The 144,179-nt window shown below is 43.9% G+C and overlaps 2 protein-coding genes across 2 annotated transcripts; one reads left to right on the forward strand and one right to left on the reverse strand.

Moving 5' to 3' along the window:
• Positions 1–6,916: 6,916 nt before the first annotated feature.
• Positions 6,917–112,824, forward strand: CCDC93 (CCC complex scaffolding subunit CCDC93). Its single transcript, XM_004423890.3, has 24 exons — positions 6,917–7,034; positions 11,209–11,322; positions 12,834–12,928; positions 21,389–21,500; positions 25,471–25,569; positions 26,371–26,427; positions 41,527–41,627; positions 48,836–48,872; positions 51,489–51,581; positions 51,872–51,922; positions 52,818–52,904; positions 72,405–72,521; positions 78,505–78,567; positions 82,113–82,186; positions 83,343–83,424; positions 84,308–84,379; positions 85,742–85,795; positions 87,364–87,426; positions 90,245–90,353; positions 94,082–94,164; positions 96,296–96,333; positions 97,757–97,841; positions 102,281–102,394; positions 107,078–112,824. The coding sequence occupies exons 1-24, from the start codon at positions 6,993–6,995 to the stop codon at positions 107,129–107,131; spliced, it is 1,896 nt and encodes a 631-aa protein (XP_004423947.1). The 5' UTR covers positions 6,917–6,992; the 3' UTR covers positions 107,132–112,824.
• Positions 112,825–118,404: 5,580 nt separating this feature from the next.
• Positions 118,405–131,364, reverse strand: LOC101391560 (5-hydroxytryptamine receptor 5B). The gene is made up of 2 exons (XM_004423889.3): positions 130,540–131,364; positions 118,405–119,643 (listed from the first exon to the last, which is right to left on the reverse strand). Exons 1-2 carry the CDS (start codon positions 131,314–131,316, stop codon positions 119,311–119,313), a joined length of 1,110 nt encoding a protein of 369 aa, XP_004423946.1. The 5' UTR covers positions 131,317–131,364; the 3' UTR covers positions 118,405–119,310.
• Positions 131,365–144,179: the final 12,815 nt, after the last annotated feature.

The raw sequence follows: 144,179 nt of genomic DNA on the forward strand, positions 1-144,179 counted from the left end.
ATCCTACCTTGTAATGAGTCCACTTCTGAAGATCAGAACTGCAACAAAATGATTTTTTTCTCTCTCTACTAATGTAATTCTGCTTTCTTTTTCTCTTTTATTGCTATTAAGTAATGATACAATGGTTCAAATATAAGCTTGTTAGAATTATCATTTTTAGGATGATATTTTATAATTTTAGATTATTTAAATGCTGATCTGGGGCCTGGCCTGGTGGCACAGCAGTTAAGTGTGCATGCTCCGCTGTGGCAGCCCGGGGTTTGCAGGTTCGGATCCTGGGCACGCACCAACGTACCGCTTGCCAAGCCATGCTATGGTGGCGTCCCACATAAAGTAGAGGAAGATGGGCACAGATGTTAGCTCAGGGCCAATCTTCCTCACAAAAAAAAAAAAAAGTAAATGCCGATCTTATAAATTAATGACTTCCAAGTTACTGTATTTGTAGGTAACTAGAGTATTTTTGTTGTTGTTAACAAGTCCAATAAAATAATCCAGAAACACTGCAGTAATTTTTTACCTTTGCCAAGAAACACAAAAAGTCTTAGGATAACATTTTCTAAATCTATAATATATGTGTGAATCTTATTAGTAAATTATTTCTATCTTATTTGATTTTGATATAATGGACGTATAATGTGTCTTTATTGCTATTTAAGAAGTCTCTGCTATTGATCCAGAAAAACAGCATTTTTCAGTCTCTTTTCAAAAGTAATTTTGGATTATTTTCTCATTTAGTTTTACATGGAAGCTTGATGGAACTTTAATTCCTAGGATAATGTTACATAAATGCAGTTTATTTAAAAGTGAATTTCCTGAGTCATTGTTTCCTTTCCTTCCATTTCCAGACAGTGTGAGGGTTGGATTCAGTCGTTGCCATTTACCAATCCCCATAACACGAACAGCGGTAGGAGTCCTACATGAGCAGTCTTGCCACTGGGGACACGTGAAACTCAAAGTCCATTTCTATAGACCACAGGCTGAATCACTGTAGTGATAAGACCAATATGTTTACAAAATATATATTTTTAAAGCCCCCAATTGCTCTCATTGTGCTTAGGTGAAATCCAAACCCCTTCTGGTCCTGCCAGACCAGACCACAAGGTCCTGCCTGGGCCCCTCCGCCTCGCCCACCACCTGTGCTCTCTGTGCTCCTGTCCAGGCACACTGAGCTCCTCGCCGCTCTGCCACGCAGGGCCCTCAGCCCCAAATGCTTTTCCCTACTCTGTGTCTAACTCTTACTCAACCCCAGGTCTTAAATGTCATGTCCTTGGAGAAACGCTCACTGACCTCTCCCTCAGAATCATTCCTCCTGTTCCTCTTTTGCATCCTACCTTTCAACTTGCCATTAATGGCACTTATTTCAACATGCAAGCATGTAACTTTTCATGTGATTATATCTTGACTGTGCACGTCCATCTACAGCTCCATTGTGTTCATTTCCTGTATCCAGTGCTTTTTGGGCAGATAGTTGTGGGTGCTTAAGGCATTTGGAGGGACAGTCTTCTTTGTGCGGTGTGTTAGGTTATGCCCTGATGACGAGGCTCAGCAAACAACCTCCCCATCTCAGTGCTTACAGCAAACATTGATCTCCCACTCACTGCTCTGGCTCTGCTGGGTTTAGCCGGGCTCAAGTCTGCAGCCTTCTCTCACGTCTGCTTCTCATTCAAGGGCTCAGGTGGAGGGAGCAGTGGCTGCCTGGGAATGTTCTCATGATGGATGAAATGAGCATAAGAGAGTGAGGGAAATACAGAACGGTTCTTAACACCTCCACCCAGAACTGGCACAATCCCATGTCTCCCCATATTCCTCTGACCAAAGAAATTCTTATGACCCAAAGTCAATGCAGGACACTTGACATCCACAATAGCTGAGTGCTAAATGTTGGCAATACCTCCCAGTCACTGTCAAAACTCCAGATGCCCCTGGGGTACAGAATCACTCCTTTCACCCCCACTGAGAAACTTCTCAGTGTCTGGCACACAGTAGGCACTCAATGGATATTTGGTGAAAAATTAACTTTGTCAAATTGCCCTCCAGAACCCTCGTAAAAACTTACTCAATGACTAGGGAATGCTATGGCATTAGTTTAATCTCCTTAACACATTAGTTATTTCTTTGATGCAAAGGAACCTCATTTTAACATTTTAGTGTGAGGCTGAGAATATTTTTTTCATAGATTTAGTGACAGTTTCTTTTAGGAATTCTCCATTCAAGTGTTTTGCTCGTCTTTCTATTAAATTTGTAAGAACTCTTGTCACAGGTAATGAACATTTTTCCAGTTTGCCTTTTAAATGTTTTAATGATTTTTTGACAGGCAGACATTGCTAATATTAAATAGCCTCATCTCTCAGCCTTTCATTTCATGGCCTGCTGCAGTGAACATTTTTACTGGCAACATGATGTTGCTGTAAAGAGGTTTCACTTTCTGGGGTTTTAGTTACCAGCAGTCAGTGAGGTCCAAAAATATTAAATGGAAAATTCCAGAAATAAACAATTCATAAACTTTAAATTGTGCACTGTTCTGAGTAGCATGATGAAATCTCCCGCCATCCTGCTCTGTCCTGCCTGGGGCAACCATGAATCATCCTTTTGTCCGGCGGATCCACACTGTATACGCTATGAGCCCATTAGTCACTTAGTAGCCATCTCTGTTACCAGATCTACCCTGTCATGGTCTTACAGTACTTGTGTTCAAGTAACACTTATTTTACTTAATAATGGCCACAAGGCACAAGAGTAGTGATGCTGGCAATTTGATATGCCAAAGAGAAGCTGTAAACTGCTTCCTTTAAGTGAAAAGGTGAAAGTTCTCGACTTAATAAGAAAAAAAATTGTATTCTGAGGTTGCTAAGATCTACAGTAACTTTTATTACAGTATATTGTTATAATTGTTCTATTTGTTTTTAGTCACTGTTGTTAATCTCTGACTGTGCCTAATTTATAAATTACACTTTATCATAGGTATGTATGTATATGAGAAAACACAGTCTATATAGGACTTAGTACTATCTGTGGTTTCAGGTATCCATTGGGGGGTCTTAGAAAGTATTTCTTGTGGGAAAGGGGGCACTACTGTATTGTATTTAACCATTTCCTTTTATGGGCTATTTAAATGGTTTCCAGGTTTTTCTCTCATAAATAACATTGTGATAAAGATCTTTGTACATAAGTCCTAAAAGTGGAGTATCATATCCAAGGCTATTTTTAAAGTTCTTGATACATTTTGCCAAATTACTATTGAGACTCTCCTCTCCAGGCCCACCCCACACCCCAGATGCCCCCACGCCAGGACCCACACCACAGATCCCCGCACCCCAGGACCCACACTCCAGATCCCCCCACCATAGATCCCCCCACCCCAGGACCCACACCCCAGATCCCCCCACCCCAGGACCCATACTCCAGGCTCTGTTGATGAAGCGCTCAGTGGCCAGCCTTGTAGAGCAGCAAGCAAGGTGAGAGGGGCAAGAGCAGGTCTGGAGGGGCAAAGGGAAGTTGTCCAGAACACCCCAGATGCTCCTTCTGCCTCGAATGCTTTTCCCTAAGATCTTCCCGTGGCACCTTCTTGAGATTCAGGTCTCCCCTCAAATGATGCCTGAGAGTCCTATCCTGACCCCTTCACCTAAAAGAGCCTCTGACTCCAGCTATTCTCCATCACGTTACACTGGGGATGTTTTCCTGAAGAATGCTTACTTCCAGCCAAAATCATCTTATTAATCTACATGTTTAATTTCTGTCAGTAATCGTCTTGTCTGGTTTGCTGACTGCAGTATTTCAGTACCCAGAACTATTCTCTGGCACACAGAAGAGGGATTCTCAGATTGGCTGCTCATTGGACTCTCCTGTGATGTTTTAAAAATCCACTTGCTGCCCAACATAAGAAACGTTTCATTATTAAATCATTTTACCAAGAAAATGTTAGATATCATTTTCTACAGGAGATACAGAATGTAGGAGATGTTCTCAAGCATGGTTATTCATTGCTGTGTGGTTGGATCCTTGTCAAATCCTTTCTAATGTAGCTAATAGAGTGTGGTTGTGAAAATTATGGAAATTGTTGGAATTCTTTAATAAAACTATCATTTATTTGGAAAAATGCACTAGAAGAACTCATCCAAGATTGTGTGTGTCTGTGTGCATGTGCGCAGTGTTGTGTCCAGAAGCTGAGGGGGTTTGGGTTTGCTTGCACCACCTGAGCCTCCATATTTTACTATGTAAATGTGACATGACAAATATAGGATGGTGTGTTGTAAAATTTTACTGCTTGAGAATAGATCAGCATACAATTAAGAATTTTCAGGAAGAACTCATTTAACTTAAAGACTCTTATTTTGTTTATGGATCTTAAACTCTGTGTGCCACTGTGATCTATAAAGAAACAATAATAACGAAGTCACTGTTCACTACTGTGTTTTACATAAAACAATATATTCCAGGGGGAAAAAATCCAATATTCATGTCTTTCCCCAGACCAATTAAATCAGAATCTCTGGGGGTGTAACCCAGGCATTGGTAGCTTTTAAATCTCCCCAGGAGATTCCAACATGCAGCCAAGTTTGAGAGCCACTGACATAAAAGGAACTCAGTAATATTTGCTGGATGGATGGCGGATGAATAAAAGGACATTGTGAATCAGAAATGTGGGGCTCTGGTTCCAGCACTGCCAATAACATGCTGTGTGACCTAAACTGTGTCATTTTACTTTTCTAAACACCCATAGTTGCACTAGATGCCTTCTAAGGTCGCTTCCTGCTTCGAGACTTCATGATTCCCTTTCCTGGTCACAGCAAGAGCTCAGAATGGAAGGGCTGGGAGAGACATGAGGACAGAATGATGGAGGCTTTATTGAAAACTTCATCCAAAATAAAGGTGATCTTAACAGGAAGCTCTTTACTATCACACTCTATTTACCCAGGAAAGGAAAGTATTTGTGAGGTTCCCGAGAATCTTGCACTTACAAGAACATCACACAGTTCTGTACTGAATGTACAGAGGAGAGACAGAATGATCCCTAATTCCCAACCATCCCACTAGGGAGACAAAATGTGTATGAGCCAGGAGGGAGGGAGAGAGATGCATTTATCTGAAAGTCCTCACAAACCTCCTTCTCTGACATTGTCTGTTCAAGGTCTTCTCCAAGGCTGTGCAGGGGTTCTTCTCTCAAACATGGGCTGCTCAAGCTTTCTTGACAGCTGCCATGGCTGTTTTGCTGGGATCTTTTAAAAAAAAAAAAAAAAAGCAAGCTGTCAACCCAACTCTGCTACTGTCACCCTTCAGAGACAGTAAAACAGGACAGTTTCTTACTGGGAAAGTTAGCTGCTTATGTTTATTTAAAACATTGCAAAAGCATTTACAACAAGAGACTGGTGTGTGGCCTACTTGAATCCTGTTATTGTCCAGGCCCTATTTCCTGGGCTGCTTTGTATACAGCTAGTTAGGCCTGCCTGCTACACGAGATTTTGCTACCTGTCCCTAGGCATCAATACCTGTCTAATCACCCAACAGTGGCTACAAAATTATCACTTCATTCTCCCTCATCCTATACTATCTCAAGGAAGGACAATTTTAAAATTACAAAAATAACACATTTGGGAAGTTAGGCATTTTAGAAATTGAGTTTCATTAGCTTCACAATGGGTAAGAGCAAGATGTTATATAACTCAGATAAGAGAGTTCCCATCTCAACACCTTCATTTGTGTATTCGAATTTCTCAAATTATTGGAGGGTTGGCACGCAGTTTGGTTAGTGATATTTGCTAACTACAGTTAAGAAGGAAATGTCTGTTCTTACGGTCCTTCCAATCACTTGTGTACTCTCGTTCCAGAGATATCTCTGTTCTGTCAGGATAAACTTTAGGAGGAGTACAAAAAGAATTTCTTCAAGGACATACAATTACTCAGTATCTACTTTTTTAAGATGCTAGGGATGCACAGAGGAAACACACACACACAACTTCTTTGATCTCAAGGAGCTCATAACTCCATATTCCCCTCTCCCCACACACAGAGGGAAGGATCTCTTCTACAGCAAAAGTTTTCACATGTCACCTCTTTCGTCGTCATCCCTTAAAAACACACACACACAACAAAAAAACAAGTTGTGTAAGGCATTATGGGGCTGGAGCGAGGGGCTTGTGGCCAGGGAGACAACTCTTAAATAGCTGCCATCCTCTGGGACAGACTAGGGGTGCAACGCCTAAGCGATGCGGCAGCTAAAATGCCGTCAACACCCGGAGTCACATTCTCAGAGATGACCTTCCCCTAAGGAAGACACAACTGGGGATGGTGGTGGTGGGGTGGCGGAACATTATCCCAAACGAGGTTTCCTGGGTAACAAGATGCACTGTCTCGAACGCTAGAGGGGCGACGGGCGTGAAGAATCCTTTCTCGGGAGCTCCCTTCCGTGGTCCGTGTATGGAGAAGTTTGTCCAAGTGCGCGGTAATCAGGCGACACCCTGATTCGCCTAGAACCGGGACAGGGTCTGGAATCCCCAAAATCATTCGTGTTCGCACTCCGCCCCGAGAGCGAGGGGGCTTCGGAAGTCCGGCTCATGGAGAGGACAGAACCCACTTGGGACATCTGATGCCCGTGAAAAGCAGAAAGGGGAGTCAGGATGCATAATTTCTCCGAGATGAAGGAATAGTCCCTTTTATAAGGCACCTGGGAGAAAAATGCAGTGCTCGGGCGCGAAGCTTCCACAGACGTCAGCCCCCACAGCCTGGCGACACCGCCACTCCAGAGTCTCACCCTTTGCCCGCTTGGCGCGGGGCTACCCTTGCGCAGGCGCAGTCGCGCCGCGCTGCCCCCCCAGCGCGCATGCTCCGCCGGGCCGCGGTGCTCCCGGGCGGCGGCGGCGGCGGCGGCGGCGGCGGTGGTGGAGGAAGTTTCCGCTTTGCACTCCACCCCGGTAGCAGCTTCGCGGCCGGGGACAGCTTCCTCCGGACGCACTGCTGGCTTTGCTGCCGCCGCAGCACGTCTGTCCGACCGGACCATGGGGTTGTCCAAAGGGCCAGAGGGCCAGGGTCTTCCGGAGGTAAGAGCCCACTCTGCCTGGCAAGTCCGCGTCCCTGAGCCAGGGCCGAGCCCGCCGGCAGCGGGCAGAGCGGGGCCCGGGGTGCGTTTGGGCGCCCCGCCCCCTTCCTCAGGTGTGTCCACCGCGGGGAGCACCGGCCCGTCCGCCGGGGGCCGAGCTAGTCCCCCAGCGTGAGCGTGGGCAGGGACCGACTTCAGCCGCTCTCGGGTCTCCTGGGACGGAAGTGGCCCTCCCAGCGCAATAAGTGCCCCGACGCAGCCCCAGGCGCCGCGGGGCCCGGGGACCCAGCTCTCCCGGGCAGTTTCCAGGGCTCGCCGGGAGGGCCGGGGCTGCTGCGCCCGGGAGTCACGAGACGCGCGCTGGGACGGTCCGGGCTCGGGTTGTGCAAAGGGCGGTGACCTTGTGGCTCTTGCCGCCGCTTCGCGGGGCCCGCGGGGTCCGGGCGCCAGCCGCCCCGCCTTGGTGTCGGAGGGAATGCCGCTCTGCGTTGACCCGCACGCCCGGCCGGGGCGGCGGGAGGAAGTTTGGGAGCCGGGCGCGCCCTGGGTTGTGTCCGGCTGGGTCAGCGCGCCGCGGTCTCCAGTGGTGCTGTGTGGCCGGGAGCGGAGCGCCGGGCTGAAGCGTTGCTGCTTCTCCAGAAGACAGCGGGTGCCTTTCCTTCCAGAGTTGTTTGTTATTAAGTACTCACTTGGTCCTCGGGACAGGATAATCACTGGTTTCCGGATTTCCACATTGGCTGGAAATAAAGGGAAAGAGCATTTCCTTTTGGCTGCAGGTATCACTTAGCTGGGTGATTTGCATCTGTCTTCTCTTCCAGTTGATTTACTCAAAAGCTAGTCTAGTTTTTTAGATTCTTGAAAGCAATGGAATCCACACTGCACCTCTATCCCCCTCCTAAGGTTCTGAAGCAGGCGTTTGGCAGGGGGCCTGATTCGTTGACATGATGAGTGGTCCCTTCACACTTAGCTGCCTGTGGCCAATCTTGCTTCTCTGGCCCCTCATCCTCAAATTCTCAGTTCTTTCGTCCCTCAAGTACCCACTAATTGAGGGATCACTGTGCTGTGCATAAAAGCTGGGGATATCGTAATGGAAGGACAGACTTACCTGTCAGTGTGTGCTCCCAGAATGCAAGTCCATTTTGTTATCTTAAGAAAACCTAAGAAGTGTAATGTGTTCAGAATCCTTATATTAGGTAAAAACCTCACATGCAAGTTGCTTTGATGGGGTGGGGCTGGTGAAGACCGGGATCTGTACTGTGATATTTGATTTAATATTTCTTTTTTGCTGCTTCTTTATTCTAGGCTCTCGTCAAGTTTTTGCCTGGCCTTTTGCTGTAGATTCCTGTCTAGTCTCTCAGATTCTACTTTAAATCCCTCCAAGTCAGTGTCCCACAGTACTACCAGTGGGGTTCTTTCTAAAATGAAAAGCAGCCTGCTCCTGTGTGTCCTTTGTTTAACCCTTCTCTGACTGCTGGGAGGCTGGGTATGATGTGTCACTTTTCAAGAGCCTAAGACAGTTCCTGGCAATTATGAGGCAGACAGGGTGAATATAATCAAATTATTATCTTTCACTTCAAAGACCAGTACACATGAATATGGATAGTCTGTGTCATTAAGCTGTTACTAGTCCTGTTAATTCATTAAATTCAATTTTTAAACCTGTTACTGTATGTATGTGAAGGACAGAAAGATGGCTAGACCTGGCTCTGCCTTCCACCTTATCTGAACTACACTAGAGGGCAATTGAAAATTTAGTGTGCCTGGTTTAAGAGTTCACCATCGTTCATCTTTGTCATAATTTTAGTTTAACAATTGGATGTGAAGCCTGGTGACTTTTTACAGTTTCAAGAGAGGGTATTCTTTCATTCCCTGTATATTAGTCAGTGGCTCTTTTCTGTTTGTTTCAGTGTTAATCTGTGAAGTGAAGTTGGAGTCATATTAACGTTCTCATTCAGTGTTTTGTGCCAGAAAGTTATTTCACAGGTTAGATTGCGAAAGTCCACTTCTCCATTTTGGGGGTGAGTGGACGGGAAGCATGGGCCATGCGTCTGCCGTCGGGTGGCCAGTGGGTGCTCATTAGGTACAAATGGAGGCAGGGATGATCCTCCTGTGATGGACTGTCTTCTTTGTGGAAGTGTTTTCATGATAAATGATGATTGAACGCATGAAGGGTTCCTGTTTTACTTCCCAGGAGTTTTCAGAAAGTACTTATATCATCCCATTTTCCTTTTCCACTCTGTCTTTATGAACCATTCTCTTTTCTTTGAGTTTCTCTATTTGTAGATATTTCTCAACCATCTTAGATCTTTTGTGAAGGAAGAGAAGGTGTGAATAATTAGTATTACTTTCTTCGCTTATGCATGTGCATTAGGAACTAGTGAATGCTAACTTGCAGAATCTTTGATAGGCTGGACCAGGGTCATTTGAGAGAGAGATAAGTCAGACGAGCAGCGGTGCAAGGCAGTCACCTCTACCACCTCCCATTGCAAGGGGTTGTCAGTCACTTTAATAATTCCATGTTCAACTGTATGTTAATATGTATGCTCCCTCTCCTGGCAGTTAGTGCTTTAAAATAAACTTGAATTTCCATTACCAGTGTCATGACTATGAAAACATTTTATTAATCCATGACTGGCTTAGGATACACTTTATGTAATGATTTCCATGTTTATTAAGCACATCATTCCATATTTAATAAGTGTGCCCTTTGAGCCTAATGCTGTTTCAGAGCAGAGGAGTAAACATGGGTGAATAATTTATAGGTCTTCTGAACCAGCTAATAGTCCAGTTAGAAAGACAAGCATGTACATTAACACCAGACATGTCACTTGGAAAAGGTTGATACTTAATTCTACAAATGGCATGGACTATAAATAAAATAGAAATGCAGAGGAATGACCATTTCAGGCTGTATTTGTCAGAGTGGGCATTGAATAGGAGCTAGAATTTGAAGATGGTTTCTGCGTGGTTAGAGAATATCAGGAGAAGGGGGCTGGTGTGAACAATGAAGAAATGGGAGTGAGCAGTGCTTGCCTAGGTTGGCCCTAGCCATGTCTGGATTGTTTTCGGAGGAGGTAAAAGATGAAGCTGAAAAGATAGGTTATGGCCAAAGATCTGAATGCCAAACCAAGACATTTGGAGTTTATCTTATAGACAGTGGGTGTTGCGTTCATGATGAAGGCTGGGGGATGAACTAAAGCAAGGTGATGTGAAAGCTGTGGTTTAGGAAGGAATGAGCAAGACAAATTAACAGGGAAGAAAGATTGAGAGGCAGTTGCAATATTCCTGGCATGAAGTGTAAATAAAAGGGGAGGGAGGATAAACATGACGTGCATGGTAAAGGAAGATTTAACAGGCGTGTTGGGTAAGGGAGTAGTCAGAGAGGGGTAGGAGGATTTGAACAAGTATACCTTGGTGTTGATTTATAGAGAGAGGTGGTTTCTGATTTTCTGCAATAATGGAAGAGAGGAAAGGCACAGTTCATGAAAGTAAATGGAGGCAAAAGTACTAGAATATTTAGATGTGTTTAACTTGTAGATAAACATTTGGGAGTGAAGGTAGAATATATTAAAATTTTTAAATCAAATTCCTACTTAAATATATTAGTTGGATTTATTGTTTTAAGGCAACCATGTTATGTGGCCACCCTTTAACATATCTGGGTTGAAAGCCTTGCTAATATTTGCTTTAGAGACCAAAAAGAGAAGTGCAGAGAGGGCTACATATTTGAATTCTTTGTTTTTGCTCCGCTTGTTAGTAACTTCTGGGACCAAGATGAGTATAAAGTTAAGGGAAAAAAACCACCTTGTTCTTGTCTGTAAGGAGTTTATAATCTAGTCAAGAAGCCTGTCAAGTAAACCATGTGTTAGAGAACAGGGAGGCAGTGTGCTGTAATGCTCCTTTCCCCTGGGTTCCTTCGGCACCTAAAAGTAGAAAAGTCTCTACTACCTGTGTGTGTCTTCTTTCCACCTATGACGATTAACAGCTTGTTGATGCCTGGGGACCCTGTTCTTTGCGACTCTGGCAGTACGGTGTCCCCATGCTTCTGCATGAATGCAGTGATACAGCCAGTGTCACATGCTCCTTGGCAGTGAGATTGTGGCATCAGGGGATATACCTGATGTTCCTTTATTCAAGGTAGCTTTTACCAGCCTAACTTATACCTTTTGTTTTAGGTAGAAACAAGAGAAGATGAAGAACAAAATGTCAAGTTGACTGAAATTCTGGAGCTCTTGGTGGCAGCTGGGTATTTCAGGGCAAGAATTAAAGGCTTGTCACCTTTTGACAAGGTAAGAGGAAATCTTTCTAACCATTAGGCTATTTTTTGTCAAGGTGGCATGGTTAATCATGGTAGAGAAAAGGGGAAGACATTGTGTTTTTACTTTGTCTGTGTCCATGTTTCCATTTCTCCCTAATTCAGATTCATAATGGAAGTGTTCAAGTGTCCTATTAAAAGAAAATAATAATATATCAGTAGATATGCCTTGAATTCCTTTTCTGTGTCCAAAGCTTTGGGAAATGCAAAGAAGCAAGAGAAATAATTCCTCCTTTCAAGGAACTTACAGTTTGGGTGGCGAGATAAAGCTTACTTAAGATAAAATAAGCTGAGTTAATAAGGTGCTATCCCAAGTCAGTGTGCTCACAGACAATTGCCACATATTCTATGGATGGTAAAAGCTGAGTTTGGAAGAGGGAGAAGTCACTGTGGGAGGAAGTTTTTTAATTCAACAGAACCTTGAACAGTTATTATGCACAAGGCATAGTAATAGGAGTTGAGGGCATGGAGATAAGACGAAGGCCCTGTACTCAAAGAGCCCGATTTCTATGGAATAAGGACGAGAGATAAGTAAACCAACATTCATAGAATAAATGGCACGATGCAGTAAGTGCTACAGGGAGCTGTGCACAGAAATGAAGCACCAGATCCAACAGAGCAGGCCAGGAAAGCTTCCTGGTGGAAGAAAGTATTGAGTGCTCCAGTGGGCCACAGTCCTGGCTACGCATAACAGAATCACTGTGGATTGTTTTATGATACAGATGTCTAGGCCTCACTCATTGAAATTCTGGTTAGTTAGGTCTGGGCTGGGGCCTGGAATCTGTATTTTATTAGGCATCTCACATGAGTCTGAAACAACCAGGGATAAGATTCACTATTGTTTTTCTAACATCAAGCTGTATCTAAAAAGGATTTTGTTTCAAAATGGATTTTTAGCCTTAGTCTCATTTGCATCTCAGAGAAATCCTGTGAGAAAAGTAGAGCAGGGATTCTCATCGCCTTTAGGTAGATGAAAAAAATAAGACGTGTGGAAATTAAGTAATGAGCCACAAAATGTCAGCCTTGCGACTTACATATCTGGTCTGTAAAACACATAATTCTTCTGGAATCTGGCACTTGCCTAGAAGTGGATTAAGACTTCTCTTGGCTGAGAATTAATGTCTGTCCCCTTCATTATAAAGAGGATCTATGAATGATATGTCCATTTAGTAATGAAAGTTCAGTTTCTCAGTCACAGTAGCCACCTTTCAAGTGCTCAGTAGCCACACGTGACTAGTAGCTACTATACTGGACAGTGCAGATGGCAAACTTATCCATCATTGCAGAATGTTTTATTCAGCAGTGCTGTTTCAGGTGAATTACAGTTGATGCACTCAGAAGGACACATATACTCTCTCTCTAAACATATATAATTTTGTAGGTTCACTGAGTCTGTAAAAGCTACTTATATTTTTTCTACCTTCCACTTTTCCCCCTCTCCCCAAACTAGAAAGAGAAAACAGATATTTTCTTTGTGTCTTGCAGGTGGTTGGAGGAATGACTTGGTGCATTACCACTTGCAGCTTTGACATAGATGTTGATTTGCTCTTTCAGGAAAACTCTACAATAGGTCAAAAAATGTAAGTTATCAGGGTTTGCCATGGAAGAGCCTAAATGGGGTGAAGGGAGCTAATTTTGAGTGCCTTTTGTGTGCTGAAAGTTCTGCTAGACGTTTTATGTATTTTATTTTAATTTTCATTACAACAGGTATTATCACACTTTTACAGATTATGAAACAGGCTGATAGACGCCAAGGTCACAGGTAGCATATAAGAGTCGTTTAATGTGTAGGCTGTTTGTAACACTTGCTCTTTTTGTTTTTTAACTTTTATTTTTTTCCAGTTTTATTGAGATATAATTGATATATAACATTATATTAAAGATGCACAACATAATGATTTGATATATGTATATATTGTGAAATGATTACCGCAAGTTTAGTTAACATCATCGCCTCACATAGTTACAGTTTTTTCTTATGATAAGAACTTTTAAGATCTGCTCTCTTAGCAACTTTCGAATATACAGTATTATTAGCTATAGTCACCATAGTGTACATTACATCCCCAGAACTTATTAATGGAAGTTTGTACCTTTTGACCACCTTCACCCAATTCTCCCACTCCTCACCCCCTGCCTCTGGCAACCGCCCATCCATTGTCTGTTTTTATGAGTTCAGTTATTTTAGATTCCACATGTAAGTGAGATCACACAGTATTTGCCTTTCTCTGTTGGACTTTCACTTAGCATAGTGCCCTCAAGGTCCATCCAGGTTGTCACAAATGGCAGGATTTTCTTCTTTTTAATGGCTGAATAATAATCCATTGTGTGTGTCTTATATAGATTATATGTATCTATATATATAAAATGCACACACACACATACATATACCACACCTTTTTCATCCATTTATCCATGGATAGACACTTAGTTTGTTTCCAAATCTTAGCTATCATGGATAATGCTGCAATGAACATGGGGGTACAAATATTTCTTTGAGATAGTAATTTTGTTTTGATTGGATATATACCCAAAAGTGGAATTGCTAGATCGTATGGTAGATCTATTTTTAATTTTTTGAGGAACCGCCATACTGTTTTCCATGGTGGCTGCAACAATTGACATTGCCACCAACTCTGCAGAAGGGTTCCCTTTTCTCGACATCCTCACCAGCATTTGTTATCTTTTGTCTTTTTGATAATAGCCATTCTAACAAGTGTGAGGTGATATCTCATTGTGGTTTTGATTCGCATTTCCCTGATGATTAGTCATATTCAGCAGCGCTAATACTTTTTCTTGATCACAGTTTCTAGTGACTGCTTAGATTATCTCTGTTTCCAAAGCCATCTAATTTGGATGGAAGTTGAATAGGATGAGGAAAGGAGAATCTTTCTCTCCCCATTCATTGCCTCTGTGTAAGACAGAGCCTCACTTTGCCTGCCATCGAGAGAAGGCAGCATGGGCTCCTTGCTAGAGATTTCACCTGAGGGTACCCTGTCTGGTCTTCCGTAGCTCACTAGGGGCTTGGTGATTTCATTAGACCATCTGGGATCCCCAGTTCTGCCCAGCCCTGCCAGTGGGCGACTGTGTGACCTTGGGCAAGCCTCAGTTCCCTTCTCTTTAAGAAGAGGGATTTGTGATCTCAGATCTATGTGTTTGTGACTTATTTATTCATTTTTCTGAAGGCTTATCCTTCCCCAAGAAAAAACACTTCCAAATGGATTAAAGATGTTTATGAATATGCACATGAAGCAGTAATAATGGAAAGGTGAAGCAAAGGCTAAGCAAAGTAAAAGGAAAAAAAAATGGAATTGGGGATAAGGCTACTACATTTGTGATGGGCCACAAAATGCTTTGTTTCCCTAAGGGTGGGCCACAGATTTGGCTCTAAGCCTTCTGGCAGCTAACAAAAAGAGAAATAATGTGATAACTTAGCCAATTCACAGTTTCTGCTCAGTAGAAAAAAAAAATCGGTCCCACAGAATTACTAAAATTCTTAATGCTAAGACCAAAGGACATCTCTTGGCTCCTCATTAAAAAGGACATCTTGTTCTCTATGACACTGTGCTCATCGGTGCCCAGCCGTGAATAGCAGGGCTCTGCATCTCTAACATGTTGTTCCAGGACTGTGGCATCGTGTCCAGCGACCTATAGTGAAAAGTCCTTCACTGGGAGGCATTGGGAGGAATCCAGGTGTTTGGCTCTGCTCCCTGCTGGTTGGGCTAAATCCAGGGGTAGATTTTTATTCTTGTTTTTTTTGTTTGTTTGTTTTTATTATATAGGTATTACATCCGTGAAGTTAAAAAAAAATTCAAATACTACCAAAGGGAACAAAATATACAGCTGATGTCTCTCCCCCTTCCCGTTCTACACCCCAGTTTTATTCCCTGGAAAGAATCATCTTTGACTGTTTAGGTTTTAGATTCTTCAGAGAAGTCACTTCTGCATCTCCAACTGTGTATACACTGTTTCATTCAAGTCTGATGAAAGGAGGAAATTAGCTCACCTATACTGCTCACTATATTCCCTTCGTTTTCCAGCCTTTTCATTATTATCTGTTTTTCTATGATTGCTTGTATAATTTTTTTTTTTTGCTGAGGGAGATTCTCCCTGAGTTAACAACTGTTGGCAGTCTTCCTCTTTTTGCTTGACGATGATTTGCCCTGAGCTAACATCTGTGCCAGTCTTCATCTATTTTGTATCTGGTTCACCACCACAGCGTGGCTGACGAGTGGTGTAGGTCTGTGCCTGGGAACCAAACCCGGGCCACCAAAGCAGAGCACGCTGAACTTAACCACTAGGCCACCAGGCCAGCCCCTATCACTAATATAATTTTAATCTGCTTAAGCTTCTATCTGTTGGACCATTAGTATAGGATAGTTTTTCCTGGTTCCTAACTACATAGGGTAAATGTTTTGGTATCTCTGTTTGTCCTACTTTTCAGCCTCTGCCTACCATCATAACATTACTTTTATAATGTTTACAGAATAATATTTATAGTCTGTTCTATAATAGCAATTAAATTGTCCATGCTTTGTCTACTGGTAGATTCTAAAAGTAAATTTATAAACAGTGTTTACAATAAGAACTAAGAATTGTAATGGGGTCAGGGAAAAGGAAATGTAATCTGGACCATGATGGTGCTGTTTAAAGGAGAATATTCAAAATACCACAGTCAAAAGAATCTCTTTTCATTTATTCATTGACTCAGCAAATATTTGTTGAGCCCCTATTTTGGGTCAGGTATTGTTCTGGGTACTTTGGATACATTAATGAAAAATGCCCTGCCCTCACAGAGCTTAGAGTCTATTGGAGGAGACAGACCATAAACAACAAATTTAACAAATAAGTAAACTATATATAGAAGTAATATATGCTATGGAAAAAATTAAAGCTTGGGAGAAATAGGAGGAGGGACGTGGGGCAGGAGGCAGTTGTAGTTTTAAGTCAGTGTAGGCCTCACTGAGAAGAGGATATGGGGGCTAAGATTTGAGGGAAGAGGGCTCTAGGCAAAGGGAACCTCCAGCGTGAAGGCCTCAAGCATAAGCTTGCTTGGAGTGGAGTGAGGAGGGGTAGCAGTAGGAGGCAAGTGCAGAGAGGTCATGGGGGCCAGATCAGGTAGGGCTTTGTAGGTCAGAGTAAGGACTTTGGGTTTACTCTGAGTGAGATGGGAAATCCTTGGACGGTTTTGAGCAGAGGAGGAGTATAATCTGTTCTTTGTTTTGGAAGGAACCCTCTGATTATTGAAGTAAGGGGGCGAGGGTGTAAGCGGGGAGACTTTTCAGTACATTGTAATAATCCTCACCGGAGAAGATGGTGGCCTGCAGAGTGGGCTAGCAGTGAGGGGATTCTGGATCTATTCTGAAGGTAGAACCAACAGGCTTTCATGACACATTGGATTTGGGGTGTGAGTAAGAAGGGAGTCAAGGATGATTCTGAGGTATTTGGCCTGAGCAAGTGGAGATGGTCTCTATGCGTCACTGAAAATCAGGCACACTGTAATTTACTCCGTATTTATGCACCTTTTTTTCCTTGAGTTTCTGATTGCCTTTTTTTCCTTGTTGACAAAGAAGCCATAGCTTTACCTGTAGCTAAGATCAGCCAACTTCTTAATCAGTGTATTTACTAACATGAATTCACTGCCTTCTTGAGGACACTCTTGACTGAAGCCTCTTTCTGTTCCAGTGTGAGCTCATTGCTTCTTACACCTGTGGCACCCCTAATGTGCTGGGATTTCTTTCATTGCATTCTTTCTGGGCTGGTCTTACCATTTCTTAGATTCTACGTATCCTTCCTTCCTAAATTCCTTTGGAGTTTTACAGTGGTTCTTAGCCCCTTTTTCACTTTGGTGTCCTTCGGGGTTATGATACATTCCCATCAGTGACAGTACTCTTAATAGATATTGGAGCATACTGTTTGTTATATGGATTCTCAGTCCCTTATCCATATCTCTGAAATCTAAAAAAACACTGAAAATGAGTTTTTTTCTTTTCAAGTGTGGATACAAACCTTATTTGGAAGCAAAACATGACCTGAACTGAGTTAAGGCTATTTATAGTCTTTATTGATCCCACTTATGTGAATATTCTTGAGTTTTGCTGCAGACATTAAATTGTTTGATTATATGGTGTTGCTCTAGATTTCACTGGGGTTCTACATAATACATAGTGTATGCCCCGTAGGTACATTAAGGTGCAAACTTCTAGAGAATTCTTAATTCTGAAACATGCCTGGCCCCAAATGGTTTGGATAAGGGGTTAAGGATGTATGATGTTCTCTGGTAAGTACTTGAGTGTAGCTTTTAAGTGCAGAGCCATGAACCATAATTGTGGGCGAAGCTGGGGACAGGGGTTTGTATGACTAAAGACTGACCAGACTCCTAGCAGTGCATCACATTATAGGAGAAATGTCATAGCCACAGGGCACTGAATTATCCAAAAATCTTTTTTGTTTGGATTTGGAATGTGTTCTCTGTTTGGGGTTCCTCCCCACAAAGTTTCTGGCTAGCTGCATTTTAGACTAGTACTACTTTATGTCTGCGGTGCTTTAGTACATCCTAGCTGCTGTGGTGGTGGCTGGGCAGCATGATCTGAGGAGCGCTCTTGCCTCCTGAGGGCATGATTATCTTTCAGGCTGTCTTCTGTACGTGTCCAACTGGGGCCTTGTTCTCCTTGTTGATCCTTCTTTCTTGAGGGTTCCATGAGCTTCTACCCTCCATCCCAGACTGTTCTTAAGCCCAGTTTACTGCAGGGTCTTATGTTCAGAGGTCCGTAAATGAGATTTTAGGCTTATCACTGAGTTCATTTCAACAACACACGTTTACTAGACACCTGTGTGCAGAGCGCTTATACACCCATTTTATTATATAATCTTCACAACAACTTTTGAAAAGACAGGATAGAGATTGTCCCTCATTTTCTGATGAGAGTGTTGGACCAGAGGGACCAGGTGGCTTGCCAGAGTAGGTGATAGAGCTGGAATTTACACCCTGGTTTAATGCACTCTCTTCCAAACTGTTAGTAGTGGAGGAGGAAACAGTACACTTAACACTTAAAAACTAAAGGAATGAAACTAATCACCTGTAATGACAAGTGGGCATGTTAAAATCTTAGGCTAGGAGACCTGCCTGGTGACCTCTGCAATTGTCGTTTTCCCTGATTTTGAGAAAGTCAGAGGATCCAACCTGAGCTCTAGGGAGAACCCAAATGAGGACTGGTGGGTTTCTGCGAGAAGTCTTCCTGACTTTTGTCTCCTGCCCCTAGCCTGCCTGTGTTTTGCCCACATCTCCACCCCCACCCCTCACTCCTGGCAGTATTAGTGCCTTCAGCTGTTTGCATATGCTGTAATTTCTGAGAGGCGGGTTTAAGAGGGTTGTAAACCCTGAGATGACCCGAGAGATTCTTTCCTCAGGGCCTTTATGAACTGGGAGAGTAGGCTGTCCCTGAGGAGTGGCCAGGGAGAACCTTATCTGAAGGTAGAGGGTTAAGCTGGATGGTGTTGGGAGTCCCAGCCTCTTGTTTTTAGGCTACTCAATGGTTCTGAGCAATCAGTACTCTATGCACACCCATAGACCTGTAGCCACTAGAGGGAGCTTTCCTCCTACTGAACCAAAATGTAATTATGAGGAAAGGTGGCCCCACATGTATAGTTAAGACCTGCGCTGAGCAAGGACACAAAACCGGAGTTGGTAACCATCTTCATATGCTAAGCTTCGAGTTTGGGAAGCAGGGCCAGTTAAGCACCCTTCCCCGTACAAGTTTCAAAGAAACAAGGCACAAGAGTCTGATGGAAATCAAAATAAAAAGTAAAGCTTATCAGAGAGAGAGCCTTAGATATGTTGCCAAATGGGTTTGTTAGTACTTCCTTAGCAGACTGTCCCATTCAAGGCCCAGGAAGAGCGGGACAGCCTCAGGCATCCCCCATGGGGCAGGCTACACATCTTACAGCAGAAAAGATGCATGTGTCCCAAAGACAGGCTGCTCAGGAAGGAGGAACCACAGGAACAGCTGAGAGCCACATGGCGATTTCCTTCTACATCTTGGACCTTTTGGAGAAATCACCTCCCCTGTTTCTGCTGGGGGTGAATGTGTTCCCCCATATGCTTCCCTCCTGGGAGATGGATGCTCCCTCCTCTGAATGTGTGCAGTGGGGTATCAGTCTTCCTCTCTGCGTGTTTTTTTCTCTTAACATATTGGACTTGACATTTGATCTTATGATCAGTGGAGCTGGGAGTGTGACTGTTTCCCTCAGCAGTTTTAACCTTGGTCCCACCTTATGAAGCTACGTGGGTATAAACATGGTTTCGTAATGTGTTCTTCGGGGACCATTCCCTAGGGAGCTGTTCAGCTTTTGTCCCTAGATTACCTAGTTCCTGCCAAGACTGAGGGGGTGAACTCTACTAAGGGGAGCACAGGGGAGACAATAATGGCTCTCACCCACGCCCAAGTTAGGTGTCTGTCTTCTGGGAAGGATTATGGAACTGCAGAAAGATAAAGATGGACAAGATTTCTTTAAACAAAGAACACTTTTGATAGACCCAAAACTTGCTAAATTTGAAGCATCTAGGAAAACCTGGTAACCTTGTTCACCAGGGCCTTCATTTATTAGAAAAGAGCCCTGTGCTTGTAAACAAGGCCACACTAGCTGCTGTAACTGACTAAGATTTTTTAAAGTGTCTTAGATGGGGATGTAACCTAAACTATCCGTGTAGGCTGAGCCAGAAGACCCTATTTCTCTCTGTGGCCCCTTAAGACCATGCCTGGTGACTGTTCCTCAAGGTTCCCAGTCCATGTACCATGGCTTTGTGGTTTAGCAGACCCACTAAATCATCTCCTTTCTCTCTTGAATCTAGTCCAGTTAAGATATAAGAAACAGAAACCAGACAGTTGGAGATCAAATATCAGCTGATAAAGAAGGAGGCTTAAATCTGTGATGAAATGGACTTGCACACCAGTCCCTCTATCACTCCTGCCATAAAACTGTCTCACCCAGGCCCAGGCTGAGCTGAGAAACCGCCCCAGTAGGGGGAAGCTGCTTACCTCCTGACCAAGAGAGAAGAATGCTCTGGGACCTCAGGGAGCCCAGTTCCTCCCCTTCTCCCAGCCATTTCATAGGAGGAGGACTGAGACAAGGTGTTGGAGACAGATCGCAGTGTCCCTCACGAGAAGCGAAAAATTTCTTTTCTCTGGAAAAAAGAGTGAGGATACACGGTTCCCCCCAATCTAGGGTTAATTTTAGAGTATCAACAAAATTAAAGGCAATTTTTTATTTTAAAGATTTTATTTATTTATTTTCCCCTCAAAGCCCCAGTAGATAGTTGTATGTCATAGCTGCACATCCTTCTAGTTGCTGTATGTGGGACACGGCCTCAGCATGGCCGGAGAAGTAGTGCGTGGGTGTGCGCCCGGGATCCGAACCCGGGCCACCAGCGGCGGAGCACGCGCACTTAACCGCTAAGCCACGGCCCCAATTTTTTATTTTAAAAATACTTTTGTGCCAGAGTAGAGAACTCTAAATTTTTTTTGAGAATGAGGCTGCATGATTTGACTTAATATTCTGGGCTCCTGGCACATGGTCTGGTAATTACTTGTTGCCTGAATAATATTTAGAACAATTTTTTTGATGTGTAGCCTAGTTGTTCCCAAACTTTTAGAAAAAGTAGGTCAGTAAACTGAAATGTAAAAGAATGTGGGGTGCTGATGACTTTTTATTTCACCATGTAAGGATGTTAAAAAGTAATTACAACCTCTAACATCACTATAATTTCATAAGGAAACAAAGTATTTTAATGTAAAAAAGTAGGAAGAATACAATCTTAGAATAAAGGATGAAGACAGTTTTGTGACCTTGCGTGCACACACACACATCTAAATTGTGTTTATTTTTCTCATTTTGCAGTCAGCCAGGAGAAACTTGGCCATAGTCTGGCACTGGTCTGGCGCTGAAAAGCCCTGGATTCTTCTGGGATGTTGCCCAGACTTGAGAGGCTGGAGGACCACTTAATTTGTTCTCACTCTTTGCTTGTTGCTTTTTCCAAACAGAGCTCTATCAGAAAAAATCGTCTCAGTCCTGCCAAGGATGAAGTGTCCCCACCAGCTGGAGCCCCACCAGATCCAGGGGATGGATTTTATTCACATATTTCCTGTTGTTCAGGTGAGGGCCTCTGTGTGGTGTCTTGTCCTCTGAACATCAGAATTCCTGTAACAGGTCTGGCTCTTGGGCCATCTGACCCGGATCCTGGGTGTGATATGGATCTGCTGGCAGCAGAACATGATGACATTTCCTGATGTCATCCTCAAAACATCGCTGGTACTCCATCCACCCTAGTTTCACAGTGTCACCTGTTATGATCTTGGAACGTTACCATGAGTCACTGTTCATTGCCTTTTTGGTAAAGATAGAACTCCATAGCCCCCCATGCTCTGGTTTCTTCTCACCTATCCAGCCTTGTTTTATTCCTTACTTTTCTTTGTTCTTTCTCTCAGGCTGGAAAGCTCTTCTCTTCTCTTCTTCTCTTACCTGCTTAATTCATGTTCATCATTCAGATCTCGGTTCTACCAAACCTCAAGAAAGCTTCCCCTGATCCTCTAATCTAGAACAGGTTCCTTAGCTCTGTCTATTCATATGGCCACATTCCTTTCCTTCACGGGAAACTTCCTTACTGCAGTTTGTAACCATGTATGTTCAAATGTTTGATTATTTACCTGTCTCTCCCATCAGACTGTAAGCTTCATGAGGGCAGGCACCACGGCTGTCCTCCTCACTGTTGTGACTCCAGCTCCTTACAGAATGTCTGGCACTTTGTAGGCATTTAGTCCTTATTTGATGACTAAATGTCTGATGGGAGACTTATCTCCATCCTGCTTTTCCCCAAGGCTCTGTGATTAAGTGGCTTGTGCTGTAAAGCTCCCTCTATTCTGTGTGGTTCTTGTCTCAGCCTGCCCTCTAGGCACCTTGAAAAGAAAAGGAGCAAAGGAACTCACTTTATGGCCTGCTCTGTGAACAGTACTTTGCATCTGATCCGGATAGCATTCTTTGAAGCATCTGTTATCCCAGTCTTACATCTAAGGAAAGTGAGACTCAGAAAGGTTAATTGATTTGCTTAAGGGCAGAGAACTAGTGAGTGGAGAAGCAAAGATTCCAGTCTAAACTCCCTGTCTCCAGGCTTTGGACTTTTCCCACTCCACCATTCATGCAGCCACTGAGAAAGAAGCTGTGCATCCCTTGCTAGAAAAGTCTTCTAATTCTGTGTTAAGATTATATAGCGTAGGGGCTAGGGGCATGGACCCCAGAGACTTCCTGAGTTGAAGTCTTGGCTCTGCCCCTTTCTGGCTGTGTGACCTTGGGCAAATGACTTAACTTCTCATCTGTTAAATAGAAATAATAATAGTACCTACCTAATAGGATGAGAATTAAGTTAATATGTGTAAAGCACTTAGCTGAAGGACCAGCATATTTTAGTAAGTGCTTTATAAATGTTATATAGCTGTTTCTATTGTTGTTACTGTTATTGGGAATCTTCCCCTGCACTAGACTTCAAATCAAATACCATGAAATTTGTAAATTTGAGGCTAAGACTTGAATTCAGAATTTGATTTGTGTCTTTGTTAGACTTTCTGTCTGATGCAGAGGGATGGTACCTGATCCTTTTTGTGAAAATGGGAAGTAGGGACTCTGTGTTGATTATTACTGAAACCTCCAATACCACATGCTGTGAAGTTGTTGCCTTTTCCCCCAAAGCCTGGATCTCTAGTGATTAGATCTTACTCAACGCTGTGCTAGAACTTTGAGGGCAAAAAATCTAGTCCAGATATGAGAAGGGGATGAAGAGGAAGTGATCTTCCATAGTTGGTTTGGGCATTTTGAGTGTCTGTAAATGTTCCATGTTGTGAGTGGAATGCTGGAAGGCTTCCTGTCTGGATGTGAGAACCTAGGCTAGTGGTTACCAGATTTCTTAATTTCATGGACAAGTAAAATTTTAAAGCAAAACTGGAGGTTGACCATCTGTGTTTTGCCAGGCAAGAACATTTTTAAAAGTAGCTACTATGTTGCTTTCTCTATCATTTCCTAAAAGAAAGGCCATTTAACCCCCAATCTTAGAATAAAGGACAGTCTTTCAAATTGAATCCATTTAACATTATGAAACACTCACCACATGCCTATAGTTTTTTCCTGTTTTGCTGGAGACCAGTAAAAGAACAGTCACGGACCAGCAGTTGGGAACCATCGAACTAGTTGTCTTGTGTGCTTCTAAAGGCTTACCACCCATGTTCACACCATTTAGCAAAGCTGTAGTAACACTCTCTGAATGCCCACCAAGAGAAAAACAGATCTAACTTCCAGCCACTGGTAGTTCTAGGTCACAGCGTTTTCTCCCATGTGGGACATTTGTATCCTGTGAGGGTAGCTATTTTTCTCCAATGCTAGGGACGTGTGGCAGAGCTTGGCTCTCTAAGAGGTTCCCTCCATAGCCCTTTATGCTGGTTGCTCCGAAACAGTGATCGATTCTCTGTGAGAATCCTAGGACTCAACATGCTTTACTTTCCTCATCTGATCACCCTCTCCAGGATCCAGCCAAGTAATAATTCTGGGTAGATTTGGTTAACAGAAAAGGAAACAAGTATGAAAGGCCAGACATGAACTCCTGATCCAAAGCAAAGCAGAGACAGATTGAGCTGAGCAAGAGTCAGCCCTCCTTAGTTGTCTTGGGCCATGGTGCTGGGGTCGGGGTGCAGGTCAGGGGCTGAGTAGTTCTGAGTGTGATCTGATCTTCTGCCCCTGCTTCTGGATTTTAGGCAGTGCCTGAGGTCATGGTTTGGAGGTGGGGTGGAGTGGAGCAATGGGAATAAATGAAAGATACTAACAACAAAAGAATACTCCTTATATAGTTATTTGCAACCACCCCTATCCTGGGCAGCTGTTTCCTAAACGTGTCCTTTCCTTGAGCTGAGTGCCCTCCGTGATTTCTTCCCGTCCCTGCGGGAGCACCGTGCAATGTGCCATGTGTCTACCTTCCTACGGAGCTAAATCTTGCCAAGTGTGGCTGTGCTCTCAGGGAAACGCAACTACTGTCGGAAAACTGCTTTTGAGATGTAGTAGCGCTCTCTGGAGAGAGAGTGGCAGCCCTAAAAGATGGCATGCCCGTCCATAATGTTCTTCAGTAATAAAGAGAATGAATGAAGAGCCAGGGAGGAGAGCAAAGGCTCTTTTTTCACTTTGCGTTCTTACCCTCAGAGCACCTGAATCTTCCACAGGTTATGGGGTGACGGTGTGTGTATGTGTGTGTTATAATTAACTGGAGTTTTAAGTAGGGAGAAATGCAGAACAGCTCCTTTTGCACGTCAGCCCTGAAGAGCTCAGAAACATTTAATAAAAACCCTGTGTTCAGTCTTCCGGTGTGGAAGTTGTGACTCCCAGCTTTGTGGCTTGCGAGCTGTGGATCGATGGGCAAATCACAGTTTCAGGTTCTGTGAAACACGGCCAGTACCAACTACCATATAACACTGCGCGGATTAAGAGAGAGAAGGTTGCGAGTGCCAAGCTAACCTGAAGCCTAGGGCTGTGTACTCAGTACACCCTGTTCTCAAATCTGAATATTTTGGGGATTTTTTTCACCTGTCAAGTGAGGGTTATACTAGGTGTTCTCTGTGGTGCTTCCCCTTTCTCTGGTCTGTGGTGCAAGCAGCACAGGAAACAGAGTTATGTTAAAATCTGCCGCTAGAACCAGGTGGTTGTGGGGATGGCTGTATGTGCCTTATGCTTCAGGTATTTACAAAGCACTCTAGTACTTGTGGTTTTATTTGCTCCCACAGTAGCTCTTTGAGGTGGAAGGAACTGATATTCTCACCTCCACTTTACACAGAGGGAAACTGAGGCCTGAGGATCTGAAGTGAAGCTCTAAAGCTCCTGCACAGCTACTCAGCTCTCAGTCCCACTGGATCTTAGCATCTCAGACGCCCAGCCGGTTGCTTTTCTTGTGGGACAGTGTGTGTAGATAGTTTCTCATCACCTGCTCAGTTCAAGTACAGTGGTTTGGGTCCATGAGTGGTGCCATCTCTGAGTTGGCCTTTACCACAGTGGTATTTCATCCCATCAACTCATGCTTCCTAACTTTCTTCTGCAGTGGCTGGTGAAGCGAGCTATAGAAACAAAAGAAGAGATGGGTGACTATATCCGCTCCTACTCTATATCCCAGTTCCAGAAAACCTACAGTCTCCCTGAGGTCGGTAGTCTGCTTTTCTTTTCTTGTCCAACTGAGAACATGGGTGCACACTTAGAAGGAGCAGGAAGGAGCAGAGTAAGCTCAGGCTCCCTGCACTCCCACCACCCTGTGTGGCATCGCTGCCCTACCTGGTCTTGGCGTCTCTGCCTCTACCTGGTCGGCATTGAAACTGGGCCTCCTTGGTCACTAGAACTCTCTCTTTAAATGGGCATTGAGTGGAAAGCCCTACGATTTTGTCCTTTTCTCTCAATTTTTTTACTTGATCCAGAACTTTTATTAAATTACAAAACATGAAAATATTTTTGTACAGTCATATAAAGGTTTTCAAGAGACCACCTGCCTGGAACATTCTTATAGTAACAGTTAAATAATAAGCACAACAACAATAATAGCTAATGGCTATCGAATGCTTACTACATTCCAGTCCCAGCACATCACATGCCTGCTACTCTTTAATCCTCATGACTGCCCCCTGAGATAGGTGTTTTTGTCCCCGTTTACAGATGGAGAAACTGAGGCTTAGGGACTAGGTAACTTGTCTGAGGTTTCAGAGCTTATAAGGATTTGAAATGAGAGCGCTTGTCTTCACCACTACACTCGGTGGCTGTAGGGCTCTGTTTTGGAGCCATCTGCAGAGGCCCTAGCTTTTTCCCTTGCAGAATATATTCCAATTTGTTAGAAAATGGAGACTTCTTCAGGCAAGGTAGTGATGGGAAGTCAATTTATAAGGCAGATTTCTCAGCAGTCCAGTGAGTTTCAGTCTTCACATGGGATTTGTTTATTCCTTGTTTTGTCTTGCAGGATGATGACTTCATAAAGAGAAAAGAAAAGGCCATCAAGACAGTTGTTGATCTCTCAGTAAGTTCTCTTGTCCGTGTTCCTGTGTAAGAGAAGAACATAGGCTCACAGCCTCCAAATTGCCCTTTGATTTAATCACACACTCCCTGCTCCCTGAGGTGTCCATCTGCTGGGATTGCCCAGGCACTGACCTAGGTGTGTGTGTGTGTGTGTGAGGAAAGCCCTGCCTTACGTGCCCAGTATCCAGACCCAGCATTCATGGGTTCAACTTGCCACGGCCACTGCCCAGTGTTTTTCTTAGTTTCAGTTTCAAGGGAGAAGAATTCCAAACTCAAAGCCCTTCCTCGTTTGTCCCAGTGGCAGGTGTAAACTTTGAATAGCTCTAGAGAGGACATGAGGACCTGGAGATGGTAAATTGAGGTTACCACCTCTGTGGTTGCTTTGGAGGAGCAGAGTAGCTTCTGAGCTTTGTGTGGGAAACTCTGAGATGGCCTTTGTCACCATACGCGGTGTGTCTTAACCACTGGGAATCTGTATGCATGTGCCCACTTCTCCAGCACAAGAGGTAGAGAGGAGAGCTTTGGACTCTTTCGGAACACTCTGAGCCAGGGCCCAGCAGAACCTTGTCAGCCCACCCCCACCCCGACCCCCCCAGCCTTCCTGCCTGAGCTGATGGGAATGGAGCCTCAATGCCAAGATGTAAATTCTCTTTCTTCCAAAAATAATGTATAATGTTACTTTGCATGTTTTTTACTTTGTGTGTAGTCTCCCAAGGTGGTTAGTCTGAAAAGAGTAACAATCGTTTGATGATAAAAGACATAAAGTGCTTGTTTAAAACAAAAAAGTCTTTTTCACTTCATAGTTGTAATATGTATTGTTTCCTCAATTTCATTTTGGAAATGGGAGGATTGGAAAGCCTTTAAGATAGTTACACTCTGAAGCCAGATACTGTTTTAAGTTTGATGGTAGTATTAAATAAAAATAAGAGGACATGATATGACAGCAGAGTAATTTTTTTCCTAGTTATGAATTAAATGTTCAGTTTAGAACATCCTTAAAGTGTTTTTTTTTTTTTTTTAAAAAAAAGGGTTAATAGATACAAGGGAGGAAACTCAACCTTAATTTCACAACACAGAAGCAGCCACTTCTGATGCTTGGACATATTTCTTCCATATTTTTAATGTGCATTTTTATAGAATCATACTTTAAATATAATTTTGTAGTTTTTTTCACTTACCAATATAGTCTTTTGTATGCTATTAAAGATTCCTCCTAACAGCATTTGTCATGACAAATAATAACCGATTGATTGGATATGCTGTTGCTTTGCCTTCTTTTAAATGATACTTCATTTCTGGAAAGATACGAGAACCAGATGACAGCATTACCTCTCATACAGGGATCTGGGGAGCTGGGCAGGAGAGGAAGGGAAATTCTCTTTTCCCTATAAACCTTGTAGTATTTGAATTTTATAGTAAGTCTATGTATTACCTATTTGAAAACAGTAAATAAAAAACTTTTTTTAATGCTTAATTGAATGTCTTTCTGAGTAAATCTCACTCTGAGCTCTGGGTAGAGAGTGAGAAAACATTACAGTTCTCGGCCTTCTCACCGAGAATAAAAGGCTAGCGTAGCTGTCAATCATCCTGTCAATGAAACTGGGCCTGGCATCTCTATACCCATTAAACATTTCAGGCTTCTAGAGACACATTATTTCTTCTTCTCATTTGTAATGGAATTTTTAAAGAAAATCCTCTTCTGCTTCATAATGTGACTGCATAGAATTTAAGGAGATAATGACAAAAACCTAGTGCCCAGACATTGTTCTAAGCATTTATATATAACTCATCTAGTCCTCACAACAAACCTATGAAGTAGTAGTATTTTTTTGCAGATGAGGAAACTAAGGCACAGATAGGTTATGTCAGTTGTCCAAGGGCACACTGGTGATGGTGGAGACTGGATGCAAACCCAGTCTTGTAACCACTATGCTGTGAGCTTCTAGATAAAACACTGTTTGCAGCTAATTAGAAAATAATATCAAGATAAAGGAAAATGGAAAAAAATTTGCAAGTCTCTTTGATGATAGTTCAAATTCTTGGTTTATTTCTGTTTTCACGTGTGAACTTACTCCTCAATTGGCCGTCAGTACGTTTGTAGCAGGCATGATAAAGAATTTTTATGGAGGGCCAGAGCTGGCCTTCGGGTTTTGTTTGTTTTCTTCTTTCCCTGTCTACTGAAAATACTGCTCACTTCCATATGCTGTCTTCTTAGGTTTCTTAGCTGGTCTCCATTGCTGTTAACTTCCATCCCTCCCAACCACCACTTCTGCAAGTGCTTTCTTGTAGCCTTGAAATAAGAGTGCCAGAAGCTTGCAGAAGACTCCAGGGCTGCAGTGCATGTCCCTGGCTTATTCTTGTGAATCAGTGTAAGAAATGGAATAGCTTGCTGTTTTTTATTTGTTGTCACTCTCCCCAAGGAAAATCCCTCCCTTAGTAAAGGTAGTGAAATCTTTCCTACATGACCAGGGGTTGTGGCTCTTCGCAAGTCTCAGGTTCTGAAGGGTGTTTTCTTCTCCTTCTAGCCTGTTCCTAGTTCTGCCCTTCAGATGCCTCATCATTGTTTCTTACCTGCTCTTTACTGACAAATCTAGAATCTCAAATTTAAATTGTGAATGGTAAATTAAGGATTAAAATATGGCCAAACATATAGGTGCCTAGTTTCTAGACCCAGCCTCTATTAAAATATGTATGTAGCTGCCATGTATTGACTGAGTGCCTCCTATATGCTTGGCACCTAATTAAGCATTTTTTATACATTACCTCATTAACTCCTCACCAGCACTCAGGGAGTTATATATTATTATTTTCATTTTGTACATCAGGAAGTTGAAGCTTAGAAAGTTAATAAAATCCCTACATAGTTGCAGAGCTAGGAAGAGGCAGCCAGAATTTGATTTTACATCTGACTCCTCAAACACAATAGGTGTTGGTGCTTGTCCAGTTTTCTCCCTCCTCACATGGTCTCTGATTTCTCACATGTTGCTGGCCCCAATTTTGCAGTAATGTTCCTGACATTTCAGGACTCTGGGATATTATTCATCTGGGTCCCGGAGACTCAGACACATCCAAAGTGGTTGGGTGCTCTCCCAGCACACCTTCAGTTCCTTATGGGGGCATTTACTGTGACTTTTCCCATTTGAAGACCCTTTGTCCAGCTGGAGAATAGATGCCAAGTGGAGATTGTCTTGCTGTCCTCTTTTTTCATCTATTAGCATGTGCCTCATTACCATTGTCCCTCAACCAGTAGGCTTTTACTTATTCTACCTCAGATATGACCTCTTTTTAAAAAATAAATATTAAACATTTTAATATTTTTCAAAATATTTAGCTTGTTCTTGTCTTTAGCCATCCTTATAGGACTGTTCCAGTCTTTGCATTCGTCCTTGGTTATGTAGCCCAGCCATTTTTTTGATGCATGATTTTTTGTTTTAAAAAAGCTTGTTTTTCTTTAGTACTAGTACTCTAGTAATAATAAAATATTAGGAATTGGAGAAACAATACAAAGACTACATCACCAATGATACCACCAGCCAGGAATAATCACTTATATTCCAAGTAGGAAATACAGAGTTATGGCCAACAAGATGGAGAATTAGAGACCCCCCAAAATGGTATTATACTGTGTATTCTGTTCTGTTGTTTCCTCATTTTGCTTAACAATATAATTGAGGAGATCGTCCCATGTCAATAAATATACCTCCATAGCATTTTCAGTGGCTGTAGATCGTTTATTGTGTGGTACTAATTAACTAGCTTAGTTTGTATCTTTTTTTTCCCCTTTTGGCCATTGTGCAGGACGTCCTCATAGTTAAATTTTTTCTTTTATCTTTAATTATTTACTTAGGATACAATTCATGAAGTGGAAGTGGGTCAAAGGTTATGCCTAAAGCTCTTAGTACCTCTTGCCAGATTGCCAGGCGGAAAAGCTGTTGTGAACTTTACTTTTGAGCTCATCACCTTTGGATGTTCTGCTTGTCTAGGCCTCATTTTTCTTTCTCCCGGGGATTATTCCCAGGACTTCTGCTTTTTTCTTTGAAATATGTTAGTGTTGACCTTAAACAAATAGACAGCCAGTTATTTCTCCAGCAAAAATGGGTTTATTCAGGATCAACAAAGAATTGCAATTTGGGATCTGCAACCATGGTGAGCCGCTTACAAGGTGGAAGCAACAAGGGGAGGAGAAACTCTTTTATAGAGAGGAAGAGGAGGTGGGGAGGGCTATTGTAAACAGAGCCCTTTGGAGGAATTGAGAGTTGAAATATAGTGGCTTTTCATTGGTTAAGTTGTGACAGTCTCATTGGCTGAATTCTTGCTGAGCAAGAAGAGGAAGTCTTTCTTCTTCCAGCTGGGCTCTGCCATCATTGTAGGGCATGAGAGCTTCCCCTTCTGGCCTCCTCACTCCATTTTAAATGAGGTTTCTGTTTATTAATTTTCACATTTTCCCCTTTTGATCAAGATCTTCCTCTGAAAGCATCACTGATTGAGAGGTTTTTCTGATTTTATTAGCCCTTTATTCCTAGATGCTGAGAAGGACTTTTCCTGGGTGTCATGTTCCACATCAGAGGAAAAGTGCACAGATTGGAAACCTGGTGAGGTCACATTCAAGTAATAAGGAGGGGTAGGAAGGAGAACTCTCAGAATTTTTTTTTCTAAAGTCCATATGTTATCAAGTTCATAGGCATTGGAGATCATCTGAAGCATTGCGTCATCATCAAAGGTTTGGCAGACAAACTTCCAACAGGCTGGGTTTGGACATCTTAGGAAAGCTGTCTCATGAGATGTCGTCTTCTTCAATTCTGGGAAATCTTTACTTTTAGGTCACCAGACGATGTGCAGGTCCAGTCAGGGTTTGGTGCTTTCTTTAGATGTGTCGTGTGAATCCAAGAATCTATTCCCTGGAGTTTTGTGGCACATGGTTAGTTAGCAGTACCTGATACGGGCCTTTCCAGCGAGGTTGAAGAGAGTCCTTCTGGAGGTGTCTTTTCTAATAGACAAAATCTCCAGGTTGCAAGGTGTAATACTTAAGGTCTTTGTCTCCCTGGAGCACACTGTAAAAAGATTGCTCTACCAGAACATGGTTAGTTTTGATAGAATCAGTTAGAACTTTACAACATTGAAGTATATCTCCTTTTATCAGCTGTAGGTCAAAAGAGGCAGGAGCCAAGTGCATTGGGTGTTCTGTGACTGTCTCAAAGGGTGAGAGTTTATGAGTTCCAAAAGGGATGGATCTGAGATTTAGAAGGACCAACAGCAATGCTTTTGGCCAAGGTATTTGGAGGGTTTCTATGAATTTTTCTGGTTGAGTCTTAATAATGCCATTAATGCATTCCACTAAACCTGAGGATTGAGGGTGGTAAGTGCAGGGAAAGTGTTATAAAACCAGCCAGATAGCACGGACTTGTCAAGAGTACCTGACCAGTAAAATGGGTTCCTCAATCACTATCAAGTTCAAGAGGAGTTCCCCAGGTAGGGATAATCTTTTCCAAAAGGACTTTAGCCACAAAAGAGGCAGTAGCCTCTCTGCAAAGGAAGGCTTTAGTCCAGTGAGAAAACACATAGACCATGACTAAAATGTATTTATATCCATGAGACAGGGGAAGTGGTATGAAATGCATTTGCCAAACCTCGAATGGTCTGTTAGGCAGTTTAAAATGTCCAGGAGCGGTACAAACGGGCTGCCTTGGTTTGTATTTTGGACAAGTGAGGTAGGTACTTTTCGTGGTTAATGTTTCTTCACCAATATTGATTCATGGATGCTATCATTTTGTCAGTAGACCAATGGTTAAAGCAGGTACAGTGGTTAGGAGAGGGAATTCTAGAGTCTGCAGTACGACTGGGTTGGTATTTGGTTCGAACCAGAGTTTTCTCTTCTTATCAAACCAACAATTGTTGAATTTCCACTCTTTTTTTTTCTTTTCTGAAGCTAATTGTTGGGCTTCTGTAGCCCGTTTTTCTAAGTTATCATTTGGGGGAATATCCCTTTGGACCATGACAGAGGCTTGGCTGCTGTTGGTTCCTTTAAGGGTAGCATTCCTTGCAGAAGTGTCAGCAAGGTGATTTTCCTTAGCTTCCAGAGAGTCAAGTTTAGAATGCCCTCGTATCTTAATAATAGCTAAAGCAGCAGGTAAAAGTGTAACACCTAATAATTCCTGAATGTAGGAACCATTTTTAATTTTATTTCCACTGGAAGTAAGGAAGTCACGTTTCTTCCACAACATTCCAAAATCATAAGCTACTCTGAAAGTGTATCTATAATTAGCATAAATGTTGGCAGTTTTTCCCTTGGCGAAAGTACAAGCCTGTATAAGAGCATATAATTAGGCGTGTTGGGCTGAAGTAGCCATAGGTAAAGGTGCTGCCTGAACAATATTAAAAGGAGTTGCAATAACATACCCAGCACAGTATTTGCCATTGTCACCTTTTAAATAAGAACCATCTGGGCCAGCCCTGATGGCCTAGTGGTTAAGTTTAACGCACTCTGCTTTGGTGTGTTTGGCTCCCAGGCACAGACCTACACCACTCGTCTGTCAGTGGCCATGCTGTGGTGGCGGCTCACATACAAAAAGAGGAAGACTGGCAACAGATGATAGCTCAGAGCAAATCTTCCTCAGCAAAAAAATAAATAAATAACCATCAGTGAACCGTGAGAAGTTGATGTTACTCAAAGGAGTTTCCTGCAGATCATCATGAGGGGTCAGGAGGTGATCCATTAGTGTTAAATAGTTATGAGGGGCTTTGTTGGTAATGGAGAGGAGAAGAGTAACAGGGTTAAGTTTATTACAATGTGATAGAGTTATGTGAGGAGCCCTTAACGAAAAGATTTCATAGGAGGAGAGGCGGCTGGCTGAGTTGAGTGTAGTGAGAATTCAGGAGGGCTTCTATTGCATGAGGTTCAAAGATGGTTAAAGAGGATCCCATGGTTTTCTTGGTGGCCTTGACCAAAAGGGCAGGGGCAGTAATGGTTCTAAGGCAAGGGCACAGGGTCCACTTGCTGGCTGTAATACCCTGTGGGTCAATGGTTATCTCTGTGTTTTTGGGTGAATACCCCAATGGCATTCCCTTTTTTTCAAATACAAAAAGGAAAAAGGGAATCCGGTAACTGGGATGTCCAAGGGCAGGTGGGTTCATTAAACTCTCCTTTCAGGCCTTAAAGGCTATGTCATCCTATTTTTCCCATAAAACTGGGTTGGGGTTGTTCTTTAATAAAACATACAGAGGTTTGACCATAAGAGAGAGATTTGGAATCCAGTTTTGTCGGTAGCCAGCTAACCCAAGAAAACCTTGCAGTTGGTGCTTAGTTTTGGGTTTTGGAAACTTAGGACACTATGAAGGCTATCTGGATCTAGGTATAGCCCTTGTTCTGGTATCAGATGCCCTACATATTGAACCTGAGTTTGAGCAAACTACAATTTTTCTTTAGCGACCTGTGTCCCTTTAAGGCTAAAAGCTGTAGCAAGTGGATGCTCTCTTCCCATGAGTAGGCTAGGGAGGAAGAACAAAGAAGCAAATGGTCCACATATTGCAGCAAAGTGGAATCCCTAGGGAACTTTATATCATCCAGATCAACCTTCAGGATTTGTGAGAAATAAGAAGGACTCTCAGTAAAATCCTGAGGTATTTCTCTACAGGTGAGTTGTTTTCCTTCCCAACTAAAGGCAAAAAGGTATCGGCTAGCTTCATCAACTAGAATACTAAAGAATGCATTGCATAAATCAGTTATAGTAAAGAATTTATTTCCACTGAGAATGGATGTTAGTAGCATATGAGGATTAGGAACAAGAAGGTGTCAAGATGTGTTGTTTATTGCTTGGAGGTCCTGGACAAATCTCTACCCTTGGCTCTTGGCAGAGCCTGAGACAAAGAAACCAGGGAAGAGGAACAGGAAGTTTAGGAAGCCATTTAATTTTTCTTTAGTCATTTGTTTGCCTCAATTAATCTTAAATTTTTATTTTGCAAAGAGACAATTTTAGACTTCTGATAATGTTTGGAAGCCTCAAAATACCATTCGAAATAGTCTGTTCAGTTTTAGAAATTACGGAGCTGTAGTTGTCCAATTTGGTTTTAAGAAAAGTAAGTTTGGGGAGTTCAAAAGTTCCCTATAATGACCATTGGTGTTCTGAATTACCTTTGGTTAAGTTGGTCCATTTAGTTAGAAGTGTGCATGAGTGAGGACTACAGTTTTTAAACATGAAATCAGCCAGGGTCCCTGTAGGGTGAGAGGGCCTTAAAATATTTAGATAACTGGGATTCTGTTTCCCAAAGATTTTTCTCTAGAGTAAAAGAATAATATTCAAACAGCCTAAACAGCTTGCCCCTTACACAGCTTGAACAGCTCAAACAGCCTGCAGGCTTAATACCAGCACAGTTCTAATCCTGAGGGAGTTAGGCTGAAGGCTAAACAGCACAGTTCCAGTAGAACAGCCCAGTTCCAAAGGAATAGGACTGAAAGCTGAACAGCGCAGTTCCAGTGAAACAGTCTGATTCCAGAGGAATTGGACCAAAGGCTGAACAGTGCAGTTTCAGTGGAACAGGCTGATTCAGAAGAGTCAGGTCAAAGTGCCCACTGAGTACTCACAGACAAAACAAGGCCTTAACCAGAAAAGGATGAAGCCTTAAAATAGATCCCGAATAGAGGCTGAGAGAGCTTCAAAACACAAAGAGAGCAGAAGCGCAGATCCGGGAGAAAGACTTACCCTCAAACTCCAGGGTCAATGAGAAAGACAGTGAGCTCAGTGGGCGCCAACTCCTTTTTGCCCACCACCCTCAGAGTTGTCAGGGGTCTTCTCTGGATCCCCATACAGGCCACCAAATGTTGACCTTAAACAAATAGACAGCCAGTTATTTCTCCAGCAAAAGTAAGTTTATTTGGGATGAACAAAGCATTGCAATTTGGGATCTACAACCATGGCGAGCCACTTGCAGTTTCCAAGCAACAAGGGGAGGAGAGAAACTCATAGAGGGAAAGAGGAAGTGGGGAGGGCTACTGTAAACAGAGAGTTCACTGGAGGAATTGAGAGTTTGAAATGTAGTGGCTTTTCATTGGCTGAGTTGTGATAGTCTCTCATTGGCTGAACTCTTGCTGGGCAAGAAGAGGAAGTCTTTCTTCTTCCACTTGTGCTCTGCCACCATTGTAGGATGTGAGAGCTTCCTCTTCTGGCCCCCTGACTCCATTTTAAATGAGGTTTCTGTGTATTATTTTTCACATTACTTTCTTGACTTCTCCATACCTCCTTTTTACAGAATAGCTATCTGCTTTGTATGAAGGCTTGCATGATAGGAGGTAGTAGTTTCAAAGGCCATAAGAAAATGAAATTGTTGCCACTTAGGGCAAGCCTCTCCTTACCACCTTCCACTTTTGCATCATAATAATAATCACTCCTTGGTCTCACTTAGTGTGCTGCTGTACAGCTTACTTCCTGCTTTTATGAGCTGTCAGCCTTCCATATTCATGAAATATCTGTCCTGTGCGGTGAGATCTGTTACCCACTCTTAACCTTGAGTAAAGAATACTTTTGAATTTTTACCCAAAACCCCAAAAAAATATTCATTTACTATTTATTGAGCAGTTTTTTGGTAATGTTTAGAATTTTGTATGAGAATAGAGGGGACAGGAAAAAACAACAAAAAAAGACTTGTTAGAGCTTCCAGTCCAGTTGAAAGGAAATGCATTGCTGAACTTACTGGATCAGCTAAGAGACTGTCAGGGAAGAGGGAGATCCCCCTTCGCCCTTTCCCTTCAGGTTCTTCTGGCTGGCCAAATAATTAAAAGACAGGTTAGCAGGAGAAAATAGTACCAAGTTTAATAACATGTATACATGGGAGCAACCAGGGAAACTGAGTTTTTCAACACAATAGCAGAGATTCTCATCTTAAATACTATCTTCAGCTAAAGACAAAGGAGGATGTTGGGGGTGGGGGGAGTCAGTTACAGGAGATTACCAGAAAAGCACAGTAAACAAGAGTAAGGTTATTATGCAGATTTAAGGCCTTACCTTCCACATTGATAAGTTTTTAGAGATGAGGTCATCCCCCCTCTTCCCGGTACAGACAGGGAGATAGATACCTTTACAAATGGAGATTTCCCTTATAAATGTAAATGTTTGGCAACTCCTAGCAGGGCCACCTAGAGAATGTGGCCAGGAAGAGACAGAATTTTTGATAAGAGGGGCCCGTTGGTGCCTTTCCTATTGTAACATCTATTTTACATTATATTACAGCCATCAGATAGTAACTCCTTCCTGGAACAGGTCTTCTATGTTAAATTCTTTAGGCAGTTAGTAGGGGAGGTCAAATGTCCGTCAGAGAAAACAATCAAGGTAAAGAGATATATTTCAGAGTGGCCAATTTTGATCTCCCACAAGACCATGTCATTTAAAATTACTACTCCAATGTATTCTTCCATAGGGAATTCTGTGAGGAGGGCCTTTTCACCCAGCAAATGTATGATAAAAATATGCAAAAAATATATATCTTATCCCTTACTGTGTGTCAGATACTGTTAAATATATTGATTGATTAATCCTCACAATGCTACTTATACCTGTTTTACAGATGGAAAACCAGAGGTTAGAGTAACTTGCCCTAAATCAGACAGGTAGTAAGTAATGGAGCAAGGACTAAAACCTTGACTGTCTGACTCCATGTATTCATTCAGTAATATTAATCAAGCACTCACTGTGTGCTAGACCTCATTCTAGGATGTGAGGTAAAAGCAGTGACATTCCAGTAAGGGGTTCAGGAGATTTGGGGACTCATCAAGGAAAAAGATGTGACCTCGAGGTGGCAGTAGCACACACAAGCTTTGACAGGTTTGCATGCAGGGTGGGGGAGTCCCTCACAGCATGTGGCCATCCAGAGGCTTAAGCACAGGGGCTGCCATCCAGAAGGGGAAGAGAGCAAGGACACCCCCCGGGAGTGTCACAGAGGAGGTTTCAGTGTCTAGGTGGTGTTGCTCAGCAGCCCAGTGGGAAGTCTCTGGTCAGAGATGTCTGAAGGCTTGGGTTCTTTATAGCCCCAGGACTTATCCTACCTGGTTAGCAAATGCTGGGTGCAGTTTCACAGAATAGCCAACGTACACAGACTGTAAATGGCTAAAAAGTCTGCTTTTTTGGGCCATGTTTAAAATAATTGGATGTGTAAAAATTTGACTTTGGCACTGGTGGGCTTTTGAGCCAACGGGTCTCAGACTGCTGTGAAGAAGTAAACCTAGGAGCCAACATACAGAAGCCATCTGTGGCTCCTTTATATAACACAATGACCTTATTCTTGTTTACCAAGTTACACTGTTTGGTACAGACTCAAGGAGACCTAAAGAGGGACTTGCACTGGACCTCAAAGAGCATAAGACATGCCTGCAGAGCTCATGTAAAAGAGAATAGAAAAGAAATAAGGTTTGAGGTGTCTCTGGAGAAAACTCTGCCTCCCCAGCTTTCTTATCTATAGACACGTTCTTGTCTACAGAAATGATGACCATCCATCCATGTCTCAGCATTTCCTTCACGCAGTCCCCAGGGGCTTTGTTTTGTTTGTTGTTGTTTTATTAATGTGAGAATGAAAAAACAAACAAACGTGTTTGTGTCAGTTATAATAACTTTTTCTTATGGGATCTTTCAGGACTTTGCCCTTGGTGGTGGCAACATTTGTGAAGCCCCTTTAGGTGGAACCCAGAGTTTGTCTGTGGGGCTTGTGGACTGAGGTGTGTCTGTTAGAGTTGGGTTTGGGCTGTTGAGCCCTGTGAGAATGAGCTGTTAAGTAAGGTCAATAGAGGCAACTGGGGAATGTGGCTTCCTGCCGAGCTGGGTGTGCTCTGGCCCACTGGAGTTCTGGAATGTAGAATGGCCATTTGGTAGTGACTGTTGCACTGCCTTCTCCGTTAGTTCATGGAGGAGTTGTGAGGGGTAGTGATCAGGGCTTTGCCGCAGACACTGCCGTGGTGCTGTGCTCTCCTATTTCCTCACCCTGCCACGTGATGTGACTCAGAGGAGTTGCACCAACAGGTGAACCTGCCGAGTAGAGATCTGTGACTCTCATGGTGCAAGTCTCTGCTTTACAAAAGGCTCACCTTAATTTTTCAGTCCCACTCATGTGTCCTTTAGCATCTACTGAGACAAATGATCAGAACCCACCATGAAGGGTGATCAAAGTTGGGGTATCAAACATCCTGCAGAGTGCTTAAGAGTCCCAGTTCTGGAGTCATCCTGCCTCTATGGTTTACTACCTTTGTAACCACGGGCAAGCTATTTAACCTCTCCGTGTCTGTTTCATCATCTACTCAAGGGAAACAAGGATAGCTATGCTTGTAGGTGTGAGGATCAAACCAGCAGCGCATATAGAGCGGTATATGCCTGGCACATACCTAGCATTCAATAAATGATAGCCATTACTTTCAAAAGATGTTGATTTTGCATTAACGGCAAAAGATAAGTTGATTTTGCATACCTTTTTAAGAGCACAATCGTGTAAAGCATTTTTTTTTTAATAATCACAGACTTTATTGATGGAATTATGTTACCAAATCAGTATCTTTGCAAGATTAAAAGAACATGAAAAGTGAGAGACTGGGAGTATCATTCAAGATCTATGAGTCCAACCTTCATTTTACAGATAAAGAAATAGGCCCCTTGAGGGGAACTGCCTTTCCCAAGGTCATAAGCTGGTTAGTGGCAGAGATGGGACTAGACTTCAGTGTTCCTGACTCCCATTGCTTTGGCAGCTACTCCTCTTGACAGTAGTTCTTTATAGTGGGCCTGGAAACCTCTATAACATTTAGGTTCTTAAGCAAACCCTTGTGATGATCCATGTGGCAGCTTCAGATTGGATAGTGAGTCTTGTGAGAGAGCTCAGCTGAAATGGCTGGTGGGTGACTAGAATGCTCATCAGAGGCTAGTGTAGTGTAGTGTAGTGGAAAAACCCTGGACAGGCAGTCAGGGTACGTAGGGCCAGGCCTCATACTATCCTAGAGATCCTGGACAAATTATTTAATCTCTGCTTCTTCAATAATAAAGTGGAGGTGATAGCATCTGCCTTGCCTCTACCTCATAGTGTAATTATAAAATGCAAAAGGTGAGATGCATATAAGGTGCTTTAAAGTATAAGGAATAATTACACAAAGGCCAACGCTGTCATTGTTTGGCAGAATAAAAGGTCTTTGTAGCTGTTGGTTTCAGTATGCTGTTGTATTGGAGTCAGTCCTTTTTTAGAAGAATCCAGTTTCCTGTCTTAGGTCACTGACTCTGTCAGTGGTAACTACGGAAGATAGTAGTTAAGCTCAATTACATAGTGCTGCTATACAATGGTAGAGCTCAGTGGAAATTAAACCATATGCAGTAACTGACGTCATATGGGTTAATTATATTTTTCATTTCCCCGTAAATCTGTTTTATGTTATTTATAGCTTCCTATTCATGTAGACACCAGCAGCAAACTAGGAAATACTTGTGGCAGCAAATTATAACAACCTTCAACATCTTATCAGACCCTGTTCCATTCCTTTTCCACAAAATTGTTGAGATTGTATAGTGTGTGTTGTAGAAAGAATGTTTTTCTGTATGTTTGAAACTTTTCATAATAAAAAGTAAAATAATAATAAAGTTAACTAGAATTATCAAGGGGGGAACAATTCTAATTAGAATAAAAATGCCACTATCTGGAGAAACTTGATAGTGACACTTGTCTTGGTGTCCAGGTAGAGATTAGATGTGGTGAACTCTGGTAGTGGAGAAGAAAAGATCCAGAAAACAACTAGAATACCTTGGTTGTGTAAACAGCTGCCTATTTGCACCCAGAGCCTTGAGCAAATATTACTAAGGTATTATTTGACTGCCACTTGGCAGTCAAGAAGGACATTTATTTGGGGTAGAGTGACAAACCAGGTCATCTGGAGGTGAAGACCTGCGTTAACCTACTACAAGCCATATATTTTGTTTAGAAGATATAGTTTCAGAATGTGTCATACATGAAATAGATCGGGATTTGCTTCCACATTTATACCTAAATTACACTCTAATAATTTAACAAGTCATTGAAAGTTTATAGTGCATTTTATGTTTTCATAAATTTTTTTGAGGATAAACCTCAAAACACTTTTATAAAAAAGATATATATCTCTGAAGGGTTTGTATCCACTCTCCTTTTCTGATATTAGAATGTAAGAATTGAGATCTCCTTTGCCATTTCAGGACTTTTTTTTTAAGGATTCTGGGTTAACATATATGTCTGTGATTGTTGGACTGGTTTGTGGCTCTGGGTGGTGGAAAGGTCTGGATATGTAGTGACTGGAAAATTTGTATTTTTTCTGGAAAATTTTATTAATGAATAAAAAAGATTTGCATAGAGAGAGAAACCTTGCTTCTCAAGGCAAGATTCAATGTTATAAAGATGTTGGTTCTCCACAAAGTAATCTATAAATTTGGTGTGATTCTAATCAAAACTCAACAGTTTTTCATAATGAACTCGACAAGCTGATACTAGAATTCATTTGGAAGAAAATGTGTAAGAATAGTCAGGAAATTTGAAAAAGGTCAGTGGAGACATGATAGAGACTCACAAAGCAGGAGCAATTGGAGAGGATAATATTGGCTCATGTTAAATATGCGTGCTGTTTCAAGTCAGGGAAGAATAACTATTACACTGATGATGTTGGGATTCTTAATTTCCATTCAGGAAAACAAATCCCTACCTTTCACTATACCAAAAAAAGAAAAAGCTGAGTAGATTAAAAAGCTAAATATAAATTATAAAAGTAACATACAAGAACTTTTTTTTTTCACAATCCGTGGCATAGGAAGTAAGATATAAAATGATTAATAACTTTGACTATATAAAATATTAAAATGTCACAGAACAAAAAACCCCACCAAGTTAAAACCAAGTTGGCAAACAATAGAGTGGGTGGAAATATTTGCTACCTATACAAATTCAAAGGAGCAGACTCCTTGAAGGTAGTGACCCTGAGTGCCCACTCTTGACCTGCAGAGAGATGCATAGTCACCGTGTTGGGGAAAGACGTGCTCCCTGATTGGCTGGACGCATCCGGCAGCCAGCTCAGGAGGAGAGCCTTCTCACACTCAGTAACTTATCTGTCTCATCCACTTCTTAGGATGTTTACAAGCCCCGTCGGAAATACAAACGCCAGCAGGGAGCAGAGGAGCTGCTTGATGAAGAATCTCGAATCCATGCTACACTTTTGGAATATGGCAGGTAATGAATGGGACCCAGTCTAAAGTGTCTATTTTATAAAACCATTGAAAAGAAAAGCTAATTTGAATTGCTTCATTGCGATTCGCTTGGTTGACTGTTACCTGATTGAGTTGGCTGTTTTGGGCTCCAGCATCAGGGACTTTTGTCTCTCGTGTTGTTACCCAAGTTTCTGTGGGTAGCTTTCCTGATGGTGGTAGAGACCTGATCTTTGAAATTTCTCTCTGGAAATGTGGGTGTAACTGGGCGCCCTGGCTCTGCCTTTCTTGGGCAGTTGGGGTATTTGGGGCATTTGTGGAGGCTCGGGATGGTCTGCCCTTCATGCTCCCACCATTTGTTAAAATGTTCAGGTAAACTAAAGAATTGAAAGCAGTTATAGCAGTTTTACTTTAAGTGTTAGAATAAGTTTTCGTCTCCTGTGAAAAATTGTCCTAACCAGAAAAATGAAGAATTTAGAAGTAGTTTGTTACTTGTTAACAAATCTCTAATTTTTAAAAAATAATTCTTATATCCTCAGTTTTTACTTAAAGCACACATGCAAGGAAGTGCTTCTCCTCACTGAATTTTTGGTTAACCGTGGATATTAACCTTCATTTATGTCCTGCGTTTTCTACTTAGGGTAATTGATTCCTTGTTGTGAGTATGTCTCCTTGTGCTTCCTTCCTTTATGCTGGCAGTGGTTGCTGTGTGCTACTCTGTCTCATAACCCAACTCTCCTTGGGTGGCTGGAACTAACGGCACTACCACTAGCATTTCCCTAACTGAGCATCTGATGGCTTCCCCCTCCAGGGTACTAGAGAGGACCAGAAGGAAATTAGGCTTAATTGGCTTACTTATTCCATCTTTCAAATAGAATTGCAATCACCACTTGTTTTTGTGTTTGAGGGAGTAGTGTGGGGTCAAGTCCTTCCTTCCTAAGAATGAAAACTAGTCTGTTTTCTAACTAGTTGTTCGTTCTGTCCCTAAGCCAGGTGTGATGGCCCCCACAACTCACCAGTTGCTGCTGTGAGTTGAACTGGTCTTCTGAGTCAGACACCACCAGACCAGCTACATAATTTGCAGGCCCCAATATAAAATTAAAATGCAGGGCCCCTTGTTAAGAATTGTTAATAATAATTAATTATTAATAATTTCAAGACAGCAACAACAACCAAGTGTGGGGCCCTGTGCAACTGGACAGTTGCGTGCTGTGGGAACCATGATAGGGTCTTTCCAGCCAAGCCCCAGCTGCAAGTGAGCAGGTGAGGCTGCACTGCTCTGGGTGACCCAGAGCTGGAGAGACAACCTCTGTGAATGTCACATGTTTCAGAGCCAGAGTATTTAGGGGAATGTTGTGGTGTTTGTTAGTTTGTATTATTCATACCTCCATTTTTTCCAATATCATGGATACTCAAACGTTCCTGGGAGTGAAAAGGAGTCAGAGATTCAGTAAATCACCCACCTCACCGAGACCATGCTGAGAATATTTCAATACTTTGTTTTGAAATTCTCGGTTTCAAATTGGATCTTTTGCATGTGTCATAGACAGTAGCTGTTATCACCCTGTGATGGCTGGGTAAATTCAAGACATCTCTGCCAGTCCTCAGGAGAGGTTGGTACAGTTTGAGGCCAGAGTCTGGCTTGGCTTTCTTTAGGGAAGGGAGCAGGGCACAGCTTTTGTTTGTGATTCCTCTCAAATTTGGAGTATAAGAAGGGGCAAAGTGTGTCAATACCAATCTTAGTTACTGTTGGTGGATCATGCTGAGTTCTGCTGAATTCTAAGCCTAGGGTAGGTGTCTGATGAAGGATTTTTTGTTTTTGTTTTTTAGGAGAGGGATTATTTTGCTCTCTTTCTAGCTGTCTGGTAAGGAGAGAGGGTGGGTTTGTGAGAGGTGGGGAAGTGGATACTTAGGACATTTTTATAGTTTATTTAGCTCATTCTCCTTTGTGAGAATGATAAAGACAGCATTCAGAAGGGTTAAAAAATAATTTGCCCATGGTCAACTATTAACTATTAAGAACTATTAAGAGCCTCAGACTGGGACTTGAACTCGGGTTTGTTGGACTCTCAAAGCATGTCCTTATCATTATCTACAAATATTGTTTGAGCCTCCGGTGGGAGTTTGGCTCTTGGTTTTAAAAAGACAGGCCCAGTCTTTGTTGTTTGGTCTGAGACTGAACAAGAAGGGAGTGGTTATGAAAACTGACAGAGCATATGGGATAAAACTTAAAGCCCCAACAAGTGTGTGTTTTATTTTCCTTCTTTGGGAAGTCCCCTCCCCTCCTTTTCTGGCTATCAGACTCTTTCCTCAGGGTTCTATTCAGTGCTCTCCACTGCATGGAGATCCTTCCCGTTAAACGAGGATTACATAATATATATGTGAAGAAGTTCCAACAGTTTGTCTTATGTAGAAAACGGTAAATGTCAACTCTTAGGTGCTATCTGTCATCACCTTTATCATCATCATCATTAGCAGCAGCAGTTTTCAGTTCTCAAATGCCCTTAAATATGACCTTTAGATTCAAATGAGGATCCTATCCTGAGCCTTCCCTTTCAGTTCTCCTTGTCCCTATACACTTAGTACCCCTAGCACTAGCCCTGCCTCCAGCCCCTTTATGCTTAGTCTTACCCCCTCTGCCTTCCCTTCCCCAGTCAAAGAAGGCTGGCCCCCTGCTGGCTCTGAGACCCACTCTGCTCTATTCTCCCTCTCCCTTTATGTTGTGGCATCCCTTAATTGCTCATCCCCGCCCAGGAATCCAGATCCTCTATCTGTTGTCAGTGCTTCTGTTTTCCTCTTCATCTCACCTCTTGATAAGAGGGCAAGTATTTTGACTCCTAGGGTAAGGTCTGAAAATAGTGTTTCCTCTTTGGGGTTGAAGATCATTCATCAGCTTAGGCCCATAGTGCATCTGGCTTTAAGGTCAGCATTCCAGCTTATTCCCCCTTTTTTGACTTTCAGTTGCTCAAATAAGGCTGAACTTTGAACCTGGTCAACCATGCTGAAGGCCTTAAGGACTGTGTGTTCGTTAAGAACATGTTTGGGTGTATTTGTTTAAATGTTATATTGTTGGAAAAACAAAACTCATAGTTCTGATTTTAGACTTAAAATTGTAACTCTATAATATTTCAATTTTATTATGGGTCTAATCAACTTTTAGGAGCTAACTTAAATACCTAACCATGCTCTAAAACTGCCGCTATGGGGAAATGCATTTTGTGTGCAATATATTTGACTTGCAAGTGGGATTTTGGAGCACCGCCACTAGAATGCTGGAGTTAGCCTCTTCTACACTATTTGAGGCTTAATTTCAACTTGCATTGAATTCATTCTGTACTTTGTAAATGGAATATGATGTGTCTCTCCCAGCCTATTGTGTCCTCTCTGATGATAAGGCCTATGACGTGCTCATAGAAGGTAGTTAGTAAATGCTTGTTGAATGAACAAAGAACAGGGTCCACAGTCCTTGGTATTTAGGGCTTTTTTATGCACCCGTTTTGTTCTGGATTCCAGATAGTTTGATATCTGTCTTAATTTGCCCTGGGGCAATTGTTCTTGAAGTTTAGTTTGTTTTCTAGAACTATGATGTCCAATATGGTAGCCGGTAGCCACATGTGACTATTGAGCACTTGAAATGTGACTAGTGTGGCTTAGGAACAAAATTTTAATTAAGTTAAATTTAAGTTTAAAAACTCATGATTGATTTAGTTATTGGAAAATGTTTAAGTATGTTTGGAATAACTTGTATGTGAATCTACTAATTTTAAGTTATATATGTGGCTCCCGTATTTCCTGCGGACTATGCTATTCTAGAAGCTGTACACTCTTGATGTTAAAGACCAAATACCAAGTCTGGGGTGTGAGGAAGTAAACTGAGGGGTAAGAGGGTGGGAGCTCTGCTGGTGCTGACAGAGTAGGCCGTCAGCAGGCCTGGTGAGTCAGAGCTAGCGATGGGGAAGGCGGGGACACATTGAAGCATATGGCGCTGACGTTCAGGCTGGCGTTTGAGAGGAAAGGCAGGGCTGACAGGGCAAGAGGAAAGGAGGTTGTAGGATAGAGCAGCATAGGAAGGATAAAAGAGAAGTAAATGCTTTTGTAGTAGAAATAAGTGGAAGCATCCCCCTGCTCTTAGTGAGGGATGGCAGGCCATAAAGGGATATCTTATTCTCCTGGTGAAGCTCAAACAACGTGAAAGAGCCTCCCAGCGACACTGGGACCAGTGAACACGATGAGGCAGGCATTAATAGGCAACTGAGGGCAGCTCTTTTTTGTTATGGAAGCATTGCCACTATGTCACATGGAGAAGGAGCCCTTTAGGAAAGGCAGCTGGACTCTTCATTCATTCAGTACATACTGTCTGCCAGGCACTGCACTAGGCCCTAGGGATACAAAAGTGAATGAAGTTGTATGTGAATATTCATAGCAGCACTATGCACAATCTCCAAAAAGCGGAAACAAACCAGATGTCCATCAGCTGAGGAATGGATAAACAAAATGTGGTTTATCCATTCAGTGGGATATTATTTAGTCATAAAAAGGAATTTAGGCTTATTTGTGCTACAATATGGATGAACCTCTAAAACATGCTAAATGAAAGAAGCCAGGCACAAAAGACCACATGTTGTATGATTCTCTTTATGTGAAATGTCCAGAATGGGCAAATGCATAGAGACAGATTAGTGGTTGCCAGGGGGTGTGAGAGGGGGAAATGTGACTAACTGCTAGTGGGTGTGGAGTTTCTTTTTGGGGAGATGGAACTATTTGGGAATTAGGTAGTGGTAGTAGTTGCACAAAATAGTGAATACACTGAAAACCACTGAAGTATATACTTTAAAGTGGTAAATTTTATGTTATATGAATTATACCTCAATTTAAAAATGTAAAAAAAAATAAAAGTGAATGAAGCAAATTCTCTCCACTCTAGGAGCTTAACAGATTACATATAATGTATAATTACTGTACACTGTGGGATGAGTGCACTGCTGGTATAAACACAGAAACACACATGTGGGGGGCATGACCTAGTTTGGGGTGGTCAGAAAGTCTCAGAGCCTGTGTATCTTTAAGGAGGAGTAAGTGGGACGTGGGAATTGAGTCAGATTTAGTGATTTACTGCTTTATTTGGAAAATCCATAAAATTCCTGAGCCTTAGACAAGGGCTGTCTGCCTGAGGGTGTGTCTTCTGCCCTAAGAGACTCCACAGACTAACAGCCTGGAAAACAAAGGAATACCCAAGGTGCAAGGACACTTCTAGGAGCAGGAAACTTTGGTGAGACCCTCTATTGGTCAGGGTTCCCTGATTGAGAACACAAAACCCTCCTGCTAGATTACAGGGATCCATGGGGAAGCTTAAGAGATGGAATCTAGGCTGATCCCACATCATATCCCAAGCTTCACATTAGAACTGAGCCTCCAAAGATGCTGCCTCGCCTCCTGGATCAGGAACCTAGCTAACAGCCCATGGAATGGGGAGGCTGGTGCGGCAGCTGCTGACAAGGGAACCACACTACTTCTGCCAAAGTCAGGAAGCCGCTGTGACAGAGGCTGACTCCAGAACCAAGTACAAGTTGCTTCTACTGTGATCCGTACCAGCACAATGAATCTTATATGCCCTCCTTCTCTCCTCATCAAACTGTTGCTCATTCAGAACTCCAGCAAATGCATCTGATTGGTGGAACTTAAATGGCATTCAGCACCCAAGGTGCAAGAGAGTATGGAAAATAGTTTTTTGTTTTCCATCCTCTGCAGTAGAGGAAGATGCAGTAGATATTGATTAAGCCAATTTACAGAGTCTGCCATAAGCTCCTTTACAGAATTTATGTGGATACTCGGAATTTAACCTCAGTGTGCTGCACTGGGAGCCTGTAGATTTATACTTCATCGATGGGCACATTGTGCCCGGCTGTGACTTTTTGGTCTCTCCAGTTATATGACAACCTATTGCAAGGTCAGCTGATACTTCTGGCTTCTTGATTCCTGCATTCTCTTTCACTTATGTTTTGTTTATTTATTCAATATAAATTAGAAATACAGAAGGTAAAAGTAGCATCAGTGCCTTGCAGGAGAAGGCAGTTGGACATGATTGCCATTTGGGAAGTGGGGGAACATGTACAGACACATGGATGGATCGGCCAGGACAGGGTGTCTGTGCATGGGGGATGCATTGGAGAGGAGGTGGCTTTAGAACTGAGATGTGAGGAGTGAATAGGAAAGTGGAAGGAGAGGAGAGAACAGCACAGTGTGTGCAAAGCTCTCTGTTCAGGCAGTGGATGGAGAGGAGCATGTAGGTGAGGTGCTGGAGGTGAGGCTAAATGGTTGTTAGACAGGGCCGTAGAGGAGGAGCCCTATGGAGAGTGCTGAGGAGGCGCTGTTTTCTCCTGAGGGAAGAGGACTGCCATTGATAAATGTGGATCAGACCAATGGGGGATTGCATAAGGAATGGGGAGGAAGAGTGGGAGTGGAGTGAGGCTGGAGGCCTGGGACCAGGTAAGAGGCCAGCACACGGACCCAGCACGTGAGGCATGGTGTGAGAGAGGGCAGAGCAGAGGCCCTTAGTTTGTTTTTCTTAAATGATTGTAACATTATTTCCTTATAAACTACTTAAAGGTAAGTGAGGTCGGGTGTTTTGCATTGTGCTTTTTGTTTTGGGTTGAATGTTTTTTTCATTGTTATACTTGCTTTTCCAAAAAAAAAAAAATAGATATTAAATAGAACCTAAAAATAAACTAATTTTAACTAAAGTGCATTTGTTCGCCCCTTTGAATTTAAGGTTGCGTGAACACACAACATTATTGACATCGTGCTTGGGTTATGATTGAGAATAAAAAATGGGCTGCACTTGAGGTTTGAAAGTAACCATTAGAGAGCATGTTTAGCTTGAGCAAACACGTTTCTGTTTGTTTATACAGATATTTATAAGGCTTTTAGCTTAAACTGTGGATCAGAAATGCAGTTCCTGATTCAGAGAGTAATGATTGCACTTCAAGAGAAAGTTGCACTCTGCCCTACCTGAGAGTTCCCATTTATAGTGTTTATGTGGCAAATAGCATGGCTAGCCTTTTATTCAAAAACAGAGGAATATGTTTGTGGTTAAAACATTTTCTCCAGTCACTAAATAGCCTAAGCCTAAATTCTCTTTGGTGCTGTTCATATAAAAATCGAACCAAAATGCATTTGACCAAATTTATGTGATTTTTTAATAGTAATTGAACTCCCCTTTTTTGTGGCCTGCAGGAGATATGGATTTAGCCGCCAGAGCAAAACAGAGAAGGTAAGAAAAGACTAGACAGTGGAAGAGAATACTTGAGAGATGGACGTGCCCCTCCCCTTTGCCTTTGTCTGACACTGACCGGCTGCCTGGCAGGGGTGGGATGGCAGGGCTGCTGCCGGCCAGGCTCTGGTCCTTGGGCAGCGCGAGGCAGTGGGGATGTGCCAGCTGCCTTTGGCCACTGCCTCTCCCTCCTGCATCACAGCCTGCTGCCCCCACAGGCCAGGGAGCTGAAGCAGCAGCCTCATCGTGGGGCTGGAAGTGAAGGGTGACTGAAAGTCATGGACCAGGGTCAGTCATTGGGTTCTAATAGCTGTAGACGTGTCAAGATGAAGTCCACTTGCAGGGCCCTGAGCACTCCTCCTCTGATGAGACAGACCCTAGACAGGTGTGGACGGGATGCTGGCAGTGAGTGAGAACACAACCATAAATTACAGGCCTGTCCAGTGCTAAGACATCCCAGTGTGGAAAATCAGGTAAGTCAAGATGAGGTTTTCTAATTTCACAAAGGAGTCTCAAAGATTTCTCTTAATTTTTGTATTTATTAATGATCCTTAATTGTCGGCAGCAGGGCAGGCATATAAATCTTGTAGTGCCAAACCTGTACTTTGTTCCAGGCCCTTTCTTTAGGGCTCGCGTTTATTTTTATCACTAACTCCTCTGAACAGCTGTTTAAGGAAGGTACTTATTCCTGTTTTTCAGATCAGAAAGCTGAGACTTAGAGAGGCTCAGTGATTTGTCCAAGATCACACAGCTCCTAAAGTGCCATAATAAGAATCTAAACCCAGGTCTGTGTGACATCAAAGCCTGTGCTCTTATCCACTGCCTTTTAAATAATACAGTGTAAACTAAAGTGGTCATTGGCCTCTTAAAAAGTAGAGTCCTACAGCTTAAGATCTACTAATAACCTCTTTTCTCATTCCCTACCCAACCCCCAGATTTTCTTGAATGGGACACTACTCCTGCTGTTCTCCTGCCAACCCTCCCTCTGTCCAGATCCCCCATCCTTCAGTCCTTCCAGGAAGCCTTGCCTGACCCCCAGCCTCCCTCTGCTTCCTGTGGTAATTGTCTCAGTCATCGGAGGGCACCAACTGTGACTAGGAGCATATGTTCTAAAGCCAGACTGGCTGGTTTCAAGTCCTAGCTCCTCCCCTTCACTGTGTGACTTTGGACAATATACTTGATCATTGTGCCTTAGTTCATGGCATCTCTAAAATGGGGGCAGTAATTGTACTACTTCTCAGCATTATTGTGAAGATTAAAATGTAAAGGACATAGAATGATCCAACACGTAGTAAACATCTAGCAAGCATTAACTATTTTAATTATTATTATTAGTTCTTTAGCAGTCAGTCCTGCACTGATTATGATATCTTCTTTTTTGGTTTTCTTGTTATTTATTTTTTCCACGTTTGTGTTGTCACTCAACTAAATAGTCATTTCCTCCAAAGCAAGGTGTTTTCTGGATTTGCATGTCATGTGGCATCTGGTATAATATGATAAGAATTTGATGTGTACATTTAATTTTGATTTGTAATTTTGTCTGAAAAAAATGTCTATGTATATGACTGTATTCTGAAATAAGGCAATTTGATTATGATTGGAAAAATCATGATACACCTATGAAACAGGATTCACATTGGGCTTGTCTTGTCATTCTTATGTCACATGGCACATTTGAACTGGAAGTCTTGTCCCCTGGGTATGTAGATATACCCAGCAGTTAGGAGCTCAGGGTGTTCCCCAGGTCAGTCAAAAAGCATCCTAGAATTGGGATGGTCTGAGAAGAGCATCTGAGACCAATCCTCACATTCAGCTCTAGAAGACCCTAATATCCAGAGATGGTAAGCCTGAGGTCACCAGCTGGTGAATGGCAAAGATGGAATTAAAACCCAGACTTCCAGCCCATGTTCGAAGGGCAGCAGTTAATCCAGGTGTCTTGAGCCTGAGGCTGGGTCCATAACATGGAGCTTGATCACCAGGTGAAACAGTTTAGATTTTTATCCTTCAGACCAGTGGTTTTCAAACTTTGTTGATCACTCTTGACAGTAAGAATTCTGTTTTTCATCATGGTTAAGTACACACAGACACACACCAGAAATGAAAGTTTCACAAAGCAGTACTTAACTCTTTACTCCATGCAAAACACCCTAATATGTTCTGTTCTATTATTTTTATTTATTTTATTTAGATGCGTTAGATTATTGTTTTTTTATACCTGCTAAATTCCGTTCATGTCCCACTAATGGGTATCAACTGTTAGTTTGAAAAAACACTCCTTTAGGCAGTGATCTGCCCCTGAAGCCATTAAAGTAGGGGGAAGACCCAATCAAAGTATAAGGATAAGTCTGGCAAATGTGTGTGACCTGATATGAATTTAATCAGAGAGCAGTTCAGAAATAAAGACAGGCATTGGCCAAGGCTTGAAGCTCAACCTGCTTGGTCTGTAGTTGGCATGGAAGCTCAGATCTCTGGATTTTCCGTTCTTTCTCAAGCAGTGGCTCAGCTTTCCAGATCTGTGTGTTTTCTTTCACAGACTCATGCCTCTTTGCAATGTTATCCTTTCTCTACTGAGTCTCCAACTCCAGAGCTCAGCTGTTTTCACATCTTCCCTTCCAGGCTGAGGACAAGAAAACAGCACTTCCCACGGGGCTCTTGGCTACAGAGAAAGCTGATGCCCACGAGGAAGATGAGCTTCAGGCTGCTGAAGAGGTGTGTGGCCCTGGTAGGCCCCTGAGGCTTCTGTTTAAATCTTTTGGGGAGAAATTTCACTTTCATCCCCAGCTTTCCAAAATGGCCAGCTCCCTCCCGCAGCCAGCTGCTGTTAGCTGGCCCTTCACACCCTTTCCAGTTTCCTTTTGTCACCTCTCATGAGACTCACCATAAAATGAGATCAAGTGAAACAACCCTTGGATTCCACCACAGAGACCTGGTTAGACATTCTGCCAAAGTTGTACGTGGTCGGATCTGCTCACTGCTACTTCTCCCTGCTCCTCTTTTAGCAGCGTATTCAGTCACTGATGACCAAGATGACCGCCATGGCAAGTGACGAGGTGAGGTAGGAGTGGTCGTGGGAGAGGGGGTGGTGTGGAGATGGGGAGTTGCAACCACCCTGCTTTGCTCTGTGGGGGCCTCCTCCCAGAGGGACCACCTTCTTCAGAGCCCTCTTTTTTCAGCACTCAGTGCTCCCTGTTTCCTCAGGATCTTTCTTTTGGGAAGCTTTTTATAAATGCATAGCGTTGCCATCCGTGGGAACCTCTGGGAGGGAGACTTCAAGGACCCTTGTGAGAGCAGGATGTCCCTGCTGAGACAGCACCACAAGGGCCTCCGCGGAAGAGCTGTGGTTCAACCCTGCCTCTGCAGAACCACAAGTCACACCCCATGCCAAAGGAGACCTTGTCTTCTGTTTCCTTCCTACACCATCTAGGTAGAAAATAGAATACCGAATTTATAGTTAGTCTTCCCAGAGCTCAAGGCCTGCCCAAAATCTTTAACCAAGTGCTTTGAAAGGATCATTCCTTTTTAGGGCAGGAGAGGCCTGTGGCAGTGAAGAGAGGGTTTAGGAGTTCTAAGATTCCTCTTCCTCTCCCTTTTATACTTCTTTTTCCCCTGAGTCCTAAGCCTGTCAAGTTCCTTTCTTGTTTAGTGACCTTCAGGAAGAGAGACCTTGGGATGGGGTAAACAGGGTGAAGAACAATTTTCCAGAGGTATCCAGGGTCCGAGGAGAATCTAACACAGTGAGCTGAGTGACCTGGGAGGTGGAAAGGTGGCTTAACATTTGTTCTCAGGCTTGTTTTCTCCCTTCCTCGTTGATGAATACAGGAACAAAGGCCAAATTATTTTTTCCCCTGGAAATATTATCTATTTTGCCGTAATACTCAGAGTGTTCACGTTTTCCGATTCTGTGAAAGATCAGGCATGGTCTTGAGAACCTCCCTCCGATTGCAGAGCCGTCTCACCGCAAGTTCCGTGGGCCAGATCGTGGGACTCTGCTCCGCCGAGATCAAGCAGATTGTGTCTGAGTATGCGGAGAAGGTACGTGGGGGCCCCCTGGGGTCTTTGCCTCAGGTAATCTGCCCCAGCGATTTGTTCTCCTGCTTCCCTGTGGCCTTCCCCAGCAGTGATGGAGTCAGGTTGTAATTCATCAGCCACATTTGTCAAAAATATACGCCACGTGAAGCCATCAGCATTTGCCCATTAGCTGTATTAATTTTCTTCTGCAGTGCCTATTTTTTCTATAAATATAAAGAGAAAACCTGTCTCTCAGAGCAATTATTGCATGGGATAAATCGATGCCTGAGGTACAGCACAGGCATTTTTCCTTCTTTACCAGGCTTCTTATAACTTGGGCTTAGTTGGTGATTGGGCTGAGGAATGAAGCTTTGCCACTTAGGAGGTAAACCCCATAACTCAGCCAAGCCCAAGGCAAAATTTTTTGTTCTACTTTATTAAAAGGGTACAGAATGAACAAAAACCTGAAAGTCATATTTCAGCATTAGATTTTTTCCATCCTAAGAATAGGCAGCAGGACCTTGAATATTTCAGGGAGACAGTGATTAATCATTTTGCACATAACTGATTCTGGTCTGGCTGAGATGTAGTATCAGTAAAATCAGATTTACAGGGCATTGTTTCACATCCTTCCTTCCTCAGCCGTACTTAGTCTGCCTCCCTAAAATGTTGATGTCTTTTGAAGCATCCAGCTTTGCTTTTCCTGTCTCACAAGGCTTGACCACAAATTAGCTCTGCTCTGACCCTCTGTGCAATATTCTTCTGAAGTGATTGCACAGATGATGTAGTTGGGGAAGGGATGTCGCCTGTAATCTGGGAGTTATAATCTGCTGTAAACACAGCAGGTGGTCATCTCCCACCAAGTGAGGGGCTTTCTGAGCAAGACAGTAAGTAAAATGTCATAGAATGTCCACAAGTCAATGCTGCTTAATGTCGTTTTCTAATCCAACTTTCGTAGAATCCAAAGTGTCCTCTATGTCAATTTACCACCTAGGAAAGGTGACAGTTGTCAAAATGTCGTCTGACATCTGACCAGAAAATGATTTACATTATCCTAAGAGCACAAATAAAAAGACTTGAAGATGTCGTAGTGGAAAGAGTGATTAATTCACTCCCCCGAGAAGAAAGTATCTTGGTTTGCCATCAGCACATGCATCTGGATGGCAAGAGTGTGAGTCTCTACCTGGCCTTATGTTGCCACATAGCGTTGCTGAATCCAGTTTTTAAAACAAGACAACTGGGGGCCGGTCCTGTGGCGTAGCGGTTAAGTGCACGCGCTTAACGTGCACCCGCTGCTGGCGGCCCGGGTTCAGATCCCGGGCACGCACTGATGCACCGCTTGTCAGGCCATGCTGTGGCGCCATCCCATATAAAGTGGAGGAAGATGGGCACAGATGTTAGCCCAGGCCCAGTCTTCCTCAGCAAAAAGAGGAAGATTGGCGTGGATGTCAGCTCAGGGCTGATCTTCCTCACACACAAAAAAATAAATAAAACGACAACTGGATGAGCACCCACTGCTATTTCTACAGGGACCCTGATTTTTAACTTTATACTTGGCCACTGCAAGCAGATAGGAGCTCAGATTATTGTTAGAGGGAAAGCAAGCAGGCAGGCCCCCCTTTTGTTGATAGTACACCTCTCCTTCCCAGCCCTCTCCTTGCCTGGAAGTCCTGAAGCTTACCTATTTCCCCCATCAGCTCTGCACTTCCATGTTTCCTTCTGGGTCTTTTCTCCTCTGAGCTTTCCCTTCCTCACCCTTGTACAGGGATCTGTACCCAACTCTGATGGCTGCATTCTGGGATTCTTTATCCTAGACTATTCTCTGCTTCCACTCCATTCTGCCAGAAAAGAGTGGAATTTGAAGTGGTTTTGGACAGGTCTCTTTCCAAGGACATATATGATTAAACTTCTCATGGAGAATTGGAGGTCAAAAGTCCATTGCTTGATTGTCTCTCATATTTGCATTGGGTCGATCATATAGCATTAAAGATGATTTTTTTAACTAAATTGCTTTTAATCCTATTCCTATATCACAGTTTTTTCATGTTTGCATATAATCTTCCAGTGTGTATTCCCAGATATCCATAGTTGTGCATAGTTGCAATCATCACATATGTCTAAAAGAGGTAGAACAATGCAGTTAAAAACACAGCATTTGGAGTCATATCTTGGTTCGTATCTGTCTCCTCTGCTTCCCAGCTAGGTGGCCTTAGCTAATTTATGTAACCTCTCTTTGCCCTAGTATCTTCATCTATAAAATGGGAATAATAATATTTTCCTGGCAGGATGTTGTGAAGATGCAATTAAATGTGACTAAGATGCCTAAAACAGTACCTGACACATTACAGCTGTTCAGCTAGTGGTAGCCTTTATTTGCATTTTTATAGTCTGCGTTTTTTGGTCATATCAAATCCTTAACATTTTGCCATGTTTCTAGCCTTCACAATTATTTTAATAGATAATCCATCTGTTAATACAGCACAATTCATTAAAAATTTCCCTATCATTAGACTTTTAAGTTGTTTCTGGTTGCCACTGTAGATAACATTGTTGTATAATCTGAGCAGATAGTTTCTGCTAAAAGGTTTCCTAGGAGTTAGATGAATGGGTTATGACTTCTCTGTGTGGCTTTACAAATAAGTTGTCACAGTATAAAATATTATCAGTTGTGAAGGGGCTTCCCAGCATGGCCTAAACATTTCCAGCTTTGATTTTTCGTTTGTCTAACTTGCTACTTTGGTAGCTGTAAAATGGCACCTCTTTGGACCACTGGGAGGATTGAACATGGTTCCGTGTTTTTGTTTGCTCTTTCTGTTTTCTTCTATCTGAATTGTCTGTTATAGCCGTTACTCATTTATCTTTTGGATATGTGATGTTTTTCTTGTAAACATGAATAAATTCTCTATTACCACAAATGTAGTAGCTTAAAAAAACACGCATTTATTATCTCACAGTTTCTTTGGGTCAGCAGTTGGGCACAGCTTAGCAGAGTCTTTTGTTTCAGACTCTCAAAAGGTTGCAGTGAAGGTGCTGCTTGGGACTGCAGTCTCATCTGAGGCTCAAATTGGGAAGGATCTGCTTCCAAACTCACGTGGTTATGGGCAGCATTCAGTTCCTTGCTGCCTGTTGGCTGAGGTCAGCAGTTCTTGGGGCCCAGTTCATGGTACTCCCCAATGTTGCTACTTGTTTCATCAAAAACAGCAACGGAGAGCATCTCCTAACAAGACAGATGTAATAGTTTTATGTAAATAATTGTGTACATGCAATCACATACGTTCCATCACCTTTGCTGTTTTCTGTTGGTTAGAAGCAAGTCAGAGGTCCTGCCCACATTCAAGGAGAGGGGATTACACAAAGGCCTGAACACCGGGAGGTGGGGATCATGGGGTGATCTTAGGTTGTCTGCCACAGTGTGTTTGTTTTCTCTTTAATTTTACTACTGTAGATTGGACTGAAACTGGGCACTGGCAATTCACCTAAAATTCATGCCCCTACTTTCAGGGTCTCGGTAATGAAACCGTTGGAAATGGAGATGGGATTGAGGAGTGCCCAGGCAGGAAGCTGTTGGTGATACTTGAAAGAAACCCAAATTAGTCTGAGATTTTTGCTTAGTGAAGAAAAGGAACAAGGTAATTTTTGGAGGAAAAAAGTGTGAAAATGGGTTTGTGACCAAGGAATGAATCGAACAACCTGCCTAGTACAAGTGTTTGGGAAGTTGACAGGCATTGGGATATAAAAATGAAGTGAAAAACACGTGTAGGCTTCTCTTTCATTTGTAAAGTTTACGTGTTCTTATAATAATATAACATGATAAATAATCTGTGTGTTTCAAAGCAAGTCTCTGAGACATGTAACTCAATTTAATATGATTCCTGTAAAGCAGCAGGGAAGAGGAATGTGAAGAAGCTTCCAGATACATAATTCATGAGTGTCGGTAGGCTCTGGGCCAAGGAGCACCATCTTTCTTTGTTTCCAAAGGGTAACACCCTTCCCAGAATGTGCTAGGTGAGGCACCACTGTGCTTCTTGGTGTTGATGTCTAATATTCTCACTGCATCTTAGCATTCATTTTTATAGGGAAGAAGAATCTATTATGGTGATTTGCAGAGAACCAAAAAGCCTGACTATCTAAAATAGACTTCCATTCTACCATCCCCCACTAATTTGAGCCAGAAGAAAGGGAATGAGGCTGAGCCAGAGAAGGTGCCCCTAGAAGGACAGGAAGGGACTCTCCCTAATGCCATACACTAACCAACCACCATTTTGACCCCTTTAATACTTGTGTGCAACTAAATCGTTCCTTGGTCAGCATCTCCCTGAGACAGGATCTTAGAGCATTTTGTAGATCTAGAGGCACAGATCTTTCTTAGGGAATCAGAAGAATCTGTCCTGCGTGCCTTCTCTGCCCAGGTACTTTGTATACCATTATCTCATTTAATTCTCAGAACAGTGTGCTGCCTCCTTGTTTATAATCCTCTGCCTTCCTACATCATCTTACTTACTCATATGCAATTGAAACCATCTGTTTATGTATATGTGGACTACATTTTACTCTTCTCTGTAACCTCAGAGCCTTGACCAGTGACTGGCAATGTTGGTGCTCAATACATGAGCTCATGATGTTATATCCATTTTACAGATGAAGATACTAAAGATCAGAGGGGGTAAGTAACTTGTTCAATGCTGTGTAGCTAATAAGTTCCAGATTTGTATACAAGACTGTCTGACTTTGAAACCTGTCTCCTTGGCGAGATGGAGCATCTTTAGGGGAAAGCAGATGGCCTACTTTGCCATCTTTAGTGTCTGCCTTCCAGACTTTGTAGTGACAGGGTCTCTTTAGACTCTCCCACCATTCAACTGCCTACCATGGGCTAAGTGGAGAGAAGAGACTGCGTCATTTTGGGAACTAACCACAGAAATGAGTAAAAATGAAAACAGTGCAGCCCAGGCACTCACACACAATCGTTCCTAAGCTGCTGAAAGCTATGGAAGTTTCTATTTGGGATGCACGAGTGGCTTTTCATGTCACTGGAAAATACCACATTCAGATGTTCTCATCCAGCTGTTTAGAGTGTAACGTCCTAGCCAGAAGACTGTCAACATCTTGATCTTATTTCCATAGTGAGATGAATTTAGGGGTCATCAAGGGACTTATTTGTGGAAGGAATTTTTTTTCTCAATAGATTTTGGAAATTTTCCTGTCCAGCAGTTAAAAAATTCTGGCACCATTGCTTCTGACCTTTGATTCTGAGGACCATTTTCTGGTAGTTAATCAGAAACCTATACTCTGTCTTGAAATTATCTTTTAAGAGCACCTGGGGAATCTCATTAGGTAGTTAGATCTGGGTGTACCCGCAAAGAGGTAATGGCCAGGGTGTGGTCAGAAAACACAAAGGAAAGAAAGTCTCCCCTAGAGAACACAGACAACGACATTTGACTAGCAAGGATTTTGTCCCCCTCCTCCATGGTAATTTTTATTTCGCTTTATGATGCAACCAGCAGAGAAAACTGCCTCTTAAGTCTGTCACTCACTAACCTGGCCAGTGTGCTTTATAAGAGCGTTTTGGTTGCAAGTGATAGAAACTCTGCCCAGAATGGGGGTATAAGCCAAAGGGAGCCTTCATCAGCTTTCAGAACTGGGAGGCCCATGAATTGCAGGGTCCTAGGTGCTCAAACAGCGTTGTCATATCTTGTTGCCCTTGCTTCACTTTTTCTTTCTCTGTCTGTTATCACCTTGGAGGCTTCACCAAATACTGGTTCAGTCTTACAGCAGCCTCCCCACATCTGTGTGTAAAATCCTAAGGAAGGATTCTCCTCTGTTTGGCATGGCTGGGGTCACGTATTCCTTCCTGGGCCAGTTACTCTGGCCAGGAAGTGGGTTCTGTGACTGGCAGCCCCTCTGGACTGAGAGTGATTCCCCAAAGGAAGAGATTGCTGTTACTAAACTAAAGGATGCTGGGCACACATGTCAGCCAGCACCTTTGTTCATACTAGGCCCTCAGGAAATTTACTTAACTAACTTGGATGGAATTGACCAAAAAGAATCAATTGTTAATATATCATTTGCTCTCTTGAGGTACCCTGGTTTTGTTATTTCCAATTAGTGTTATGAAGGCTTTGCAAACATTTATATAGAAAATTGGTATAATTTTGGAGATATTTTAATTTTCAGCTTGGTTTCTTTTCTGCCAGAGAACTGACAGAACTGACCCCCTAGATGGGATGATTTCTTCTTTCAGCCAATATCTGTTGAGCACGCACTGTCCCAGGCAGTGTCAGGTGTGGGGGGCAGGGAGAGGGTGATGAGGAAGACATGGATGCTGCCCTGAGGAGCTCCTGGTTAGGAGTCAGTCAACCTGTAAAAAGATAAATTACAGAATAATATAATTTGTGTGATTTCAAGTGGATACCAGTTGCTACTTGGGTTGTGTTGCCATTGGAACTGTCAGTATCTGCCCAAAGAAATGTGGTTGGTATAGTTGGTATTGAACTTTTTTTCCTGTTAATAGGCAGAATGGATGACTTTCTAAAGTTGTACCCAGTTGAGGTGAAATGGAAAAGAATAGTTTAAGAGGGCTGGGCACTGAGTAAAGATACCATACCCCAGGGACCTGGCCTGGGTCAGAAGGTCATGGGAAGCTTAGCAACCAGGAGACCGTGACTACTTAGTTAGAGAATCAGGCCTGAGCTGAAACCAGTGTGACTTCTAATAAGCTTAGCTATGAATGTTTCTAATCCTGGTATCCAGCCCCCACCCCAATAAACATTTTTATCATTTTCTAGTAGCATTGGCATGTGGAGTTGGGGAAGAAGTGTGGGACAAGGGAGTAGTTGCCCTCTTGGGAACCTCCTGCTGTGGCCACAGATAGAAAAACCCAGGTTGGGAAGCAGAGAAGTGAGGGTGTGGATGGAGTTTTATACCCCTTGCTTCTAGACTCCATTTCTTCACATCAAGTCACAGGTGTTAGATAAGTCATATCCTAAATCTGTACACTTCTAGAGGGCCAGGATTTCATCTTTCATCTCTGTATCCCTGTTGCCTGACGTATAATGAATACTCAATAGAGGCTGATGGGTAACCGGAAGACTCTGTGGAGACTCACCTGAAACCATGGAGGATGACTTCTCTTCCTAAGAGAGGCTCTTCTGTGATGTTGTGTGGATCAAGTCCTTGTTGTCTCCTTCATAGCATGACTGACAATGCACTGTTTCATTTGTCTCTGCCTATCTCCAGGACTAGAATGTTTGCTGTAAACTAGGGCTGGGATCATTGTATATCCCCGGTGCCTGACATAATGGGATTTTCATAAACATTGTGGAAGAAAGGAAGGGAGGGAGAAGGAGCAGGAAGAGCTTTGAAAACTCTCTCTTCCTCTGTGGCACAGTTTAGGTTTGGGGAGATGTGGAGGTCACAGCACGTTTGTGAATGAGCTGGTTTTACCTGACTGGACTGTGAAGGTCCAGGGGGAAGGTCTATGTCTTTTCCACTTCCCCGGTGCTTACCACTATGCCCCATACATAACAGGGTCTAAGTAAAGGTTTGTTGAACTAAACGGAGGAAGGTGGGGAGAGGGATTTAAAACTGAATCAGAATTTAGAGATTAAGGAATCCTTTAAATGTGGAGAGAATAATGCTAAATATGTTTGCTCCAAGATTTCCTAAATTCTGAGTGACTAAGTTATGCAATACACAGTAATTAATAGCAAAGAGAGTGGTTATAGCTACTGAGTTGTCAACCTGGTGGGATTGTCTCAAACCACATAGCACAACCTGTACTTTTCAGGGTCTTGATCAATTTGGATAAAGACATAGGAATTAGCTTTGTCAGATTTGAATGTCATTTAAAGCTAGAAAAGAAAAGGTGGCTAGTGTGTTGGAGAATAGAATAAACATTCAAAAATATCTTAGATTGAAGTTATGAGCCCAAACAAATAAACTCATTTTTTAAAGAAGGTAAATGAACTGTTATTTAATTTCAGAAAAATCAGTCCTACCAATTCAGGATTTGGTGAAGATGCCGTCTGACCTTAGAGTAGTTCATGGGGAGTAAAAGTGGGAGGTTTTGGATTTTGTTCATGCCTCCCAAATGTTAATTGCATCCTGGGCAGGGATCCTATGTTGCTCACCTTGGGACCCAGAGCTGTGCCTTAGACTGAGCAAGGTTACATGAATATGGGTCTTTGAAATTCATGGGTTTTATTGGTGGCAGTCAAGAATCTTGAAAAGATTGTTTATGTATCGGGTTTCATTAGTGGGCAGAGTGTAGATCAGGGGGGGTGGATAATCCCGCTCTATCTGCAGTGCTCAGACTCCATCGAGAGGACTTGAAAAGGTAACTTAGGAGCTAGGTTATGTCCAGAGGAGAGCAGCCAAAGATGGTGAAAGGTACTGACATCTTGTTATAGAAGGGAGAGAGGAAGGAGCTGTGGATGCTTCTAGATAAGGTAAGTTGAACTGATCTGTGGAAGAGTGATTACACTTAATCTCTGTTGCTGCAGGGAGGAATGGCGTATATGCACTTGAATCTTAGTAGGTCTGATTCTGCTGTCTGTTTCTGCTGGCTTTTGCTCATGATACTTTGACTTCATGTGTGCTTTTGATTTTTGAGTGTGAGTTCATATTCCTTGGAAATTTATCTATAGAAATTCTTCGAGGCCTAGATTTGAAGCTCTGCTCTGTTCTTCCAGAGAGGATTCACCTTTGCTTCTGGCAAGCACCTGGGGGCACCCCGGCCCAGGTCCACTGTACACATCGTCTTGACTTGTGGGGTTTTTGGGCCATCTAAGTAGTGTGTGAATTTAGATTGCAGAACTACATGAGGGCCAGTCTGTTGTTAAAAAATCGCAGATTTGTTTCCTCTTACACCTGTGTCAAGGTTTATGCAAAGCAGTTGTTGAATTATAAAAATCAAAGCTTGAGATCACCTGGTGTGGGCAAATACTCAAAAAAAAAAAGCCAACTTCAGTGGGTACACATACCTTCCTGGATGCTCACTTTACTAACTTTTTGGCCTTCCAGGATTTCTTACATTCTTGCTAGCTTATAGATTTTTTTTTTTTATTGATGTTGTAATAGTTTATAACATTGTCAAACTTGGGGTTGTACATTTTTGTTTGTCCATCACCATATATATGTCTCCCTTCACCCCTTGTGCCCACCCCCCACCCCCACTGCCCCAGGTAACCAGTATACAGTTTTCTCTGTCCATGTGTTTTTTTATAGTCCACATATGAGTGAGCTCATACAGTGTTTGTCTTTCTCTTTCTGGCTTATTTCACTTAACATAATACCCTCCAGGCCCATCCATGTTGTTGCAAATGGGACCATTTTGTCTTTTTTTATGGCTGAGTAGTATTCCATTGTATAGATATGCCACATCTTCTTGATCCAGTCATCAGTTGAGGGACACTTAGGTTGCTCCCACTTCTTGGCTATAGTGAATAATGCTGAAATGAACATAGGGGTGTATAAGCCTCTTTGGATTGTTGATTTCAGGTTCATTGGATAGATTCCCAGTAGTGGGATAGCTGGATCATAGGATATTTTTATTTTTAATTCTTTGAGGAATCTCCATACCATTTTCCATAGAGGCTACACCAGTTTGCATTCCCACCAGCTGTGTATGAGCGTTCCTGTTTCTCCACATCCTCTCCAACATTTGTTGTTTTTTGTCTTGGTGATTATAGCCATTCTAACGAGCGTGAGGTGATATCTTAGTGTTGTTTTGATTTGCATTTCCCTGATGGTTAGTGATGTTGAACATCTTTTCATGTGCCTACTGACCATGTGTATATCTTCTTTGGAGAAGTGCCTGTTCATTTGCTCTGCCCATTTTTTGATCGGGTTTTTTGTTTTTTTGTTGTTCAGTTGTGTGAGTTCTTTATATATTATGGAGATTAACCCCTTGTCAGATGTATGTTTTGCAAATATTTTCTCCCAGCTGGTGGGTTGTCTGTTCATCTTGATTCTGGTTTCATTTGTCCTGTAGAAGCTCTTTAATCTGATGAAGTTCCACTTGCTTATTTTTTCTTTAGTTTCCCTAGTCTGGGTAGGCATGTCATCTGAAAAGATTGCTTTATGAACAGCGTCAGATAGTGTGTTGCCTATATTTTCTTCTATGAATTTTATAGTTTCAGGTCTCACCTTCAGGTCTTTGATCCATTTTGAGTTTATTTTTGTGAGTGGCGATAGCAGGTGGTCCACTTTCATTCTTTTGCATGTGGCTGTCCAGTTTTCCCAGCACCATTTATTGAAGAGACTTTCCTTTCTCCATTGTATGTTCTTAGTTCCTTTGTCGAAAATTAGCTGTCCATGTATGTGTGGTTTTATTCCAGGGCTTTCAATTCTGTTCCCATTGATCTGTGTGTTTTTGTACCAGTACCGTGCTGTTTTGATTACTATTGCTTTGTAGTATGTTTTGAAGTCAGGGATTGTGATACCTCCAGCTTTGTTCTTTTTTATTAGGATTGCTTTAGCTATTTGGGGTCTTTTGTTGCCCTATATGAATTTTAGTATTCTTTTTTCTATTTCCCTGAGGAATGTCATTGGGATTCTGATTGGGATTGCATTGAATCTGTAGATTGCTTTAGGTAATATAAACATTTTAACTATGTTTATTCTTCCAATCCATGTGCGTGGCATGTCTTTCCATTTCTTTATGTCATCGTCAATTTCTTTCAATAATGTCTTGTAGTTTTCATTGTATAGGTCTTTCACCTCCTTGGTAAGATTTCTTCCTAGATATTTTATTCTTTTTGATGCAGTTGTAAATGGTGGGCTGGCCCCATGGCTTAGCAGTTAAGTGCACATGCTCCGCTACTGGCGGCCCGGGATCAGATCCCGGGTACGCACCGACGCACTGCTTCTCTGGCTATGCTGAGGCCGCATCCCACATACAGCAACTAGAAGGATGTGCAACTATGACATACAACTATCTACTGGGACTTTTGGGGGAAAAAAAAGGAGGAGGATTGGCAATAGATGTTAGCTCAGAGCCGGTCTTCCTCAGCAAAAAGAGGAGGATTAGCATGGATGTTAGCTCAGGGCTGATCTTCCTCACACACACACAAAAAAAATTGTAAATGGTATTATCTTTTTGAGCTCTCTTTCTGTTAGTTCATTATTAGCTTACAGAAATGCAACTGATTTTTGTAGATTGATTTTGTACCCTGCGACTTTGCTGTAGTAGTTGATTATTTCTAATAGTTTTCCAACAGATTCTTTAGGGTTTTCTATATATAAAATCATGTCATCTGCAAATAGTGAGAGTTTCACTTCTTCGTTGCCTATTTGGATTCCTTTTATTCCTTTTTCTTGCCTAATTGTTCTGGCCAAAACCTCCAGTACTATATTGAATAGGAGTGGTGAGAGTGGGCAGCCCTGCCTCGTTCCTGTTCTCAGAGGAATGGCTTTCAGTCTTTCCCCATTGAGTATGATGTTGGCTGTGGGTTTGTCATAAATAGCCTTTATTATGTTGAGGTACTTTCCTTCTATACCCATTTTGTTGAGAGTTTTTATCATAAATGGATGTTGTATCTTGTCAAATGCCTTCTCTGCGTCTATTGAGATGACCATGTGGTTTTTATTCTTTGTTTTGTTGATGTGGTGTATCACGTTGATTAATTTGCGGATGTTGAACCATCCCTGCGTCCCTAGTATAAATCCCACTTGATCATGGTGTATGATCTTTTTAATGTATTGCTGTATTCGGTTTGCCAACATTTTGTTGAGGGTTTTTGCATCTATGTTCATCAGCGATATTGGCCTGTAATTTTCCTTCTTTGTATTGTCTTTGTCTGGCTTTGGTATCAGGGTGATCTTGGCCTCATAGAATGATTTAGGAAGTGTTCCATCTTCCTCTATTTTTTGGAATAGTTTGGAAGGATGAGTATTAAATCTTCTTTGAATGTTTGATAAAATTCACCGCAGAAGCCATCTGGTCCTGGACTTTTATTTTTTGGGAGGTTTTTGATTACTATTTCAGTCTCTTTACTTGTGATTGGTCTATTCAGATTCTCCATTTCTTCTTGGTTCAGTTTTGGGAGGTTGTGTGAGTCTAAGAATTTATCCATTTCTTCTAGATTGTCCAGTTTGTTGGCATATAATTTCTCATAGTATTCTCTTATAAACCTTTGTATTTCCGTGCTATCCATTGTAATTTCTCCTCTTTCATTTCTAATTTTATTTACTTGAGCCATTTCTCTCTTTTTCTTAGTAAGTCTGGCTAAGCATTTGTCAATTTTGTTTATCTTCTCAAAGAACCAACTCTTTGTTTCATTAATCCTTTCTACTGTTTTTTGGTCTCAATTTCATTTATTTATGCTCTGATTTTTATTATTATTCTCTCCTTCTGCTGACTTTGGGCTTTGTTTGTTCTTCTTTTTCTAGTTCTGTTGTGTGTAATTTAAGGTTGCTTATTTGGGCTTTTTCTTATTTGTTAAGGTGGGCTTGTATCACTGTGAGTTTCCCACTCAGGACCACTTTTGCTGCATCCCATATGGTTTGATATGGCATATTTTCATTTTCATTTGTTTCCAGATAGTTTTTGATTTCTCCTTTAATTTCCTCAATGATCTGTTGATTGTTCAGTAGCATGTTGTTTAATCTCTACATTTTTGTCTCTTTCCCAGTTTTTTTTTCATGGTTGATTTCCAGTTTCATAGCATTATGGTCTGAAAAGATGCTTGTTATGATTTCAGTCTTCTTAAATTTATTGAGGCTTGCTTTGTTTCCCAACATATGATCTATCCTTGAGAATGTCCCATGTGCATTTGAGAAGAATATGTAGTCAGCTGTTTTTGGATGGCGTGCTCTGTATATGTCTACTAGGTCTATCTCATCCACTTTTTCATTTAAGTCCACTATTTCTTTATTGACTTTTTGTCTGGATGATCTATCCATTGATGTAAGTGGGATATTAAGATCCCCTATTATTATTGTGTTGTTGTTAATGTCTCCTTTTAGGTTTGTTAATAGTTGCTTTATGTACATTGGTGCTCCTATGTTGGGTGCATATATATTTATAAGTGATATATGTTCTTGGTGGAGTGTCCCTTTTATCATCATATATTTCCCTTCTTTGTCTCTCTTAACCTGTTTTATCTTGAAGTCTCCTTTGTCTGATATGAGTATGGCAACACCTGCTTTCTTTTGTTTGCCATTAGCTTGGAGCATTGTCTTCCATCCTTGCACTCTGAGCCTGTGCTTGCCTTTAGAGCTGAGATGTGTTTCCTGGAGGCAGCATATTGTTGGGTCTTGCTTTTTAATCCATCCTGCCACTCTGTATCTTTTGCTTGGAGAGTTCAATCCATTTACATTTAGGGTAATTATTGATATATGAGGGCTTAATGTTGCTGTTTTGTCACTTATTTTCTGGTTCTTTTGCATTTCTTTTGTTTCTTGTCCCATTTGTTTCGGACTGCCAATTCAGTTTGGTTGTTCTGTCTTATGACTCTTTTAGTTTTCTCTTTGTTTATCATATGTGATTTTGTTTTGATTATTTGTTTAGTGGTTACCTTGAGGTTTGTATAAAAAATCTTGTGTATGAGATAGTCCATTATCTGATAGCCTCTTATTTTCTTATACTTATAAGTCAAATCAATCACTTTCCTCTTCCCCTTCTAAGTCATTCTTATACCCTATTCTATCTTGTGTTGTGGGTGTGTGTTTACAGTGATGAGGTTATATTTATTTTTGGTGAATTCCTTCCTTTGATCTTTGATTTTGGTATTTAAGTGGTTGCTAACCTATTCCAGTAAAGATCTACTATTTTTCTGATTTTGTCTACCTATTTTTCTCCTTGCTCCAAGCTTTGTATTCCCTCTCTTTCCTTTTTTTCAGGCCTGAGGGCCTTCTTGAGTATTTCTTGTAGTGGGGGTCTCGTGGCCATGAACTCCCTTCGCTTTTGTTTATCTGGGAAAGGTACTATTTCTCCATCATATTTGAAGGATATTTTTGCTGGATAGAGTATTCTTGGCTGAAAGTTTTTGTCTTTCAGTATTTTGAATATGTCATTCCTGTCTCTCCTAGGCTCTCAAGTTTCTGTTGAGAAATCTGCTTGGAGCCTGATGGGAGTTCCTTTGTACGTTATTTTTTGTTTTTGTCTAGCTGCCCTTAATATTGTTTCTTTGTCATTGACTTTGGCCAGCCTTACCACTAGGTGTTGTGGAGAGGGCCTTTGCCTGTTGACGTAGTTAATTGACCTATTGGCTTCACTTACTGGTATTTCCTGCTCCTTCCCCAGATTTGGGAAGTTCTCAGCTATTATTTCCTTGAATAGGTTCTCTGTTCCTCTTTCCCTCTCTTCTCCCTCGGGAATACCTATAATTCTTATGTTACATTTCCTAATAGAGTCAGATATTTCTCGGAGACTTGCTTCATTTCTCTTTAGTCTTAGTTCTCTCTCCTCTTCCATCTGGAGCATATCTGTATTCCTGTCCTCTATGATGCTAATTCTTCCCTCCATATTGTCAGCTCTGTTCTTTAAAGATTCCAGATTCTCCTTTATCTCCTCCATTGTGTTCTTCATCTCCATCAGTACTGATTGGTTTTTCTTTATGATTTCAATCCCTTTTGTGAAGAAACTCCTAATCTCATTGAATTGTTTGTGTTGTCTCGTAGTTTTTTTTTTATGATAGCTATTTTGAAATCTCTGCCGTTTAGGTTATGGATTTCTGTGTCTTCAGGGTTGGTTTCTGGGTGCTTGTCATTTTCCTTCTCGTCTGGTGATTTTATGTACCTTTGCATTGTGGTTCCTGTATTGGCTTTGTTTTTCCTCATCCTGGAAATATCTGGTGGCAATTTCCACCCACCGCCACTGTGTGGGGGTTAAGGGCTGTGTAATCTGAGCCCCTTGCGCTCTGCCCCAGCTGTTTGCTGTGATCCACCAGCCGCTTGGTCTGGTCTGGTCGGCTGAGCTGCAGTGTCCGGCTTGCGGGGAGGCGGGGAGCTCTCTCTTTTGCCCGCTGGGTCCCTGGTGTGGGGGGCTTCTCGCTCGCCCCTCGTTATCTGCTCTCCTGGGGTGCTCTTGATGGTACCCCTGTAGCAGTTCTGAGTCCTCTGTGTGGGAGTTTCCCACTGGCTGAGGGAGCCCAAAGAGCTACGGTTTCCCTGCAGAGGGCCGCCCCTCCCCCCTCTCTGGGAGCCACAAGGACCAGGATCGCTGATCTGTTGGGGAGGGAGAGTTGTTCTCCTTACCTCTCCTCACTTCCTCCGGGGGCCCAGCATGTTCCACTCTCAGATGTGCGGCAGTGTGGATCTTTCCTATCTTGCTTTTCGCTCTCTAGGAGTCCATTGTAGGTCTATGACTATTCCTTTTGTTGTATCTTATCCGGGGAAGAGGTTACGGGAAAGCTCACTGCGCCATGACGCTGACATCGCTCCCTCTCATAGATTTTTTTAAAAGATTAAAAAAAATAAATATTTTATATTACCTGTTTACTTGTTTTCAGTGGGAGCATTCATCAAGGTGCCAGAAACTGAAGTCTGTCTGTTCAGTATAGGGAACTTCTGGCCCCCTCACGAGACAGAAATCTTTATTATTGACAGCTTAGTGACTGTATTTTGGTAGGGGAGGGAGGTGATATAAGAGAGATCCTTGTATTAGGCAGAAGGTTGAGATGTAGATAACCTTTTGGGTCTCTTTCATTATAAAAGTATATAGTTTTAGCTAAAGTAATCTTTTTTTGTTTCTCTTAGGAATTTACTGTATTGAACCAGATTAATATTATTGAATGACATTTGAATCCGGTTCCCTAAGAATGGAAGTTATGAATATCTGTCAACTATTAGAAAATATTGAATCTACACTAGATGTCATCTTAATCCACACTCTGGTTTTGAAAGCACGTTCTTAATTTGAAATTGTTGAACAAAATTAGATTGGCTGTTTAGCCCTTGCTCCACTGTAAATACAAGTGGAGTATTTGTAGATGATTGGCATTCTTAGAGAGACGCTGCACTTTTCAAGTAGACATCAGTTAAGATACCCCAAGGATTTAAATTTTTTCTGTCAAGGCTTTGCTACTATAAAGCCCACTTTCCTATTCTCCCTCTGTCTAACTATGTCTCCTCCTTCAAGAACCAACTTGGTCATCTTCAGTTTTCTTCTCACTGTGACTTGCAATGAACGGAATGTCACATGAGCCAAACTGCTTTAAAAACTTGTTTCTGCCTTCATCAGTCTAGTTCTTTTGGCGTTAAGGAAGATATTTGAAAGAAATGAAACATTTAGATTGCTTAATAAAAAGTATGTTTGAAAATGGAGCAGTCAGCTTTCTGTTGACTGGGTTAAGAATCTCTTCAGTTCAGCTCTGGAATGAACAATTTTATCAGTACAAAAATAACTTCTCATTAAACAAAGTTTGCACAGCACCATCTCTAAACTCAAAGGCAAATGGAGGAACTCACAAATTTGTATATACTATGGGCCTGTTCATGTGCATATTATTCGTTTTAATGGGGCTGGAGAAATGTCATATATGGAAATGGCACTTAATATCCTAATGTTAGTGTACATTAATACTTTGCAGATACAAATGGAAGGGACTCCACAGAGCAATGAGATTTGCTACCTAACAGTAAGGGAAAGAACTTTAAAAGCCTGTGTGTGCTTAGAACATAAACTTTCATAACAGAGCTGTAGTAGTAAGTTGTATAGAGACTTCAGGAGTCTTTCTGTGCACTGCAAGTATTTTCTCCCTGTTTGTATGGTTCTTTGAATCACCTGTGTGGTAAAAGAGTGGAATAAGAAAGAACTTTCCCACCTCAATGTTAGGTAAATGATGGGTGGGCCCACTCCACTGATGGGAGCTCAGTGCTAATGAGGCTGTCCCAATCAATGGCTGGGACCACCACATGATTCCCAAGTGAGACAGGCCCCTTAGTTTAAGTTGTGGTTCTCAAAATTTTTAGTTTCAAGACCCTTTAAGAACTCTTAAAAATTACTGAGGTCCAAATAGCTTACATATTAATTCATTTACAAATAATAATAAATGCATTACATATTAACATCAAAGCAATGATATTATCGCATGTCATGTAACATCTGGAAAATTTCAATGTATAATCATGAGAGAAGGAGAGTGAAAAAAAAATGACATGTTAGTATTATTATGAAAAGGATTTTACCTTGAGGATCCCCTGAGAGGGTCTTGAGGGACTATGTGGCTAAAAATTTAAATCTAGATAGAGAGAGAGGGAGAGAGAGAGCCAGCCAACCTGGAAGTCTTCTTTCCAGATATCAAGATAGCTACTGATATTCCTGCAGGAAGGGTTCTTGGAAGTCAAGTCAAAGTTCATAGTTTTAAAACAAAGCTATGTGTGTGCCAGGTACACGGATCAGAGGGTGTGGAAGCTGGGTAGGAACTGCAGTTTTCATTCTCTTGGGACCTTGGCCATAAAAGCAGTTAATCAGCAGGAAAACCTGCTGAGAGCTGGAGACATCATCCAACCCTTGCCAAAGGCGCAAAACAGCAGTGAATGAGAGTGTGTTCACCCCTGCAGACTGAAGGAAGTCTGGGAGGTGAGCCAGATGTCGATCCCCTGGAGCCTGCCTGCCCACAACTTGGTCTGGTCTAAAGCCAGACAGGGAGCTGGAGGAGGTCAGGGGACTCAAGATAATCCTGACATCAGACACAGAGACATACCTGTGGGGTAGTTCCAATGAATGGGGAATTAATTCTTTTTCAGATATCAATAAGTCATGGAATAGCAGGCTTATGTAATTCTGCTAGTAAAGTAAAATGCTCTGAGGATATGCCTGTGACACTTTGGAAATCAGCGTTCAAGGAATCCACACTGGATGTTAAAACCCAAATCTGAAATTAACTATAAGAAAAAAGCTATTAAATATATGGCGATAAAAGTGGCCAAATTAATGATGTAGTCAAAGTAGAGGACATATAATTAGTTAACTATAGTTCTGTTTCTGACAGGTGATTTGAAAATCGAGAGGGAGTGGTCTTTCCTCTTTCCCCTTTTTTTATATTCTCAAATAATTTTCAGAAACAGTTCTCCCTCCCTAGACTACAGGTTGTGAATATCGTGATGTGAGCAAAATTAATTGCAATTTTGAAAGTTAATTCCCAGAAATCCAGATAAACTAGAGCATGTTAGTTGACATTTTCCAAAATCCCAGGTTTCAAGGCTAGATATATTATAATACCAAATGCTTAGTTTTTCTGTTTCCTTTATAGCCTACTAGGCCATGAGATGGAAAATGATGTTCCTTACTGTTTTATGCAACCATTTCCTGCTGATTCTTTCCCACATCCGGAGTTGTTAAGCAGCAGAAAGCTCATCATCTGTTAATAATGCTGCTGAATTATTCAGGGAAATCCTTAACCAAAATAAATGGTGCCACACCATCCAATTTCTCCTCCCCCTCACTTTTCCATCTCTTTTCCCTGTGGGTAAGTGTGCCAGATTTTCAAGCCCATGATCACTGTTAAAACATGCAGGGAAAAACAAATACCCAAATAGTTTTGTTGCACTTGGGCTTAAAGTTAATAATTGGAATTAGGATATTTCCAGTAAAAAAGGAAATGTGGTTGAAATGGGTATTTGTTTAATAAAGCTATCTATGATCATCCCAGTATTTTAAGGACACCTATTGCAACAGGGTCAACCTTCTGGTTTCTTTTTCCTGGGGCTTCTCACTAGGGTCAGAGGCAAGTGTTTGTATTCAATGTCTGTACTGCGGCGGTTCTCAGTAATGTTGCTACATCACCTCATCACCCTGTCCGGAAATCTCTCCCTTACTCACTTCAGGAATGTCAGTAGCTATCTTGATATCTGGAAAGAAGATTTCTAGATTGGCTCGCTATCTTTCTCTCTCTCTCTCTCTCTCTCTAGATTTAAATTTTTAGATATGAGTCCCTCAAGACCCTTGCAGTCCTAACAGTCTCTACATCCTGTCCAACCCTTCTTCTCCATCCTCTCCTCACTTACGTAATTTCATGAATTTCCTACTGGCCTCTCTCAGCAGCTTTCATCCCTCTCAACTCTGTCCTCTGTGAACACCAGAAGAAAAGAAATAAGAAATGGCTAAAAGAGAATGGGCCCATGGATGGGGAGAAATAAGTTGAGAGGCTGTTGCTTTTCATTGTAAGTTCTTCTGAATGGTTAAACTTTTTAACCATATACTTATAATACTTTGATGGAAGTGAACAATTCATCATTCATGATAACGCTAGAATGGTCTTACGAAGATATTGTGACCATGTTATTCCTCTATTTAAAACCCTTCGATGGTGCCCTGTTGCCTATGTGATATCAACATAACCACAGGTATATATCCCTGTACTTCTGCACATGTTGTTCCCTCTGCTAGGAATGCAGATTCTGTTGATAAGGATTTTGATCATTATGTCAGAATCTTCTCTGGACTGGGCTTTGCACAAGACCCCGTGGCTGCACTGGCTCGGTTGTGACTGGCTGCCCAGGCTGAACAGGGATGGATCTGTCTTACGTGAACCGAGGTGGACTAACTAAATCCTTTGGGTTTGCCCTCCCTGTTTCCCACAGCAGTCTGAGCTATCAGCTGAAGAAAGTCCAGAAAAATTAGGAACCTCCCAACTACATCGTCGAAAAGTCATTTCTTTGAACAAGCAGATTCTGCAGAAGACCAAACATCTGGAAGAGGTTAGTGTTTTCTTTTTATAATTTTCATTCAAGTAAAATGAAACCATTCTTCAAGAAGGGAGAAATTGGGGAAGGAGTTAAGATCTTCATGGTAGAATGTTTAAAGGAGGTTCTAGAACAGGAGTGGGTATACTATGGCCCTTGTGCCAATCCAGACAGCACCTGTTTTTGTAAATAAAGTTTTTTGAGTTATACTTACACCTATTTGTTTACATATTTTCTGTGGCTGCTTTCCAGCTCCAGTGGCCGAGTTGAGTAGTTGCAGCAGAGACCATATGGCCTACAAAGCCTAAAATATTTACTATCTGGCTCTTTACAGAAGAAGTTTGCCAACCTCTGTTCTAGAAGAGGATCACAGGGCAAGAGTAGCATTTATTAATTCACAAATACATCCTGAGCACTGCTGTGTGCTAGGCATTAAACTAGGCTATGAGGATGAATGAAGAACAAGTTATGATCCCTGCTTTCAGGGACCTTAAGGTGGTAATGGGGAGACATACACTAAACAAATACATCACACACGTCATCAGCTAATTACAGCTGTGATGAGTGCTTGAAGGAGAAGTCTAGGGAGCTGAAAGAGTGACTGATAGGGAGACCTGACCTAGCCTCAGGTTACAAAGAACTGTGACAGGAAAGATGAGTAGGCATTAGCTGGGCAGGAAGTCTGGCTGGGAGGTGTGGGGGCTTGGGTGGGAACTTACGGAACAATATGAACTAAGACCTGGGAGAGGAAGGGTCTTGGCCAGTTTCTCTTTTGTGGCTGGAGAGCCATGAGTGAGGCTGTTGGTTGGTAGAGTGATCAGACAGGACCTCTCAGGTCATGTTAGGGACAGTGGAAGCCATTGGAGGGTTTGAAAGGGGAGTAGTATGATCAGATTTCATGTTTCGAAGACCATTCTGTTTGCTGTGGGAACATGAATTAATTGGGCTTGGTAGAGAAGGGATTCAGGGAGAACTACGAGGAGGCTGATCATCTAGTACTCCAGACATGAGCTGTTGATGGCTTTAACTAGTGGTGGTAGGGGAAATGGAGGAAACCAGATCATTTTTAAAACAGCTTTAGGAGATGGCATTCTGTAATACTTGGTGATGGATGGCATTGTTTTGGAATGACCTTCATATATTTGCCCTGGAAAGTAGACATAAGAGGAAGCTGTGGAGTTTGGCTCAGGAACAGTCTTTAGAAGATAAAAAGTTGTTATATGCTTCAGTTGCGTTGGCAATAAGAATTAATTAGAAAAATACATGTAGCAGAAAATTATGGGAATGAATATGGCTTTCTAAAGAACAATTCACCAGTAGTTCCTTTAACAATTGATTTTCCAAAAATGGGTGCCAGTTGGCATTTTGAACTTGTACATTTTTATCCTTTCAAGTTCCACCTATTCAAAAGATACTAATATATCAAATGGTCCTGCTCAATCATTTCTTTGTTTGAATTTGTTCTAATAGAATTTGTTCTACCATAGCTGAGCAAACAATAGGTTGGATTTACCAAAATGCTGTGGATGATAAGCAAACAAAGAATCAAAGATTGACTGTTTTGGTTTCTGTTTGATAATTTGTTTAGACATTTTAATTCTTCGCTCAAAGAGTATCATCTCTGCCCCTGACCCTTGCCAGTGATAAGAACCTGAAAGTGATTGGTTCAAAAAGAACTCATCACAGAATCAAGATGAGCATGAATCAAGGATGAAGATTCTTGCTCATAATGTCTTTATCCCCTGAGGGAAGGTAGTTGAGAATATTGCTGACCCCATGAGCCAGAGTATCTTAACATGAGTAGATGTTTGCTTTTATCTCCATCTACACTTGGGGAGAAGGAAGGCTAAGCCTCCATCCAGTGGCAGTCCTGGAACATTCTTAGTCCAGCTGAAAGGGCCATCCTCTCCAACTCTTGGGTCTATTTTACAAATGGTTCAGAACCTTTGTTTACCAAAAGCCTATTATTTTTCAGGCATACTGCCTAATATATAGCAGGCTCTCAATAAAGGACAACAATCATTATTGCTGTGGTTAGTGTTATTAAAGACCAGCATATGCAGTAGTCCCTGGCCATGTAGCTAGGCCAACCGGATGAGGAAAATGAGGTAGGAAGGGAGAGATTTGCCCAGGGTCACATAGCACATATGAGTTAAGAGTCTCAGATGATGATAAAAATGTGCCTAGAGAGATTGCTTCAAGGATTAAATGAAAATATAAACAAGAATGTACTTTTTATGAACCAAAGCTTTATGCAAATGTAAGAAACAAAAGATTAGAAAGTTTCTCAAATTAAGCTAGATATGAATGTTTTGTAAAGATTAAAAACCAACATAGGGGCTAGCCCCATGGCGTAGTGATTAAGTTTGGCCACACTCCACTTTGGCGGCCTGGGTTCACGAGTTCAGATCCTGGATGCAGACCTACATCGCTCATCAGCCATGCTGTGGCAGTGACCCACGTATGAAATAGTGGAGGATTGGCACAGATGTTAGCTCAGGGCAAATCTTCCTCAGCAAAAAAAAAAAAAAAAAAAAAAAAAAAGCCAACATAACAGTTTCATAAACATTTTTTCTCAAAAAATGATTTGAGTTGTAAGAATATGCATTTTTTTCTAGATAACTTGCTAAACCGATTTTAATTTGGAATGTCCTATCAAAAAAATCTGCAGCCACTAAACTTTGTTACTATCCCTAAATTTGCCCTTCTACAAAAGGTTGCTCACCTCTAGGCTAGCTGGTCTCCAGAATCCCTTCATCTTCTCATAGTCTGATTCTATGGGCCAGAAGTCACAGGGTGGCAAACAACAAGCCTCTTGTGTGAGAATCCAGGTCTCTGGAACTTCCATCCAGCACCTTCCACACTCTCTTTCCTCGACTGCCTCCCTGGCCACCTCATCTGGCCCTGTGCATCTGCCTCATACTCACTTTTTGGTGGGCACTGGATCACAAGTCATAGTGAGAGAGTTTATCCTCCGTGTGTGTGTATGTAGATGTGCGAAACATTTTTTATCTCTATCAATTTTTAAATGCTTCAACCACTTTTTAAAAAAATTATAAGTATAATACAGCTCACTATAAATAAACCGAATCTAATGGAACTATATAAAGATAAAAATGAAAGTCCCCTTTACCGTTGCCCCACCCCGCTCCTTAGAGCAAGCCACTGTTTTCTAGGTCTTTGCAAACACTTACATGTGCCCATTCACCTGGGGAGAGGAGGTTGTCTGGTTACAAAATTGAGTTCATTTTTCACTTATTCTTTCACAGATATCTCTCTGTCAGTAATAATAATGGCTAATATGGACTTTTTTACTGAGTAGTTACAAAGTGCTTTGCAAAATTAACTCATTTGGTTCATGCAACATCCTTATGAAGGAAGTACTATTATTCTTATTTTACAAATAAGAAAACGGAGACGCAGAGAAGTGAAGCAGTTTTGCCTGTGGTCACACAGCTTATTAATGGTGGAAGCAAGATTTGAGTATATAGATCTACTTTATTCTTTCTAATGACTGCATAGTGTGACATAGTATATATGTACCATAATTTATTTAACATGTCCCCTATTCATGGGCATGTAGGTTTCCAGAGTTTTTTCCCCTCAGTTGCAAATTTATGCTACCGTGAACCTCTTTGTATCGTCATCCTTATGCAAATATGTAAGTATTTCTGTAAGATAGATTTTAGGAAGTGGAATTGCTGGATCAAAAAAATAAGCATTTTCAATTTTACTAGAAACTGTCAAATTATTCACTAATTATTTTACCAATTTACACTTCTACTAATGGTATATGAGAGAATGCCAACTCTTTATATCCAAGAACCTCTCCTACAAGGTCATGCAGGTGGAAAGCAACCAAGATGCAACTGTCACCTTGGTGATAAGAACCACGGACAGGGTCTTAGCCCAACAGAGAAATGGGAGGAGTAGTAATGCAAGAGAAGGAATAAAGAACATCTCTTGGTCCAACAAGGGAATATGCTGCAGAGGCAGAGAACTGGAATACAGCTAGTAGATAGCTGAGAAGAAACCTGATATTGAGGAAAGAAAGAGGAATCCAGAAAGGAAGTGTTAACCAGCAGCTGAATTTTTGGGCTAAGTCTAGGGGTTGATGATGAAGAAGAAAATGGAGGTAGGAGAATCATGGAGGACTCCAGCAAGATGAAAACTAAGCTAAGCTCCTGGGACATTCCCTGTTTGAGAAAAGATGGTAACATGAGCAGATGAAGAGAGCTCTTATTAGTTAAATTAGTTAAAGAGAAGAAATGAGTCTTCCCTTCTTAGCAAGCTCCTCCTTCCCTGCCAAGCTCCAACTTGCATGAGTCTTTGTTGGTGAAGCCTTTCTTGAACTCCCGGAAGAGCAAGTTGACTCTTTCCTGGCCCTGTCTCTGCCCCGTCTCTTCTTGTACTTTACTCTAATCCCCGGTTTACTGGTCCAGCTCCTTGAGGGCAAGGACTGTGTCGTATTCATCATCTCCTCCCACACATACCTCATTTGAGCAGAGCATTGGGTAAATGTCAGATGGGTCAGTGGGTGCAGGGGCGAGAGGTGGGCAGGAACGTGGGTGGAGCAGGTGGGAAAATGCCAAGACCCCTTCCTGGAGCCCCGAAAGAACTTCAAGAGTTCAGTCACTAGAATTTCAAGAGAAAAACAAACTGTCTCCAGAAATACTCTTTATCTACCAGTTACATAAACAGGGTAATAAAAGTTCTCGTTAGACAGAGGCTCCCTTTGAAAAGAGAGAAACCAGAACCCACCTGCTTCCCACCTTTATCACTTCTGCTCTCTGCTCAAGTTGGCTTCTTGATAGGCCTTGAAGGAAATGTAACCATTCATCAGTCATGAAGACCGGTAACTAGAAACATGACTTAGGAGTAACGATTTTTAAAGGTGACATAATTCTTAATAGGTTTCTCATAGGTTCAAGGATGGGGCAAGTTATTTTGAAATAATCATTGAGATATAGGATAAAATTTCTCATTGTTAATTTGTATGTAGGTAACAACCAAAGAGTCTGATGGTGGTTTTCTGCCACTTCGCCTTTTCAAAAGTAGAAATATACAAACCCTGTGATCTTTTAATGGAATGTTTTCAGATTTCTAAGTTCAGAGTCAAAGATAGCACAAAGTCATAGATAGCACAAAGGTACACCTTTTTATTTATTTTTTATTTTTTTTATAATTTTATTTATTTTTTTTCCCCCCAAAGCCCCAGTAGATAGTTGTATGTCGTAGCTGCACATCCTTCTAGTTGCTGTATGTGGGACGCGGCCTCAGCATGGCCAGAGAAGCAGTGCGTCGGTGTGCGCCCGGGATCGAACCCGGGCCGCCAGCAGCGGAGCGCGCACACTTAACCGCTAAGCCACGGGGCCGGCCCGATATACCTTTTTAGTAAGGAAAAGGGAAGTGATATTTTTAGATGTAAGTTTACAATTATATGACTTTGAATAGTAAACATAATTCATTTTCTTTCTCTTAGTGTTGAAGCTGTGAATCCTTTCTCCTGTCTGGCATTGTTTGCCAACCAGTCAGATTCTGTGCTAGAATCCCAAGTGCTGAAATGCAGTTTGTATTCTGTGAGTGGGCCAGTTAGTTAACTGGACTGATGGTGGCCATACAGAGAAGTCAGACCCAAATTCAAATCCTGGCCTTATCACTTATCAACTGTGAAACTCTAGCCAAGTAACTTAACCCCCCCAAGTCTTTATTTCCTCATCTGCAAAATAAGAAGAATGTTTTCTTCCATTGAATGTAAAGATTCAGTGATGGGATTTATGCAGAAGACCTAGTACATCACCTGACATGTAGTTGGTGCTAATTATATGAGTTTTTTCCTTCACTTGTTGATAATCCTTCTAAAATTCCTTCATTTGCTCAGTTTATTTGCTCATCTTTCTGAGTTTCCTTTGTCTAATCTTGAAATGGGGATACCACCCATATCTGTGTTGTTTTAAGGATCAGATGAGAGCAGGTTTCTTTTATCTTTCATTTACAGCTGCAGGCAAGTCATACCAACCTACAAGCCAGATATGACGAAATGAAGAAAACGCTGACAGAGGTGAGCAGATTCTTCTTCCTCTGTGGGCCTTGTTAAGAATCATTTCTGACCTGCTCTACTAGTGGAATGCCCTGCGTCATCCTTCTGTGTGGAGGAGTCATGATCCCCTTCTCAGGGCTCAGGTCCATTTGGGGACATGGACAGTCACGTGGTAGTGTGTGACTCATGCCATTGTCTATCCATGTGGCCATGTTCTAAGTGATCAGTGATCTTGGTGGGCTGCAAGTCAGGAAAGGCTCCTGAGGAGGGCGGGCCTGATAGACAGGGGAGAGGCCACACAGAAGAACAGGCAGGGTCGTTCACAGTCAGTGGACCCTGCTCCTCAAGCCACAGGTTGTAGAATAGCTCCAAAATACCGAATTCCTTGAGAGTGAGGTTTCTTTTTGTAGGATGAGAGAACTACAGAGGAGTATAATTTGGTGTTCACCATTGCTGCTTATCTCCTGGGTGGAGTGCGGGAGGGGTCTGAGGAGAGGAGGAGGGTTGTGGTTTATTTTGAACCATGTGATCCATTTTCTAATCCAGGTTGTGAGTGTGCCATCTCACATGAGCATCAGAGTGTTGCTTACCTCCCACTTCTGATTGCCTAGGAAACCAGGCGAGGAAGACAGTTGCTTTTAATGCCAGCTCTGTCACGAGGGGAGTTTAGATATTCCTGTCCCTCGCGTTTCCACAGAAAGCTGTCGTCACCCGGATCTGAAAAGCTCTCCTCATTGTGATTTCGGTGCTCAGGCCATAGCTGTACCCTACAAGGGCTTCACTGTGAGGACCCCATCGAGTACTTGCTGGACCATGTGGAAGACATCTCTGAAACCAAGGCAGTCCTTATTTTTTTTTTTAATTTCACATGAAATTTGCCCATTTAAAATTCTTATTTCTATACCAATATAACAGCACTTAGTCCACTGCCTTGCTATAAACCTGACAAAGCTTTTTAATTCTGACTGGACTAGTTTCTTCGATTGTTGTCAAAATCTTTGAAAAGGGCAGGCACAAGAATGACAATAGAATAAATTTCTTTTCATTCTTTCTAAAGATGCCTGTGTTGCATTTGGACAGATCAGCTTTCTTTACACTCCTCTGTGACTACATTCCTCATGGATTAGATGGCAAACTCCTGGGATGGAGTCCCTGCTGCTGTCCTACTTTTAATGCTCCAGAATCCCTGGCATGAAGTTACCAAGTCATGGATCAGTCTTTGCATAACAATCTGGAGGAGATTAAAGGGAAACATCTTGATATCAATTTCCTAAGACACTTATATGTCTTAGGATATAAATCCTAAGTGGCTATAAAGTCACTTTTTGTTGAGCCCGTTTCATATGCTGGAAAGGTAGAGGGTGTGATTTAAGTTAATAATAAGAGATAGTCTTCTTGTTCTCAAATAGTAAGCGCAGCCAGCATAACTATGTGCTGGGTGTGCTCTGGGCACATCACTTGTGTTTGTCCACTGAATCTTCATAACAACCCTGGCAGCACACCGTTAGTATCTCTGTCTGCAGATGGGGAAACTGAGGCAGATAGGCCATGCAGAGGGGTGCCAGGGTTTGAATGCTGGCAGTCTGGCACCAAAGACCTCCCAGAGAGCTTACTGTCTACTAGGGCAGTCAAACTAATTCCCATCTAGGAAAATGGCAAGCTGTACGAAACCTCGTGCTGAACAACTTATGAAGAGGCCTGATTGGTCTGAATACTGAAGACCAGGCCTCTGAATAAGTAATGAACTTCCATCTTCGAGCCTCAGTCTCCTTATCTATTCAAGGCAAGGATTGAGCAAAATGAGCACTCTGAACCCTTTCCTGCCAGTGGGCCCAGGTTTTAACTTTTCAGCAAAACCTGCCCTTCCAGATGACCTAGTGGCACTAAAAAACAGGGAAGACCCGTCTTTGCAGTAAATTTAGGAAAAGTAAAGCAGGGCGTGGCAGGTAGAGGACAGATGACAGCACCTGACACCTATGGGGAGGCTGCACTGGCAGGGGCCGCCAGGTTCTAGCCTGTCCACTTTTAATTTCAGTGAGCACAACTTTAATTTCCTGTGTATGGGGTTGATTCTTTTTAATGTATGCAGTATCCTCTCCTCTCTCTCTAGGGCATTTATTGTGTCTAAAGTTTTTCTTGATCTGTAAACTATTCCTTCAGATCAAAATTCATTGGTTGAGTTGATACATCTTTTTAATGGTTTTGTGTTTCTTCAAATATTTGATAATTCTTGGTGGTATGCTTATCTTTGATTCTGAAATTTCCCAATACCAACTGTGTGGATTCCATTTTATGCAGCTTGCTTCATGTGATTATTTTGGAAGGGTGGGTCCTACTGTTTGGTGGGATCAACCAGTGATAACTGATATTCGGGGTCAGGAACTCCCCATTTCTCCCCGGTATTGCCGACTCTCTGGGAGCCTGCCCTGCCTCTGGGGCCTGAACACCAGCTGTTGAGTCAAGGGAGCCAGGCTTCACTGCTTAGCCTAGCTGGCTGCTCCTAATGCAGATCCCAGCCCTGCAGACTAGTCCTTTCTGCGTCTGCTGATTCCACACAGCCGTCCTCCACAGTCTGTTCCTCTCTGTGGCCATCTTTCTTGTCCCCGAGGTACCCAGTCCTGTGTTCCAACATAATCGTCTGGATTTTTTAGGACTTGAGGCAGGAAGGGCTTGCTGCAACTTGTGCTTGGTCTTCCGTTTTCAACTAGAGCTCTTGGAACTTTTTTTAACTTGTTTTTTTGAATAGGTAACACATTCATTCACATGGTGAAAATTCAAGAAGTACAAAGGGTGTGTTCCTGTAACCCAACCATACAGTTACTCTCTCTGGAGCATAACCAGTTTCTTGTGAATCTTTCCAGAAATATTTTATGCATATACAACTAACGTGTATATTCTTTTATGCATGTATACATTCCTTTATACACATTGGAAGCACGTTGAAATCACGATTTTGTATGTTGTTTTCTTCAACTAACAGTAAATATTAGAGCTCATCATAAAAGAGCTGCTTTATTCTTACTTTTTATTAATAGCAGCTTAATATTATATTGTATAATTGCACACCTCATAAAATATGTTTCTTTAAAATTTCTTTTTTAAAATCCTCACTGTCTGACTCAGAAAAAGAAAAGGAAGTTATTCAGGAAGAGAGGAGATTTAACCCTGCCCGTGTTACTAGCCGTGATAGTGGTTTCTGGAATTTAAACCCAGGTCTATCTCGCACAGCCACTCTTTGCTAGCCCCTTCCTACTGAAAAGCACCTGCTGTCGGCGTTATTTTTGGCTTTTCACCCATTTGCTGCTGTGATTTAAAGCTATTGCCAAGGTTTCTTTTACCAATAGAATGTGTCAAGAAGGGTCTGGTTTTGATCTTACCGTGTTGTCCTTCTACCCCCATCCTGTTTCTCTTGTCCACCTGTTTTCTCAATGTACAGCCAAATCCAGTGGGCTTGGCCACCTGTCAGAAGTGGAGTGCTAGTGTGAGCCAGGAGGAAGGAGAGTGGAAGCGCTCACTCTTCTATACCACCAAGTCTCTAGCAACGATGCCTCCATTCTCTCTTGCAGTTGAAGAGTTACAGTGAGAAACTGGACCAAGAACAAGCGGCCCTCGAGAAGATAGAATCCAAAGCTGATCCAAGGTGAGAGGTTTCAGCATGTGTTTATTTTCTCTTTGAAGAAATTAACTTTGCCAGTAAGTGGTGACTTAATTTGTTTGAGACAGGACCAAGGAGCAGGGGGTCATTGCTTCTGGCCCCTACGGGTCAGTTAATTTCACATGCAGACCCAGAATGTGCTGACTCACCATTGCTCGGGCTGTGCTGAGATAACCACCTCCTTCTCCCACTTCCCCTTTGGATCAGAAGCAGCATGTTTTCGTATTTTTTTTTTTTTTTCTGTTTTTAAAAACTAAGTAATATATTTCCAGTACAAAAAGGCACTCAATGAAAAGTCTCCCTCCCACCCCTGTCCCCCAGCCACTCAGTTCTCCTCCCTTGGTTGGAGTCAACCGTTGTTGCCAGTGTTTTAACAGCACACATTTTAGCCGTTTCCTTAGGAGTAAACGTACAGTCTTTTTTTGCCAAGAAACAGCTGCTGGGTTTTTTTTTTTTTTTTCATTTTATATTAATTGTCTTTAGACAGTTTAAATTAAATATAAGAAGCACTTCTTTTTAGCATCTTTTTTTAGCACCAAACTGTTTGGGTTAAATCTCCTGAGTATCACTCATTTGAATGAGATTGTGAAATCATAAAAAGCTTCAGGCACAGACTGAGCAGTTCTGGGTTTGATGGACATTTTTAGCAAAGAAGTACCCACAGATTACATGGCTTTATAATTAGAAACTCTGCTTTCATGATACGGAGCAAAGTACTGTTAGAGACTTGACATTTTTATTTTCAAATTAGTGCTTTTAATGACATTAAGCAACTTGTTTCCTTTTCAGAATGGAAATTAAAAATGATTTGTGATACTGTCTGTGCTCTGAGTACTGTTGACTAATTGGTATCATTAAATATATCCAGTATCTTGAAACTCATTGATGTTTCTGCAGTTGACATTTTAATTCTGGATTCTGTAATGGTCGTTTGGATGTGGCCTGATAGACTCCAGCATATAAATGAATAATAATGTCAGTTAAATGGTAGTCATCATTTGTGGAGAACCCATTAGACACTCTTGGGAGAGACAAAGGAAATTAAAAAGGAGTCCCTTTTTAGCTGGGGTCTTGGTTTTTGCTGTGATTCATAAAATCGTAATGGCTTGCTGTATGTCACTTGTTGATCTTTTCTCTTCAGTATCCTGCAGAACTTGAGAGCACTTGTAGCCATGAATGAAAATCTGAAAAGTCAGGAACAGGAGTTTAAAGCACATTGTCGAGTAAGTGTTGCTTGGTTTCGGCAGACATTAAACCAAGACTCCTGTACAATCTCTTTCTTTACCTCACCTTGTCCTAGTGTGGCATCCTGTCCAGGTGCAATTGAAAAAGTAGATTGGTCAAGCAGTTATGTGGCAGATGAATAAAGTACTATGGTAGGTACCCTCCGAGGATGCCAGAAGTGAGTTAGATTAGTAACTGTGTCTGCCAAACCCCAAAACTGAGAGCATAGTCTAACAAACAATGTTTTCTAATTTACAATTGTAATTAAAAGAAAAGTGTTATAAAGTGTGAAATGAATAACATCTTATGAAACCAGAGCTGTCTTGAAAACCTGGGATGTCTGTGTGTCACGTGTATAAGCCTTGGTTCCTGTCACCTGGGAACTCGTGGTCTAGTAGTGGGGGTGATGCTTGCACAGGTGATGGCAGCGAGAGGCAGGAAGTGAGGGCCAGAGAGTTCTGTGTGAGCTCCAGGGAGGAGAGGCCACACTGGCACAGGGGCCATCTGGAAGCTGGATCTTACTTAAGGGTAGGTGAGGAGGGCAAGTGGAAGAGGGGCCTGGTGAGCTCCAGGCTGGAGGGTCCCAGGGAAAGTGGACTGGCTTGTCGAGAAGAGGAAGCAAATGAGGCCGATTGAAACTGGGGTCTAAGCCATTCATCCATTCCGTGTCCTGGTGATTAGTGGGCCTCACCTGCCCTTTAGGAAGAAAGGCTCCTTCTGACTGAGGTACAGCTGCCCATGTTCTCATGAAAAAAAACTTCATCTGAATTTTGTCCAGCATAAATCACAAAATATGAAAATAAGACTCTGGAAAGTATTTAAATAATTGCATCTAATTATTAGCTTATCTGAGTTTTGTAAATGTTCATATCACTTTTAAAGGAGGAGATGACACGGCTGCAGCAGGAAATTGAGAACCTGAAAGCTGAGAGATCACCAGGCGGAGATGAAAAGGTACAGCCTCTGAAGGATCCTCCAGACCATTCAGTGCTGTTATGACTTAAAACGGTGAAAGGATTCCTAGAGGACTGACCAGCAAAGAGTCAGATACTAAAGAGGACTGGCCGGTTTCCTTAATGTGCTCCTCTGAATACACATTCCTCAACTGTTCTCATCACAGGATTTTCTTAGATTTCTTTCCTCTCCTTTCTCTTCCTTCCGGTGGGTAAAAGGCAGCAGCCAGTGTGGACGGCAGCAACCCCAGACGGGAAGTAGCAGGTTATAAGTCTGGCCTCTCCCTCCGTTTAGGGAAGGCATGTTTCCAGGAACCTTCTGAGCTCTGCTTCCCCCTCAACCTGTTCTTCTCTAAATTTTGTGCCGGTTTACCCATTTCACCTCCACTCCTGCCCAGGGACATGCCCCACCCCTAGGAGGCAGCGGTGAACACGCAACAGGAGAGCAGGGGTGGATTTATGTTAGCGCTCCAGCAGTGTGGGAGCACTGTGGGCTTAAGGAGCACATCTGACCAGCTGGCCCTCTGAACAAAGGACTTGATCCTCCAGGAGCTAGTGTTGATTTCCATTAACTATTAAGTTAAAACATAAGGATACACAAAAAGTTTGTTTCTCTCACCAAATAAGATTGTAGGGATTGCTGTTTTTGTTTTCCCTTCTCACATCTCATTCAAAGCTTATTACTTGAGAACCCCTGTGCTTAGGAAGTGCGAGCGGGACGGGGCCTCAGAACCCATTATTGGTACTCTCTCCCTTGCAGAAATGGAGAACTTGAGGCTCAGAGAGGGAGAAAGACTTGTCTAAGTCAACCAGCATAAGTCCACATACGTTCAGCCGGGGGAGTTTGCCCTTGGCTGTGCGAGACACTGCTGTACTCAGGGGGGAGACAGGCCTTGGAGGTGCCTCCCCCCTGGCATGACGGGCCACACAGTTCTTCACACTTGTGAGGACTGGCACTGGGGAATGGCAGAATCTTGCCGTGCAGTGGTGTCCTGTGACTGTTATCACACAGCCTGCCTTTCCAGTTGTTTCTAAGACTTTGAAGCTTTGAGGGCCAAATCATCTGCTCAGTCAGCCTCTGAGTTTGCACAGATCACAAACTTTCAGGATCGCATTTCTCTTCTTAGCAATCACATCTTGTTAGAGGGATTGTTACATTCAAAGACAGTTACAGTTTAGCTTGTTAGTGTGTAACTGACAGACATTTAAGAACAGTTTAAAATTGGGCTCATGTACAGGCTGTTCCCTGTCCAGACACGGTCAGTGACCTGTCCCCTGCCCCCACCCTTCCTACATCTAGACCTCAGCTTCTATCCCAGTCCCCTTACTCAGAAAAGCTCTTTGTTACTTTTCATCATTTCAGACCCTCTCCAGTGGAGAGCCGCATGGTGCTCTCAACCCTGTGATGACTCATAATGTAAGTACCTGCCCATTCTCAGGACTGCCACTGTCCTCTGTGGGTGTGGTGGCCAGCTTTGTACTCTCTTGTGACAGTTTTTCTCATGCCTTCTTTAATTTTCTCTATGACCACCTCCTCAGCTGCGGGCTCTCAGGGCATTGCTCCATTTTACATGCCTGGCCCCTTAGATGGAGGCAGGATCTCACCAGGGACGGCCCTGAAGGCCACCATTCCAGTGGGTTTCTCCCAGGGCCTTGGGCAGACATTCTGTGTTCACTCTGGTGTCTCAGCTGAGAAGGGGAGAGGCCCACATTGGTCGCACATGCTGGTCACAATCCGTAGACTCCGAGGGGTGGGGGTGGTGCAGAGGGAAAACTCCTCTCTCGGTGGTATTACCTTCCAGGGTCAGAAAACTGGAAAGGGCCAGATAGTAAATATTTTCAGCGTTGTGGGCCAATTCCACTGTGATAGTCATAGTCAACACATAAAATAATTTAGTAATACTGTAGTCATTTAGTCAGTAAATAAAAGGACATGGCTGTGTTCCAATAAAACTTTATTTACAAAAATAGGCAGAGAGGCAAATATGGCCCAAAGACTGTAGGATTTAGCTCATGGGCTGTACTTTGCTGACCCCTGTCCTGGGTTTAAACCAGTGCTCCCAGCACGCCAGCACTCGGCAACCTCTGGGAGAAAGAAATAGAAAAGGAAGATAAGGAAGAGAGACGCAGGAAAACCTCTAAACGTTTGCCTCCTTTAGGGTTTGTCTTCCCTTTGTGCCCTCACACGCTGTTAGAGAATGAGCTTCGGGACTCCTACAGTGAAATCTGTTGGGGTTTGCCTGCAGCTGAGCCCTGTGGAGGAGACTCTGTGTGTGTGTGTGTGTGTTGGAGGAGGGGCATCTCTGTGGAGGAGAGTGTGTGTGTGTTGGAGGAGGGGCATCTCTGACCCCTTGCAGCCATCTAGCCATCTCTCTTACCTCATTGGGTTCAGTGAGGTGCTAAATTCACTGCTGTCCAAAAGAACTTTGGTGGTGGAAATGTTCTATATCTGTACTGTCCAATACAGTGGCCACTGCCTGCATGTGGCCTGCATGAGCGCACTTGAAATGTGTCTAGTGCAATTGAGAAACTGAATTTTTTTAACTTGTAGTTCATGTAAATTTAAATAGCCACATGTGGCTAGTGGCTTTATCTTGGACAGTGCAGCTCTAAATAGAAACATGGAAAGTAAACCAGCATCCTCTCCAAACACAGAGGCATAAAGCAGCAGATTCTTTAAGTAATAATTGTCTCCTCAGTTATTAGGGGAGGAGGGAAGGGCACATGGATTTGAGGGATACCTAACCCAGGAACACAGGCTTCAGCCTGGATCCCAGAAGAAGGAAGAGTTGTTATAAAGTGATGTGAAAGGGTGTCAGGGGTCTCACATGACCGAATCCAGACCCTAACTCAGCTGATTGAGAAACTATATTTGAGGCCTCAGGATTGGGCAAGATAGGATAAAAAACATTCAACTTCAAAAGACTTCATCAAAGAATGAAAGTCTCCTATTCCCAGATAATTATGTCCTTTTCCAATTTTTAGGAAGACCTAGACAGACGATATAATATGGAGAAAGAGAAACTTTACAAGATCCGTTTACTACAGGTGAGTGAAAACAAGAGCTAAAAAAGTACATAAACACATCTAACTAGGTATGAATGTCCTGAACTAGAGACTCAGCACTGAGGCTGCTGTTGGCCAGTCTTCTATTTGGGATGTCACTCAGTGGTTTAAGATGTTGATGACACCTCATATTGGTATGTTACTTGCACAATCATCTCATTTGATTTGATCCTCACCCCAGGTGGAGAGTAGGTATTAGCCTCATTTTCTATATGAAGAAATTAATTCATATCCTTAAAATACTTGTCCAAAGTCAAGCAACTGGTACGTGCCAGAGGCAGAATTCAAGTTCTAATGTTCTTATCTAGTACTTTTCCTCTAAGACTAAGTGCCCATTTTAGCTCTCTTAGTTGATGGCCTTGGGGGTTTGTGAGAAGGCCAGCAAATACAGAAGAGGTAGGTCTTAAAGTTGGCTCTACAGTTAAATTTACATAAAGTCAAAATGACATTGGAAAATCCCTTATGTTGCCCAGATCTGGCTCATGGAGGCTCACAAGCCAAGAGTTAAAGTGTGTTGCACTTTGGCCTGGAGTTTCTTTCTTTCCTCTGGGAAGGGGAAGTCCAGGTTCTGGTGGGAACAGCCAACGGGCCGCAGGGGCCAGTGAGACCCTGTTTCTCCCATCTCTGGCTCTGGCTTATTTTGCTGAGCTGTTTGGTTAAATTCATGTGAGTGAAATTTGTCCTTGATGCAAGGACACTGTACTAGTCTTTAAGGAGACACAGAATTAAATAAAATCAGGACAGTACAGCTGCATACTTGGAAACTTTTTGACTGTGCTTACTGTATGTTCAGTGCTGCATTAGGTCCCAGGAATGGTAAATGGGATGGCCCGTCTTCTGGGAGCTGGCTGACTATTTGAGAACCAAGATACGTCCATATACATCAAAACAAATTGCATAGGGCAGCTTCAGACTGGCTAGAGGGAAGCTGCAGTAAAACCACAAGCCTGCGGAGGGCCTGAGCCAGGGCAGGGTCAGCAGGGATGGAGGGAAATGAACTGGCAGAGGAGAGATTGAGAAGCTGTATCTGATGGAACTTAGCATCAGTCGGGTGAGAGAAATAGAGGAGTCATGGAGGGTGCTGGAATTTCTGATTCGGAAATTCTGATTGAGAAAAAGCGTAAAGGAGAAAGAAAAGGCTAACGTGGGTGGGAGTATAATGAGGAGTGTTAATGAGATCTGTTTGGGGCTTTTAAAAGTTGGACTCGACCAAGTGGAAATGTCCAAGAAGTGCTTGGGCGTTGGTTCTGATGTCAGAATAGTCTGGGTGGAGATTTGAGTGTCAGCACTGGGTAGGTGATAACCGAGGCTGTGAAAATGAAGGTTGAGAAGAGGCTCTGGGACTAACCCTGTGTAAGGACAGGCAGAGGAAAAGGAGGAATCCACCAGTGAGGGTGAGACTCCAGCTGAAGGTGTGGAGAAAAAAGGAGCCCCAGGTTTCCTGGAACTGAGCAGACGGCCCAGAGGAGTGAATGGTAAATGTTGCTAGAAGTCAAGAAAGCTAAAAGCTGAGAATCGCCCATGAGATGTCTCCCAGAGAAGGACTGTGGTGAGCTTGGCAAGAGCAGTTTCAGTGAGCTATGGAAGAAGCCAGCTGCAGCTGGTTCAGGATGACAGGAAGGGAGTAGGGGAGTTAGAGGTGCCGAGGGCGCCTGGCTCAGGGAGGTGGGCTGTTAAAGGGAAGAGAAAGAGGCTGCCAGCTGAAAGGTGATCTGGGTTTAAGGAAGGGCTTGTACAAGGAGTGAGGGACTTGAATATACTTAAATGCTGATGAGAAGGAGGCAGGAGTAAAGGAGAGGTTAAAGATACAGTAAAAAAAAATTGAATAATTGTATCTTTAGATTCCTGAAAAAAAAAGCATAGAGTCAGAGTCTGAGCCCCCATGGGGGGAGGTGTGGCCTTAGCCAGAAGGAGAAACACATCTTCCCTCTCACCAGAGCTGCAGAGACCCTGTTTTGAGTTTGATTGCCAGAGTTGATGATGGGTTTCTCACCTGGACGCTTATATTTCCCCAGTGAATTAGAGATCCCCATCTGCTGTTGTGAATAAAGCGGGCTGGGAGAGTGGGTGGTGGTTGGGGGTGGTGAAGGCACAGAAGAAAGGCAGTGCTGGGAGCCCACTTAGTCCTGAGACCCAAATATGTGGTGGGAGCTGAGCGACTTCCCCCGGGAGGCTGCCCTGCTGGGGGAGGAAGGCAGCGGTGATTTGAGCTGCCTGTCCCAGGAGCCTGAGCTCTCCCTGCGCCATACCGCACTGCTCAGCCTCCCTGGATGCAGTCAGGGGAGCAGTTTGACTGACACGCCCCAGTTCATGGTAGGGAGAAAATGCTGGATGGGTATTTTAGGAGTAAATCGTAGGAGCTTTTCAACCAGCCTAAGGAATTTGGAATTTATAAGGAGGCAGCGGGTGGCATCAGTTCCTTGCCATCTGGGAAGCATTCCTTTCGTTGCTTGTTCCCCACCTGGCGTTAGTGGAATCAGCTACTCAAGAGTCTTTTGGGGCCTGGTGGGCTAGCTGGGGGCTCTGTCCACAAAAGCCCTTCCCATTCAGAATCTTCCTTCCTATTCATTAGTGTGATGGCTTCTGTGGTTCCGGTTCACAGCCACTCCTCCATGTATTGCAAAGTGGAGTCCATCAGAATCTGAGATTGGGGGCCTCAAGCCAACAGCAGAATTTTGTGCTTGCATTTCAGGGCATGTGGTTGTGCTCAGGTGAGGGAAGGGGAAATATCTTGGCTTCCCAGAGAACATGTAAGGCCTTGTACCAAATAGTGTTGTCTCCCCCTCCCTTTTGCATTTAGGCTCGAAGAAACCGAGAAATAGCAATTCTGCATCGCAAGATTGATGAAGTGCCCAGCCGAGCCGAGCTAATACAGTATCAGAAGAGATTTATTGAACTCTACCGCCAGAGTAGGTGCATCGACCACAAACAAGCTTTCGAGGCTGGTCCTGGGAGGGACAAGAGGCGAGGGGACCTGCCCCGCTTTAGCGTGGAGGAGCATGCATCATAGCTCAGTCCATGAAAGCCACCACGGGAAGGGCTCCGTCTCATCATCCAGCCCACTCGTTCCACGTAGCCCACTGGTGGGTGACCTGTAATCCAGGGACCAGCGCCGTGGTGCTCTTACTGTCCTCCCCGTGGACTGATTATGTACACTAATTGAGCCCTTAGAGTAATGTTTTGAACACCCTCATCCTGGCCAGCCATTCGTCTCCACTGAGCTACCCATGCACTTTCCAAGTGGATCACAGTGACCCCAGCATCTCTAGATCAGTCCTCACTTGTTCTCCTCTACAAACTTCCTTGCTAATGTGGTCCTTGCCTTTAACATCATCATATTCATTCAGTAATCCAGGTCTGGGTCTCCCTCAGCCTGAATCAGTGACCACATCTTGTCATGCTCAGAGTGGCCCTCAGAGCTGTCATGGCCTTTCAGTTCCCATTGCTACTGCCACATCTGTTTTTACGTCCATCGTAGCTCAGCTGAATGACTGTTAGCTGGTGTGCAGCCCCTTCTCTGAGTCCTTCGTCCACCCATCTGATTGTGTCACTTCTCCCTCTGCTGAAAAATCTTCAGGACTGAAAAAGGCCTCTCTCCTTATTATGCCCAGGATCCTTCCTAGTCTTAAGTGGCCCTCCTAGAGGCCACCTTTCCTGCTCTAAACCCACACTGACCTCACCAGTCCACACACTGCCTCTGAACACACCATGCACTTTGCCATCTGAGGCCTGGACTCCTTCTGTTACCAGTGCCTAGGACCCCTTCCCCTCTGTCAGACAAAATACTTCAAGACCCAGCCCATATATCCTGTGTAAGCAGGTCCTAGACCATTACCACTTCCTCTCGGCCCCCACTCTTGCACATCCCCTGGATGCCTCAAACTGAACAGGTACAAAGCTGAATCCAGCCTTCCTATCCCATTTTTCCTCTTGGTCACTGGGATCACTGTCTAACTAAGCTCTACCCCTCCTAGTCTTCTCTGGCTCATGCTGCTCTGCCAGTTCTTTTTCTGAGTAATGATCAACTCCGTTTCTTCTGGACTACTGCTGTAGCCGCCCTCTCATCACTGCCCGGAGACTAACTCCTTCTCTGCACTCTTGCCTGAGAGATCTTTCTCAAACATAAATTTAATCATTTTACACTCTTGCTTTTAAAAGCTTTAATATTTAATAGTTCCTCATAACTTGTTGGTTAATGGTCAGAATCCTAAATATGCTGATCAAAGTCCTCCATCGTCTGGGCCAGCTTCATGGGCTGACTCCCCCTGCAGTCCCTCGGTGCCTCACCCCTTTCGTGAGGGCACCTGTGTCTTGGCCTGTGAGCTGGTCCCCAAGTCCACAGTGCCAGTGCCCTGCAATTCCTACAAACTCTGGCTTTTTTTCCAAAATCCATCTCAGATTTTGCCGTGAGATCTTGACCTCTCAAGCATCCTTCCAGGTTGAAGCTAGAGCACTATCCTTACTGGAGTCCAGAATCATGCCTCCTTCACGTGTGTTACCCCACCATCTTGATGTCTTATACAGTCCTCACATTTGATTCAGATGAACAGGGGCAGCTATCAATAATAGCAATTTCTCAGCAGAAAATAGTTTCTACCTTAAGTTAAATCTTTCCCCTTAATTTTCTACCCCTACCTACTTTAAAGCTTTTAAAATTATAAGTAATAATGCCTTGCATCTGTATATTTCACAGAGTAAATTTCACACGTTAGAGTTGAGAATTTTTTTTTTGCTTGTGAGGAAGATTAGCCCTGAGCTAATACCTATTGCCAATCCTCCTCTTTTTGCTGAGGAAGATTGGCCCTGGGTTAACATCCATGCCCATCTTCCTCTACTTTATACGTAGGATGCCTGCCATAGCACGGCTTGGTAAGGGGTGCATAGGTCTGCGCCTGGGATCTGAACCCACGAACCCTGGGGCGCCGACGGAGCACGCAAACTTAACCACTACGCCGCCAGGCCAGCCCCTAGAATCATTTTCACAGGACGTTTTTACACCAAAGACATTTTCAAGCAGTTGCACCAAAATATCTATATATTTTTTTTTTTGATCATCAAATATCTGTAACCCCCACCCAGTCCTTGAGCCTGATGGGGTAAGGGTGACAGACACATTCCTGGGCCATAAAGCTGCAAGTTGACTAGTTTATTTATGGCAGTGATTTTCAGCTTTGGCTACACATTGTTGTCACCTGGGTCCCACCTCCAGAACATCTCATTTAATTGGTCATAAGACTTTAAAAACTCCGCAGGTGATTCTTTTTTTTTGCAACCAGGATTGAGTATCACTTTTCCAAAGCTCTTAGCAATAATAATACTTTATGTTGAGTAGTTCATGAAGTGATTTTCATATAAATTAGACATTTTGATGTTGGGAGCATTTTTAACTGTTGCATCAAAATACTTGTATCAGATTATTAACTTCTGTTACCAAATATGTACAGCAGATATCCCCAACTCCCACCCATCTTTGAGCTACACAGCTGGAGGGAGACACAGCTATTACTGGGTAATAAAGTTAAGTTGACTGATGGGTTTCAAGGATCAGATTTAAATGTTAATGGCAGTTGCCCAAGGAAACCAAAAGTGCCCACAGCCGGCTCCACCTCTCTCTGCTCCCCAACCCATGATGCTCCAGAGGGAACCTGCGTTCAGGGAGCAAGAGCCACTGGGAAACAAGACCCCACTGTAGTCTTGGCCAGTGCCTAATAACCGTTAGGCAATAGGATCTTTAGCTATAGCTAACCGGAGAGCTCAGCTTAGGCTCAAAGCCTGACTGTGGACACAGGTCTTGGGATTTTATCTCCCTCTGGGCAGGTGTATGTTATGGGAATTCAGAGCAGTGAGGAAGTCACGTAGGCTCAGAGCCATGTGGGGGGCTGCCCATCCACCCAGCCATAAAACAGAGGGATGCATTTGGATGGGAAGCTCTGACCCCAGTGCCCGAGTACCCTGGTAAACAGGGCACACAGACAGTCCTAGAATTTGGCCCTTTGCTCCTAAGTCATTCTTCTGTAGGGAAGAGTGAAGAAGGGGAGGTGGACAGAGATGCAAAGTAATTTTATAAGTAAGATGTTGGGAGCCTGGTAACTAAGCCCCTCTTAGTCACGTGCACAGGGGTGGGAAGAGAATTCATGTTTGTTAGGCCATGTGTTCTGCCCTGGGATAGGCATGTCATTTGTCTAGTCAATATTTTGGAGGGGCTGCTATATAGGCCTGTGCTAAGCATGGGGGTTACACAAGTGAGCAAGCTGTGGCTTCTGCTCCTGAGGGATGTGGGAAGGAAGGAAGCCACACAAACAGGAAAAGGTGGCATGGTGGCTTCCTCATCCCTGCCACCTTCCACCCAGGGCACCTCACCTGAAGGACTTCTGAGAATCGCCCCTATTCCACACACCGACAGGGAGGTTCCTCTAGCCCCTCGTCATGGCTGGGCCAGTTCATGACGGGCCAAGTACCATCACCCTGCAGCAGCTCTGCACCAGCTTTTGTGCCCTGGGGGGCTTCCGCTCAGACGGCCGAGTGAGTGGTGCCCTGACAGGTCTGAATCCTGCCCATGTACCTCATGGAGGAGAGGGTGCTTAGGGTCCTGTTGATACATTTTCTCACTCGTATGCTAATTTCTTTGTATTTACAGTTTCAGCAGTGCACAAAGAAACCAAGCAGTTTTTCACTTTATATAATACCCTGGACGATAAAAAGGTTTATTTGGAAAAAGAGGTAAGAGCCTTTATAAAAAGAAAATAACTTAATTAGATGTGCAGCTGCCAGTGCTCTTGACCCCAGGAAGTTCAGATGGACTTGATGTCTGGGATGCATTCCGATTAAGTGGAAGGAGCGCCCAGTGTGTGCCCAGTGCTGAGGTACGGAGTCAGAGAGTGCAGGGTTCGCTGGGAGCTCACACTGCACGGGGTGAGGTGAGGCTGGTGGACAGCTGTTTTCTGGTGCGTGTGAGAAATGCCGTCATAAAAAGAAACGGCAGATGCTTGAGCAGTGCACATGCAGGGAGTCCTGGAGTTGGTGAAACTTCAGTTTGAGGTTTAAAGGAAGGAAGGAACCAGCTAAATGAAATGGGATGGTGGGCCATTATAGTTTACATGGGGAAAGGAGCTATTTAATCGTCAGTGGCAGACAGAGGCGTGAACTAAAAGGATTGTAAAATTCAAAGCAGGACTGAAAAGGGGTTCCCATGGGCACTGACAGCCCCTCGTTACTCTGACTCAGGTTAAATCCATTCATGATTCAGGGCTCCCTCAGGTTGGATGACAAATGATGGGGGCAGGGTGTGCAGCTGTTTTTAAAAAAAGAATAGCACTGGTTTTCACAGTAGCAGCATGGTGTAGCAGAGAGCATGAGCTTTGGGGTCAGGCAGATTTGAGTTTTAGCCTGGCCATATTTTCCTCACCTCTGAAATGGAAACAACATCTGCCTCACGTGATTATGATGGAGACAGAAGGAGAAAGTGACGGTGACGTTTCTTGCACATGGGGAGGTTCTCAGTACGTATTAGTTCCTGCCTACACCGTCACCTTGAGGTTGACAGAAGTTGTTTTCATTTTATCTTCACCTTGTGACCTGCACTGATTACCACTTTAATAAAAGCAATATTACAGATGTATCTTACCTGAACCGAAATGGGGGCATCTGTAATTATTGTCACCTTTATTGCCTATTGTCAGTCAAACCAGATGAATCTCTCTCCTCCCAGGGGGCACTCTTTGAGAGGAGGGATTGGGTTCTATTTTTCTCTGTATCCAGGGCCTTATACAGTGATGGACACGTAACAGGCATTTGATAAATGTTTGAATAGATGAGTTGAGTGCATTTGGTGCGATTTACATCCAGTCTGGGGACAGCTCTGCTACACACCCTGGCCTTGGGTTTTCCTACCTGGCGAGGGGAAGACTTGCCAACCCTAACTTAGGGACAGGCCAGCCCCTTCTGAGAAAGCCTTGAACCCCATTGACCTTCCTTCATCAGCAGTGTTTAAAGTTGTTGCATCCTTTTAAAATCTAGGAGTATGCAGGGGGCTGGGGGCTTTTCATTCTAACCCATATTAACACAATTAGAACTTGGCATTTGAAAAAATTGTGCATTTTATTCCAAATCCATTTATGTGATACTTTAGCGTTCAAACATCCCTGTGGAGTCATAAAGACAGGAATATCATTTCCATGTTACAGACTGTGAACCTGAGTTCCACGTATAGTAACTGCTTTGTCCTGAGCTCACAAGTTGAGATAGTGACACAGCCAGAAAGAGGACCTAGGTTTTAGACTCCAGTCTCAGAGCCCACAGTGTGGACTGTGTCACTGGGGCAGATAGAGGGTCCTACTTTGTGGGATAAGGCAGTTTCCATGGGAATGGGGGCCTTGAATGATGCATTCCCATAGAGGCTCTCAGAGCTATGCAGCAGCTGGCCACATTGGCAAAAAGATTCTGTAGGAACCAATAGGATGGGCACAGTGTTCTTGCTCTCCGCCCCAGCTCACCCTCCGCTAAGCTGATAGCTGTGGGAATAAAGTGCAGTGTTTGGCAAGATGGAAAGGGTGGCAGCTGCCCAGAGCCCTAATTATAGTGTCTTCCTGGCTGGGACTTAGGTCGCTTCAAGGGGCCCTTTTTCTACATTCTTATGTCATGGGTTATCGGAAGGTAGATGCTCTGGGAAAAACCATGGGGCTAAGAACATGTTGCTCTTTTTCCTCATGTTACTTGCATCTGTACAAACAAGGTGTACTCCTTTCAGAAGCGACATCTAGAATCAAGACAAGCTTCCGGTGGTTGAGGTAGCACAAGGACCTTTCAACCTTTTGCCGATTGTTTTTTCTTTTTTTTTTTCTTTCTTCCTCAGATTAGCCTGCTGAACTCAATTCATGAGAATTTCTCACAGTAAGTGTTGTCATCCTCCTCCCTGTCACTGCCTTGGTGCTGTCCCTTGTCTTCAGCTCGCCTTCATGTTGCAGTGGTGTGGTTGAGTAAGACAGAGCTCACATGTTATTCCTACACCTCCACCCCTGCTGCCACGTGCAAACGTGTCTTGGTTTACATGGTCCTGAATTCTTGCAAAAACGCAATGATATTAGAGCGAGTTTTGAAAACACCAAGGAATATCTTAGGAAAAAGTTAACTTTCAAATAATTTGACTGTGCCTAACTAACTAGTTTAATCTCTTTGGGTATTACTTTTTTGTTGCTAAGATTAGATTAATACCACTGTTCTTGAGCACTAGAAATCCTTTAAAATTTGGATAATTATATAATTTAAAAAAAATTTTTTTAAATCTTGTGGTAGATTTTGTTTTTTAGTTAACATGCATCCTCCAAGCTACTTTATTCAGAGATGAATTTTCTCTCCAAAAATTGGATGGCAAGGCCCACCTATACCCAAATCATAGCAGCCCTCCAGCCTGCCAATGGCCGGCCCACCGTCTGGCAGCCCCACGGCTTGCTCTCTGTGTCACAGGCTTCCTTTCCTTCCAGCACAAGTCTCTACTGTCCCCTGGCAGGTGACCAGCGACTAAGATTTTAATGGATTACAAATTCTAGATTTTAAGCTTCGTTTCTAATAAACAGCAAACAAAAAATCCCACAGCTCCCTGATAAGATTCAACTAATGACTTACAACCTTGTGACATTTCCAAAAATGGTGCCTTCATCTTTATTTCCTGGTAATTGAGAGAGACTGCATGTTGAGCGTTTTTGTGATGAGTTCTGCCCTCTGTCAACCCATCCTTTGGGAGAGGTCTCAGTGTTTGTATGCATGTGCTCTTATCCTTTTGGCGTCATTCCCTCTGCAGAACTGGAGGTGCAGGGAAGTGTTTCAGGACATCAGGGAATCCACTCGTTCAGCTGCTGCTTCTGGAAACAGGACCAGGTTTTCCCAGCCTGGTTTTAGGAAAATCTCAGAAGGTCTCTTCCAATCTTGAGCAGTGCCTTCAAATCCTCAGATTTTTAAAAACTAAATCGAAATCATTTCTTAAGCAGTACCTGCCATCTTTCAAAGTAAAAAATATATTTTTAGTTAATTTTAGTCACATTTTATTTTAAGAAAATACAAATAGTTAAGAAAATTATAGGGAGAATGGAAAAAAAAAGATTAATTTTCATTTAAAAGACCAAGCTAATTTTCATGCCTTCCTCAGAGTTTAGGATCCCTAACTGCCTGGGATTCCAGGGCCCACATGGGTCCATCATGCCTTGAAAGGCCTGGTTGCCTCTTGGGGCATTATCTGGGGATGGGGCCAGTTCCTTGGCACCTCCCCCTTTCTCAGAGTCCTGTGTGCTGGTCATACCTTCTTTGGTTTTTCTTTCAGAGCCATGGCCTCCCCTGCTGCCCGGGACCAGTTTTTACGTCAGATGGAACAGATCGTAGAAGGAATTAAGCAAAGTAAAATGAAGGTCAGATGGCTTCTTTTCTGTAATGCGGCCTGGGTTTCGTAGTGGTGATGGAGAAGGCCCTGCAAAAAGCAGGCCTCTTCTGGTTGTTCTGGGAGTATGCTCTTAGTCCTGGAGACACATCTTCAGTGTCTCTGCAGGGGGATCCCGCCATGCCTCTGAGCCTGCAGTGGGCCCAGCCAGCTCTAGGCGCTGTCTGCACTGGTGGTCCAAGGGCTGCTTTTGGCAGTAGCCCCCATGGATCAAACACCCGTGTGCCAAGCATGGTGCTGACCCACTCCTCAGAGCCCCCTTAAGTGGGTTGTGTTACTCCCATTTTACTGACTTTCACCAGCAGGCTTCCTCTCTTGCTCAGAATCACTTCCTCACTGGATCTTTGGTTCCTGACATTCTGCCATTAGAGATTCATTCCTGCAGATCTTGAGAGCATTTTAGTTTTCAGGAACCCCCTATAAAAAAATGCAAATAATTGTTGAACCGAATTCTGCTAAAGTGAGAGGATATTGAGCCTTGGAAGTCAGAAGAAAAAAGAGGAACTGATAAGGGATGTGGGAGTTCCAGAGAAGCTTTAAAGAGAATCATTTGGTCAGGGGCAGCGTGGGGTTATCCTCGCTTTGTGGCTCTGCATGTGGGCTGATTTGTCAGTAGTGAAGTAGACTTGCTGACTGTCTGGAAGCCAGAAACACAGCTGCAGTTCCCTACTACCAAAACCAACAAATCTTCACTAATACCTCCAATGTCTTTTGCTTTTGGTCCTGTTTAAAAAATGTGTCACACCAGAGTGGTCCTCAGGCATAGCAGTAAAAACCTGCTGGTCTTAGGGCACCTTCTTTCATGATCTGAGGGCAAAGTGGTCCAGTGTGTGATGCCAGAAAGTAGACACATGAAAGAAAGGGATGCCTGCAGGACCTGTCATCATGATACCCACGCACAAAGACAGACATTCAGGCTGCCTGTAATCTCCTCTCACGAGAGAGGAACTAAGGACACAAGCTCTCCACATCCCTGTCCCTGTAGAAAATATTCATCTCCCCTTTAATGACTTCAATAAAATGATACCAAAGGAGCAAAAAAAAAAAAAAAATGGATCACTAGTAACAAGATTATTCAGCCACAAAAATGAGAGCAATGTGAGGCAGCACTTGTCATGTGCAGGTACACATACCCAGACAGGACAGGCTGTCTCACAGAGAGCGAGTGAGTCTCTTCTCAACGCTCTGAGGTGTGAGGCAGGTGGAGGCCAGGGAACTGGCTCACCACAAGTCTGTAACAGCGCACATCTCAATGTGGTGGACCTTTCCACCCCTGCCATGCTCCTCCCCCGGGGAGCTGCTTTTGCTCATAGTAAAGAACCACAGGAATTTATTGGGCTTTTTCACTTGGTTTCCTCTTCCTGTTTACTGGGAGATGATTCCTGGGGGAAGAAGTAGGCCTGACCTTTCATTCTCTCCATTCTCTCCCAGGCTTCCTACTGGTGGCACATCAGTGCTGGCTGAGAAGGCTGCCACTGTGTCTGCTTCCCCCGCCAGGTGGTGGGGCACTCTATGGGTGGTCAGGACCCTGACAGAGAAGTCTCTCTTTCTCCTGTCTTGTTGCTAGTGGCTAACACAGCTCCTGGCCTGTGGTGGGCACTCGAACTTTTCGTTGAACAAGTGAATTCATTCATTTGACTCCAAAAGCAGAACAAGTGAATTCATTCAATTGACTCCAAAAGCAGTTCTCAAAGAGGGTTCCAGGTAGAGTTTGAATATTGACTAGCACCCTGAATGGAGTAAGTGTGTCTGCTTTGCAGAACAGCACTCATTTGGATGGATGTCTTTTGTTGCATTTGAAAAAAACCATAGCCCTCCCTGTCTCGGTGCCATGATGGGTCCTGTTCAGAGTAGGGGCAGCACTGATTTCCCCAGAACTGGCAGACGCAGGGTGTACACAGAATAGACCAGCAGTGGGTATAAGTAGTAGAATACATGCTTATGGCCCATGGAAGGGTTCCTGAGTAAAGAGGGACTCACATATTAGTAGGCATTTTGGCCTCACCCAGAGGAGGTCTCTGCACCTTGGGAGTACTGAGAGCGAGGGCTCGGCCGAAGACTCTGGAGTTCCTGATCTGGAGTGTGAAGGGGTGGTACAATAAGCAAGGAGTAGGACTAGTGTGAGTGAGTAAGGGGATGCTGAGAACAGTGTGCAAGTGGAACTCAGACCTAAGAGTCAGCTCCTGATTCTGAGAGTGAGGGGGCCTCTTACCACTTCTTACCATGTGCTTTCTAGGATGCTAAATGTTAAGAAGAAGCACTATCTTTATTGAGTAGCTACTGTGAACCAAATGATGTATCATTTACTTAATACTTAATATAATATATTCTTTACAATAAAACCTGTGATATGGGTGATATTATCCTTATTTTACAGCTAAGGGACCTATCATTCAAAAAGGTTAAGTAACTGTCCAAGGATACAGTGAGTGTCAGAGCTGGAATTTGACTCCAGGCCTTTCTGGCCTCAAGTTTATACCTTTTCAAGGTTTCCACACTACCTCCCAGAGTGGGTCCTGGATACATTCAAATTAAAGTGCATTGTTTACATCTCTAGGATATAATCAGTCATGGCCAGATTTTCTGCTAGAGTACAGAGCAGACAGGAAAGTCCTGGAATCGACATGCCTGCCTGCTCTGCTAATTGTGAGACAGGGGCCTAGCTATGAGGTCCCACCCAGCCCAGCAGGAAAGTATCTGACAGCTTTGGGAAGTGAGGTCCAAGAAGGAACCGCAGTGGGCGTTGTGGCAGGAATTGTGAGCCAGTGATAGAGTTTCATTCGGGCAGCATCCGGAAGTCGGCCAGAAGGGAGTAGGGCTGACTGCTGAACCAGGGCTCTGAGTGTCAGAGGGCCCTAGCCAGGGTCCCCAGAGGGGAATGCCCACTTCTGGAAGAACTGGTCACAAGGCAGGTTTCCAAACTCCAGACCTAGGCACAGGTATGCAGCAGGTGTCCGTGTGCAGACCTGTGGAAAGAGGAGAGCGCAGAGTCTCAGAGTTGGTTACCAGTGGACTTAGGAGCTGGGCATGTGGTCAGGATGAGGCAAATGCCTGTGTGGGGTAGGCCTTCCTCTGAATAAGGTGGGGTAGCCTTGGGGACACCAGGTTGCAGTTCACCTGTGTGATCAGCAGAGGCCTGTGGTGTGGAGAGAGGGGAGACAATGGCTGAATAAAGTGCAGCCTATTCAATTTTAACTTGTGTTTACCAACTATAAAACCATTTCCAGAGAGTAACTCAAAAATAACATTCAGGCGTCAAAGGACCAGTGAAGCCAGGGCAAAGCATCACTCATAATTTCATTCAGCACTCAGTACGCTCTTGAGCACCTGCCATGAGCCAGGCACTGCTCAACACCACCTTCCTTCTGCGCTCACTTCCTGGCTGAGCGAGGCTCTGGTTTGTCTTCTGAAAATAAAGTGCATACTGCTGCCACCTCTGCCTGAATGTCACCTCCTGAGAGAGCCCTCCCTGACCATCTTGCCTGAAGAGGCCGTGTACCCACTCTCCTCTCTGCCACCTAAGCCTGTTCATTTTCTTCTCAGTACTGATCACTGCTGGGGATTCGCGTGTGTAGTTCTCTGTGTGGGTGCTTGGTTAGTGTCGGTCTCTAGAACGTGTACTCTGTAAGAGCAGTGACCTTGCCTTGTCACCACTGCATTTAGTTCTGAAGATGTCCACTCACTCAATATTTATTAAATGAATAAGCTTTTAGGTACCTTAGGAAAATCTCTTTAATCAAAGACTAGCCTTTATTTATGAGATCAAAATCCTAGAAATAACCTAAATTGTCCACCAATAGAAAGATGAGTAAGTAAGCAATGATGATTAAGAATATTGTATGGTTTTTTAAGTTGTAATTGTAGAAAGTCTGTAATAGCATGGAAACACTTATGCTAAGTAAAAAGAGGATACATAATTTTATACTATGATCTCAGTTATTTAAATCAGAGTTGCTCAGCACAGCATTTGGACCAGATACTTCCTTGTTATGGGGCTATCTTGAGTGTTGTAGGATGGTTAGCAGCATCCCTGGCTTCTGCCAGTAGATACAAGCAGCCCCTCTTGCCCCTCCCCACACACACACACAGCTGTGGCAATCTAATCTGTCTCCAGACATTCTGGGGGGCGTTGAGAACCGGCAATCTGCTTATTATGATATTATTTGTAGTCACAAAAAAATTTTTGTGATGCATAGTTAACACCTAATGATAGGAGAATTGCTGAATAAATTATAGAGCCTCTATGCAATGTCATGCAAATAAATAAACCAACCTCAAAAATGCTGTATAGAGGGAAAATACTGGAAGGAAATCCATGAAAATGTTAGTAATAATTGTCTTTTGGATGTTGCCAGCAGCCCTTCGTCAGAATGTGCGTTTTCTTCACTGTGTCCCAAAATGTTTCCACAGATGGAAAAGAAGAAGCAAGAGAACAAAATGAGAAGGGACCAGCTGAACGACCAGTACCTGGAGCTGCTAGAGAAGCAGAGGCTGTACTTTAAGACCGTGAAGGAGTTCAAGGAGGTAAGAGGAAGTTGGGCCAGGCATGTGAGGCTGACGTGAGATCTGTGTTAACCTCCAGATGTGCCTTTCAAAACCAGAGCAATTCCTTAGTTCTCCCCTGGTCTGTAATGGGAAATAGCACGTTGGCCTCTGACAGTTAAGTGTGGCATCTAGGTAGCTCAAGATTGTGTTGTTCTGTGGCCCATCTTGAGTCTCTAGTTGAATGTTCTACGAGACAGCATATCTTTATTTTCATTTTCCTAACGTTTAGTAAGCACATTAAACTCACAAGTAAACTAGCACCATCAGCCCACATCAAGGGCCACCTGGAAACAGCATTTGTTATGGATTCAGATCTACAATCGCCCGTGCCCCGGGCCCCCCCGCCCCCCCCACTCCTGCTCCCCTACCCCACCCCACCTTAGGAGGGGAGGGACGTTGAGAAGCGGAATGGGAAGAGAGTGAACGTTGAGTGTGGCAAGCTTGAGTTCGAGTCCCACTTTTACCGCTTACCCACCATGCACTTCGGCTGTGACCTCATCCCTCTAAGCCTCAGTTTCCTCATTGATGGGTTCTGTTGGATCAGATGAGGGATGGAAGCATCTAGCACTGTGTTTGGTGCCTGGAACACCCAACACTCAGCTGAATTTTTTGTCCCTGTCTTTTCTCCCTGCATTTGAGCAGGGTTACTGTCCATTGTTCCAGAAAGAAAAGTGTTTGCCCTTAAGAGAAAAGAGACTTCATTTGGTCTCTTGCCAGGATCTCAGCAGCTTTATTTTCAGGAATTCCTTCTGGCTTTCTAAACTACATCCATGTGATTTTAGTGAGTTTAGAGATTGCTGAAAATGCAGAAGTGCTAAAGGTAGATTGTATCTTGGCGTTTACTCTACAGAATAAAAAATATAATCTATACCAATAATTTTGTTCTTATATCATTTTTTTAAGACTTTTCTTCCTTCTTTCCTCCCCCTTTCCTTTCTTCCTTATGTTTTCCTTCTCTTTTGTGTAATTGTAATTTTTGGTAGCCACAACTCATGGGCGTTTCACAATCTCATCCTTTCCGTGAATGTTCCTCCAGCTCCTCCCATGCCCCTGGCGATATATCGAGTTGTTGAATAGACCCAGCCCCTGTGTCAAGGAGCTTCCTTTGTGGGGAGGGAGACAGAGGATACACTAGAAAACAGAAACTCTAGTAAACAAGTAGTAACAGATGAGAAGTAATTTCAGTTTTTGCCTTGGGGGCTAATGTAGGTGATGTGGTCAAGTGGAAAGGACTTGGCCGTGGGCAGAGCAGGAATGCTTCAGCCAAGAGCAGCACGGGTGAGGGGCTGAGGCTGGGCAGCATGGAGAGTAAGCAGCAAGGTGCTCCAGGGCTGGCAGGGGTGGTGCTGAGATTTTGGAAGGGCCAGTGAGTGAGCTGCCAGGGAACAAAGAGGGACCCTCTGCTCCCCGCCGGAGCTCTTTTTTCCCTTTAATCCAAATAACTCACCAAGAGAAAAGACCCAGAGGGGATGAATTACTTTTCAAATGTGGCTTGGACACACCAGCCCTGCCCTTTTGACAGCAGAAATACAAAGCAGGTAAGTTGGGAAAGATAAATATAAGCTGTCAAAATCAAAGCAAATAAAAGTAAAACGGAAACGCTTATTCTTGCAGTCCAGGTTCTCAGGGCTGAGGGCTTAGGGTGCCTTCCAAAGAAAACCGCTCCTTCAGATGTTAAGCATCAAGATTTCTGTGTTCTGCGACTGTGTACTGCGCCTCAGGCACAGTAACTCACACGTCAGAGACAGGGTGGGTCCTTCAGAGCCGGTGGAGACCTGAGACCAGGTGTTGTCATGCCTGTTTTCTTCCGTCCAAAGCAAGTCGGAGAAAAAGGGAGGGGGGAATGCAAGATGTTCTTCAGACACCTAAATATATTTCATTTAAAGGACTCACCTTTTTAAAAAATAGCATGTCCTCTTGTTTTTTAATGTTAAAATTGCCTTTTTCTTTTAAAATAATGGTGATAGTATGTACTCCTTTTTTTTTTTTTTTAAACATTGTACTTGGCAAAAATTTTAATTAGCCACCACATGTCAGCATTCCCAAATCTTAAACTTTTTTCCATAAACTCCTCTGAGGTAACTTGGTCCCTCTTGGGACCACCACCAGTACTGAGGAGGAGGTAGCAGTGGGGGCCCCAGTCTCCACCCTGTTCCTTCAGCCAGAGTAATTCTGCTATTTTACACATTGCAGTTTCTGGTAAGATCTTGTTTGTGATAGAAAAACAGTTCGAAAAGGCAGACCTTCATCCCAGGTGGAATCTTCTCCCAGAACCCTCTCTGTTCTGCCTTCTTTCCCTGCCTCTCCCCCACCTGCTTGGTCGTCTGCTCCCAGGTTCTCAATTCTGCCACATCCTGGTCCCTAGCACCTGTGCTGGGCAATAATTATTTTTCATGCAGAACATGGTATTATTGTCCAGAACATGGTCTTTGGCCACCTTAGTAGTTCCCTTTGTTGGGTTTGGTTTACTCCACATTAATTGAGCACCAGTGATGCCCCATGGGCTCTATGTAGGTAACAAGTCATGCCCTCATCCTGACTCCCGGCCACCTCTGCTATCAGGACTTTTTTAATTAGAGACATTGGGTTATCTCTGAAATTTCATTGGCTCGCTCGCCCAGGGAGAGTGTGTGAATAACAAGTTGGCCAGGAAACAGCACATACTCTGAAATCACCTTAATCACAGCATTACATTAATTCATTGTCTCTCACAAGGTCACCAAACCAGGATTTAAATTCTAGCCTAGCACTGACGAGTACAAACCATACATTTTTTCGAAGCTGGCTTTGGGTACCTCATCTCTAGTGAGCTGAGTTCACTGTGAGTGGCGTGTCTGGCTCATAGTGGGCCCCATATGGTCTTCAGCAGGAAAGAAATAGAGACAAGGAGACATTTTTCCTTTTTTTCTAGAAAGAAATGCCTAAAGGACTCTTTCTGTATTTGCTTTGCACAGACAATATCATTCCGTAGTCTCCCAGAAGGCTTCTAGTAGATTGCATGAAATTTAATCAGTGTTCACACACACCAGGTGACAACCTAGGATATCTTTACTGAAAACTTCAGCAGCATCTCAGTGTGTTGTGATATACAGAACTACCCCTGGTGGAACTCTACCACAGGAGCGTTTGAATGCTTCTGAGGTGTTTTGCTCATTTAAAAGGCGAGGTGGCTGACAATTGAAGCTAATTTATTTATTCATATTTTTATTTTGGAAATTTTCAGAAACACACAGAATTAGAGAAGGTAATATAACAACAGTGTGCCTGTCTGCCTGCTCTTGTTCCCTCTCCACCCCTCCCCACTTTTTGGCTAGAGGTTTTTCCCCCAAGCACATCTCAGTAACTCATTTTAAGAAGGAAAACTTTCTTCTTAACTTTTCTAATACAGTTAAAGTTACTCAACTTCACCTTCTTTCTCTTCCCACCCCGGGGAAAAATTAAGTGCCTCCCCTCCAAATACATTTACTCAAGAAGTACCAGAGTACCTTGCTTCTGACAGAATAATTTAGCCTACCCCCCAGCCCAGAGCCTAGCTGTTCCCCAGCTCTGAGTGGAAGATAAGTATAAACCGTACAAGTGAACTGGCATTTGTCTTAGTAAAACCAGGGTCATTGTAGCCGGAAAGATCAAAGGCCCTCCAGAGAGGTGGGAGCACCTAACGGGGCCCAGGGAGATGGAAACATTGACTCTGGGGTCTTGGATGCAGAGGGTTCAAGGGTGAAAGCAAGTTTCTCTTCCACACTAAGTGGATCTCCAAGGAAGCATGGCCATTGGAGACCTGGCCACCCTGCCAAGCCTGGGCCCTTGAGCTTGCCCTTTCCAGGCCCTTCCTACTACCACATTCACCTCTCAATTTAAACAGGGCTCCTTGTGACATGGCCCAGGGAAGAGGTGGGGATTGTTTGCTCACAGATGGAGGTATCCTGAGCTCTCAAGGCCAGTGGGAACAAGGGGGAAGGAGGACCCACAGTGAGAAGCTTTGGAAGATGTCTGAAATCAGGAGTACAAAATGATGCAGAGGTGAGCCTGCACCACTAGACGTCAGATTCCACGCACCGGATGGGGCAGTGACCTTCCTTAATAACATTCCTCAGCACAGACAGTAATAGATCTCATACAGCTCATTTTTAAGGGGACAGGTGCCCCTTGATGCATCTCTCTCACCCTGCCTTCCATGAGTTTCTTCCTTTCTTAAAGCTAGGACATTCTTAACCTTCAGTGTTATCAGAGTAAGAACTTTTCTGCATACTCTGCTTGCAGTGTAAACTGGGGCTGCCTTTTATCACTCCTTTGGCTGCTGTTTCCGAGTACCTTCTCCCCTTGCTCACCGTAGTTGTCCAAGATCGGCACATAAGTGTCGGCTTTCTGCTTCTGACCCCTTGAGGATTAGAGAAGCTTCAGGAAGCCTTTTGGAATGACTGTGCCTAATCCTCTCATCCTGTTCTCAGTCTGATAGTCCAGAAACTAATTGTCCTTATATAGCTGTCGTGGTGTTGAAGGTCAGCATGTCACCAGGAAGTTTCACCGTGCTCATAGCAGCGTGCCAGGAGGCTGGTTTAGTTGGTCAGTAGGTGTCTCCCTGTGGGACTAGGGGAAGGATACTAAGACCATCTGGGGCTCGTGGGTGCTAACGTAGTCACCACCTCTCTGCTTCCCCTGCAGGAAGGCCGCAAGAATGAGGTGCTGCTGTCTAAGGTGAAAGCCAAGGCTTCCTGAAAGTTCCCCAACTTCATCAACGTACGTCCATGACTTTTTTTTAAATGCCATATATCGACTACAAGATTGTGAAATGGTTCTGAACGCTACAGTAGAGAGATGCGGGTGTAATGATCTCAACACCCTGGACATTTTCTTTCTCCGATTTGCTTCCATTTCATCTCTGTGTTGGTTGTTGTTGATGGAATCAGTGTAGACATTGTGGCTTGGATAACACCCATAATCCTATGAAGAATGTGGGCAGTATCTGTTCTCTGTGTTGATTCAGCTTTTATTTCTTCAGTATCATTGCACATATGAAGGTACCTGTATTTGTATGGACTCTCTGAATAAAGAGGAATTCATTTGTTCAGCAAATGTTAATTGAGCAACCACTGAGAAGTAAGCACTGAGGGAGACAGAGAGAAGTATAAAACACAGACCCTGCACCTCAGGCACCTAGCAAGTGTCCTGGGGTGCAGATATAGCCCACTTGATCCCAGAGCTTTGCCACTTGGGATTTTTTTAGCAAACAAAGGCGTTTAGCTGAATGACAGCCCATGTGAATGTTGGTCCCTTGGGCCCTTCATTGCCCATGGTGCCTTTATTCCTGGCTCCTCGAGGTCCCAACCAGGCTTAATGATGTAGCAACTGGCGTGAAAGGTCGGTGTCTGCTGTTGGTTTACTCCTTACACACTATTCATTGCTCAAGGTCATTTCACCCAAAATTGAAAACAGGGGCCTCACACTGAGGACACTTAAATAAGAATGACATATTATCATGCCCTATTTCTCATTTGAGTCACAGCCAACATGGGGAGGGACTTGTGCATCCCCCTCATTAAGAGCACATTAAATGTGCCCTACGCTCTGGACAGGTCGTGTTGTAAGCACACAGATGAGACTTGCACACCCTTCACTGTAGTCCAGGGCAGTCTGTGATGAGTCCCAGAGTGACAGGCCATGAGCAGGTGCAGAGGGCAGCGAGAGGAAGAGCAGTGAGGTGTGCAGAGATCAGGAGACTTCATGGAGCAGGCAAGATTTGGGCTAGATCTGAAGGGGGACTCGCATTATAATAGGCAGAGATAGGTGGCAGGGCCATTTTGGATAAAGTACAACTATGATTAAAAACTCAAGGGTACGGGGAGAGGACGAGGTATGCTCATTGGGAGAGGAGTGGACGGGTCTCGTCAGGAGGCCTTAGAGGCCAGTCTGGAAAGATGGGCGGAACCAGCCTTTGGAGGGCCTCGAGGGGAAGGCAGAGGGGTTGACTTATTCTCTGAAAATGAGCATTCCAGACCAAACACACAGCTCCTCCTGCCCTGGCCCTCAGGCCTCAGTCATGTTCACTTAACCTCAGCAGGAGGTTTGCCCTTCATTGTGCATAAGCCTGCACACATACCAGTCAGCAGGTTTGGACCATAAAACGTGAAAGCCTAAGCATGTCAGGGAAATAGGGCATTCAGTGCAGCCACAGGAGCCTCACGTTCATTTTTAGTGCCCTAATGTATGCATTAAGCAGGGTTGATGTGTACAGACTTAAAAAATCTCGTGCTGGATTGACAACAGCCGTCAGTTTCTGTGCCAGGGCCAGCGGGGCCTGCTGATGGGCATGGCTGCTCCTGGAGCTGAGTGCAAGCAGCAGTCTTTGAAATGGTACTCCCACGTGCTGAGCACACTTTCCCCGGGCCACGTGCATCTCCACTTAGGCTGGTCCCTGGGCCATGGTTGTTTGTGGACTGTGGAAGGGCTCCGTGAAGTTGAAGCAAGTGACTGCCAAAGAGTGGGTGGCACTCTGAAGGCAGGGGAAGGAGACAGCAGTTTGACTGTAAACTATTTCAGGTTCAGGAAAACATCTGCACTATCTTGTTGAGAAGCTCATAGACCCACTCCCTAATTAACAACTTTTTGAGCAGTTAGGAGATTATTTGTATATTTGTCCAGAGGTGGCAGGGAGGAGGAGGGTGATATTCTGGGTTATGGTAGTCCACCTCTCTATATTATTGGAGGAAGTGTGGCACGGCTAATCCAGAGCAACCAATAATTCTTTTTAAAAGTGGAGGCGTTTATTTGAGACTATGTTTCTAAAGAGTCATTTGGTTTGCTTTTGGGATAGGGAGGTATCAGTAGAAATCTTTTCCCTTTCTTTAATCTACAAAGCCTAATACAGATAATAAATTAGTTTCCATTCCTTGAACACGTTTTGCATTAGGCAGAAGCCAGTCTTGACAATTCTCTGTTTGCCGCAGATAACCCACAGAGTGACTGGTGCCTTTGTGAGTAATTAGGACATTAAGTGTGCTTTATGGTCAGGCCTTAGAGGCTGAGGAGAGGCCCCGAGGCCTCCATCATTTCAGAAGTCACTCAAGGGGGTTCCTCCCAGGACTGCATCCTTCTGTGTGTCCAGACAGAGTATGGCTGGGTCTTCTGCTAAGCCCACAGGCTCTTCTGGAGTAAAAAAGGGAAGGGGGAGGGGCCGGCCCCCTGGCTTAGCGGTTAAGTGCGTGCGCTCCACTACTGGCGGCCCGGGTTCGGATCCCGGGCGCGCACCGACACACCACTTCTCTGGCCATGCTGAGGCCGCATCCCACATAGAGCAACTAGAAGGATGTGCCACTATGACATACAACTATCTACTGGGGCTTTGGGGAAAAAAAAAGAGGAGGATTGGCAATAGATGTTAGCTCAGAGCTGGTCTTCCTCAGCAAAAAGAGGAGGATTAGCATAGATGTTAGCTCAGGGCTGATCTTCCTCACAAAAAAAAAGGGGGGGGGGAGGGGGAAACATCCTTATGTTACTTTTATGAACGGTGTGCCTCAGGAGGAATGAGGTTTCCCCAGGAAGCGTTCAGTTGTCCTGCTCAGTCGGAGCAATGAGCTTGCTAACGGGGCAGACTTGCTGTGGCTGACTGCCCAGTGCCCTGGGGTTCTCGGCCAGCCTCTGGGTCAGGGGCTCCCCTCTTTCCTATGTGCGTCTCGTGGAGTACATGGGGCTGCTTTGGTTTAAGCCAAAATCAGCTGCAAAATCAGGACAGACTAGACTATTATGAGGCCGTCTGGGGAGACACTTGGGACACGTTTCCTGTTGTCCTTGGCTGGGTTCAGTCTCTCATGGATCGCTGGGGTCAGCTAATAGCACTGGCGGGAGCTGCCGAGTGTTAGAGAACAGCTGCGCTGTCACACATGAGGAGCCTGTTTCCCTTTTAAACAAATTCCGAGTTTGTCAGGCCTAAGCTCTTGTTAGAGTCTGAACTGCGTGGTTTTAACTGGCTTCTAGTTCGTTGCCCATATTCTGTGGAGAGCCAGGTCCTGCGAGTGTCTGTGAGTCTGGCGGTAGAACCGGAAGGCAGAGGGGCTGGTCCAGACAGGAGACCCTTACCAGGCTGAGGAAGCACGCCCTGACGAACCATAGCTCTTGGGACCTCCTGAAACCAGGGCAGAGGATGGGGAAGGCCCCAGGCAGCCCTCCTACTACCTCACAAAGCACCGTCCTCGCGACTTCAGGCTGTAATATTGAGAGCCCCTATACCATCTGTAGTGACCAAAGCAGACGGGCCTGAAAGGGCACTTTGGACAGTAAGCAGTGGCCTGTGAACCTGTGCCACCTTGATTTCTGTCAGCACAGCCTTCTTGCCGTCTCTGCAGGTGACTGATGATCAGTGGCAGAGGCCAGTAGTCATTCTGTGTTAACAGTTACTCTGACTGAGCCTGAGATGCAGGTAGTTGGCTTGACTCATGCCTTGAGGAAGAGCACTAAGGAAGTGCTGTCGGATTTGCTCATGGCCTGGGTTGGCCTCCAGGTGAAGGCACATCTTACCGCAGAGCAGTGCAGTGAAGAGCCCCAGCAGGATGCGGTGCCCACTGTCTGTCCCATGGCTGGGCCCCAGCCAGCGGAGGCGCCTTGTTTGATGCATCTTCAGGGAACCCCAGGCCCTGTCTTGGTTCTTTTCCCCCAGTCCAGAGCATTCCTTCTAACAGCGCATGGTGATAGGCTGAAAATGCTACATAAAAAAGGTTGTTATGATAGTCTCTCCTCTTCTCACAATAACTATAAAAATGTTAGAGGGGTTTAGTAGCTGGTCTGCGGCCTGTTTGACAATGTAGGGAATCCTGTGTGCTCTCCACGTCAGCCTTACGTCAGTTCCTCAAAGTGCAAGCTCGCGCCTGGCCATGGCTGTTGCCCTTGCTGTTGCTTCTGCCTGGACGGCCCTCCCTCCAAGGTCATGGGCAGTGGCTTTCCCTGACCACCTGACACTCGTACAAACCCCTTCAGTGTCAGCCTGCAGCCCTGACCACGTTCTGCCCTTTCCCTGCTGTCTGTCTTGATGGCACATGTCACTGTTTGAGTGTCTTGGTCCTTTGCAAACCCTGTGCCTGCCCTCCCCTGGGGGTATAAAAGCAACAAGGCAGGGACCTGGCCCATATTATCACCAATCTCCCCAGCACCTGGCTGGGGAGGGTGATCAGGAAACTCTCGTTGGGTAAAACAGCTACTCCACATTGCCACTTTGCATCCCTGTGTTAACAAAGTTCAGATTGAACTGTGCGTCTCATTTACACCGTGGTTTGAGAACAGGTATACAATTTTATTCAGCAGCTTCGGAGGATCTCTCTCAGAGTGTGTTTGTTATATCCTTATCTTGAAGGGTGGAATAAGAAAGGTGCCAGGGGTTTCAAACCTCTCAAAGGAATTACCTTTTACAGATGTTTTTTCTCCCCATGTAGGGAGGAAAAAAGAAAGGGTGCACAGGGCCGGCCCCGTGGCTTAGCGGTTAAGTGCGTGCGCTCCGATACAGGCGGCCTGGGTTCGGATCCCAGGCGCGCACAGACGCACTGCTTCTCTGGCCATGCTGAGGCCGCGTCCCACATACAGCAACTAGAAGGATGTGCAGCTATGACGTACAACTATCTACTGGGGCTTTGGGGGAAAAATAAATAAATAAAATTAAAAAAAAAAAGAAAGGGTGCACACACACTGATGTCAGAGATTAGATCATGGGGTATGTTTTGGCTCAAAGTATGTCATGACTCTAAAGGTAACTTGACTGATTGAAATGACTCAGCCACAAGAAACCGAGAACTGGGAAGCAGCACTCTGATGCAGTGTTGACAGAAGTTTGAACAGTACCGCCTCCACGGAGGGCAATGGACGATATCTATCAAAGGTGTAAACGCACAGACCTTTTGAGCCAGCAATGTTACTTCTAGGAATTTTTCCATGTACAAGGATTTTCACTGCAGCATTGTTTGTAATAGAAAAAAGTTGGAATCTACCACCAACATAGGGCAATGGTTAAGTAAATTATGGCGAATCCATACAGTGGAATATTAAAAGAAATTTAAAACAATGGAGCCACTGTGTATATACTGCCATGGATTGATCCCCAGGATGTGTGGTTAAGTGGGGGAAAAGAGGCTTATGGTGTACTAGTGTTTGTTTTTAAAAAGAGAAAGGAGATGGAGAAAAATGTGTCTGTGGGTGTATATATATGTGTGTGTGTGTATATATCTGTATACACACACACATGTATATCTAAACATATCTGCTCACATATGCCTAGAATATTTCTGGGAGGATACAAGGAACCTGGCTGCCTTGGTTGCCTCTTGGAAAAGGGGTGGGAATTACTTTTCACTGTATACCTTTTGTACCTTTTGAATTTTGTACCATGTACATGTATTATCTATTCAAAAAATAAAGTTTTTAAATTTTAATTTGGTTTACTTTTCTAAAAAACAAAAATAAGAGAGAAGATTCTCATTCAGTAAATCTGCTTTCCTTAGGAATTTAGGCCCTTGAGCCAACAGTAGTTAAGCTCTCGTTTTCTTGGGTCTGGAGGGAAATAGGGAAGTGAAAGGGCACCGTCCTCCTCTGGTGGAGCAGCTTTGGGAGACGAAGCAGTGAGGGTGGTTCTGCTCTGATGTGTGAGCGTGTGGGGCTGGAAAGGAGGGGGTGGGGATGGGGAGATGGCCTGTGAAGTGGCTGCGCCCCGGGAAGAGACTAGGGCTGCTGCAGGGTTGCCTCCATCTCGTGAGAATCACAGCACAACCCCAGGTCCTCTGGCTTTTGGGCTGGAAAAGGTGGAGATGGTACCCCTGTACCATGGTCCAAGGGGAGCTGTTAGCATTCTCCAGGAGCCATGTTGTCCTCTGTGGAAACCTGCTGTGGGTGATCCCTTCCCCGCCCCTCTTTCCGTACCAGCAGAGCTCTGATTTTATCTGCCTCTGATGTGGAATGTGTCCAGCCCAGGTGAGGACTCATGACAGCTGTTCTAAAACAGTCATAGGAATCCTATTTCTGCTTGCCAAGAATTCGTTTACAGATGTGTGTCTAACCCAGTTATGGCGAGTAGGGAGGAGACTTTCCTGCTGATAATCAGCGTAAGATGCATTAGGAGAGCTTCTGTTTTTGCAAGTTGTTGGGGAAGGACAAGGTGGTGGAGCAGCTTAGCCTTTTGAGACTGTGAGAAGAGACATCCTGACACACTGAGCTTGGCAGAGTGAAAGGTGGAAAGAGCCTGGCTGCCTGAAGGCATCGTGAGCATCTGAACCAACCTGGGGACCACTGGCCTCCGTATTTCTTCTTCCATGAGGAAAATAAATCCCTGTTAACTCATTCATTCAACCAACAAATATTTGAGCTTCTCCTATGGCTCAGGCCCTGGGAATACAGCAGTGAACGAAGCAGACACCTGCCCTCTTAGGGCTATACTCTGGGGAAACACAACAAGGTAAATAGATAAACCACATGACATGTTGCTTCAATGTGCTGATTAAGCGAGGAACAGGGATCCGGAGTGTCTGGTTTGGTGGTGACGGTTGCAATTTTATAGTGAGTAGTTAGGGACTCCTGCTTTACATTCTGTACTGAAAACTACCTGGGTTGTAATTGTGGACATTTTTCCAGAGCATCAGTTAATCTGCTGTCTGTTAGAGATTCAGGCTTTATCCCTCCTATCAGGGATGCTCGGCGTCCAGAGCTTCTTAGGTCATCTGGGCTTGCCACAGTCATGGCCGGAGCGCCCCTCTTTACAAACGTCTCCTGCCCCTAACTGCCTTCTTTCACCCGACTCTTAGTCACCCTGATTTTCTTTGAATTCTATAAACTGTGCATTATTTTATATGCTTTTATTTTTGTCATGTATAAACCAGGTATTGGTTTTATAAACACTATGAGTACAGTTTCTTTGCATGACTTTAATATTGATATCTCTTAAAGAAAATATTTAGGTGTTCTCAGGTTAATTCAGGTAAGAGAAAATATGTTTTACATTTTTCTATATTTATGTGCTTTTCTGATTTAGAGGTTTGAATTACTGGTGTTTTTATGATCAAAATCCTGTTTAGAAAAAACTCTGTTAATTGCCTCTTCTTTAGGATAACTGTGTTCTTAGCATTACATAAATATAAACAAATAAACCTCACAACTAGTGAGGGAATGAGTCCCATAGACCCCTGTGAGGGAAATTCCTGGCAGCGGGAGGAGCCGGTGTCAGGCCTTGAGGTAGGAGCATGCCCGGTAGGTGAGTTTGAGGAACATGAAGGGGACCTGCGTGGGAAACCATTGCAGGGTTTTGAGAAGATTTTAATAGAGATCTGTGCTGACTGCAGACTGCAGGGGACACAGGGGAGGAAGCAGGAGCCCAGTAAAGAGCCCACTAATAATCCAGATGAAAGTATACCTGAAGCAAAAGTTTTATGAGACAAGGCTTACCCTTTCTATACTACACACTGATTTTTTTCCTGTTCTACTTAACTTTTTAAAAATGCTGAGCATTGAATTATTGGTTTCCATTTTTAATTCCCACGGAGCACACACCTTTGTGATGGCTTCCTGGCAAGTGGAATGTACTTCCCCACCCCTTCACTTTGGGCTTTTGCTCAGTCTATGGCTTGTTAGCAGACTTGATATGAGCAACCTGGGGACCACCTGCCTCCATATTTCTTGTTCCATGTGAAAAATAAATCCCCGTTAACTCATTCATTCAACCAACAAATATTTGAGTTTGAAAATGTGCTTGTGTGGTTGGGCTTGCCCTCTTACACGCCTCTCTTGAGAAGAACGTACCCTGCTGGCCCAAGGAGGACGAGTGACACAAGGAGCAAACAGAGACCCAACCTGCAGATTGAAGCCGAGCCCAGAAGAGCCCAGCCTAGATCAGTGAAACCCCAGCCAACTCACAGACAGCACAGCAAGAAATAAAGGCTTGTTGCTCCACACCGCTGAGCTTTTGTAGTAATTGTGCACAGTTATTGAGAACACAGCTGACAGACAACCACCAAATTGATTTCATGATAGGCTGTGACCTGGTGTTTAAAAGACACTTCTCTGTACCATCCAGCATTAGTGTGGAGGGACCGGATCAGGGGCCAGAAGAATAGGCTTCTGGGGATGGTACCCACGTGTGGAATAGATGCTCACAGAGGACAGCAACCACGATCAGAATCCAAATTCCCTTCAGACATGCCTGAAGAAACGTGGAGGCCGTGTTAAAGGGGAGAAACATAGTATACTTTACATCATACATGACTAAATTTACAGAATAAAACTATTAGGTTAGCCACATCCATCCTACAGGCCTGGAACTTTGTGGAATTGGATTCTGACATGAAGACACTTGAGTGCTCCCTTAATCAGCAAATAAATCCTGACAGGGAAGAGATTTAATTCCTCTTGCAGCCTCCCAACCCCATCTTAGTCATGTTGTACAAAGAGATTTGAGGCAGAACAGACACATTATGCTTATTAAGGGGAAGTTCCTGGAATGTTCATTGTAAATCAGATATTTTGTCAGTAGACTTCTATATCTGATACTCTGTATTAAAAAGAATTACAAGTGCATCCTTACATAAAGTCAATCATCAACTGATCTGTTTCAGAAATTGAGCATTTTTTAATTATAGTGAGTGGTCAGGGAAGGCCTCACTAACTGAAAAAAAAGGTTCAAGTCTAAAAAGTCCAATGGAAGTTGCCACCAAATTAGCAAGCAAACAACCTCCTTTTAGGAAGGACTCGACGTAAGTGATTCCTTCTGCCTGGGATGCTTCCATATGATCCTACATTAAGTCAAAGCCCAAGCCAAATGAATACAATGAGAAAGCATCCTATCCAATAGTGAGAGTAAACCAAAACTCCCATAGATGCCCCCCCAACCATACCTAGACTCTTCCTCTAAGGCTCCTGCCGGGAATCCAGCTAGATCATTGCAAGCCGATCCACTACACCAGGTGAGGTCTCGTGCTGCGGATGTTGGAATGTGGAGCCCAGTCAGATTTCTGTTGGGTTCCCTTTACCTTTCCCATGTTTGAATACAGGCAGACTTGAGTCCAGATACCTTTTCTGCATGTACTCACTGTGTGACCACAGGCAAGCTGCTTACCCTCTTATCTTTTGTTTGTTTGTTTTTTGTTGGTTTTTTTTTTTGTGAGGAAGATCAGCCCTGAGCTAACATCTGATGCCAATCCTCCTCTTTTTCGCTGAGGTAGATTGGCCCTGGGCTAACATCCATGCCCATCTTCCTCTACTTTATATGGGATGCCGCCACAGGCTTGACAAGCAGTGTGTCGGTCCGCACCCTGGATCCGAACCTGCGAACCCCGGGCCGCCGAAGCAGAGTGCGCACACTTAACCACTGCTCCACCAGGCTGGCCCCTGCTTAACCCTCTTAGAACTGGTTAAATGAGGACAATACCTACCTTGTAGGATAGATGTAGGATTAAATGAGCATTTGTATGTAACACCTAGTACAACAGCTGCACATGGTGGGTGCTCAATGACTAGTACTCTTATAATTTGATTGTGTGTTTTATGAAGAGAGGGATGGGGGAAGATCATTACCACCACCTAGTGTCTTTCAGCCACGAGGGAAAATCCCCAGTAGCCCCAGGCTTGAGCTCTAGCCCTTAAAACACTAGGGATGACTTAGAACCTGAGAACACCATTTGATTGATAATAGTGTACCTCCACCCCCTCCAGGTTGTCAGTCATCTCCTAGTCCTTCCTACTCTGCCTTAGTTCACAGAGGATTTGAGGTGGCTTGTAGGAAATACACAGAATATGATGGTAAAATATAAATAGAACATAAAACACTAGGATAGGGAAAACCTAAATAACACTAGGATAGGGAAAACCTAAATAAGAATTGGAATTACAGACTGGCTAGAAACATTCAACACAAATAAGTAGGTTACCAGTTCCTACATAGATTCCAAAGTCAAGTCAGAAATTTGGTTCTGTACTTCCTCCTGATCAAAATGAAAATGGAAACATAGTCAATTAAAAGTCCTCATTATCAAAAGAAAACATTCGTTCACAAAGATTGTAATCATCTGATGACTTGAACTACATCTTTATGTGAAATGCATTGATAGGTTTCATAAGACTGTTTCTTGAAGCATCTTCCAATGAAGAAAAAGAACAAAATTCCAAAGTGTGACTCCAAGAAGGCTGTCATAGGGAGCACACCAAGCACCTTTTTGATGTCCCAACCCCTAGCAACAAAGGAATAGGTGGACCACGTGCTCTTCCCAGACTCCAACTTTTTCTTCTCAACAGGGCTGAGATCAAGCAGAGCTGGGACTGGGATAGTTGGAGGTTATACAGGTCCTCAATTGCAAAAACACAAAAAGTTCAGGAAACACAGGTCGTTTCTGACTCACGTGATGACAAAATCTGATGTGACCCAGCATGAGGCTATTTTTAGTCCTTTTCTCACAGTGTAAATATTCATACATTTTACTGCAGAAATATCCATGTGTTTGATTAGAGGCTGCTGCCCCAGACCCAGCTGGGGGTGTTATCTAATTTATGGACTTGATACCATATTGCCTTTCTAAAACTGAAAAAATTCTAAATCCCAAAACCTATCTGGTCCCAAAGATTTTGGAAAAGGCACTGTGGACCTCTATTCTCTGATAAACCCCAAGGTGCAGGTACTCTATAGTGTAAGCTTAAAGTATGTCTGCACACCTCAGACATCAAGCCAGTGGTGACTGTTAAATTAAAACCTAATCAGTAGGCAGCCAGCCCACCTCCAAAATCAGACTGTGGCCAAGATGACTTAGTCCAGGTATCCTCCTCATCCAGGCCCTTGGATTCCTATACACCTGGGCCACATTTCATATTTGCAGGAAGGCCAGGATGCACTGTGGCAGTTTTGGGGGGGTTTTGTTGGTGTTGTTTGTGTTTTAGTTCCGCAACAGGCATTTTTCCCATCTCAATGACATACACACGTATATGTATATATGTATGTGTGTGTGTGATCACTTACACAGATGAATGATTCTGAGCCTAGAGATGAATGCTTTGAAAGTATTTTTATTATACATACCAGTATGGTGAAGTCATGGGGAAATTTCTCACAGCTGCTCTCCCTCATACAGAAGCAGAGAAAGGACCTCACCAGGGGTTCTCAAGGCTGGCTGCACGGTGGAATCAGCTGGGAAGCTTTGAAAAGCACTGCTGCCTGGGCTGCAGCCACTAGAAATGCCAATAATTTGTCTAAAGAGCAACCTAAGCATCCAGCAGTGTCTCTCACTGATAAGAAAAAAAATTACCTAGAGAAGTTAATAATATATAAATTACCAGACCTCTTCTTTGAAAGTCTGATTCATTAAATATGGGTTGCATTGGACACTTTTTTTAAAAACAAAAGTTCAGATGATCCTCTTCTCCCAAATTGGGATACACTGTGTTGGAGATGGGAGAAGATAAATTGAATGGAGTGGATAAAGGGTGGGAGGAGGACTGTTTCACAAAAGAGATCATCTTCTGAGTGGATGATCTAACAGGCCACTCAGCCCTGTGCTGAGAGACCCTCTGAGGAATATGGTATTAGATAAAGGAAAGGCAAATCAGCTTTGACTCTTGTGTCAATTCCCAGCGACTAACAGCAACTGCCTCAAGTGCTATCTGGAAAGGATTGTGAGGCAGTGTTCCTGCTCAGTAAGGAAACATGCCACGATCAGTTAGCAATGTCTGCCACTCATGGGAAGAGGGCATAGCTGCACGCTTGCCACACATTTGCTGTCTTTCTGAAGAGCCTTTGGCCTTGCCGCTCCTACAGTCCAGGCCCAGCAGTATGGCTCTAAAACGTCCTTAACACTCAGCCGTGGAGAGAAGGCTCCTAGATCACTGGTGAAGGGGAGAAATACAAGTTCCCTCCCCACAACCCGACCCACATGTCTCTCCAAGCCCTGTGCTTATCTCTGCTTGGTGAAGAGGCTCTTGAAGGCGTTGTTGTAGTTCTTGTTAAACGCTGTGTAAATCAGGGGGTTGAAGAAAGAATTGGAGTAGCCAAGCCACAAGAATATGCTTTTCCAGATGGGGGGCAGGCTGCAGGCACAGAGGGGGCTGATGAGCTCCGTCAGGAAGAAGGGAATCCAGCACAGCACAAACACGCCAATGAGAATGCCCACCATCATAGCTGCCCGCTTCTCCTTCTGCTCCCGCCACGAGTCTCCGCCTGCCTGAAAGGTCACCGTTGGGCGACGCGCCGTGAACACCATCTCAGCCTCATGAGGGGCCTCCTTCACCTTGGAACAAAGGAAATGTGGAATTAAAAAATAAAACATAATGCTGGATGAGTAAAGCAACATGAAGCTACTCCAGTCTTGACCAACACTTCCCCTCCAGCCTCTTTCAAGGGGCACATGTACCATAATCCATCAAAAAATATTAGGTGAAAAAGTTCCCGAAACTGTAGGTTAAAATAAGTTCTGAAGGGTCAGGGAGTGAGAGTGGCAGTCCCCACAATGTCAAATAATATGATATAAAGTAGGAGGGAGGCAGTGGAGAGCAGGGGCATTGGTGTCAGACCCAGGCTTGAGTCCCATCTATGAAGCTGGGTGACCAAAGTCCCCTTCCCCCCACCATAGGGCCACTGTGGAGGTGAATTGGGAATGTGTGTTGGGTGCCCAGCACAACCCCTGACACATGGACTCACCCATCCTATACTCATGGAGTGTGCTTGGCACTGGGACTAGGACCCTGAATAGAACAGACCCAGGCCTGCCCCTCACAAAGTTTGCAGCTGGAGACGCAGCCTTGACACATTAATCTTGTAAGAAATTATATAATTACTGTGCTAAATGGATTCAGTTTAAATTATGGGATAATCTGTATTGCCTAGCTTTAGAAAAATAAACTGTAAATGCCTTTGTAGTAATAATTAGCTACCGTTTAAGGAGCCTCCAGCACACTCTCTGCTCCTACCCTCATCCTTTGGTTAGCTCCAATTTACCTCTCGGGTCTCAGCTTAAAGGCCACCAACCCTCTCAGAGTAGCCTTCCTGACCCTCTAAACTCAGTCACGTCTCCCTGTTTGGTACCATGTTCTCCTCTTCCTTAGCAATTTGTGTCATTATGGGTGTTGTAGCTGGCTCCTCTCTGGTCCAAGCTGGACAAGGGCAGGGACTGTGTCTTCCTTGTACACTGCCTGCCCAGGAAACAGCTGCCAAATTAACGACTGATCCTTGCAACAGAACGCTCCACATCTGCATTTTCCTTCCATCCTGGAATGCTGTCAGTAAGGCCACAGATGCTGGAGGCAAGAGGCTTCTAGGCAAGGATCGTGTCTAGTTTTTCTCCCAGACGCAATGGAAAGCAACTGTCAGAACAGCCACACGACCATGGGGCACTTTACAGTGTCCAGAGCACATTCCCTTGTCTTCTGTCACTTCGGTCAGGACGGCCAAGCTAAGGGGGTGGAGCAGTTCCCAGGTGGCCTGACTCCTGAAAGCCCAGGACTCCTCACTCTCAGCACCACCCTCAAATTCTGTGTCTTCTGCTACTTCCCCCACCACCTCTGGCTCCAGTTATTTGGAAAATCACTAAATCAGCCTGAAAACAGACCATGGAGATGTGGACAAAGAAGATTCCTCTCCTTTGCGAGTATATACCCGCATCCTCTCGCCTGCCACTTGGAGAGACAGAATGGAAAGGCAAGTGATTCCAGCAAGAGAACAAACAGCATTTCCCTCCTCCCTGCCCACGCCCCGCCCACCCCGTAAAGGCCTGGCTTGGCAGACACGCACCCTCTGAGGGCCAGCCAGAGCCCCTCTTTCATGAGCCGTTCCGAGGTTTCCCAGTCCTCCCACAGGCAGGTGGGAGCTGCATGTCCCCTTTCCCCTTTAGAAGAGACAGTACGACCAATTCCCTCATAGTAGACCATCATCAAGTCACCAGAGGAAGGCTGAGCCATAAAACATGGCCTCCTGAAATCACCCCGTGAATATTTAGCCGTCTGTTGTCAGGAGAGAAAAATACTATCAGAGCATGAGAGGAAGTGGAAGGAGATTTGTTTGTTTTCCTCCCACTAAGCTCATTCATGGGCACTTTTCCAGCCATTTCTCTGCTGACCTAAATGGCCTCCCAGGCTATGAGTTCCTCCACTGGGTAATGTAAATTCTAAATCCTTGTTAAGCTATTGAAGTAAAGAAATGGGGCAAATTCAGTTCTAAGGAATCCTGGGGGAGGAGAAATAGAGAAAGTAATTCCTCTGATTAAACAGGTTTAAAACACCTCCAGCCTCCCCGACTGTAGCATTTAGCAGAGTCCACCTTTGCTCCACCAAGGGGTCTGTTTGCTAGAAGCCTGTGTTCACTGATCTTCACCTGAGCCTGCTACGCCCTGTGCACAGTGATGCTGGAAGACAATGGAATCTTTCCAGAAACAGACTCAAAGAAAAAGTCAATCAGGGATGATCCTGGTTTGCTAGGAGACTGATTAGTTTGGCTTTTTTCGTTTGAAATGTGATACCCAATAGAAAACCAAAAGACACTAAGAATTCCGGAGAAGCTACTATAAAACAGACACTGTGCTAAACGCTTAGAATGGATGACTTTAAGTCACCCTCACACCAAACCTTTGAGGTGTTGTTATCATCTCCATTTTACAGTTGAGAAAACACTCTGAGAGGCTAAATACCATATCCAAGGTCACACAGTCGCTTATTGTTGGAGCTGGAAGTCAAACTTGAGTATTTTGAACTAGAGACCACACTCTTAACCCCTGCTTGTTATTCTGCACCTTTAGTAAAAGTGATTGATCTGAATAGGTTCCCACAGAACCTATTTTAAGGATCATATCTATACTTGGGGTGCTTTTAAAATGGACATCTGTGGCTTCTTGGGCAATTTCTAGGGCCTCCAGCAACCAGCTCTAGGGCCATCCCTGAGCTTCTCCATCTTTCCTCTTTGGTTTCTCTCTCCTCAGCTTCTTCACCATGACTTCCCTGTACACTTGTCTGAAGACAGACCATTCAGGCCTAAGAGGCCTGTGACCCTGAGTTAGAATCCGCTAATCTGAAGGCAAGAATACAGACTGTGGAATGCACACAACCAGTAGCACCTGGCACTTTTGGGGCCTGCTGTAAGAGGAAAGGTGATCTGAATACACAGAAGTTTGGAGACATCAAATGCCATGGCCAAGGCCACACAAGCAGGGAAAAGCAGAACCAAGGTGCCTGCCCAGTCTGTCTGGTTCCAGATCTATATGGTTTCTTTCTGCCACACTGAGACATGACCTAAAAGATGGGTTTACCTAAATATCCCCATAGAGTCTGAGACTTTTCCATCTAAAATGAATTAAGGACCAAATCTGCCAGACAATCTATGCTCACACATTTATTAATTACCTGTCTGTATAGGGACTATGTACTTATTACTTATTTCCCAGTAAGTCCCAATTTCAAATATTCTGTCCCACTGTTCCCATAAGTACTCTGATATCATGGATTCTAAGTCATCATTCAGAATATTGTGTCATGACCAACACTCCAGGAGGGCAGTGACCATGAGTGTCCTGTCCACTAAAAAATCCCCAGGACCCAATGTAATGTATGGTATATAGTGAAAACTCAATAAATATTTAGTGAATAAATACATGATTGGAGGAGACAGTTCTCTTGCACGTCTCTTGTGTTGCTGCACATCTTGCTGGCAAAGACACTGACACCCCTTGATTTGGACAGCTTGTCGAGGATGTTTGTAAGGCAAACAGCCTGGGAAGACAGAGATAGTGTCTCCCAGTGGAAAAGAGGGCAGGTTTGCTTGCGACCCGTTATAAAAGATTCAGGTTTCCTAAGAGTGGAAGGCAGGTTTATTTATTGTCTAACACTGGTCAACACAGACTTGAGTTCCCTAATCTGAGAGTTCCTCTACTGTGACGCAAATCCATCTGGGCCACTGTGTCACTCCCATGGGACTGTGAGGGAAAGGGGAACCAATGCAGACATTAAGCTCATGCTGCCTGTGTGCCACGAGTAATAAAAGTCTTTTGACTCGGATCCAGAAGTCTCCAGTCTTCTGCCAGCATCCAGTAAACTGTGGCAGGCTGACTTTTTAGTTTGCAAGCAGGGTAAAATCTCAGACCTTCACAGTTCTTGACAGCTGTCCAGTACTTGGCTAGCTGGTTCCACACACTATCTTACTCACTTATAGCAGCAACCAATAAGGAAGGAAACCAAGGCTCAGAGCAAGTTAGTGATTAGATAGGATTCCAATCTGAACCCCCATTTCCACAACCCTAACCATGAAAAACCTTATTTGTATTGTAGGCTTACAGTGAGGATTACAATGAGACAGTAGTACATACCCCATAGTAGGACCTCATAAATGTCAGCTTCATGTCCCCTTGTCCCTTCCCTCTCTTCTAATAAAAAAAATTCCAGCTGCCACAGAAAGAGCCCACAAACATTTGTAATCCTCTAACATTGTCAGATAAACATCCTAATAAGAAATAGAAAAGGAAAGCAGAAAGAAAAAAGATGGTTCCTAATCACTTGGGAACCTTCCAGTTTGCACTGTGGCCACACGGGTCAGGCATCCAGTGTGGCAAGACTCTTTACATGGCTGGTATTGAGGCAACCACACTAACCCTAGTGACCAGTGAAGCCCTACAACATCTGAGAGACGGGGGACATGGAGAGCTTTCTAGTTTTGGTTGAAGGCAATCTGGATTGTAACTGGAATTCCCCATTTCTAACCAGAGTTCAGCAGGTTAGGACTTAGAGCACCGGGCCCTCCATTCTCTCTGCCCAAGATTTACTGAGATAACCAAGCTCTAAGTCGCATTTCTTGAAGGCACTTGAAAGAGATAACTCACCAAAATAGCCCCTCAAAGTAAACAGAAGCTGTCTAGCTTGTCTGACAAACTAGAATAGGAAATTTTCTCAGTTGCTTCTCTTGTGCAAGAGAAGCTAAGAAAATAAATCAAGGAAGTCTTCTTGTAAAAAATGAAAGCAGATCACTGCTAGGCTTGAAGAAAATGAACTTTCCCTTCAGTGTAATTATATACCCAACAGAGTAGAGTTTTGCTAAGTTTTGGAGTATGATTATAACATAAGGTACAATTGCTATCATTCTTATATTTGGAAACATGGATTTTTGTGGGGAGTTTAGTCACCCTGGAATGGCTTAGTCACCCTGGAATGGCTAAGAACTCACTGGAGTTAATGCTGAGAAGGGGAAAATGTAATCGAGTGTGTTCAAGTTAGGCTACATTTGTGTTTTCAGCTCTACTATCATCTGATCTAAAGTCATCCCCCTTTATGAGTGGATGCCAACGGAAGGTCCTCTGCTGAAGCAAGAGTTCTTGCCCTGAGGTCTCTGCACTCCCAGACCAGAGATTCATGGCGCAGGGGGAGGGTGTAATGGAGAGAGGGGACATTTTGCCTTTTGCACATGCATTGTCCAGCCTCTGTTCTGATATGCCCCCTAGGGGACCCTGCCTACCCTGACGACTGCTGTCCTGCCTCAGAGAGTCCCAGTTACTACTGCACTACTGAGGGTTCCATCCCTCAGGAGAGCCAGAGGGGAGGAAAGGCTGAGCATCACTCTCCAGAGATGGGCCTCAGGGAGTGCCCAATGCAAATTGAGTGAGAAAGCACCTACATACCTGTCTAGGCAGCAAGTTTTCTTTGATTTGCAAGGAATTCTGTGACCTACCAAAAGGTTAAGAACTGTGAAATTTGGATCTCATTCTTCCACTGAGAAGCTCAGTCTTCTCCAAGAACTACACCGACTTAAGAAGTAGCCTGTTGCAAGGCCCTGGGTGAAAATACACGGTCCCTGAACTGTACTTGTCTACATCCCTCTTCGTTTCTCATTCTCCCCCTCCACCACTCCCCAAAACTCCACTCAGAGAGAAAAGAGAAATGAAGTGGAGATAAAGAGGCAGAATGAACGTAATGATGTAAGGAGAACAAGGGAGAAGTTTATAGAGAGGGGAAGCCCAGGGATATTTCTGAAGGTTTAGAAAAAACGCTCCTTGGTGCACCCAAGAACTTCTGGAAACTCTCAGTTAGGTGCCAATCTTAAAAGAATCAAACCATAAGGCAGATGTTTTGTTACCACTGATACAATTTGATTCATAAAATTTACTTCTCTAAAATTAAAATAACCTCGCAGTCTGGCATGGGAATGTGTTTGCACCCACAGTTCTTTTTATAGACAGAATCAAAGCGAGGGTGGTGATTTTCCACCCTCTTCCCATAGCTGAGCTCTGACTGAACCCGGGTCCCAAATGTGGTTCCCTCCACAAACCCACCAGCTGCTTTTAGTCTTTGGGGTGGTCCAGATGACAACTAAACGTTGGACAAGTGACAAAAACATAAAGCGCTCTGTACAGATTTCAGGTCGCTCAGGGCTTACGTCCTCTATGCTTCAAACACACAAACTTGTTAGTGTTAATAAAGAGAGTTGGCTTAGAGAGCCAAATATTTTGTACATAACATTATCTAAAACTCAGATCCAAGTTGTCACAAACCCTACAGCTCAATACAACACATTTATTTTGCCCTCTACAGTTTACAAAGTGCTTTGCCGTACACTATTCAGTCTTTCAGGACCATTGTTCCCTGGGCAGACTTATAGCAGAGCACCTATAATATAGACTTCATTGCATTTATAATTCTATAATTGTGGTCTATTAAAATTAATCCCTTGTGAGCAGAGACCTTGCTTGCCCATTCTTTGAAACCTCAGAGGCCACCACATTGCCTGATAGATATAGGGCAGTAAAAGTCAGTCAGGTAATGTTGAACACCATCTGCCTGTCTTATTGGGTGATTTAAAAAATGTCCACAGGTTCACTGACACTTCTCCCAAAGGTGGAGCCTAATTCCCCTTCTCTTGAGTGTGGGCGGGAGTTAGAGACTCACTTCTAGTGACTAGAATACAGGGGATGTGGTCCTATGGAACTTCTGAGACTAGATCATAGAAGGCATTGCAGTTTCCTCCTTGCTTCACTCTCTTGGAGTAGGGGAAGCCAGCCGCCATGTTTTGATAACACTCAAGCAGCCCCGTAGGGACCCCCTGCTAACAGCCATGTGAGTGAGCTGTTCTGGAAGCAGAGTCTCCAGCCCCAGTCCAGCCTTTGAATAACTGCTGCCCCATCCAACATCTTGGCCACAACCACAAGAGCCCTTGGGCCAGAACCACCCAGCTAAGCCGTTCCCAATGCCTGACCACAGAAACCAGAGTTAATACGTGCTTGTTGTTTTAAGCCACTCAACTTTGGGGTAATTTGTTACACAACCAGTAAATAACTAATCCACCTACGATGGTGAGTAATAGCAGTAAGAGGAATAAAATAATAATTTATTATTTATAAGAGGAATATAAAAAATAATAATACAGCAGCTATCATTTATGGTTTACTGTTTTAGATACTCCACACACACTATTATCTCATTCACTCTTCACAAGAATATTATGAAGCAGATGGCAATATTTCCATTTTACCTATGGGGAAATACAGACTTAGATTAAGTCACTTGGCTAAAGTGCTAATGAGTGGTACAAAAAGAATTGAAATCCAGGTCTCCTTGTTTCCAAATCCCATGCTCTTAACCACTGTGCACACTGTCTCCCAACACATGTTTATTGATGGAGTGAATGATTGAAGGGTATCAACCACGCATTAGGACATTTACGAGCCCCAGGCATCATTGCCTCTGTGGGCCCCTTCCTCCATTAAAAAATATTAAAAATTATATTTTATGACCACAACATTGTGAAGACTAATATAATTGAAGCTGGGTTCATTATTATAGATTCATTACTATTATATTCATTTCTCCTCTTATTTTAAAAGAGATTAAAATTAAACCATTTCCCTGGGCCTCTAAAAGTATTGTTGCTCTTGGTAATGTGCCTATCGTGCCTAATGAATAAATAGGCCCTGGTATCAACTTGTGTACAGCAATCAAACAATTGAAAAGAAAAAAAATTTTGATGTCACATTTTAAAAGCCAAGTAAATAATCTCTATTGACTTTGCTTTTTTCTTTTTCTAACCAGTAAAGGGCACAGGGCAGTAGGAAATAATCATAACCCACGGGGGTTGCTTTGGGGGGAGCAGACTATACTGTGTACATGGTGGTGCGTCTATGAGGTTGAAAAGAAGGATGGCAGGGCAGGAATTAGTCCTGCCTCCTGCAAGAAGCTGGCGGTGCCTCTGGCTCAGCTGTGTTCAGCTCTCCTGGAAAGGAGAGTTCACGTGCCTAGTTTTGAGAGCCTGCTCCCCATGATCCCCCTTGACCGGGATATGACTGCCTCACTCCTGTGAAGGTTGAGATGCTTATGAGCAGTGGGACAGTGCTCAGAAGTCAAGTTCCTGGAGACAGCATGGAGTCATGAAAAAGTAATAGAAAGAACAGTGACTGTAGATCTGGTACAAACCTCAGCCTCTCCACCCAATACCTGCGTGGTCTTAGATGAACTAACTTTGTGGCACCTTAGTTTTATCATCTGCAAAATGAGGGCTGTGTGGCAAAGACAGTGCTCACCAAATATCCACACACTCCCCTCGATTTCACAGCCAGTGGCCGGCCAAGGGACTGTGAACAGCAGTGACATGTTACTTCAGCGTGAGGCAGTTAAAAGCTGCCATATCTCCACATATCTCTTCCCCTCCCACAGCAACCTGGGAAGCCATATGTTCAAGACAACATAGCTAAAACATGAGAAGTGGCCCCGATCCATGAGTTACTGCCTGGAGGAGAGCTATGCAGGAGGGCTGTCAGACCCACATGGAGCTGGAGAGAGAGTGACAGAAACAGTTAGTTTGGGGGTTATATGTTACTGAGTATATCTTAGTTTATCCTGACTAATAGAGACTGTAATGCCAACTTGGCTGGATCACAAGGATTAAATGAAAGGAGGAATGTAAAGCATCAGAACAGTGCCTGGAAGGGAACTCACCCAGGAAACATTTATTTCCTTCTCTACTTTCAAAAATTGCATTTTGCCCCAAAGAATTAATCACTGTCCAGGAACTGTTACAGATCCCTTTCTGATAATATTTTAGTGTTGGGACTTAGGGACAGAATTCTGAAAAAGATGAAGGATGTACACAGCCTTGTCACCAGAGGCTGCAGACTTCAGAAGAGCTTCTGTCACCCACAGAAAGCAGTACAGACACTTTGCAGGATCTAAATTCAACTCAACTCATTTCCTCTAGAGTGCAGAAAAAGCAGGTGGGGGGAGGGTAGAGAGACAGCATTCCTGGCATATTATTTTAAATTTTTGTTTGGATGTCTTGTGGCCAGAAAGCTTGCAAATGCTGACTCAGCAACCCAGGAGTTTGCGTGAAGGCTTGCTGGAGCCCAAGGAAGCAGGTTGCTCTTGAACAGCATCTCATCTACAGTCTCAGCATCATATGATTGAAGACTTGTAGCGATGATTTAGACCAATACTGTGTGTTAAAGAAGAGAACTTACAGCCCAAAGTGGAGAAGGGGATTGCTCCAGGTCACACTGCCAGCGAGTGGAAGAATCACAACACTGCCCTCCCTCCCAGAGCTCTTTTTCCCCACCAATGGCCACCCCAGATTGGCCAGGCTCCCATGCGGTCACATCTTCTTTGTATCACCTGCCTGAATGGGGCCTGTCAAATTGAACACTAAACTCAGGCTTGGTGAGCCTTTCTTGGCATCCACTTGACCGTGATTTCTCTGGGTGCACATCGGATTGATGTAGCTATTAAAAGTCAGCCCCACCTCGGCAATCCAACAGAAAAACTATAATCACCAGACATTTCCAAGGGACCTTTCAAAGAACATCACTAATTCTCAATAAAGCTCTCCCCTACCAACAGTTTCCAATTATAGTCTTGACGTTCCTATTTTATGCTACAAAATTCCTCTGCCATTTAACGAAGGGGAAAAAAACACTGCTTTTAAAATACATATATTTCAATAGGCTAAGTACCTGAGTTAACTTTCCAAAATTAAAACAAAACTAACAAAAAACTTAACCCTGTCTTTCATTTCCCCCCTCACGCACTCTATGGTATTTGGAAAGGGGCATAAGTCCTGTTATTCTCCAGGAGAGTGAGGCTGAGAGCCGCCCCCCCCCCACAACAACAGGGAAAGTTTGGGGCTTCTAGGCTGAGGAGGGAGCTGACATCTATTAGGGGGGCTTGGCCCAAAGGCACAAAGCTCCCATTCTAAATACAACCTTAGAAGTTCTGCCAAATGCAGGTCCTCCATCTCATTCATTTCCAGGGTTATCTTCAAGCCTACTGTAGATTGCCAGGCAATATTGATCTCCTAACTCCTGCCAGCTCTGCCACCCCTGTGTGCCAGGCACTGTGCTAGATGCTTCACGTTCTTCATCTCATGTACTCCTCACCAAGAGCCCCAAGAAGCAGGAATTAACTTGTTTAAAGATGAGGAACCGAGGCCCACAGAGACTAAGCAGTTGGCCCAATGTCACGAGCTAGGATTTGAACCCACGGGTCTATCTCGTTCCAAAGTCCCTAGAGGAGGGCACTGAGGTTGGAATAGTGAAAGGAAAGTGACACTGGACTGTTTTTATCCTCACTTCTCCCTTGGCAGGGATCTGGCCCATAGAGTTGGGGAATATAGTCTCTGGAGTGCAGAGGATGGACTAGGGTGCGGTGGAGACAGAAAATAAGGGGTGCATGCTCACAGGAATTTCCTCATCTGCGGGATGAATTCGAGCCTACCTCAGTCCCGCTGGGTCTAGCCGGGGCCAGGAAGTCGGTGGCGGAAGAACTCACACGGACACAATCACTCCAGGGGAAAAGCAACAGAGGGAGCAGTGGATCAGACGTGCCCTCACCGCAGCCGACAAACGCTGCCCCTGCCAACCCTCTTCAGCCCCGTCGTTCAGCGGTGCCAGCTCCAGCCCTAGCGTGCAGGTGGCGAAACCCCTTCCCCTGGGCGCATCAGGTACGCAGATGGCGAGCCCTCCACGTGCTGCGCCAAGTGCAGGTGATGCGCCCCTCTGTGTGCACTTCGGAAGAGCAGATGGCAAACTATCCGTGCGCGCCAGGTGCGCTGCCGGCCAACCTTTTCGCGCGCTCCCCAGGTGTGCAAGCTTCCGCCACCAACTCCCTTTCTCCAAGCTTCGTCCTCCACCAGCGACCCCCTTTCCCAAGCTCCCATTCCGCCGTCCGCCCCTCACCTGCACGGTTGTGGGCACCGGCAGCACAGCCCTGCGGCGGCGGCCGAAGCGAAACTTGGCCGCCTTGTAGATCTTCCAGTAGACAAATAGCACTACGCCGAGCGGCAGGTAGAAGGCGCCACAGGTGGAGAAGACGGCGTAGGAGGGTTCCTGGCTCACCTGGCAGCGCTGGAGCCGAGCGTCGTATGCCTCACCCCAGCCAAAGAGCAGCGGCGCGAGGGCGATGAGCGCGGAGAGCGCCCAGGTGAGCGCGATCATGAGCGCCGAGGCGCGGCGGCGGGTGCGCAGCGTGTACTGCAGGTGGCGCGTGATGGTCCAGTAGCGGTCCAGGGCGATGGCCGCCACGTTCCAGATGCTGGCGGTGCAGCACAGCACGTCGAAGGAGATCCACACGTGGCACAGTCTCCTGCCCAGCCACCAACGTCGCCCGGCCGACAGCTCGCTCACCAGGCTCAGTGGCATCACCAGCGCTGCCACTAGCACGTCTGACACGGCCGTCGAGGCCACCAAGTTATGCGGCACACGATGGAAGGCGCGGACGCGCAGGATGGTGACCAGAACCAGCAGGTTCCACAGGAAAGTGGCCGCGATCAGCAGCACCAGCAGCGTCACCACCAGCACCGTGAACACCGAGAGGGGCGGCTCTCGGCCGGGCAGGGCAGCGCCGCCTGGGGTGGACCTGACGACCCCGCCGGGGCTTGGGCTGCTGTTGCAGGTCTCGGGTCCGGCGGGAAGGGCGACGCCGGTGGCGGCCACCGAAAGGTTAGCTGCTTCCATAGCTCCGCGGCGCGCCGGCTCCCGGCTCCCAGGCAGGGGACGCAGGCGCAGCCCCGGGTCTCCGCGAGGACCAGGCGGGTGGGGTCGTGGGAGGGGGCACTGCGTGTCCGAGGAGGGCAGAGAGGAGTCCAGGTCGCCCTACCCTGCTCCCTCCTTGGCCCGCAGCCCCCCTTTGTGCCTCTGCCTGGAGCCTTCGTGGACCTCTTTTCCAGTGGAGGAAAAATAGAGAGTGGGACCCCTCAGGAGTCCAGCTCCGCTCGGCGCGCCGGTCCCACCCACCTCTCCTCGCCGTCCCCGGGGCAACGGGCTGTCGTGGGGCTGGGAATCCCAGAGCGCAGCCGAGTGTCCGCGCAGGGGCGGGCTTGGAGAGTTGCCCCCCACTCCCACCTCCACCCCGGCGGCAGTGTGGGCGGGGGCGGGGGTGGTCTGGAGAACCTGCGAACAGAAGCCAGGCCTTCGCGCGGTCGGGCGGCTCCCCCCGCCTCCTCCGTGCGGGGAGAACCCTAATTGCGGGGCTCTCGGGGAAAGTTCACAATCTCGTAGGAACTCCGTAGCTGCCACCTCCCCGCCCTCTCCCAGACAGACGGGTTCTTGTTTCCTCGAATCTTGATCTTGCATCTTCGTACCTGAATTAGGAGACTCCGGTATTTGGTAAGTGAAACAGGAAGCCCCTAAACCCGGCTCCATCCCGCCGCCCCACCTGCAGCACTTCTACCCGGCCAGGGCTTCGTGGGGCCTGCAGGTCACCGTCTGGCTCCACGCAGAAAGCGCTACGTCTAAGAGTTTGGCAGAGGTCTGGAAGAGGGAGCGTTTACAACCTCCTTGCCATGCCGTCCCTGACCCTGTCCCATCACATCCCTACAGGCAACACACCTGCACTTCCCCCCCACCCCCCCCTTTGCAGTTGCTGACATTCCTGATTATAATCTCTGTGTTCCGGTTCTTCACATCCAGGATAGGACTGGAGTTATTTTTGTTGACCCTTGGGCAAAGGTAGAAACCAATTAAAAACGTGAAATTCCCCTAACTCTTCACCCGGCCCCCATTTTCAGTCTCTTACACTTTTAAAAAATAGTTCAATCACAGTTAAATCAACCTAAAGCTGCATTACTTCTCTTCTGGGGAGTAGAATAGAAACATAAAGACCACAGAGCCCAAATTGCCCCTTCTCTTGTCACTGCAGCACGACGAGCAGTCACCCACTGGCTTCTTACCAACACTCCAGGAAGAGCTCAGGCTAAGCAGGGTGCTTAGCAGACAGGTGCTCGGGAGTGCCAGAGCAGGCCCTTCGCTCTCAGAGTCAGCTCCCAGAGAGAGACTCTTTCTGGAAGGCCCCCTGGGCTGCAGCAGGTGGGGGAGGTTTCTTCCCTTCAGCAGTCCCACCCCTGGCACGTACGTAGGGCAATCTTTGGGAAGCTGGACTGCAGGAAGGGACACTCTGAGAATGTCCTCCTTTACTCTCCCTTCCTCGGTACAGTTCTTCCTTACATGCACAGACTTGAGAGCCCACTCCGGGCATAAAAAGCAACATGCAGAGAAGTCAAAATGAAAATACTTACAGGCGTAAATGTCAAGTGGTTGGTAAAAATATCAGAAGCAGTGTGGGCTGTTCAGGGATCACAGAGACGGGGGAAGTTGTAGGCAGAGGAGACCTTCCACTGACAGAAATGTAGGGAAGGAATTTAAATATTGGATGAGGTAAATATTGTTGGAGGGTTGGGCCTGGCAGGGGCGTGAATGGCTGGGGTCCAGCCGGCAGCATGCAGGGTGTAAATGCCCAGGAGAAGGGTTTGGACTTGATCTTGGAAAGAGCTGGATTTTGGATTGTTTTGAGAAAATTGACATGATGAAGACAATCCTTTAGAAGGAGATGGTGACTAGGCTTTGAAATAGTTTCACAATAATTTTCTCCCCATTTTATTGGACAAGCATTATATCAAGAGCGAGGAATATCCAAAATGTAAAAGCATTCATGCTGCCCCAGTCGGGTGCATGACGTGCTTTGATGCTCCTAGCCACGTACATTTTTCATGCCGAAAATCAATTTTTCGTTTTGCAGATTTAATACTTTTCGTGTTGCTATATATTCTCTTCATAGTTTCACTTCTTATATTGTACCATTTATTAGGTGAGAGACTTGCAGCAACTTAGGCTTTCCGAGACTCAGTTTCCTCATTTTATTTATTTTTTTTTATAATTTTATTTATTTATTTATTTTTCCCCCAAAGCCCCAGTAGATAGTTGTATGTCATAGCTGCACATCCTTCTAGTTGCTGTATGTGGGACGCAGCCTCAGCATGGCCGGAGAAGCGGTGTGTCGGTGCGCACCCGGGATCCAAACCCGGGCCGCCAGCAGCGGAGCGCGCACTTAACCGCTAAGCCACGGGGCCGGCCCTGTTTCCTCATTTAAAAATGAGGATAATTTTACCCATCAGGAGGTTATTGTAAAACCATAGTTAAATAAAGCCCATAGCATGGGGTTAAGTGTTCAATAAATGATGACTATTGCTACTATTTTTAACTTCCAGTTTAAACCTTACATTCAGTTCTCTCATGATCTTTTGAGGTAGATCATGTTTTACAGTTTTAATCCCTCAAATGTTTATAACAAGAAAACACTTGCACACATTTTGTTTCCCTTGATCTTACCTGCACCCTTTTTAGGCATCATTCCCATTTGCAGATGAAGAAACAGAGAGAGGTTTGTTGACTTGCCTTGGGACTGGTGGCTGGGACTCAACTCTTCTGAGCCCTGTCCCTCATTTGTCCATGACCCCAAGCTGCCCTCCGTACACTGGTCTGGGGGCTCAGTCTGATTGTTTCCATTTAACTCTTTCATATAAATTATTTTGTATAAAAAGTCTGTCATTTTAGAAAACTATATTATCTCAATTACAAGTCTTCTTGGGCTTCTCTACCCTTGTCTCAGACCACTCTCCCCCTGCTCGCTGCACTCCAGCCCACCTGGCCTCCCACTTCCTTGAACATGACACACTCCATTCTCAGGGCTTCGCTGTGTGCTGTTGCATCTGTCTGCGGTGCTCTTCCCTCACATAGGCATGGCTCATTCACTTAGTCATTCTGGTCTGTGCCCCAGAGTCACCCTCTCAGGCCTTCCCTGACCATCAGATCTACAGTCTATCACTCTGTCTTAAGACGTTCTCTGTCCCACTACTGTGCTTCATTTGTCTTCACAACACCTCACAGTAGTGACAGCATGTTATTTATTTAATTCCTTTTGCTACCTGCTTTGTCTGATAAAATGTAAGCTCTTCTTAGGCAGGGAATTGATTCACTGCTGTATCCTGAGCATCTAATTCTGTGCCAGGCACATAGAAGGTGACTCAATAAATTTGAATGGATTTGTTGAATGGATCAGTGAGGCATTGTTGGGAGAAGTGAGCCGTGGGCCCTGAGCACCCCTGCACATTCACGTAGGTCATACCAAGAATATAAGGTCCTGACTGCTCCTTGTCCAGGCCATTTCTCAGAGTTGTGTTTGCAGTCAGTGACCTTCAAGGATGAGGTCACCTCTCTCCCTGGGCCAAGGGCAAGCATGCTTCCACTTACTACAGAAGTGGTGAATCCTCCAAGCTCAGTGTGCCTTTCTGGTAACACAGCCTACTGTCTGTGCAGGTCTATCACGGGCCCTTTCTGTCACCCCCATGGGACTTGGGAAATATGGAAAGCCAGAACAAACAAGCATGGAGCTCACGCTACAGCTTTTGCCCAAGGGAATAAAGTCCTTTGTCTCTGACCCAGGAGTCTCCTGTCTTCTGCTGGCATCTATGAAACAGTTACAGGGTAGCTTGTTAGCTTGCAAGTAGGTAAAATTCCAAACTTTGTGCAGTACTTGACAGGCATTTGGTTTGCTGATTTTTAAATTATTAGCAGAATTCTTTTGCCATTTTGAGATTAGTTCCTTGATACATTTTCACCCAAATTTAATAACTGAGTTAAAATGTAGAAACAGTGTGATTGTTCTTTTTACATATTTCCAAATTGTACCTCAGAGAGTTTTAATAGATTCACTGTTCTCTTGGCACTGGCTTTGGAGAAACAAGAGAGAGATGGACTCAGCCTTGCCAAAATCAATTTTTTATCATTAGAAGAAAAATGTTTAATTGGTATATAATGACATATTTTGATTGTTTTAGTTTGTATTTCTTTAATGGCTAAAAACCTGCATTTTTCCACATGGTGGTTTATTGTCTATATATCCTTGTATAGAAGCTGTTCCTCCTCTTTTAACTACTTTATACAGGAATCTGGGTACTGACCTTATGAATATTGATCAATTTCAATGTAATCAGCATATTTTCATCAATGTTGTCACATACTTTTTCTTTGTCATTTATCTCTTTGCATTTATTCTATTACATTTTGTTGAATAAATTTTTCTTTTATATAGTAGGATACATTGATCTTATCTCCATCAACGTCCTTAGTTTACTCTGTAATCATAAGTTGCTTTCCTGCCCTTTATTTCTCTTATTAAAGTTTATGAATAGATTAGAAATTTAACTCTTTGATTCCTCTGGAGTCATTGTTGTGACATAGCATGAGACCGTGATTGAGCCTTCTGAGCCCCATGCTGTGTGTGATCCTGTCCAGTGAAGCCCAGCCCCAATTATTGAGTGCAAGATGTTGTACCGTTGTGGTGGTACGAAGGTGGGCGAGATGTAGTCCTGATCCTGGAGGATCTTTCATCCACCAGAGAACAACATCTATCTATCTGATAACAAGAATGCAGCAAAATGTGCCAACAACTGATTAGAGTTTAAACCAAGGTTTCTAGTTTTGCTGGGGGAGAGAAATCACCTCCAGTAAGAAGGAGCAGAGAAGGCCTCTGGAGGGAGGCAGCTTTTGACCTGGACATTAAGAGACAGGAGGATTTTCACCGACAGAGGTGGGGAAGGAGGAGGAGGGAGGCAAACCCAGCAGGAGGAAGAGGGTGAGCAAAGGCTTGGAGGCAAAAGAAGAAGAAGAAAATGAAACAAACACACCAGCAGAGAGTGATCAAGAAGTGCCCAGCATTGACTAAATGATAGTTCATTCACTTCTGGTTTGTCAGGTTTTGCTTTTAAAGAAAACATAGTAGAACATGTCTACCATCTTTAGTCAGCCGATCCTACTATTTCTCTTTAGTACTTTCCTGTATCTCCATGCTTATCTTTTTTTGCTGTTATTAAAAAGCATTCATTCTTTGATATTATTGCCCATCTGTTCTTACAGATGATCTTTAATACTTTATAAGGCTTGGTTCATCAAGTCTCAAACCATGTGTTACCTCCTTTGAGAAGCTGGTCTGATCCCCACCTCCAGATTCAGCTAGTACCCTTGCTCTGGCTGGCCCCTGAAGCCAGTCCTGGGACAGGGACAACTTTCTGCCTCTCCACTAGATGGCAGGGTCCCTGAGGATATGGGCCTCTCCCTGCTCTTCCTCTTGGCATCTACACAGTGCCTGGTGTGGCTCAGTAAACCTTCCTGCGTGCATGCATGAATGAATGAAGAAAGCTATGAAGAGAATCAAGAACTAGCTCACTGAAGATGGATAACAGTGAAGGTGTCTAAGGGTGGCAGGGAAGACATCTGATCATAGAAGGTGTGTAAGGGTGTCAGGGAAGACATCTGATCTGCTAAGCATGAAGCCAAGTAGAAGTAAAGCAAAAGAGAAGGGAGGAAATATAAAACTGGGAAAAACATGTTTGTAGTCAGGGAGGAAGTTAGGACAGGGTTGAGAAGAACTGTGTCATGGCTCAAACGTCACTGTCTCAGAATGGTCTAATTCATTAGTTCTCAAACTTCAGCCTACATCAGAGTCACCTGGAGAGCTTGTTAAGACACAGATTGCTGCGGCCATACCCAGAGTCAGGGTTGAGCTGGGGGCCAAGAGTTTGCCTTTCCAACAAGCTCCCAGGTGATGCTGATGCTGCTGGTCCAGGGACCACACTTTGAGAACCATTAATCTAAAGTAGGTTTTCAGCCATTCTAGGTCCACTTTCCATTTTCCTTATATAACTTATTAACCCTCGCTGTATGCCAAGCACTTTACATAAATTAACACATTTAATTTTCATGACAACCGTATGAGATACTTTTATTACCTCCATTCTACACATGAAGGAAGAAGCAAGAGAAATTAAATTATGGTACCAAAATCACGTAGCTAGTTAAACTCTAAAGTCTGTTTGACTATAAGAGCAATTTTAAATGCTATAAAGAAGTCCGACTGGGTCTGGCAGCTGTGGGATCTTAGACAAGCTACTTACCTCTATATGCCTCAGTGTCTTATAAAATGGGGATTATAGAAGCACATATAGGATTATTGGGAGGATTAAATGAGTTGTCACAATAACTATTATAATCATGATATGAAATGTACGTGATTCTTAGGGGTCTACTCTCCCAACTAGAACATAAATTCCATGAGGACAAGAAGTTTGTCCTGTTGGTTGCTGGGACCCCAGAACCTAGAACAAAACTTGATGAACGCTAGACCCTCCATAAATACATCTTGTTGTGTTGTCTTTTGCCAGGCAACCTTTTCTTTTAAAATCAACATTATTAATATTTTTGAGATTCAGTTTTTATTATATTTGCATATGAACATCTAAATGCATTTACTACCTCCATCTAGGTCAGAGTTTCTCAACCTAAGCACTGTGGACATTTTGGGCTAGATAATTCTTAGTTGTGGGGAAGCTGTGTTGTAGGATGTTTAGAAGCATCTTTGACCTCTACTCACTAGATGCCAGTAGCAACTCCCCAGTTGTGACAACCAAAAATGTCTCTAGACATTGCCAAATATCCCCTGGGGATCAAAATTGCTGCGTTGAGGACCACTGACAGGTAATTCAGATGTCTCTCTCTAGCTGGCGTTTTCCCTCTCAAATGTCCTGCTTGACCACAGGAAGTCTTAGTCCTATCAGGTTGCCCTCTTGCACTTTCCCAGAGAATGTTCCTCAGCATTGGCATGGATCCCCATGTGATAACCGATGTTCTTTACAAGGAATCATGCAGAGAACACCACTGGGTGCTGAATATGGCTGTTCCGAATCACCATATTGCAAGGGTTAACCACCTCCCTCCATGCGAGGGCCCTTGAGCACTTCTCACCTCCCTGGACTTCCAGCATCTATCCCTCAGTCCTCACATCCCAGCCCATTTCTGGGGTGTCTGGCCCTCAGAATGTCTATTCCCATCAGAAACAAGTGTTCCTCCAAAGGCCTTGCCTTAGTCCCTCCCCTCACCTAGACAATACCAGCACCCCCAAAGAGGCACATTCCCTGAAATGCTAGTTCTTCAATCTGAAATGACACCTGATGTGAAGCTTTAAAAAGAAAATGTGAAATGAAGACATGCCACTTCATCCCTCCTGCTACTGTCCCAGCTCCATTTTGCTCCCAACACAGATGGTTAAATTCTTGAAGACAGGATAGCCAAGACTTGGAAGCAACCTAAGTGCCCATCAAGGGATGAATGGATAAAGAAGATGTGGTATATACACAATGGAATACTATTCAGCCATAAGAAACGATGAAATCCAGCCATTTGTGACAACATGGATGGACCTTGAGGGTATTATGCAAAGTGAAATAAGTCAGAGGGAGAAGGTCAACTACCACATGATCTCACTCATTAAGTAGTAGATAATAACAACAACAAACAAACACATAGAGACAGAGATTGGATTGGTGGTTACCAGAGGGGAAGGGGTGGGGGAAGGAGGACAAAAGGGATAATTAGGCACATGTGTGTGGTGATGGACTGTAATTAGTATTTGGGTGGTGAACATGAGAACATGATGTAATCCATGCAGAAATAGAAGTATAATGGTGTACACCTGAATTTTTTACAATGTTATGAACCAATGTTACTGCAATAAACAAAAAAAATTCTTGAACAAGAATGCCTCTGCTTGTATACACCTCTCGAGAACAAATAAAATTTTTTAAGGACAGTATAGTCTGAAACCACATTGGGAGGAATTTTTCCCCCAAAGGGAACATGATCAGCAAAGAAGCATTCCACACATCGTGAAAATGCTTCCTGAACCTCTGTTCCAGAAAGGATTGCTCCTTTACCTTGGCACAACCAAAGCCCTCAAAGGAACCGCCTGCCAGCAAAGGTGAAACTCAAGCCTCCTCCTCCAGAGAAACCAAAAAGCTGCCTGCGACTTTAAAATAGCTGCGCCTCCTCCTCACACCCACTGCTTGTGTTTGTCAAGAGTTTAAAAAGCATGTGGGCTAGTCTGAGCCAGGTACCCCATTATATCTATAGTTGGAAGTAAATCTGGAAACATATCCTCTATACATTAACACATGCCCTAGTGTCATCTGCCTTTATAAAACACTTTTTAACCACATTTCTTCCATTATGTTTTACACTGAAATTTAACAATTAAGAGCATATGTCTCTCCTGTGCTATAAATTACCGTTATTGGTCCTCAGCCATCCAGAGATTGAGTTGTGTCTGGGGGTGAAGATGGTGGTCTTTCTCGCCTCACACACAGGAGGAAACTGATCTGGGCTTGATGATGGTCCCAGCCTCCCCACTGCTGTGTCTTTGCTTTAAAGTAAAAGTGGGCAGAAATAATTTCTCTAGATAAGAAACTGGCTTATCTCCAACCCACTATCAAAGTGATGTTAATGATCAGATGGGGATGGGGAAGAGAGAACATGTTCAAGGAGACATCTAGACATAATTGGCTTTTGTTTTTCCACTGTGTGGGAGTTGAAGCTAATTTGTTTGCAGGAATGTGGGGAGAGATGGTGCCTTAGAGTAATTGTTCCTCCTACTACTCTTGGAGTTTTAATTAGCAGATGGGCTCCTTTTTTTTTTTCCCCCAGCTGCTTTCTTTTACATGACCAAAGGTAGTTTTTTTCCCATGCATTCAAATCTCAACCCTTAAAAATCCCTCCTTTCTCGCTAAAGCAAAGACTCTTGGTGTTGAGCTGCAAGTTCTCCAGCATCAACGATGATAATAAAGACCACCCAGTAGCCGCCGGGCCCCTGCATGAGCAGGTCACACCCCAGGGTGGATCAGTGGCGGGTGGCTGAGGGCTCTGTGCCGTTCACTGATCTCTAGGCTCCTTGGTCTGTTCTTACCCCAGTCTTAGACCCCCTGACTCATCTTGCCACTTGTTGGGCCCCCATCAGAAGAGGGGATATAAGCAGAATAAGGTGGGGAAGAGAAGGGGGTGCATGGAAGTGTGTGTGTCTCAGCGGACTTTTTCCGCATTTTAAGTAGCTCACGGGAAGGGAAATTGAGAAGGAAGGCTGTAAGGAGATCTGGAATTACCCACATTCCCCCTGCAGGCTAACTGATATCCTGCACCTGCGCTGAGCTACAAGGACCCGGTGATTTAGCCCCAGATCCTGTAACTAAACCATTAGCCCTAGAATGACCAATAGTTGCAATTTCTAACTCCAGAGGAGCAAAAGAGAAAAGTGCTTAAAAAACAAAATGAATCCAAGAACTCCAAGACTCTTACTTTGGAAAGGTCAGTTAGGACATGCCTCAGTGAGAGAAGTATAGATAAGAAAATAGATCAAGACAAGATGATACTTGGTAGGTTTAATGTATAGATTAAATGTAAGGTAGAGGATGAATATAGAAAGCCATAAAGGAGTAGCCTACCAATTTGTTGCTTGTTGGTGAATTTTAACTGTAAGGTTTTGAAGAAAAGCATGAAATACTTTGAAAAAGGCATGAGTTTAAGTACAGATTCTAAGAAAAATCCCTCAGTCATTGTTCCGCCTCACGCTCCTAGATGAAAGCGCCAATTCTGCTCAAGATCCTTGGGGGCAAAAGGTATTATGATTTCTGGAAGCCCTAGACTTGCATTCCTCCCGGTGGGCGGTTCTGAGATGAATTCAGACTCTTGAGCGGCAGGAAAGGCCTCGGTGCTTCCTATTTCCCTGGCGTGATGACTGGCCCCTAAATGAACTTCAGAAGTTGGAAGCAGAGAGTAATACTTTCAGATCGCCTCTGCCACCTACTTTCTTCTCCCTGCCTCTCTTTCGTTTTGATCTTTCTCTTCCCCAGAATTTGATTTCCTATGGGTGGTGGGAGAGAGTCGTTATCACGCCTCCTCCGAGGACTGTCTTTGATGTTTATAATTTCTGATTCCAACACATTCCAGGCACACTCTTTTATCTTGCAAAGTCTGAGCTTTTTTCCGGCACGTACAGAAAGTCTGGTCTCTGGATACTCTTACTCTAGGCAAACTTAACTTTTACCTTTAAGAACGCAGTTTGCACACTGCATTATTTGCTTTCTATGAAATTTTTCTTTGTACGGGTTACAGAGAAAGCAGAGGACTTTCAAGGTTCTCATTCTTTGTTTTGCTCCTGCTTTCCCTTCAATGTCTCCAGATACTTCCCAATGACGTGACCCGAGGCTCCGTGAGCCAACTGAGTGGAGAAGGAAGGGAAACCCGCCGGGGTGCAAATGCCAGCTCCGCCGCAGCCAGCAGAGGGCCCCTGGATCAGGGGACCTGACTGCTCTGCACAGCGGTCCTCTACCTCCTTGCAGCTTGTCTCCCTAATAAGGGAGTGACTACCTTGTCACATTCTGCTCCAATGAGAGCCGACAAGTTAATGTGATGTATTCCCTCCCCTTCTTCCCTCTTTTCCCTCCCTTCTCCCCCTTTCTTCCCTCACTTCCTTTTTCAGCCATCAGAGTTGACACCCAGATCCCCCTTTAGGACTGAAGTACTTGTTCCCTTGGCTGTTGGGGAAGCTGCCTGCCACAGATAGTCCTCCACCCTCAGCTCCTTCTGGAATTGCCTCTGCTGGAGGGAGTCCCTTGCCTAGGGTCACAGCCCTTCCAGGAGCAGCCCTCAGCCTCAGTCAACACAGAGGCTAAGGTCTCGGCCCCTTTTTCCCAGCTTAAGACTCAGAGGGGTCATCTCAGCTTCAGAACCCCACAATGGGCTTAGCTGTCACTTTTGTTGAGACTGCCTCACGGCTCAGTTTCTGCCTCAGCCCAAACCTTCCTTCATCCTCTGAAGGTGATGTTTCCCCCTAAATCACACCCCAATAAACTTCCTGCACACTAATCTCCATCTCGGTATCTGTGTCCTAGGGAAGCCCACCTGCAAGAGCCATGATGAGGTAGGATGCAGAAGACAATTTGATAGACAAAAGAAATGCACATTAAATAGGTTGATAGCAATACAAGACGGTGACTAATTGAAGAGTCATAAGTTAGCATTCAAACAACACATTCACAGGAAAACATCAGTGGGGTGAGAGTGGTGAGGGGAGGCTTCCTGGAGGAGGTGTTGTGAGACCTGGGACTTGCCGGTGGGTAGAATTTGAAAAGGAGGAGGAATGACACAGGACACTTTAGGTAGAAGGAATTGCTCAAGTGGTTTGAGAATGAACATCCCTAATTGATGAAATAGGAGTTTTATGTGGGCAAAGCAGACATCATTTGTTGGGGGTGGGAGGGAGCTAGATATGTGGTTTGGATAAGCTCAATTGTGGTTAGATATTAAATTTGGAAGAACTTCAACAGCCAGGCTGAGACGTCCAATACCCACAAGCAGTGAGGAACAATTAGACATATTGGCTCAGAAGAGGGACACAGTGGAGCATATGTAGATATAGGTGACACTGATTAATTGTTGGGGTCTGGTGGGCAGAGATTTCATAATAATGCTTGATGCCAGTAGTTGAAAATTACTCCTGATTTTACTTATTTTAACAAAAATCCACTATTTTTTACTTTGTTGTAAAGGAGAATAGTGACCCAAGTTTCACCATGTGTGTAGCTGTTTTATGAACTTTTGATTATTCCGTTGCAATGACACTTTCCTCCTCCTGGTGTTGGCGCATTGTGATGGGAGTTTCAGAGAGGCTAGTAGGCTACGTGCCACTGTCCTCTCCCCCTCCTGGGTTTGTGTGGCTAGGAGTATTATTTTACCAGCAGTTTATATGATGGGTTAGCATTGGGACTTAATTAGAGGAAGAAAATCAGTTGGGTGACAGTTCCACTGATGCAAATGGGGAGTGAGGGGAGCTTGGACTCAGGCGGGAGCAATGTTGTAACATATATATCAAAATCTCATTCTTTTTTGTGGCTGAATAATAGTCAATTGAAATGTATAAACCACATTTTGTTTAACTAAACTATTCATCTGTTGATGGACACTTGGCTTGTTTCCAATTTTTGGCTATTGTGAATAATGCTGCAGTGAACATAGGCATGCAAGTAACTGAGTCACTGTTTTCAATTCCTTTGGGTATATGCCTAGGAGTGGAATTGTTGAGTCATATGGTAATTCTATGTTTAACTTATCAAGGAGCCACCAAACTGTTTTCCATAGCAGCTGCACCATTTTACATTTCACCAGCAATGCATGAGAATTACAATTTCTCCACATCCTCACCAACACTTATTATTTTTCATTTTTAAAATTATAGTCATCCTGGGCCGGCCCTGTGGCTTGGCGGTTAAGTGCGCGCGCTCCGCTGCTGGCGGCCCGGGTTCGGATCCCGGGCGCGCACCGACGCACCACTTCTCCGGCCATGCTGAGGCCGCGTCCCACATACAGCAACTAGAAGGATGTGCAGCTATGACATACAACTATCTACGGGGGCTTTGGGGGAAAAAATTAAATAAATAAAAATTATAAAATTATAGTCATCCTAGTAGGTATGAAATGATATCTCATTGTGGTTCATATTTAATTCTTAATTGCAGAAATTAATTTTGCATACTTCTTTTCCCTTCCTTTGCAGTGATTTTAATAAACTAGCTCTATTTCTTTTCTTATGGTCTTATTGGTTTTTTTATTGTAAATCTTTTAGGAAATAGATTAAATTTAAATCATGCACAAAGGAACAAAGT

This window comes from Ceratotherium simum, chromosome 9 (assembly GCF_057802395.1).
Source record: "Ceratotherium simum simum isolate JZ-2026a chromosome 9, ASM5780239v1, whole genome shotgun sequence".
NCBI lineage: Eukaryota > Metazoa > Chordata > Mammalia > Perissodactyla > Rhinocerotidae > Ceratotherium > Ceratotherium simum.

What these genes read in the sequence shown, in the direction of transcription:
- CCDC93 (XM_004423890.3), top strand. Translation starts at nt 6,993, where the DNA reads ATGGGGTTGTCCAAAGGGCCAGAGGGCCAGGGTCTTCCGGAG. An exon ending in TCTACAATAGGTCAAAAAAT is followed by an intron (nt 12,929 to 21,388) that starts GTAAGTTATCAG and finishes TTTTCCAAACAG; the next exon opens with AGCTCTATCAGAAAAAATCG. An exon ending in TTAAGCAAAGTAAAATGAAG is followed by an intron (nt 97,842 to 102,280) that starts GTCAGATGGCTT and finishes ATGTTTCCACAG; the next exon opens with ATGGAAAAGAAGAAGCAAGA.
- LOC101391560 (XM_004423889.3), bottom strand. Translation starts at nt 131,316, where the DNA reads ATGGAAGCAGCTAACCTTTCGGTGGCCGCCACCGGCGTCGCCCTTCCC. An exon ending in CGGTGCCCACAACCGTGCAG is followed by an intron (nt 119,644 to 130,539) that starts GTGAGGGGCGGA and finishes CTTTGTTCCAAG; the next exon opens with GTGAAGGAGGCCCCTCATGA.